Consider the following 107,697-nt stretch of genomic DNA (forward strand, 5'->3'; position numbering starts at 1 on the left):
ATCGTCTTACTCGGGAGAAATTGCACAACAAATGGTATGGCGCAATTTCTCCTGTTACCCTTTTGAAAATGCAAAATTGGGGGCTGAAAAACATTTTTGTGGGAAAAATGAAAATTTAATTTTTACGGCTCAATGTTATAAACTTCTTTGAAGCACCTGAGGGGTCTAGTTTCCAAAATGGTGTCACTTGTGGGGGGTTTCCACTGTTTAGGCATATCAGGGGCTCTTCAAACGCAACATGGCGTCCGCTAATTAGTCAAGCAAATTTTACATTCAAAAAGTCAATTGGCGCTCTTTCCCTTCCAATACCCACACATTGGGTATCGACATGCTCAGGAGAAATTGCAGAACAAATTTTGGGGTCCATTTTTCCTGTTATCCTTGCAAAAATAAAAAAAATTGGGGTCTAAATTAACTTTTGTGAAAAAAGTTAATGTTCATATTTTTCTTCCACTTTCCAAAAATTCCTGTGAAGCACCTGAAGGGTTAATAAACTTCTTGAATCTGGTTTTGAGCACCTTGAGGGGTGCAGTTTTTAGAATGGTGTCACTTTTGGGTATTTTCTGTCATAAAGGTCCCTCAAAGTCACTTCAAATGTGATGTGGTCCCTAAAAACATGGTTTAGTAAATTTTGTTGGAAAAATGAGAAATCGCTGGTCAACTTTAACCCATTTACGACATAGGGCGTATTAGTATGCCTTGTGCCATCACCCCCGGTTCAGTGAGGGCTCCGGCGCTGAGTCCGCACTGAACCGAGCACGTCAGCTGATTCTTACAGCTGACATGTGCCCGCAACAGCCGCGGGTGGAATCGTGATCCACCTGCGGCTGTTAACATGTTAAATGCCGCTGTCAATCTCCGACAGCGGTATTTAACTCGCGCTTCCGGGAAGCGCGTCATAAGCCCCGCCCATCGGTGACCCCGTCACAAGATCGCGGGTCGCCGATGGGTGGTCATGACAACTCTGGGTCTGCAGCAGACACCAGTGGTTGTCATGAGCTGGTCGCTATGAGCGCCACCTAGTGGTCGGCGCTCATAGCACAGGACCATTTCTGCTGCATGCAGGGAATCTGCTCGTCCCCTGTATACAGCAGAGCCGATCAAATGAGTGCTGCTTCTAGTCTCCTATGGAGACTATAGAAGCAATCAAAAAGTGAAAAAAAAATGTTTTAAAAAATATAAAAAAAAATAAGAAAATATAAAAGTTTAAATCACCCCCCTTTTTAAATAAAATAATAAAAAAAAAAACCCCACATACACATATTTGGTATTGCCGCGTTCAGAATAGCCCAATCTATCAATATAAAAAAAGAATTAATCCGATCGGTAAACGGCGTAATGAGAAAAAAATTCTAAACGCCAGAATAAATTTTTTTGGTCGCCGCAAAATTGCAATAAAATGCAATAACGGGCGAACAAAACATCAGTTCAACCCCAAAATAGCATCAATAAAAACTTCAGCTCGGTGCGCAAAACATAAGCCCTCACCCGGCCCCAGATCCCCAAAAATGGAGACGCTACGGGTCTCGGAAAATGGCACCATTTATTTATTTTATTTTTTTTACCAAACTTTGGAATTTTTTTTCACCACTTAAATAAAAAGGAACCTGTACATGTTTGGTGTCTACGAACTCGTAATGACCTGGAGAATAATGGTGACAGATCAGTTTTAGCATTCAGTGAACGTGGTAAAAAAAAATTTAAAAAAACATCTGTGGTATTGTACTTTTTTTGCAATTTCACGGCGCTTGGAATTTTTTTCCCGTTTTCCTGTACACGATATGGTAAAACTAGTAATGGCGTTGAAAAGTACAACTCGTCCCGCAAAAAATAAGCCCTCACATGGCCATATTGACCAAAAAATAAAAACGCTATGGCTCTGGGAACAAGGGGAGCAAAAAACGAAAACGCAAAAACGGAAAATACTCCGGTCCTTAAGGGGTTAAACCCTTATAACTTCCTAACCAAAACAAATTTTGGTTCCAAAATTGTGCTGATGTAAAGTAAACATGTAGGAAATGTTATTTATTAATTATTTTGTGTGACATATCTCTCTGATTTAAAGGCATGAAAATTCAAAGTTTGAAAATTGCAAAATTTTAAACATTTTCGCCAAATTTCCATTTTTTTCACAAATAAGCGCAAGTCATATCGAATAAATTTTACCACTATCATAAAGTACAATATGTGACGAAAAAATAATCTCAGAATCAGTGGGATCCGTTGAAGCGTTCCAGAATTATTACCTCAAAGTGACAGTGGTCAGAATTGTAAAAATTGGCCTTGTAATTAACGTGCAAACCACCCTCGGGGGTAAAGGGGTTAAAGAAAAACCTCTGATTTATCCATATTGGGAAGTTGTGTAGAACATACAGCAATTGTGGCATCCAGATCATTTTGACCAGGTTAGCACGGCCCACAACCGACAACGGTAACTTACACCAGGAGCCTAGTTTACCTCTAAATTTAATTAAGACTGGATCAAGATTCAACTTCTCAAAATCATTTATTTTTGCCGATATATTGATGCCTAAATATTTAAACTACGATACCACTTATAAACCCGAGTTAATGTAGTGGGAAGCATTCTCATCTGTATTATCCAATGGAAGTATGACTGATTTGCTCCAGTTTATCTTCAGACCAGAGTATTTTCCAAATGTTTCTGTCGTTTCCATTGCTATAGGAAGGGAAGTTTTAGCCAGAAATAATAAAGTGTCATCAGTGTATAACGCGACCTTCTCTTCACTATTCCCTCTACGAAACCCAACTATTCCTGGGTGCTTCCTGATAACTGATGCCAGGGGTTCAATGGCCAGTGCAAAGAGCAGAGGGGACAACGGGCACCCCTGCTGCGTACCTCTACTCAGTCCAAAAGTCAGGGAGAGGTGTCCATTTACTCATATTCTAGCCATCGGCCTACCATACAGCAATTTAACCCATGAAATAAAACTAGGTCCTATACCAAACTTTTCCAACACCGCCCATAAATATTCCCACTCAACAGAATAGAACGCCTTAGCAGCATCCAGAAAACACACAGCTCTATCCCCATCACCATCCACCGGCAATTGAAGATTAAGAAACAATCTCTAGATATTAACAGCTGTGGATCTACAACCCCTGGCAAACATTATGGAATCACCGGGCTCGGAGGATGTTCATTCAGTTGTTTAATGTTGTTGAAAAAAAGCAGATCACAGACATGGCACAAAACTAAAGTCATTTAGAAAAAATTATGGAATCATGAAAAACAAACACACAAAAGAACACTCCAATACATCACTAGTATTTTGTTGCACCACCTCTGGCTTTAATAACAGCTTGCAGTCTCTGAGGCATGGACTTAATGAGTGACAAACAGTACTCTTCATCAATCTGGCTCCAACTTTCTCTGATTGCTGTTGCCAGATCAGCTTTGCAGGTTGGAGCCTTGTCATGGACCATTTTCTTCAACTTCCACCAAAGATTTTCAATTGGATTGAGATCCGGACTATTTGCAGGCCATGACATTGACCTTATGTGTCTTCTTTCAAGGAATGTTTTCACAGTTTTTGATCTATGGCAGGATGCATTATCATCTTGAAAAATTATGTCATCATCCCCAAACATCCTTTCAATTGCTGGGATAAGAAAACTGTCCAAAATATCAATGTAAACTTAGGCATTTTTTTCAAGATGTAATGACAGCCATCTCCCCATGGCTTTTGTTTATCTTTTCTGTATGTAAATCCCATTTCCTTTAGGCGGTTTCTTACAGTTCGGTCACAGACATTGACTCCAGTTTCCTCCCATTCGTTCATTTGTTTTGTTGTGCATTTCCTGTTTTGGAGACATATTGCTTTAAGTTTCCGGTCTTGACGCTTTGATGTCTTCCTTGGTCTACCATTATGTTTGCCTTTAACAACCTTCCCATGTTGTTTGTATTTGGTCCAGATTTTAGACACAGCTGACTGTGAACAACCAACATCTTTTGCAACATTGCATGATGATTTACCTTCTTTTAAGAGTTTGATAATCCTCTCCTTTGTTTCAATTGACATCTCTCGTGTTGGAGCCATGATTCATGTCAGTCCACTTGGTGCAACAGCTCTCCAAGGTGTGATCACTCCTTTTTAGATGCAGACTAACGAGCAGATCTAATTTGATGCAGGTGTAAGTTTGGGAAATGAAAATTTACAGGGTGATTCCATAATTATTTTCCTCTGAATTGAGTGATTCCATAATTTTTTCCCTCTGATTGGTCTGAAAAAAATTACCCTTACTAAGTACCACATTTTTTATCTTGATTTCTTTTAGTGTTACTTAAAGCCATAAAGTTGCCACTTGAAATGACTTTAGTTTTGTGCCATGTCTGTGATCTGCTTTTTTTCAACAACATTAAACAACTGAATGAACATCCTCCGAGCCCGGTGATTCCATAATTTTTGCCAGGGATTGTAGCAGGCATGAAGCCTGACTGGTCAGTATGGATAACTGTAGAAATTAATGTATTCAATCTAGATGCCAAAACCTTTGGAATAATTTCAACATCAGTTGACAATAAAGATATGGGCCTGTATGAGTAAGGGATTAAAGGGTCTTTACCTGGCTTAGGTATGACTACTATCACCGCCTCTTGCATTGAATGAGGTAGGGTTTTCCCCCTCACCGCCTCCTCGAAGGTAGCCAGTAAGTGGGGAAGTAGAATATTCCCAAATTTGTTATATATTTCTGTGGGAAGCCCGTCTAGTCCTGGCGATTTGTTATTAGCCATAGAGGCTACTGCCATTTGTAACTCCTCCAGCTGTGGTGGTCTATTTAAGAATTCTTGATCTTTACCGCTGAATGTCGGTAGTTTGATTTCCCTCAAGTAGGATAATATTTGTTCTCTATTAAATTGCAGTTTGGATGTATATAAATCTCTATAAAATTCTAGCAGAGTGTTTGAGATCTGGTCAGTCTGGTTTACTACCACGCCTTCCCTGTCCTTCGAAGCATCAATAAAAGATCTCCCCATCTGGGCTCTTGCTATCACAGCCAGTAAGTGTGTCTGGGCAAACGTGCGTTTATTTTCAGCTTTTTCCTTGATATGTGTGGTGCATGCTTCTTGGGCCTCTCCCCACTCCATCAGGTCCTCTTTTACACCGGTTAGTACAAATTTCTCTTCTGTAGATTTAACTATGCCGTAAAAACTCCACAAACTGTTTTGTCTTAGTTTTGGATCTGTTAATGGCCTGTATTAAGACTCCTCGTAAGCAAGCTTTCATGGTATCCCATAATGTGTTTTGCGACACTTGTTTGTCATTTTCCTTAAAATAATGTTCTAAGGTAGATGTGATCAGTGTAATATTTATAATTTGAAGCCAGAAGGGATTCATGGCCCACATAGTCAGAGAATCCAGCGACCTGGGTAAAGAGTAGTCAGCAAGGGTGAATGATTTGATAGCGCTCTGGGCAAATAGTCCACTGTTTTTACCAAGGGGGAAATATGTTCTGTGCCCAATACCATATCAATACACGAAAATGTTTTATGTGTCTTAGAATAGCAAGAAAATTGTCTAGTGTTAGGATATTTGAGACGCCATATGTCCACTAATGAAAGTTCTGATAGTATTTCTCCAAACTTAGTTATGGGGGCAGTTTTTGTAGCAGTGTCTGATATCTATCCCAATATGGATGAACAACATTATTGAAATCTCCCATGCAAAGGACTGGAACTCCCGGTATCTTTTTCATGAGTGAAGCAATATTTTTCAAAGTAAGGTTGTTATATGGAGGAGGAACATAGACTGCCACAAGTAGAATTTCTTTTGTGAATATTTTACAGTGGATGCCCACAAATCTGCCGTCTTCATCTATCTTGGAATCAATTAATTCAAAAGGGATAGTCCTATGTACTAGGATGCTAACCCCCCTAGAATATGTGGAGAAGGTAGAGTGGAAGCTGTGGCCTATCCAGGAATATTTCATGCCCACAACACTGTTTTTCCCAAAGTGCGTTTCCTGCAGACACACCACTGCAGGCAGGTGATCCCGGATATGCTCCATGACCTCCTGATTGAAAAATACAGGTGACTTGTAAGGTATCTCGCCTTTTTCCTCCCTTTTATAACCCTTTTTACAGTATTTCCACTTAGTCGGCTTGATCGCTAGTATATGCAGAACCAGACAACAAGTTATAGAAACAAAAACCCCACAAACACATTTAAACAAGTAAACATTAATCCATCCATTCAATCTGGATGAAGAAAGGCACCAGTCCATCCTGTAGCCGTATACAAGGCAAGCGAACAATCAACCTAAAACAAAAAGGGTTAAACACTTCCTGGGGGCCTGCAATATTCGGATATAGCTCAGGATAGTTGTGTCCACTGGGCCGTGGGCTAGGTAGTAAAGGATATGACCCCAACAGTCAATCGGGAAACTCCAATGGTATATATCTTTAATTATCCAGGTTCAAAGTTACTGGTTTTGACAGATCCTCTGCTCATTCAGATCAATCCAGCGGAGTGCGTCTTTCGGCTGTTCAGAAAAGAAAGTCTCTCCCAGAGCCGCCACTATAAGTTTCGCAGGGTAAATCATGGAGTATGAGGTTGCAGACTACGCAGCCTTCGTTTTACATCAAGAAACTGCGCTCTACATTTTGAAACTTCAATGGAGTAATCCGGAAAAAGGAAATTCTTTGGCCGTTAATAGAAATGTGTTAGAACCTTGCTCTTAGTTTTTTTTTCCTTTGCTGGTCACATGACCTTGTTGGCCTATTTAATTCTGCTCCGCCCTTCTGGCTTTGCTGGACTTCATTGTATATCTACTTTCTAGCTAGCCTGTGCTCTGTGTCTTGCTCTGTTTGTTTGCTTGGTCTACTGACCTCTATGTTCTATATATTTTGTTTGTTCGTCTGTCTGCTACTATTTCTGTTAGGAGGTGTCCCATATTCCTCCCAGTCCTTAGTACTTGTAGGGATTCCTCCCCCACATCTATAGGTCTCCGTACAGACTAGCTTAGGACTTTAGCAGGTCTGATCGCAGGATCAGGTTCCCTGTTACATCGTAGGGATTGAGCTGAGTTCTATCGTAGGGACAGATCTCCTCTCTTTCCTTAGCTCTGGTAGCAGAACATAACAGTAAGTCCAGCCAGCAAATTCTCTAAGGAAAGATTTATCTGTTCCATCATGGTGTCGGTTCAGGATTTGGTTCATCGCCTGCAGGGACTCTCTCTGGAGGTGGCCAAGCTCCGTCAGCACGTGAGTAACTGTCCTGGAGCACATTTCTTGGAGCCTAAGGTATGTTTGCCGGATTTATTTTTTGGTGAACACCGAGAATTTTTTTCATTCAAAAATGCTTGCTTATTGTATTTTCATTTGAGACCTAAGTCCTCTGGGGATGAATCCCAGCGCGTAGGGTTCATAATGTCACTTTTGCGCAAAGAGCCTCAGGAGTGGGCCTTTTCTTTGCAACCTAGTGATACATGCTTCAGATCAGTGGATAGTTTTTTTTCTGCTTTGGGACTATTATATGATGATCCTGACCGTGTCGCATCAGCTGAGACTGAGTTGAGACGTTTAAAACAAGCATCAGGTAATGTGGAAAAATATTGTACTCATTTCCGTCGTTGGTCTACTCAAACAGGGTGGAACGATTCTGCTCTGAAAAGTCTATTTCTTGCTGGGCTCAGTGAAAGGGTTAAAGACCTGCTAATTGCTTATCCTACACCTGAAGATTTGCAACAGGCTATGCAATTAGCTATACGGGTGGATAGAAGACTGCGTGCAAGGGTTAATGAGAGCAAATCCTCTGCTATGTCAGTTTCTGGTTATGAGAATGTATGTACTAACAGTGGTGAACCGATGGAGATTGGATCGGTGGCACCTCGCTCTCAAGAAAAAGACCGTCGATTTTTTGAAGGCTTGTGTTTCTATTGCGGAAAATCTGGTCATTTGATTAAAGGCTGTGAGCTTCGTATGAAGAAAGAAAAAAAAATGGTCAGTCATGCCCGTATTGCCTGTTTAAATTCCAAGGGTGTATTTTTAGCTGCTTCCACGATTGCTCAGGAAAAATTAATGGAATTTCGGGTGTTTGTTGATTGTGGGTCTACTCTGAATGTTATTGATGGGGGATTCGTGGAAAGACTCAATTTAAAACCTGAACCTTTATCATCCCCCATTGCTGTGGTTTCTGTGGATGGTTCCCCTTTGAAGAATATTACTCTCAAGGTCTGTGAATTTCCTCTCACTATTAATGGTGTTCACCATGAGAAATTGGATTTAGTAGTGTTGAATAACTTGCCTTCTCCAGTAATATTGGGATTGCCCTGGTTAAAATTTCACACTCCTGTACTGGATTGGTCTACCAGTGAAATTAAATCCTGGAGCCATAAATGTTATGACAAGTGTTGTAATGGGCGTATTGCAGCTTTGGATAGGGGAGAATTGCCTGTTCCTATTCAGGATTTTTGGAGAGTTTTTTCTGAGAAGGAATCGCAGGTTTTGCCTCCCCATAGAGACTATGATTGTTCTATTGAATTTGTCCCTGGAGCGACTCTTCCTAAAAGTCGTTTATTTAACCTTACTATTCCTGAGAGGAAGGCTTTGGAGGAATACATACGGACAAGTTTGGCCGCCGGTCACATTAGGCCCTCTAAGTCTCCTGTGGCGGTTGGATTTTTTTTTGTAAAAAAAAAGGACGGCGGTTTACGTCCTTGTCTGGATTTTCGTGAGATTAACAAAATTACTGTACGCAATCCTTACCCACTGCCATTGATTCCTGATCTGTTTAACCAGTTAATGGGGGCCAAGTGGTTCTCTAAAATTGACCTTAAGGGGGCATACAATCTGTTGCGCATGAAGGAGGGTGACGAATGGAAGACTGCTTTTAACACTCCTGTGGGTCATTTTGAGAATCTGGTTATGCCTTTTGGTCTTACTAATGCTCCTGCATTTTTTCAGAATCTGATTAATGACATCCTTAGACCTTTGATCGGTAAAAATGTGGTTGTGTATTTGGATGACATTTTGATTTATTCGCCGGATCTGGAGTCTCATTGGCGGAGCGTGCGTGAGGTATTACAGTTATTAATGGACAATTCGCTTTTTGCTAAGCTGGAGAAATGTGAGTTCGCTGTACAGAGAATTAGTTTTTTGGGCTACATTATCTCCAGCAAAGGTTTTGAGATGGATCCGGTTAAGGTTCAGGCTGTGCAGGAATGGCCTAGGCCTATTGGTTTGAAATCGATACAGAGGTTTTTGGGTTTCGCCAATTACTATAGAAAATTCATAAAAAATTTTTCTAGTATTGTCAAACCTCTGACTGATCTCACCAGGAAAGGTGCTGATGCGGTTCAGTGGTCTTCTGAGGCCATTGAAGCTTTTGTGTATCTCAAGGAGAGGTTCACCTCTGCTCCCATCCTTATGCAGCCTGATGTTACTAGGCCGTTTTTGGTTGAGGTTGATGCTTCCTCTGTGGGGGTTGGTGCAGTATTGTCTCAGGATAACGGGGATGGATTACATCCCTGTGCCTTTTTTTCAAAAAAATTTTCGGAGACTGAACTGAATTACGATATTGGTAATCGGGAATTATTGGCTATTAAACTCGCATTTGAACACTGGCGCCACTTCTTGGAAGGTGCGGAATTTCCCGTTCAGGTTCTTACGGATCATAAAAATCTGATATATCTTGATGCTGCCAAGCGCCTGAATGCCCGTCAGGCTAGGTGGGCACTGTTTTTCTCGCGGTTTAATTTCTCCGTTACTTACATCCCTGGTACTAAGAATGTTAAGGCGGATGCCTTGTCTCGCAGTTTTTCTCCCATAGTCGGTGCTGAGAAAGAGGAGAACATTTTACAAGAAGGTGTTGTGATAGCTGCTTTAGACTCCGTTTTGGAAAATGAGATTCTTAAAGCACAGGAGAATGCCCCTTCTAACACTCCTCATGGGAGGTTGTTTGTGCCTGGGACCTTTAGGAGAGATTTGTTTGTTGAGTGTCACGAATCTCGGTTGGCAGGTCATCCCGGAATCTCTGAGACCAAGAGACTGGTGGGTCGCAGTTTTTGGTGGCCTGGATGGCAGAAGGAAGTCATTAAGTGGGTGCGTCAATGTACTATATGTGCTAGATCTAAGTCCTCACATACTCCTGCTGCGGGGTTGCTTTGTCCTTTGGAGGTTCCCAGTGCTCCTTGGACACATTTGGCTATGGACTTTATAACTGACCTTCCCCCCTCTGAGGGTTTTACTGTCATCTGGGTGGTCGTGGACCGTTTTAGCAAGATGTGTCACTTGGTTCCTTTCGTCAAACTGCCCTGCGCTAAAACTCTCGCTAAGGCCTTTGTCAAGGAAATTGTCAGACTTCATGGCGTTCCTACTGACATTGTTTCTGATAGGGGTCCTCAGTTCGTGGCTCGTTTTTGGCGTGCCTTTTGTGATAGGTTGGGAGTTCATTTGTCGTTCTCGTCCGGATATCATCCTGAATCTAATGGCCAGACAGAAAGGAAAAACCAGGATGTTGAGCAGTTCTTGCGTTGTTTTGTGGCAGACAATCAAGAGGGGTGGTCTGAGTTTCTGCCACTTGCTGAATTTGCTCTGAACAATCATACATCTTCTTCTGCTGGTTGTTCGCCTTTTTTTTGTTGTTCTGGGAGACATCCGTCGTTTGGGTCGTTCTCCAAGTTGGGATCTGCCGTGCCTGAGGAGGAGAATTTTTCCGGTGATTTGGAGAGAGTTTGGACGGATGTGCGTGGTAATCTTCAGGAGGCCAACAGAAAATCTAAAGACTACTTTGATAGGAAACGACAGGAGGTTTTGTTCGCTGTTGGTGACATGGTTTGGTTGTCCTCTAGGAATCTGCGGTTGAGGATTCCTTCAAAGAAATTGGGTCCCAAGTTTGTAGGGCCCTTTAAGTTGCTTCAGGTTGTCAACCAATCTGCTGTTAGGTTGGAGGTTCCTACCTCCTGGAGAATTAATCCGGTATTTCATGTCTCTCTGTTGAAAAAAGCTGTTGTATCGGATTGTGACGCCTCTGCCTCTGTTCCTCCGGTGGTGAAGGACGGGGAATATGAAATTTCTCGCATCCTTAACTCTAGACGGTATAGAGGTAGTTTGCAGTATCTTGTGGCTTGGAAAGGTTTCGGTCCCGAGGATAACTCTTGGGTGAGGTCGGATGATGTTTCCGCGTCCAGACTTATCAGAGCGTTTCACAGGAGATTTCCTGATAAGCCTGGTCCTAGGGGATCCGGAGGATCCTCTTAGAAGGGGGGGTACTGTTAGAACCTTGCTCTTAGTTTTTTTTTCCTTTGCTGGTCACATGACCTTGTTGGCCTATTTAATTCTGCTCCGCCCTTCTGGCTTTGCTGGACTTCATTGTATATCTACTTTCTAGCTAGCCTGTGCTCGGTGTCTTGCTCTGTTTGTTTGCTTGGTCTACTGACCTCTATGTTCTATATATTTTGTTTGTTCGTCTGTCTGCTACTATTTCTGTTAGGAGGTGTCCCATATTCCTCCCAGTCCTTAGTACTTGTAGGGATTCCTCCCCCACATCTACAGGTCTCCGTACAGACTAGCTTAGGACTTTAGCAGGTCTGATCGCAGGATCAGGTTCCCTGTTACATCGTAGGGATTGAGCTGAGTTCTATCGTAGGGACAGATCTCCTCTCTTTCCTTAGCTCTGGTAGCAGAACATAACAAATGTCCCCTTTATCATGGGCAGCCTTAAAGGGATATTCCCATCTCTAAGATCCTATCCCAATATGTAGTAGGTGTAATAATAATAATATTAGCAAATAGCTCCAATTAGAAATGTAGTATCTTTTTTCTGATTCGCCATGTCTCTTTCCTCATGTACAGGCATTGCAGGACCTTAGGTATCCATGGTTACAACCACTAGCAACTAGCTAACTAACTGTCACTATATCAGTGGTCGTAACCATGAATACCTAAGATCCCGCACATGAGGAAAGAGACATGCCAAATCAGAAAAACTATACTACATTTCTAATTGGAGTTATTTGCTAATATTATTACACCAACTACATATTGGGATAAGATCTTGGAGATGGGAATACCCCTTTAAGGATGGCATCTCTTTGTAGTGCAGCAGCTTTATTAATACTGGACGTGGAGGAGCACCTGGTGGCAATGGCCGGGTTGGCACCCTGTGTGCCCTTTCCACAGCAAAGAGGGCAGACAGGCAATCAGTCCCAAACAAAGAACGTAACCATGTCTCAAAGTACTCATTCAGATTATTGCTCTCAGTTTTTTCAGGGACACCAATCACTCTTATATTGTTTCGCCTGAGTCTGTTCTCCAAATAATCTGTTTTAGCTAATAGGGCCAAGATCTGCTGTCCATGTCTGCAACAGTCCTGTATTATCTGTAGCTGTTTATCCTCCAGATCACTGATTCTGCCCTCTGCTGCTGTAGTGCGGTCGTTAATCTTTTGTAGCCCGTGCCTCATAAATGAAAGTTCCTCTTTATCCTCTCCCATCTGACTGCTAAGTGAGGCTAAAGCAGATCCATACTGTGTTACAGCCATAAACACATCTTTTATCGTGGGATCATTAATGTGCTGAGCTGTATGATGGTGGGAAGCAGTGATTTCTGGCTGAGGCTGCAGGCCACAGGAATTTGCAGAGTCGTTATCAGCAGTGTTATTGAATTCCTCTGAGAGCACAGAGAAATGATTAGACACCTCAATGATTTGTGTCTGTGCCTCATTGCCACGACAGGCTCCTGTATCTGGATTTCTAGCGAAGCCAGCCATCCTCAGTGCTGTGCCTGCAGCCACTGAGTTCCCTGTTCTGGTACCTGCTGCAGAGGAGCCTGCGCCATTTTGGATGCCTCCATTCCCTCCTGCTGCTGCTCCCCTTTGTCTTGCTGCTCCTCCGGCCATGATCGCTCCTCCTATGCACACCGGTAAGTGCTAGGACGTGTATAGAAGGGGTAATACTGCTTTTTATGAAGTTAGGGGCCCAGTGGATCCTCCAGCAGTCTAGTTATCCCAGGAGCTCTTCTAGCACACTTCCACTCACATGTCCGGCCAGGCCGCGCGCCCCATGAAACAGAGTTTTATCTGTGTGACTTGTTATACTGCAAATATTATGCTATGTTGCATCAGATGCCATTTTAGATATTGCTTTAGAAGAATAGAGAATGCTGCCGTGTGCCTTATGTCTTCCCCTATGCTTGTAATTACTTTGGCTTTTTTCTCTTAATTTTGGAAAAACACATGTATTTCAGAAAAGTGTCTGAATCTAGAACCTATACATTGTACCGTGATGACAGCACTCATGGCTGGAAGTTTTCTGGTTAGGAAATGCAATACCGTTATTTATGCAAGAAAATGTGGTCTACAATGATTGTCCTGTTTTAATGAAACACTACAGTTAGAAAAATGCAGGAAAGTTTTTCTGATTATTAATTTTGAAGCCTACAGGATTTTCTGCACGTTTTAAAACGAACAGACTTGCAGAATATAGAACTGCTCCATTTCCTCATTGTATCATTCATTTTGAGTTTAGGGCGAGCTTATATCTAGTCTCCACTCCAACTGCTGCCAGTTATTACATAGCAATGCAATCTAGTGTGCCTATGATCCAGCTGGCCGTAGACTTGAGAAAACTAACCGCAAAGTGATCATTTAGCTGATAGCCCTCTCCTGCCTTCCCCACACGCTGGAACCCATGGCCTATCCGCACCTGTTCTCTATGGGGAAAGTGGAGTAAGTGACTTATCTGCCCCAAGTACAAAGGGATTGAAATTCCAACTGCCCAATCCTTTTCTACCTCGACATCATCTATCAGGAGAAAGTTGGGAGGCCTTAATACATATTGGACGTTCGTCCGGTCTGGCCAAAACCAGGGAGAAGTCGACTTTCTTCAAATATTGTATGGTGGCTTTAAAGGGAATCTGTCACCAGGTTTTTATGACCTCACCCGAGACCAGCATCATGTAGGAAAAGGGACCCTGATTCCAACCATGTATCTCAACTTGTGCACCCAGTAAACTATCAGAATTTTTAGATGTAGTGGAGCTCAGATAGCTAACTCCACCCACAGCACAGCTTTCTGTGTACATTGTCTATTGATAGTGCACTGCTTATAAGAAGGGGGCGTGGTCAGACCATTTGGCACAGGGATCTAGTCTGGGCAGTGACAATCTCCTGGCAATAAAACCTTCATTGTAAGTAAACAGTAGCACACAGCCTAATAATTAACACACCCTTGAAATCTGTGTCTCCGCTCCTACGTCATGCTATCCTCTGATTACATAGCAAGAACTTGCGGACAGATTCCCTTTAATGCTGCGCTAGCAGAGAACCAGGAAAATAGTATTTGCATTGTTGGGGACAGAAATATTTGAAGCTGTCACACACGGGTCAGGAGAGCCGCCAGCCAGTCCGTGAACTGTATTCCGATGTCGATCTAATTTATACAGCCGTCTGAATTCGCCCTTAGGGTACATATACATGGGCGGATTTTCTGCAGTAAAATTTTCATCTTAATAAAGTGCACCAAATTGTTCAGATTCAGTTTCAGAAAGGTTTTTGATTTACCTTGTGCATTAAAGGGTGAAAGCTGCGGTGAAAATCATCAGCGTAAAATTATATATTGTGCATGTCATATCCACAATGCTTGTCAATTTCTCTGGCTTTTCTCCCCTATCCATGTATGAAATTTTATAAAATCTCATTCATATTGCTGGTGCTTTACTATGCGCCAGAAAACTGCAAGATACCCGGCCCGAGTCAATGTACGTTCAGGAGAAAAATTTGGAGGGAACCTGTCAGATTCATGCTGCCCAAACCACGGGTATGAATCGGAGCCTTGGGGTATGTGCAGACTATCCGGAGCCGGCTGCGGAGAACTCTCCACCGGCTTCTGCTCACTATGCAAATGAGCGCCGGGCTCTTTTTTTTTTTTTTTTCACATGCGGACTTTCCCCATAGAGATTAGGTCTATGGGGAAAACATGCATTCGGACCCGCCGGAGAAAAGGACATGCTGCGGTCTGGAAAGATTCGCCGCATGTCGGTTTCCGCGAGTGATCCGCGGACGAATAGTGGACATGGGATTTGTAGAAATCCCATCCACTATGCTGTAACACTGTAGCATCTGGCACTGGCGCTGCGTCCAATCCGCAGTGAACACTGATCGTGTGCACATACTCTTGCTGTTCACTGTGCAAAAAACCGCAGCGTCTTACAGCGCAGCAGAGTGGATGGGATATATAGAAATCTCCTGCCCACTGTGGTTATTTTTTTAAGCAGCATAAACTGATCTGTGGTGCATGATTGAAATTCACAAGATGTAAATTTCTCTTGCGGGTACGCTGAGTTTTCTGTGCAGATTTTCCCCTTAGCCTTGCATTAGATGCGGAAAATCCACAGGTTCATAGACTGTAAGCTTGCGAGCAGGGCCCTCACTCCTTTCGATATGAGATATGCTTATTCTGTATTGTCTGTATATGTCCCCCCTAAAATTTGTGAAGTGCTACGGAATATGTTGGCGCTATAAAAATAAAAACTATTATTATTATTAAAAAAACCCGCATAAACCATATTTTTCAGACTATAAGACACACTCCACCCCTCCCCCAAATTTGGGAGGAAAAAAGGGGTGCATCTTCTAGTCCGAGTGTACCGGTTACAGTCCGAATGCTCGCTGTAATGAGGGGTGGCAGCGGTGATAGAGCGGGGTCACACAGCAGGGAGCGGCAGCAGGTCTGTTGGTGCTGCCATGAATTCACTACGGATGCGCTAGACCTAAGGAAGTGGGCATCTCCCCTCCAGATTACGTGCTGCAGTGACATTACAAAGAGGCAGGGCCGGGGAGACTGCGCGCTGTGCTGTTCTGTGCTGCTCCGGCCCTGCCTCTTTGTAATGTCACTGCAGCACGTAATCTGGAGGGAAGATGCCCACTTCCTTCCGTCTAGCGCGGCTCCAGAAAGAACCGGAGAGGCAAGCATTATACCATAGTTTAAGTAAAACAAAAGGACATAAAACCCTGTACCATTCCTGTGGTGAACTACAACTCCCAGCATGTCATAGGAGCTGCAGGACATGCTAGGAGTTAGTTCTCCTCAAAAGGCAACCATTTGACATAAATGGTACCTATGGGATCTTAAAGAGGACATACCATACGTGGCTGAAGTCATACAGCCGGTGCCTGGTACAGGTGCCTGTGGCTCGGGCAGCATGTATCGAGTACTGGCTGTATGACTTCAGTCACGTATGTTTTTCTGCGTTTCAAGGAAAAAAGTACAGTACGGTACTTTAGAAGCCACAGGGACCGAGCTGCACTGGAGACTATTTGGACAGGTGGGTTCCCAGCGGCTTCTCCTCATCTGCTCCCATTGAGTGAAAAATTTTCTTCCTGCATGCATGTACAGGAAGAGACTCGTCAGTCATTGGCAGCAGAAGAGGAGAAGTATGGTACGTTTTCCTCTGCCGCAGCATTTCAGAGGGAAACATAACGTATCTGCCTTAGATCGTACATCCAGTGCCTGATACATGCTGCCTGATCCACGGGCAGCATGCATCAGCGGTCACAGTCCACGGGCAGCATGCAACAGCTGTCACAGTCCACGGGCAGCATGCATCAGCTGTCACAGTCCACGGGCAGCATGCATCAGCTGTCACAGTCCACGGGCAGCATGCATCAGCTGTCACAGTCCACGGGCAGCATGCATCAGCTGTCACAGTCCACGGGCAGCATGCATCAGCTGTCACAGTCCACGGGCAGCATGCATCAGCTGTCACAGTCCACGGGCAGCATGCATCAGCTGTCACAGTCCACGGGCAGCATGCATCAGCTGTCACAGTCCACGAGCAGCATGCATCAGCTGTCTCAAGCCACGGGCAGCATGCATCAGCTGTCACAAGCCACGGGCAGCATGCATCAGCTGTCACAGTCCACTGGCAGCATGCATCAGCTGTCACATTCCATTTTAAAGTGTTTGTTAGGCACTGCTGATGGTACTTCCGCATTGGGAGGTGAGCAGTGTTGAGGACATCACGTCTACAGATACCTGACAGGACAGATGCAGGATTGGTAACTATCATGCAGGTTTCTTAATAGGCTTGCTGGCAGGATATCAACACCACTCACTTCCCAATCCGGAAGCAAACGGTGCCAGAAAAACCATTTAACTGATCAAAAAATACACCAATTTCACCAATCTGTGCACACCGTTTCTTTAGTTCATACCGCCGCTCCAAAAAACAAAAAAAACAAAAGTGATTTTAAAATAAGTACCGCAATTTGGTACCAATAAAAACTGCAGTTTGTTTCATTAAAAAAACTCTCATACAACTCTAAGCAGAAAAATTACAGTTACGATATTGGTCAATTATTACCATATTTATTTATTATGCATTGCTGATGGTATATAGCGTTACCATATTCCACAGCCCTTTACAGACATTATCAGCACTGTCCCCATTGGGGCACACAATCTACTGTACATTCCCTATCAGTATGTCTTTGGAGTGTGGGAGGAAACCGGAGAACCCGGAGGAAACTCACACAAAAACGGGGAGAACATACAAACTCCTTGCAGATGTTGTCCTTGGCTGGAATTGAACCCAGGACTGCTGTCACCATACAAGAGGGCACAACCCGTGGCCCTCCAACAGCAGATCTCCGCCATAACAGTTTCAGCAGCAGATCCCCCATAACTATGAAGGACAAAGTGCTGATAATTCTGTCAATACTGTGTTTTGTTGCAGAAAGATACAATAGCATACCGCAGTCTCCTGCTGAATCTACCGTAATTGTGGAAAGATGTCAACGCAGAAAACGATTTCATATAAAATTCCTTGATTCCCATGTTCTTTGGCGTAGTGAAGTACGCCAAAGAACATGGGAATAGAGCAGCGGAGAGACACTTTGGGCCACCTCCAACCGAAAAAATGATACGGGGATGGAGGAAACAGGAGGATCAGCTGCAAAAAATGGACAAAACGAAACACTGTTTTCGTGGTCATGCTGCAAAATGGCCACAGTTAGAAGTGGATACGAAAGAGTGGATCACACATCACAGGAACAATGGTTATTCTGGATCTACAAAAATGATCATATATGAAGCCAAACTTCTTGCTGCAGAGAAAAGCATTGAGGACTTCACTTGGTCACCATCATGGTGTGGCCTTGCTATGCGCACAAAAACTAGAATTGCACAAAAAATGCCTAAAGAATACGAATCGAAGCTTGTGTCTTTTCACAAATTTGTACTGGATGCAAGAAAGAAAAATGGATTTGAAATTAGCAAGAATGGGGACATGGATGAGGTCCCATTAACCTTTGATGTTCCATCAAACAAGACTGTTGATGTGAAAGGTGCCTAAACCATAACCGTGAAAACCTCAGGGCATGAGAAAACCCATTACATGGTTGTGTTGCCTGCTGTGCGGATGGGGAATTGGATGTTTCGCCCCCAGCAGTTCGCCCCCAGCAATTCGCCTCGCACATTTCGTCCCCAGCATTTGGCCCCCAGGATGTTTTGCCCCCGCACATATCGCCCCCAGTTCGCCCCGGGCCGGGGGCGAAACGTGCGGGGGCGAATCTTCCTGGGGGTGAAATGATAGGGGCGAAATGTGCGGGGGCGAAATGTACCTGGGGGCGAACTGCTGGGGGCAAATTGCTGGGGGCGAAACTTCCTATAACCGTGCGGATGGCACCAAACTGCCACCAATGCTGATTTTTAAGAGAAAAATACATGCAAAAGAGGCAATCCCAAGAGGAGTTATTGTTCATGTTCATCACAAAGGATGGGTGGATGAAAATGGCATGAAGATATGGATAGAAAAAGTGTGGTGTGGAGGGCTTCTGAAAACACCTGCTCTATTAGTGCTTGACCAGTTTAGGGCACATATCACTGAAGCTACAAAACAGAGATTTAAATAAGAGAAAACCCATCAAGCCGTAATTCCTGGGGGGGCTTACCAGCCAGTTGCAACCTTTGGACGCTTCCATCAACAAGCCATTTAAAGATTTCATGAGAGAAGAGTGTAACATATGGATGGCTGCTGGAAATCATGATGACATCAACTGGCCGAATGAAGAGACCTACTATCACCCAAGTTTGTGAGTGGGTGAAAACCTCAGTGAGGTCCTTCAAAAAATGTGTCATCAGCAATGCCTTAGATGGCTCTGAAGATGACATCCTCTATGAACTGAGTGAAGACAGTGATACTTATTCTGAGGTGCTTAAATGTGGACAGTAGTGACGCGGAGTTCTTGGGGTTCCCTGATGATTAGAGGAATTTCCGTACTTAAAGTTTAAAGTCAGTAATAATGGATGTTAATGCTGCTGTTGAGTTCTGTTTACATTGGAGAAATATTATACCACATTTTTTGCTTCAAATTTTTTCCCCCTATTTTCCACCTCTAAAACCTGGGTGCGTCTTATGGTTCAGCGCGTCTTATAATACGGTAATTTGCACATGACTATGAGTAAAGTTTTGACAAAGCAAAATTCCAAGAAAGTAGCAAAAATACAGCAGCTTTATTTAAAACATGACACACCAACAATAGACAAAAATGATTTGAAAAAACTAAATTAATCTAAATTACTTAATACTGTAGATGCAGAAATGCTACAGAAATTCTGCAACATCAAAAGCTCACTGTGGAACATACTCAGAAATGCAAAAATTCAGAGAAAACAGTTTGAAAATCCAATTGAGGACTATAGGGAGAGAACTGACTAGTCTGAGGACGTCCCTGGCCTTATTCTTGCCACGCTCGAGTTGATTGACAGGTCTGTAACTATGTACACACATGGAAGAAACCTGTCAGTCAGCTAGAGAGGAGCGGGGAGACGCCAGACAAGGACTGCACTAAACTAGTCCGGTCTCTCCGTATAGTCCGCAGTCGGCTCTTCAAACCAGGTATTCTTTGAAATGCTGCAGTTTTTCAGAGTAAAACGCACTTGGCTGCAATTGCACAGCCAGCCGCAGAATCCTGCTGCCCTTAGTACAGCAGCATCAATCTAATGACAGGTTCCCTTTAAAAATGTTGCCTAAATATTTAGGAGTAAAAGTCATTTAGACCTTATGAGCATGTGTATTTCAGTCCAATATGCTACAGTATGATGTACTGTAAATACATGCATCAATTTCCCTCGAAAAGCGCTGGAACGGGATTGTAAAATCTGATGCCGCATACAAATTATAATAAAGGGACAAGTAGAGCAGGACAAAGTTTTTATAGCAACCAATCATCTTTATTTTGCCCCCACATTGCAAAAATAACAGTTTGCATTTGATGACCTAATATGAGCAGCCGCAGCTTCCAGTGTACTTCAAAATGTCCCTGGTTCTTAAATGTGTAATATTTCATTATTTTTAAAGAGGACGCTTCACAATATTGTATTTTAAACTGTATATATTAGTAAAAATGGGCATTGGCACTGATTAAAACTGTTTTTTTTTTTCTCCACAGCATTGCATAAATATTGGCTTATATGCAAATTTCCCTTCAACCAAGGGAGCGTTAACAGACATTTTTGGGGGCATTTACTGGCCCAATCATAAGAAAGCAGCATCGTTCAGGGTCAAAAAAAAAAAAAAAAAAAAAGTAAACGCCCACAGAGAAGGTCAGAACAGACTTTCATATCAGTGTCACCAGATCACCCGAAAAAAGACTGTATGAGACCGACTTCTTATAATTGGACAACGTCCTATAGGAGAAAAAGTAAGCGCCCTCAGAGAAGAATCTCTAATAACGCCCTCTTGGTTGAAGAGGAAATTTGCATATAAATTTCAAAAGACCTTATTTCTTCAAATCAGCCCCTCTGCCCTTTTTACTCATATATACAGTAAAAAATACTTTGTAAGGTCCTTTTTAGGTCAGTACTGCAGTTGTAGGAACTGGAGCGGGATTGTGTAACAGCATTATATCTATCCATCATTACAACAGACAACAAGCCCTGAATAATAGGAGATTGTGAGATGGCTTCACAGTCAGCGTTATACTTTCATTAGCAGAAATAAAGAGAACTGAGCCAGCACGGAGACTTAATTCTCCATGGGTTCCTTGGCTGGAGGCCTGGCCCCGTACCAGCAGGAGAATGCTTGCAGAATCTAATGGTGCGACCTGGTACTGAGATACGGAAGATGGAACCTGCAAGGAGAAGAAGACAGACATCCTGACTTATTGCTAAATGCATGTCTTGTTTTAAGTTAGACTACAAGGTCTTACCCAGAGTAGAATAAGAATACAATCACTGTGAAAACGTCAGTAAATTTATATTTCACCATCACTGTTATATTACTTGGGCCTCTGCTCTGCAGCATTAGAATCCAATAGTAAGCCATGACCAGTAATACAATGTAGTAGAATGCTTTCTTAAAGAACATCTATGCCTCTGTTCACATCACTTTTTGGCAATACATTCTGCATGGACAATTGAAAAAGTGGAATGGGCAAGTTACATGGAAGCCACTGACTCTCATTGTAAGAAAAACTAAAACAAAATTGTGGTATATATTTCTAATGAGAAGCGTAATGGCCTAGCCTTATTAATACACTTTAGGGCGCGCTCACACTGCCGTATGTTCTCTCATGCAAGAGAATTGGGCCGATTATCCTAATGTCCCTCTGTTAGAATTTGAGCCAAGTGTCATCTTGGTGTGATCCAATTCTCTCGTAGATGAGGTGCAGAGAAGATGGAGAACTTAATTTCTCCTTTGTCTCTGTGCAAGTACATCAGACTGCACTCAGATGACATCCGAGTGCAGTCCGATGTTTTACAAGAACCCATAGACTTGTATGGGTGAGAGTGACCCAATTATCAGATGCACTCGCAGCATTCTGTGATTGTTTTCTCATGCCAAATCGGCATTAGAAAAAAAAAAATTGTAGATCTGCACTGCCCCATAGTATAACATTAGGCGGAGTGCTACCCGATAAAACATTGCATAGCACTCAGCTGTGTTATACGCTTGTGTGAGCGAGCCCTTACAAACAAATACAGACCAAATGGATGAAAAAAAGGACACTTAAATGGCCGCTCTCTTATTAACCTGTCTTAAAGGGAATCTGTCACCACTTTGGAGTTATCAGACCTCTACTATGGGCATACAGGGTATAGAAAAGTAAATCTATACTTACCTGTATGGCCCATAGCAGAGGTCTGATTGCAGAGAAATGTAGTTTTATATCCTTGGTTTTTCACAGGCTTGGCGTCCAAGTTATCCCCCCGCCCCTCTGCTTATTTTTCCACCAATTCCCCGCCTATGTCCACAATTACCATATTCCCCCCCCTCCCCGCACGTCACAGGTCACTGTGAAGTGGGCTTTTTTCCCTCCCGGGGCATGCGCAAAGCGCGGCTCACAGGGAGCGCACTTTGTTTCCACCCAGGCCCATTTGGCTGAGCACAGTCCACAGTGACTCCCCGGCGCCTGAGCAATAGAGCACTGCTGCACTGTGCTCAGCCAAATGGGCCTGGGTGGAAACAAAGTGCGCTCCCTGTGAGCCGCGCTTTGCGCATGCCCCGGGAGGGAAAAAAGCGCACTTCACAGTGACCTGTGACGTGCGGGGAGGGGGGGGAATATGGTAATTCTGGACATAGGCGGGGAATTGGTGGAAAAATAAGCAGAGGGGCAGGGGGATAACTTGGATGCCAAGCCTGTGAAAAACCAAGGAGATAAAACTACATTTCTCCTCATTCAGACCTCTACCATGGGCCATGCAGGTAAGTATAGATTTACTTTTCTATACCCTGTATGCCCATAGTAGAGGTCTGATAACTCCAAAGTGGTGACAGATTCCCTTTAAAATGTTAAATAGGACTGGTGCCTGTGAGCAGCAGAAAGTCCGCTGCTGTGACCGGGAAATGGCATGATACCTATACCATATACTATCTCCAGGACAAACAGCGGAGCTTCTACTGCACTCGCTCACAGCCACCAGTCCTATTAACATTTTAAGAAGGGTTAATAAGACAGTGGCCATTTTAACCCTATAGTGATTACCTCCCTAAACGATTGTGATTTGCTAATTAAAAGGCAGGAGGTAATTTATTTATAAAAAGATATTTCCTTTAGTTACTTATTTTCTCTATTCCCGGTGAACCCCTTTAACCTAATAACCCTGAATAGATAGCTCATTATTTAGGTTGGTCTAATTGGAGCTGGAAAAATATCCTTGGAAATATATAATCAGGATACCAGAGGAATGATTATTTCAGCACTGGGCGCTGTATATATTATTACTGTGTCACATATTTGTGCAAAATATTGTTTTTCAACAATAAAATGATAAAACTGATGCTGGATATTTTATTACTAGATCATTAATGTAACGTCATGTACATAGAAAAGATTCAGAGCTTTCGTTTTTGTCACCTGAGCCGTGGTGCTCAATTTACCTCAATTTTGATGACTGAGAAATCTGGTACGGGAGGGTTATAGAGGAGGGCGCAGGCGTCCCCCCTGACCGGTGACGGGGTGAACAGCTTGTCAGCAGCAGGGGCTGGTGTGTAGGTCAGCATTGCACACAGTGTGTCCACATCTATAAATTTCGGGGTGAGTCCAGCACGGACTGTGTTATCAGAACAAGCCATACATTCCACACAATCTGGGCAGAAAGACAAAAGAGGGAAGAGGTTTGCAATTATACATTAGGATATGTTGCCATATTTTCTATGTTACACCACTTCCTTGTAGAGTGGCGCTTGCACTTGTCCTACAGCCCTAAATAGGACAGTGTTCACCACTCCTAATTCTATATCTAGAGCAATGGAGTTATGGATCCTTTACTACCAATGCAACATGGTCGCCGTAGAGCATAAATCCACTGGTAAAAGTTCAAATGTGAATGCAGTTAACCCCAGTATCTCCTCTACTCCCTATTTTATATACATAGGCTCCAGATAGTGGAGGCAGGAACATTTTAGGGGCACGGTCCTAACATTGGAGAACCGTTCTTTTGCGTGTCTCTGACAAGTGGAGAACACTGTGGTCACTGGTGTTTTATTTCCCTGACAAAAGGACAATTGTCTGGTAGGGTTGGGTATAAATCTTTTTTTTAAAAGTTAATTTATTTCTGTTCTTCAATCCAAAAAGTGAAACTCCTATATTATATAGAGTCATTACAAACAGAGTGATCTATTTCAAGTGTTTATTTTTGTTAATGTTGTTGATTATGGATTACAGACAATGAAAACACAAAAGTCATTATCTCAGTAAATTAGAATTAACAAAATACACCTTCAAAGGCTTCCGATGCGTTTAAAAAGGTCCCTTAGTCTGTTTCAGCAGGCTCCACAATCATGGGGAAGACTGCTGACTTGACAGATGTCTTTTAAACACCTTATAAGTGTGAGAAATATATCTATCTACAGGAGTGCTCCCACAAACGTGAAGGGAGGGTGCTGTCATGGGCTCCGAAAAATCCCATTACCGGTAAGTAACTAAGACTTTATTCGGTCACCCATGACAGCATCATGAGAGAATTAAAGAGAGGAAATTTCTAGGGAGGGACCACAGCCTGGAGCACCAGTCTCCCAAAGGTGAGATCGGTAGAGACACCTATACCTAACCTATAGTGCTTGTAGAAAGTAGAGGGAGAGTACCAGGTAGCAGCCTTACATATCTCCTCTATGGAGACGTCCGTCTTTTCTGCCCGAGTAGAATGGGCTCTCAGACCTTCAGGCACTTCCTCGCCAGTTGAAGAATAGGCAAGAGCGATGGCATCTCTTATCCATCTTGCAATAGTGGATTTAGAGGCCCTATAACATTTTCTAATCCCGTGGTAACATAGGAAAAGGGATCTACTGTATCTTTCCTGCAACTTTCTGTGATTGCCAGATATTTGATAACGTATCTTCTAACATCTAAAAGTGTGTAATTTTGCTTCCTTCTGGTTGCTAGGGTTCGTACAGAAGTAGGGTAAGACTACTTCTTGGGTTCTATGAAAACGAGTTGACACTTTAGGAAGATAGGCCGGGTCGGGTCTGAAGATTATTTTATCCTCTAATATCTGAGTGAAGGGAGGGGCCGTGGATAGTGCCTGGATATCGCCCACTCTTCTGGCTGAAGTTAATGCGACAAAAGTGATGTTTTAAGGGAGAGAACTTTTAGGGATGCAGAGTCTAAAGGTTCAAAAGGTGGGTTGGTCAATGCATTCAGGAACAAGTTCAAGTCCCAGGGTGCAAGCTTAGACTTTACAACAGGCCTGGATCTAAAAGATGCCTTAATAAATTTTGAGATCCAGTAGTTTCCTGCCAGATCACAGGAAAACAAGGCACTTAAAGCGGAGACCTGAACCTTCAGTGTATTAGTAGCCAACCCTAGTTCCAGTCCTTTTGGAGGAACTCTAAAATCCTCCCTATATGCGACCCTTCCTCTACTCTGGCACCTAAGATAATTTTTTTTAGCCAGATTCTAGCATATATACAGTACAGACCAAAAGTTTGGACACACCTTCTCATTTAAAGATATTTCTGTATTTTCATGACTATGAAATTGTACATTCACATTGAAGGCATCAAAACTATGAATTAACACATGTGGAATTATATACTTAACAAAAAAGTGTGAAACAACTGAAAATATGTCTTATATTCTGGGTTCTTCAAAGTAGCCACCTTTTGCTTTGATGACTGCTTTGCACACTCTTGGCATTCTCTTGATGAGCTTCAAGAGGTAGTCACCGGAAATGGTCTTCCAACAATCTTGAAGGAGTTCCCAGAGATGCTTAGCACTTGTTGGCACTTTTGCCTTCACTCTGCGGTCCAGCTCACCCCAAACCATCTCGATTGGGTTCAGGTCTGGTGACTGTGGAGGCCAGGTCATCTGGTGTAGCACCCCATCACTCACCTTCTTGGTCAAATAGCCCTTACACAGCCTGGAGGTGTGTTTTGGGTCATTGTCCTGTTGAAAAATAAATGATGGTGCAACTAAAACGCAAAACGGATGGAATAGCATGCCGCTGCAAGATGCTGTGGTAGCCATGCTGGTTCAGTATGCCTTCAATTTTGAATAAATCCCCAACAGTGTCACCAGCAAGCACCCCCACACCATCACACCTCCTCCTCCCAAGTTTTCAGACTGACTGACCTTCATTTCTTAAAGTAATGATGGCCACTCATTTTTCTTTACTTAGAATTTGTTTTATGGCAAGAAAAAAGCAGCTAACAGTCTATTTAGTAGGACTATCAGCTGTGTATGCACCTGACTTCTGCACAACACAACTGATGGTCCCAACCCCATTTATAAGGCAAGAAATCCCACTTATTAAACCTGACAGGGCACACCTGTGAAGTGAAAACCATTTCTGGTGACTACCTCTTGAAGCTCATCAAGAGAATGCCAAGAGTGTGCAAAGCAGTCATCAAAGCAAAAGGTGGCTACTTTGAAGAACCTAGAATATAAGACATATTTTCAGTTGTTTCACACTTTTTTGTTAAGTATATAATTCCACATGTGTTAATTCATAGTTTTGATGCCTTCAGTGTGAATGTACAATTTTCATAGTCATGAAAATACAGAAAAATCTTTAAATGAGAAGGTGTGTTCAAACTTTTGGTCTGTACTGTAAGTGCGGTAACCAGCTTCCTACTGCACAAAAGGGTTTCTATTAAATTGGATGAAAACCCTTTCTTTTCTAATAATGCCCTTTCAAATTCCACACAGTCAGATGTAGTCCCAGAGCGGCGGGTGGACAATTGGCCCCTGAGAGAGGAGGTCTGGGATTTCTGACAGAATCCACAGGTCTGTCACCAACATTTCCCTCAGACAGGCAAACCAGGGCCTCTTGGGCCAGAAGGATGCTATGAGTAGTATCCGTGCTCTGTCTGCCCTGACTTTCCTTATGACTGTAGGAAGCAGGGATAACTGGGGAAAGGCATAAGCCAGACTGAACGTCCATAGAATGTTGAGAGAGTCCACAACCAGGGGATTTTCCCTGTGATTTAGGGAGCAGAATTCCTTTACTCTTCAATTTTGTTTGGTGGCAAATAGTTCCACCACTGGAAGGCCTCAAGAGAAGAGTTGTTGATTTAGGACCCATTCTCCCTCCTTTAAAGTACTGCGGCTCAGGAAATCTGCCTTGGTGTTTTCTCTTCCTTTTATGTGCAAGGCAGTAAGGGAGAGTAGATGTTTTTCTGCCTTTTGCAACAGCTTGTCTGCCACTTTCATTAGGGATTTTGATAGTGTACCCACTTGGTGGTTTCGTAAAGGACATATTGATACTCATGCTAGAGCAACTCCATTTTGTCTGTTTGCTTTAAAATCATGTTATCACTCCTTGCATAACATATTCTTTCTTTCTCTTCCCATGGAACTTATCTCACACTAACCTTTTCTCAAGAGAACATTTTGTCAGACACTCTGTTATCTAACTTGTTTAGGCCAGGTTTGACCTTGTAAAATTTCCATAGTGCTTCAAACTAACAATGATAATATGACCATATATGTGTTTCCGTAATAATTGTACTAACATCAGTTAGCCTATAGTATTGTAGTATGGCTGTAAAGTTGATTAGCTATTTGATATACTCAAAACAATATAAAATGCTAAGCAAAATAAACGGGATCAGAGATTCTTTGAATCCTCCCAATACAGAGCACGCATTGCCTCCGTTTGGTTTTCTGTGGATTGCGCAATCAACATAATAATTTGACACTCACTTGGTCAACCGTGAAGGGTTATTGCCCTCCCTTAACAGTTTATATAAGCCACGGCTACACGGTTGTCCGAGAACACCCTGAAGTCCTGGCCCTGCAAGGATACAAGAAATCTGTTTAACCTTTTATCAATCGCGAATAACTCTTTGGTATTAGAGGAGAAATTTTTTTCTTCTTCTGACCAAATCCCCTGGACAAGTTCTTCTCCTAGAGGCAGTCACCAACCAGATGGACTTGCATCAGTAACCAATACCCGGAAAGGGCTCACCTCCCTGGGAACCCTCCTGGACAGGTTTTTGTCATCTAGCCACCATCCCAGGGACTCGATCGAGCGGGGGGATAATGTTAGATTACTATCGAGTTGTCCCCTTAGAATTGACTGATTATATAACACACTCCACTGTAATGCTCTAGTGGAATTGAGCCCACAGTACTTCGGGAAAACCGGACTGGGAAAAAGGAGGAAAGCCTTCTCCCCACCTGGGCTAAACGTCATTGCCCTGACTTCCGGGCTCCCTGGGAGGAGGATCCAAATAGCAGTCCTATACCTCTTGGTTTGCGCTCTTCGTATTTGTCCTGGTCCTTCGCTGGCCTCCTGCGGATAAACTTCTTTTTTCAAAAAGACAGTTTGTACCTAGGCATGGGTACTGATGGAAATCCTTTTTTAGAATCTGCTGCCTTTTCGAGTATCTCGTCCATTGTGGGACCGAACAGATATTCTCCCTCACAAGGGATGGAACACAACCTAGACCTGGCCTGAATGTCCACTTTAACCACAAGGCTCGACATGCAGCACTTCAGAGAGCACCTGATCTTGCTGCCAGCCTTACCGAGTCCGCTGAGGCATCAGCAAGAGAGGCTGCAGCACCTTGAACAAGGGGTATTGAGGACAAGTTTTGACTTATTGCTACTCCCTCCTTTAACTGTGACTCTAACTGATCCAACCAGATCATTAAAGTCCTGGAAGTGCAGGTAGCTGTGACTGCTGGCTTTAAGGCCCCCGCAGCAGTCTCCCATGTGCCTTTTAGAAAGGCATCTGCTCTTCTGTCAAGCGGATCCTTCAACACTCTCATGTCGTCAAAGGGTAGAGAGGATTTCTTGGAGGCTTTGGTTATGGCCACATCTAGTTTAGGGGCTTTGGACCAAGAGGAACATGACGCTTCCTCAAAGGGATACTTCCTCTTAAATGAAGGTGGAAGAGAGCCTTTTCTTTCTGGCTTCTTCCACTCTCTTTGGATTAACCCTTGGATTTTACTACTTAGGGGAAAACATTTATTTTTATTCTAGTCTAGCCCCCCAAACATCCTATTTTCAACAGATTTCTCTGCCCCAAAGTCCACGATACCCATTGTGGTACAAACGGCTTTAACCAGGGAGTCTACTTCATTTAGAGGAAAGCAGTGACGGCCGGAGTAGTTATCAGAAGAAGATGTGGAGAGGGAAGAATCATCCGAATTTTCAGGGTCTATAGGAACTGAGGAATCTTCGGATACCGGAGAAGGATCCCTACCCCGCCTTGCTGTTTTTTTTGGAGATGGCCTCGCCTATCTCTTCCTTAATCAAGGATCTCAATCATGAGGAGAAATCGGGTTTCTCTTCAGACACAGTTTTATCAATATATGACCGACAGAATTTTTTAAGTTAAGAGTCTGGCAAGGGGATTTTACATAGGGCACACTCCTTGTGCTTGGATTTTGTACCACACTTCTTTCCCTGAAAATTTAACAAGGAAAAGGGACAATCACCAAGTGAGTTTTCACGAAGATCACTTACCCTTTGTTCAAACATACGGTACCGGGTTCGCTGAAGGATCTTTCTCAGCCGGAGAGTTTACTCTTGGGGTTGCAGAAATCTTCCTCCAGCTTGAATCTTTCTGGCTGGACCTCGTAGATGCCTCCCTGTGGAAGGGGTGCTCCCTCCATTAGAAAGAGGGTGGCGCTGGACCACTTGTTCCTGGGGCTCCCCAGTCAGCAGCTGATCTTGTTGCTGCTGCTCCTGCTGCGGCGAACGCTGCTCAGAATGGCTCATCATGGAATTGTGAAGAACTGGGAAGCACCCCAGCAGCGGAGCCAATCCTTTTTATATTTGCCACTGCCCGGTACCTTCGGGTCAGCAGACCCTCTGCGTGGCTGGAAAGGCTCCGCCATGGGGAACCCCTCCCCTGGATGAACACGCCCCCCCGGCGTGTATATGGCTGGAAACCTCCGTTACAGCGGCGAGTATGAGGGCTCGCCGCATCATCAGGCAGCGCCTGCCGCGTCACCAGGCCGTGCCCACCGCCGCGCCCCGTCACACGGCCACTTGTGCACACATCACGCGGCTGCGTCCTCCAGCCGCGTCACCCGCCGGCGCGGCCCCACTTCCTGCTGCCATACCGGGGAGATGTGGAATGCAGGTGTTCCCCGCCATCCGAGCCACGTTTGAACGGTCCATCCCCAGGCAGGGGAGGCCGGCTTATCTTCACCACCACTCACGGAGCAGGCCCCCTTGAGCCCACCGTGGCGCCCCAGGAGTCCCGCACTGGCCGAGGCAGAGAATGCAGTCCTGTCTGAACCGGCCAGTCGGGTCTGGGACAGGAAGGTCTTCTTCTTTCCAGGTTAGCCTGACAGGTTCTCCCATCAAGGACAGGAAACCAAACTGAGGCGAGAGAGAGATGCAGCCCTTTTAAGCCTGTAGGTTTCCTGTCCTTGGTGGGTGGATACCCTCTCTCCTGGTGCTGTCATGGGTGACCGAATAAAAGTGTGGTAGAAAAAGGTGCACAAGCAACCGGGATAACCGCAGCCTTGAAAGGATTGTTAAGAAAAGGCCATTCAAAAATTTATGGGAGATTCACAAGGAGTGGACTGCAGCTGGAGTCATTGCTTCAAGAACCACCACACACAGACGTATCCAGGATATGGGCTACAAGTGTCGCATTCCTTGTGTCAAGCCACTCATGACCAATAGACCACGCCAGAAGCGTCTTACCTGGGCCAAGGAGAAAAAGACATGGATTGTTGCACGGTGGTGTTTTCAGATGAAAATAAATTTTGCATTTCATTTGGAAATCAAGGTCCCAGAGTCTGGAGGAAGAGTGGAGAGGCCACAATCCAAGCTGCTTGAGGTCTAGTGTGAAGTTTCCACAATCAGTGATGGTTTGGGGAGCCATGTCATTTGCTGGTGTAGGTCCACTGTATTTTATCAAGACCAAAGTCAGCGCAGCCGTCTACCAGGAAATTTTAGAGCACTTCATGCTTCCCTCTGCCGACAAGCTTTTTAGAGATGGAAATGTCATTCCCCAGCAGGACTTGGCCCCTGTCAACACTGCCAAAAGTACCAATACCTGGTTTAAAAACAACAGTATCACTGTGCTTGATTGGCCAGCAAACTCGCCTGACTTTGTACCTTGTACTGACAATACCTTGATATTGTCAAGAGGAAGATGAGAGACACCAGACCCAACAATGCAGACGAGCTGAAGGCTGCTGTCAAAGCAACCTGGGCTTCCATAACACCTCAGCAGTGCCACAGGCTGATCGCCTCCACGCCACGCTGCATTGATGCAGAAATTGATGCAAAAGGAGCCCCGACCGAGTATTGAGTGCATTTACTGAACATACATTTCAGTAGGCCAACATTTCGGATTTTAAAAACATTTTTCAAGCTGGTGTTATAAAGTATTCTAATTTACTGAGATAATGACTTTTGTGTTTTCATTGGCTGTAAGGCATAATCATCAACATTAACAGAAATAAACACTTGAAATAGATCACTCTGTAATGACTCTATATAATATATGAGTTTCACTTTTTGTATTGAAGAACTGAAATAAATTTACTTTTTGATGATATTCTAATTTAGTGAGAAGCACTTGTAAATAAGACAAACTAATTCTACTGGACATACTCTGTGTATTATACTATATTCTAGTCATTGCAGTTTTCATTAAATTTAGCAGAAATATTGAAACAAAAATATATAAAAAAAAACATTTTTTGTGCTCCAAGATTGCTCAATATGGTTGTTTTCTATGTAGGAAGCAGGTAATACTGATTAGCAATATGTTATTTTACAATTACTCACCTCCCTCCAGATACGCATGGGGTTCATTGGCTCCGAGATACATGGCCTCTCCAGGCTGAAGAGTCACCACATTGAGAAAATAAATGGCAAAGCAGCCTATATCTCCAGGGAACTGCGAGTGCAGTGTGAGGAGCAGATCTCCAATACAGTATGACACATCTTCTGCTCTCTGAACTGAAATAACAATTATGTAAGAAGAAACAATCAGCTATGGTAGAAGATGATAGAATTCAAAGTGACGAGTAAAAGGAGATGGACATTTCTGGTTGACAGCGCTGCAGCTGGAAAAGTAGTTTTTCACGCTGTGGTAGTATTTAATAGTAGCTTTATTACGAGTTTCAAGTTCGCACAAAACTTTTTTTTAAAAAATAGACTACATACACAGTGTACATAGTCTATGTTTGAAAAAGAGTTCAGTATGAACTTGAAACACATAATAAAGCTACTAGGAAGTACGACCACAGTGTGGAACGACTACTTTTCCAGCAGCAGGGCGGTCAACCAGAAATTCCATCTCCTTACTTCTCAATATATTTGCAGATGAAGATTTCCTCCTATGCACAGGCGTGACTGCAGCAGCTGTATACTCTATGGGCATATAATGGGGTTGTGACATGCACAACCTGGTCAGGTGAGCTTCCCCATCACCCCCACTAACTTCCTCTGTATCACCCTATCTTCGCTTGTCTCTCTTTTTTTCTCTTCTAGAATACAAAGTGATACATACAGAATAGGCCTAAAGCATACAGGCATGATTATTTGATTTTTTTTTTTTTTTACATTAAAAAAGGTCCACAGGTATATGCCACACCGCAATAGCCTCACTGCCAATAAAGTGGCATTAGTTACAGCACGGTGAATAAAGTCTGCCACGTCTGCCTATATTAGTCTCTGGCTGTGTTTCCGTACCTTGCTGTGTTACACGTTGCACCAGCAAGTTCAGTTGTTCCGCAAATTCTTTTTTGCCGCTCTGCATCATGCAGGTGAAGCATCGCTGCATCGCTTTCCGCTGCTCCGCGTCCTTACTGGGATCCTCTGCACTGGACTCCAGCTGTTGTGCAGCATCCTGACCAATAAGTGCACGAAACTCTGGAATGCCTAAAAAGTAGCGGAGGAACATCTTTTAAAAACCAAGGAGCAAGGAGAAAAGGAGAAAATGCAAATTTCATGCTTTGCCTTTGTGTAAAGATTTTTGTACTTGGGTAGTTTTTAGAATTTCTCATGTCCTATCCCTTTTCTTACCTGGAATGGCTGTTGTACAGTTAAAGAGTTATTCTTATGTTCATAGATGGATATTGTCAGATTTTGCAATTAAAGGGGTTGTCTGGTCTAAAATGTAAAGTCTGCAGTCTCTCTGTGTGACTGCAGACTTGTGAATCCTCCCGGCGCATGCAATGTGCGCTATGGGGATTCGCCAGTGTCTTCCCTGGGAACAGAGGTGATGTATGCGAAATGCATACTACCAGGCAAAACCTGTCAAATGGGAGCGGCCTCGCTCAAGAGGCCATGCCCACTAGACTGGTTCTTGCCGGGAGTATGTATATCACATACATCAAAGCTGTTCCCGGGGAAGACACTGGAGAATCCCTGCAGCACACAGTGCCTGCGCTGGGAGGATTCACAAGTCTGCAGTCACACAGAATGACTGCAGACTTTACATTTTACACCGGACAACCCATTTAATACAATTTTCAACCAATCTTGAGATATTAACAATTTTCTTTTGTTTATTTAAATATTTTTAATAAAAACCATCAACCATCTGTGATTTCATCTATCAGTGCTAAACTAACCATTAGTTTCTGAGCAGCAGCTTGAAAAGTGCCGAGCGTAACTGAATAGAAAAATGTCAATATCTCTAATCTTTGCATATAGCAATCTGTTAAACTTCTAAAATAAAAACAAGACATGCACGTATGTGCACAGTGTAATGGTGATTATCGTCGGTGTACATTGCGTACCCTGCAAGAATCCTACAATCTCAGATATAGGTCTGAATCCACAAAGACCCCGGAAAGGGGTGAGAGCAATGGCCATCTCTGGCTTGTGGTTGTCATCGGGGTAATGCTGAGGAAATTGAGCATGCAGCTTCTTGGCCAGCGCCTAGGTATAAAGACAGTGAGAGGAAAAAGAGACAAGACTGAGGGGTTAGAACGACAAATGATAAAGCAGAAAGAAAAATTAAATATGGACAAAGAAAACAATAGGAGAGAAAATGTTTATGTTAGAAGAGGAAGGAAAACAAAAATTTGACAAAATCTATTATCCATTAAAAGGGGTCGCATGGTGAAGTTATCACCCATCCAGAGGATAGTTGATAACTTATATATTTGTGGTGTTCCGACTACTGGGACCCCCACCGATCAGTTGAATGGAGCAGCAGTGCACATGCCAGACTGCCGCTCCACTAATTTCCCACTGGGTTGTTAAGCGCAGATTTTGGCTTTTTCCAGCCACCCTATAGAGAATGAATGAAGCGTGGGTTGAACATGCGCACGGCGGCTCCATGGTAATGGAGATAATTGTGCCCCATTCTGCTGATCACTCCCTGCAGTAGGACCCCATCGATCTGTAAGTTGTAACTTCTATTCAATTGAGAACCTCTTTAAAGTTGTACATAGACATTAGACCGAATGTCTAATATTAGGGCTAAGTCAATAAGCTTGCTCCTTCGCTCCTCTTCCCCAGTGAAACACACTTGCACACTATGCCAGGAGTACTTGCTTATGACAGTGTGGAGATTTTTTTTAAATCTATATGAAAACTATGAAAAGTGTTTGTCCCATTATGATTGTTCAGGAGAACCCGACTCCTCGGACGACCAGCTTCCTGATGATTGACAGATCAGTACTGTGCACTTCTGATGGTGCTTGCATCATAAGGTTTTGCCTCTGCAGACGGGAGGACTGCCGAGGCATTGAAGCTGGCCGGATTCAGTGATCAGGTCAGCGTCAGAGCAGGGATTACAAACTCTAGCATAGATCTTGTAAGCACTGCGCTCCTTGCCTAGGACACCTGCAGAGGTGGCCGGCAGCCTAGGCAACGAACTGCAAATAAAAAAATTAAATATCCACTTTAGAGAACGGAGAATATTTTTAAAAACAAATACATTTCAAAAGTTGCTCGTGTTTACAAGATGAGACAACCCCAACAGATGGAAACCTGACATTTATTGCTACAGAAATGTTTTTCTGGAAACAAACATGTACAACAACATTGAGAAAAACAAACAAACCAATAAACAGCCTTTTAGACTGGACTATAAATGACAGCAGTATTTAAAATACTTAGCAGTCATGAGAAATAAAAATAAAAAAGGGGATGTACAGTTCTATTTTTTTTTTTATTAAATCTGTATTTGGGGCTAAAAATAATTTTTGCAATTTAATTTAATTAGAAACTTTGCAATGTCTGTCTATTACAGGCCTTCTGTTTTTGTGCACATCCAACTTTCATTACGTCTATGGTTATAAATTAGCAGAGAGGAGCTCAAAAAAGAGTGATAAAAGAATTAGAAATTGCCGGTCACATCATAGCGAGCGGACTGACGGAGTCTCAGATAACTCATTCTGCAGACAGCAATAGACAGTATAATACAGAAGCTATATGAGGCTAACGGTGCAAAATTCTTAATGAAAGCCATTTACAAAGGTTATTTTTAGCCCGAAATACATGGATTTAGTTAAGAGAAAAAATCCACAGCTGATTAAATTTAAAACAATATCAGGTTTTTTTTTACTTGCCAGAGTAAATACATAGTATATGCGTTTATACGTGATTGCGGTAAATTATATTTTGGCAAAACTATCCGTCCCTTGCACAAACCTATTAGTGAGCACGTACGCCCACTGCAGTCTGGAGACTCATCAGCCATGTGAGAGAAGTTCATGGGGGGACTGTGGTTCGTCCTGATGAAGTTTAGAACTTCGAAACGCGTTGACTAATAAACCACATTCCTGGATTTTGTTTCCTTTTCCATATTACCGGCAGCGCAGTTTTAACCCATTCATTCCATTTGTGATGTTACCTTAGCCTTCACAGCAGCAGCCTTAAACCTTCACCGTGGTTGTGGTCACACAACCACACCTGGTCAGTACCATTTCCTTTGGTCTCCCCATTTTTACCCGGATAAGACCCTATTGCTATTCCAGATTTTTACCTCTTACTGAATATTAGTGTCTCCTATTTTAATTGTACGTTGTTTATGTGTTTTGTATGTATTTCTTATCATTTTTGATTAGTAATGAATGTGGGTGGGATATCCAGTATGAAACAAGAGGAAGTACTAGTGATGATGTGTGAACCAGAAGAAGCGTGTAAAGATGCGAAACAGCTGTTGCTCATTTCACTGATGTCTCTGTCTGCAATGCTCAGGCTGAAATATAGTGCATTTTACTGAAATTGGTGGTGAGTGCCACTCCTCTTGCTTTCCTCTGAATTTTCTTGATCATTTACAAGTATCAAGCTGAGCACCGCAAGACATGGCTTTTATCTGGATATATTTTGTTTGATCCTATTTTTCCTTCCTCCAGAATTTTTTCCTTTCGTACGTGTGAAATTTAAAGGGGTTGTCCACTACTAGGACATCCCCTTCTTGATCTAAGTGTTTAGCCCCGATAAAATAAAAAAGCTTATACTCACCTCCCATGCTGGCATCGTTAGCACTCGCTCTCCCCGGGGCTCCCATGCGGTTGTTGTGACACGTGACACCGGCGCCCAATCAGCATTTGCGTCACTCGCCCACCTCCTGTCAAATTGAACATGAAGAGGAAGTGAGAGCAGCTGATCCCTGACTTCCTCTTCATGTTCAATTTGTACGAAGGCGGGGACAGTGACCTTAGAAAAAAAATCAGCAGCGTGTGAACAAGACCTTTAATCTATGTTGCTGAAACCACTGAAATGACTCTTGAAGAAAGCTGTGAGTGGCTATTAATATTTGCAGTTCTATATAACACTCTTTCAAAAGAATAGGCAGGGATATAAGGGGTGACGTTTCTCCTTGTGGAGAGTGACAAGCCAAGCCTGGCATGTCAGAGAGAGGAGACTTATAAGCCATACATGCTCCTCTGGGAAATTAAATATGCAAATTATCTATTCTTCTCGGAAGATACAATTTGCAAAAGAATAGGCAAAAATGTAAAACCGGTGGCCTTTGAGTTCACCACTGGATCACAGAGGGGGTCATGAAAGAAATCATACTATTATATCATATACCCTAATAGAAAAGATGGACAGGAGTTTCCCAATTGGCGTGAAGAATTATCAGAAGAAAAAAACATATCTTTGTGCTGAGATTTGAAAACTGAAGTTACAGGGCAGAGCTAGGAAAACATTTAATGACATTGTGTCCATCTTCGATTTCGGTCAGGAGCTGTGTAGTCATCAAAAACTTGTTTCAATCCAAACCACCAAATCCACTAATCCCCGCATTTAGGCCGGGGGCTACACTGAGCCCTGACAATGAGGTTTCTCGATACAGAGTATTCAGAGTAAATTAAATTTAACGGGATTGTGCACATTTTTTTTAATAATTTTCCAAGAGCCACAATGTTTGCGAAAAAATAATTAAATGCACAAACTCCGCTTCCAATCTGCTGCCGGTCTGATCTTTTCCAGAATGGAAAAAAGTAGCTTTTCAAAAATTGTGAAAAATGTAAATCAAGTGGTAATAAAAAATAACCCATTAGGCTTGACTTTTGTTTAACAGGAATGCATCATCAGAAAATGATCTGTTGTTTAAATCAGGTTTTTATGCAAAAAAAAATATTTTGATGGGATTTATTTTTTACATTTTCTAGATTACTAGCTATATAAAAAAAATGAAAGTCTGACATTTTTGCATTGGCCAGTAAGGACTATATTTTTAATAAAGCGTGGTATGCAAAATGTAAAAAACAAAAAAGGAAAAAAAATACCTTCCTTTTAGACGTCTGTGTTGCATCCATGTTTTTCACCAATACAACACGTACCCACTATAGTGTATGAGGCTGTTCACCATGTGTCTGTGCAAAACTCAGAAACATGTCCATTTTTTCCCGGCAGCACAGAAGTGCCAATACAAGTCTGTGGGTCTGTGTCAAACACGTACAGCTAATGGATGGCATCAGTGTACCATCCATATGCTTCCCGTGTTTAACATTGCAAAGGATAGGAGAAACTTTGTAATTTATTTATCTATCCACATATAAAAAACACTGATGACTCACAAAAGATATACTGATTGTATCGGTACCATTTTTTTTGCATACGTGAAAAATACTGAAATCTAAATGATGCCTTAAGGCACGGGTCTCCTTTTTCCACGGACTTTGCCTGGCACTATAGCTTAGCCCCATTTACTTTGAGGATTATTGTTCCTTTTGCAGGGGTGGTCTGTGATTTAGAAAAACAATGGCTAAGAGCAGTAAATGATTAATGGATACGTTAGCACGAAAGACCCAGTACATAGGAATAAAATATATTAAAGACTATAAGAAGTCTTTGTAGCCCCAGTCTTGTTACCTTGTCTGGATGAGCCTGGATGGACAGTGCCAGCCTCACTGACAGAACCTTAAACAGAAAAGGTAGTTGATCCTGGAAAGCTTCTCTGACCTTGGACCCCAGACATTCTGGATGGGATGCAATCCATTGTCCCAAGGTCTTCTGGTTAACACGGTTGTCTATGATCAAAGCGTCACCTTTGGGGTGAGTTCCCATCCACAACTAATGAAGAAAAATATTACGATCAGGGATTAAATAAAAGGTAATCACAAAACAGATTTACTAAAACTACTGCAAGGTACTGTAATGGGGGATGAAGAGCTAGGCATACTCTCAACTATCAGTAGGGGGGTCAGTAATTAATATTGTCCTGTTATGTGATAAGAAGAATTCTATTGTCATATTTCATAAATAAGCAGCTAAAGTTAAAAAAAAATGTATTATCAGAAAATGATCTAATGTCTCAATCAGGTTTTAGTGCTATTAAAAAAGAAAAATAGAAATCTCACAATTTTCACACTGGCCACTGGGACCAAATTAGATTCAGATTTCCTATTCTTTACCAAAGACTTTTCAGGAGTCTCATTATCATCACCTGCAGGATTACAATGACTCTATACACAGCTGACTACACAGGATCCACCATTCTCAAAGGTGATTTTACAGCTGACCTTTCTCCTCCTCCCTTTAAAATGACCTTTGCACAGGCTCCTTAGATGCTTCAATACAAAAGTTAGGGTCTGCTACTAAAATAATATAGTTGGAAAGATGCAAATGTCTTCCACCAGAATGTTAATATATGTCCTAAGGTTCCAAACTGAAGGGCAGATCTTAAAGGGGTAGTCCGGTCTACAGTAAAAAGTCTGTGCGACTGCAGACTTGTGAATCCTCCCAGCGCAAGCACTGTGTGCTGCGGGGAGACAACATTCTCTGCTCAGAGAATGGCGGTCAGGTATGCGATGTGCATCCTCCGTCTAGGGGGCGCAGCCTCACAAAATACAAGAGTATTCCTGACCGCCCTTCCCGGGGCAGAGAACGAGGAATCCTCGCAGCACACAATGCCTGCGCCGAGGGGATTCACAAGTGCGCACTCACCCAGGGTGACGGCAGACTATTCATTCTAGACCGGACAACCCCTTTAAGTAGCCACGTTCATGGACAAGACTTTTTATGAAAGACAAATGTGGATTTTCGGAAAGCACAGCAAGTATGAATCTAGAGTAGCCCCAATGACCAGTGTAAAGGTTACAACATTTCTAAATTGATTTTAAAATGGCATGTGATATAAAAACAAAACAAAAAAAACACATGTATTAAGAAATTGATACAAACAGTAATTTAATTTCTGACGACATATTCCCTTGACGAAGACTTTAATTAATGTACAATTAATGAATTACTGTCAATATTCTTAAATCATTTCTTTGTTACCTCTGCATATGGTTTATTTGGCTCGATTTTCCGCTCAGAGTCACCGCTAGCCCATAGTTGAGCTACTTCGCTGTCTCCCCCAAGTTTGCCCCATGCATAGTCTTGCACCGCACAGGACAGAAGAAACACTGCATATGATAAAAAAAGGACTTAGATAAAGCAAGCCAAATACTTTGTCGCTACTTTATATTATTTAGGAAGGTGAATCAGTAGTATCACTTACTGGGCTGCTTGCTGCAGTTTTGATAACATTTGTTTTATCTGCTTAAGATCTACCAGCTCTCTGAGCTCTATATAGACACTGATTGGCAGCTTTCTGCCTATGCACAGTGTACGCAGAAAGCTGCCAATCAATGGCGGGGTTATACAGAGCTCATGAATATGGAGGACTACCTGGCAGCGGGTTTACTAGTCCTTTAGATAAAATCACTGTTTTATGAGCAGGAGACTATATGAAAACTACAGCAAGCAGCCCAGTGAGTGGCACATCACTGGAATCATGGTATCTGTGTCTATAGTATGCTGCTCTCAGATTAGGAAAAAACCTGGTGACAATATTTTTAAAACCCCTAATATTTAAAGGGAGTCTGTTAGCAGTTTTGAAGCAGCAGAAACAAACCTACATTTTTATTCCCCTCATGCTGTTACCACAAGTGTCCAGGAGGTGGCCCCATCAGTGTGTGTAGCTCTTTGCACTGAAAGCCCCCTCCCCCCTCCAACCCCTCTCTGCTTTTGAGGGAAGGATATATTCTCTACATTAGATGGTACTAGTGTTGAGCGAGTATGTTCTATTAACCCTTTCGCCAAGTATGCTCAGGCCGAGCTCCGAGTATTTACAGCTGCTCGGTGATATGGTTGAATCCCTCCCGTGTGCATGATTTGCAACTGTTTGACAGTTTTATTACATGTGAGGAATGTCTATTTCTTACACATTTCTCACATGTAATAAAACTGTCAAACAATCGCAAATCATGCACACGGGAGCGATTTAACCATATCACCGAGCAGCTGTAACTACTCGGAGCTCGGCCCGAGCATACTCGGACAGAACATACTCGCTCAACCCTAGATGGTACAGCTGTCACTCAGAGCAGAGGGGTGCGGTTAGGGAACATCCATTAAGAAAGCCCAGGACATGGCCGATGAAGGGACCACCCACTAGACCCTTGTGGTGACAGCACAATGGGAATAAGGCTGCGTGCCCACTATGCGTTTTTCAAGCGTTTTTGCCGCGGAATTTCCGCAGTGAAAACGCTTAAAAAAAGCTTGGTAATAAGTGCCCCATGGTCCCCAATGATAATCTGCTGTGCACATGCTGCGGAAAATTCCGCTGCGGATTATCATTGTGGAAAAATACACAGCATGTCCATTAATTTTTCGGACACGCAGTGTAATTGCCGCCATTGACTTGCATTGAAACACTTAATATCCGCATCACTGCATGTGCACATGCGGATATTAAGCGATTCAATGTGCGGATGGTACCCGGGTCTGGAGAAGAGGAGACTCTCATCCAGACCCGGGTACCATAGTACCTGTTAAAAAAAGAATTTAAAATAAAAAATAAAGATTATACTTACCTTCCGATGTCCCCTGGTCTCCTCAACGATGCGTCCGGTCTGTTGTATGGGTCGCGGTGGTGTGAGGACCTGCCATGATGTCATTGAGTCATGTGACAGGTCACGCGACCGCTGTCAACTGCTCCTCTCATCCCCTATGTAACCCTGTAAGCAGTTCAAGTACAGCCAGCCTTTGTCATTTAATGGATATTTCACACAATTGAGGCTCAAATACGTCACCAGATATATGACAAATTTACACAGAATTCTTGCTGCCAATTATTTTCTCTGCATATCGCTTAGATCCGCTGTATGGCAATTCTGTTATAGAAATGCTGCAGATTTTCACCATAAATATCACCCTTCAATATATGTTGGATCCGGCCAGCCTCAGTCCCCCTGCACTCCTCCTATGCTGCAGGGGCAAAGCCGCTTTGTTTGCAGCTTGAGAGAGCGTAGTTCAGACTAAGGCCGGGGTCCCACTAGCGTATGGCATGCTATGAGAGAGCATCCGATCCAATATGTTAAAGACATTATGGCTCCTGCTCTGATGCGAGCGGTAGCCGAATGTCAGTGCTGCGTGCTCCGATCCTCTCACACAGAGGGGATCGCAGCACAGCTGCGGAGGGGATGGAGAAATCCATTTCTCCATCTCCTCTGTTGCTGGCATCGGCGGGAATCGCACTGCACCTGGGTGTTATCCGAGTGCAGTGCGATGTTTCACAAGCACCCATAGTGTGATCCGAATCCAGCATGCTGCGATTTTTTTCCAGCTGAATCGCAATCCGATCGGAGCTGGAAAAAAACGCCACTGAGCACACCATCATAGGATTAAATTGGTCCGAATGCAATCCGATTTTTTATTGGATTGCATTCGCCCGATTTAACCGCAAGTGAGAGTGAGTCTTAACAGTGCGACCAGTAAACGGGATATCTGGGGCTTTTTTTTTTTTTTTTTTTTAATAAAGTGCCTAAGCACTATCAAGCAGGCATGCCTGCTGCGCCCGACACAGATCGCTCCTGCTGGCGGTTCAACTACCTGTGCTGACGTCACGTCAACAAAGCGATGGCTTCTTTTCTGAGCTGCTCCGTAGACGGGGAGTGACTTCCGACATTATGCTGATAGGCAGCCGGCTTCCCCAGTTAGGCAGCAGCGGGGATCTGGCTGTCAATCAGCATGACATCGGCAGTTTCTGAGAGCAGAGTGGAAAAGAAGCCGCTGCTCTGTCAACGTGACGTCAGCACAGGTAGCTGAACCGCCAGCAGGAGAGGCCTGTGACCACTCTGTGGCGGCGAAGAACAGTGCCGGGCACAACCTGTAGCGACTGCCTGCCGGTCAGTGCTTAGGCACATATATATACAGTGGGTACGGAAAGTATTCAGACCCCTTTACATTTTTCACTCTTTGTTTCATTGCAGCCATTTGGTAAATTCTAAAAAGTTAATTTTTTTTCTCATTAAAGTACACTCTGCACCCCATCTTGACTGAAAAAAAAAACAGAAATGTAGACATTTTTGCAAATTTATTAAAAAAGAAAAACTGAAATATCACATGGTCATAAGTATTCAGACCCTTTGCTCAGACACTCATATTTAAGTCACATGCTGTCCATTTCCTTGTGATCCTCCTTGAAAATGGTTCTACTCTTTCATTTGAGTCCAGCTGTGTTTAATTAAACTGATAGGACTTAATTTAGAAAGGCACACACCTGTCTATATAAGATCTCACAGCTCACAGTGCATGTCAGACCAAATGAGAATCATCAGCTCAAAGGAACTGCCCAAGGAGCTCAGAGACAGAATTGTGGTAAGGCACAGATCTGGCCAAGGTTACAAAAAAATATCTGCATTACTCAAGGTTCCTAAGAGCATAGTGGTCTCCATAATCCTTAAATGGAAGAAGTTGGGGACCACCAGAAGTCTTCCCAGACCTGGCCATCCAGCCAAACTGAGCAATCATCGGAGAAGAGCCTTGGTGAGAGAGGTAAAGAAGAACCCCAAGATCACTGTGGTTGAGCTCCAGAGATGCAGTAGGGAGATGGGAGAAAGTTCCACAAAGTCAACTATCACTGCAGCCCTCCACCAGTCGGACCTTTATAGCAGAGGGGCCCGATGGAAGCCTCTCCTCAGTGAAAGACATATGAAAGCCCGCATAGTGTTTGCTCAAAAACACATGAAGGACTCCCAGACTATGATAAATAAGATTCTCTGGTCTGATGAGACGAAGATGGAACTTTTTGGTGATGATTCTAAGCGGTATGTGTGGAGAAAACCAGGCACTGCTCATCACCTCCTAAATACAATTCCAACAGTGAAACATGGTGGTGGCAGCATCATGCTATGGGGGTGTTTTTCAGCTGCAGGGACAGGACAACTGGTTGCAATTGAAGGAAACATGAATGCACCCGCGTACAGAGATATCCTGAATGAAAACCTCTTCCAGAGTGCTCTGGACCTCAGACTTGGCCGAAGGTTCACCTTCCAACAAGACAATGACCCTAAGCATACAGCTAAAATAACAAATAAGTGGCTTCAGAACAACTCTGTGACCATTCTTGACTGGCCCAGCCAGAGCCCTGACCTAAACCCAATTGAGCATCTCTGGAGAGACCTGAAAATGGCTGTCCACCAACGTTCACGATAAAACCTGATGGAACTGGAGAGAATCTGCAAGGAAGAAAGGCAGAGGATCCCTAAATCCAGGTGAGAAAAACTTGTTGCATCATTCCCAAGAAGACTCATGGCTGTACTAGCTCAAAAGGGTGCTTCTACTCAATACTGAGCAAAGGGTCTGAATACTTATGACCATGTGATATTTCAGTTTTCTTTTATAATAAATTTGCAAAAATTTCTACATTTCTGTTTTTTTCAGTCAAGCTGGGGTGCAGAGTGTACTTTAATAAGAAAAAAACTTGAACTTTTTAGGATTTAGCAAATGGCTGCAATGAAACAAAGAGTGAAAAATTTAAAGGGGTCTGAATACTTTCCGTGCCCACTGTATATATTTTTTTCTTTAACAAAGTCCCGGATGTCCCTTTTATCCAGCGCAGATCTGAACTGTCAATCTTCAGGCGCACGCTGTACGCTCACAAACAGGAATCAGGAGGCTGAAGAAAGAAAACCCTTTTAACAAACAGATAAAATTCAGGATAGCTGTGCGGGTTCTCATAAAGGCTGCATTCAGATGACCGTTGCCATTCACAGACTAGTCATGTCGTGCTAACTGGAGACTTGATGGAGTCCCGGTATAGAATCGCTCATGTGCACTAGCAATGCTGCTTAGCGCACCGCCCATGTGCAGCCGTTCTACATTTCTTCCTTTCAGTAAATGGAAATTTAACACACATCATGACCTAATCAAACTCGCTCAACTACTGGGCTTGTCACAATGGTTCAGCACCAGTAAGAGCCAGCAGTTTGGCATTAGGACAGGGGCACAAGGCTGCCGAGTTTAGAGGTGAATGACTCCATACTGACAGCAAGCAGAAATCCTTTAAACGGCCGAGAACTGGAACAATGAGAAGTTGCACAACTTTCCATTATACCATGACGGAGCTTTATGTACTTAAAACGCACTGGTGTTGGTTGGGCGCATTGCCACCTGTTTCACATGAGGCGTGGATTGGGGGAAGGACTTTCATCTGATTTAGAATTGTGCTTGCTCTGTTTTTTCTTTAACAAGAAGTAGTAGTGAATGATCTCCTTCAGGAGGCAGAATTGGATAAAATCTGTCATCAGTCCAAGACCGTTATATGCAGATCATGGTTAGATCCAGGTAATTGTAGCAAAATCTGCAATCTATTAACTGTGGTGGTCATATACAGTACAGACCAAAAGTTTGGACACACCTTCTCATTTATAGATTTCTGTATTTTCATGACTATGAAAACTGTACATTCACACTGAAGGCATCAAAACTATGAATTAACACATGTGGAATTATATACTTAACAAAAAAGTGTGAAACAACTGAAAATATGTCTTATATTCTAGGTTCTTCAAAGTAGCCACCTTTTGCTTTGATGACTGCTTTGCACACTCTTGCCATTCTTTTGATGAGCTTCAAGAGGTAGTCACCGGAAATGGTCTTCCAACAATCTTGAAGGAGTTCCCAGAGATGCTTAGCACTTGTTGGCCCTTTTGCCTTCACTCTGCCGTCCAGCTCACCCCAAACCATCTCGATTGGGTTCAGGTCTGGTGACTGTGGAGGCCAGGTCATCTGGCGTAGCACCCCATCACTCTCCATCTTGGTCAAATAGCCCTTACACAGCCTGGAGGTGTGTTTGGGGTCATTGTCCTGTTGAAAAATAAATGATGGTCCAACTAAACGCAAAAAGGATGGAATAGCATGCCGCTGCATGATGCTGTGGTATCCATGCTGGTTCAGTATGCCTTCAATTTTGAATAAATCCCCAACAGTGTCACCAGCAAAGCACCCCCACACTATCACACCTCCTCCTCCATGCTTCATGGTGGGAACCAGGCATGTAGAGTCCATCCGTTCACCTTTTCTGCGTCGCACAAAGACACGGTGGTTGGAACCAAAGATCTCAAATTTGGACTCATCAGACCAAAGCACAGATTTCCACTGGTCTAATGTCCATTCCTTGTGTTCTTTAGCCCAAACAAGTCTCTTCTGCTTGTTGCGTGTCCTTAGCAGTGGTTTCCTAGCAGCTATTTTACCATGAAGGCCTGCTGCACAAAGTCTCCTCTTAACAATTGTTGAAGAGATGTGTCTGCTGCTAGAACTCTGTGTGGCATTGACCTGGTCTCTAATCTGAGCTGCTGTTAACCTGCGATTTCTGAGGCCGGTGACTTGGATAAACGTATCCTCAGAAGCAGAGGTGACTCTTGGTCTTCCTTTACTGGGGTGGTCCTCATGTGAGCCAGTTTCTTTGTAGCGCTTGATGGTTTTTGCAACTGCACTTGGGGACACTTTCAAAGTTTGCCCAATTTTTCAGACTGACTGACCTTCATTTCTTAAAGTAATGATGGCCACTCGTTTTTCTTTACTTAGCTGCTTTTTTCTTGCCATAATACAGTCTATTCAGTAGGACTATCAGCTGTGTATCCACCTGACATCTGCACAACACAACTGATGGTCCCAACCCCATTTATAAGGCAAGAAATCCCACTTATTAAACCTGACAGGGCACACCTGTGAAGTGAAAACCATTTCCGGTGACTACCTCTCGAAGCTCATCAAGAGAATGCCAAGAGTGTGCAAAGCAGTCATCAAAGCAAAAGGTGGCTACTTTGAAGAACCTAGAATATAAGACATATTTTCAGTTGTTTCACACTTTTTTGTTAAGTATATAATTCCACATGTGTTAATTCATAGTTTTGATGTCTTCAGTGTGAATGTACAATTTTCATAGTCATGTAAATACAGAAAAATCTATAAATGAGAAAGTGTGTCCAAACTTTTGGTCTGTACTGTACATAAAACACCAGATGATGCTACCAAAATAAGCTGAACCACTGCAGTGAAGCTGGCTACATATGTTCCAGCCACTACTCTTCGAGGCCATGAGATATTTGTTTAGTGTTGTTTAGAGTTGCTGTGTAATGTGACGACTTTTACCTGCATGATTCATCATTAGAACTATAATATTACATCACTGCCCAGCTCCAACCTCTCTTCAACTCTTGACCCAGCTGCTTCGCTCCTCCCCCTTCCAGGGTCTTTGCAGTGATGTAGAATTGTAGTTCCAATGTTGGCTCATGCAGGGTAAAGAGACTTCCTATTTTTAAATAGAGTTCAGAAGGATTCAGCCGGTCAGTTTTTAATCATTGATGTCATAAACCTAATGGAAAAGAGAAGGAAGCATTAACTGGGTAGAAAGGTAAATGAGCAATTGTAAGTAGACAGTGCCATAGAATATGATGACTGCAATATATTAAGAGGATAAAAACATTGATGGTGATGGAAGTGCTTCTTTAAGAGGGCACCTCTTGGATCATCACTAGATGCCACTAGCAATCTCCGGCAAAATACATCAGCCACATGTACTGTTCTCACACCACCTTGGCAAATGCACTGCAGGTTTTGGAGGAATGCTTGACAACTACATATCTGGGCCCTCCCAGATAATAATCTTTTCCAGGCTCTGATAAGAGAAGTCAAACTTAAATTCCGCCTTTACTCAAAAAGCAAACAGAGGGCTGGCAGACATGATGATTTCTCCAAGGATGAAGTAAAGGTGTGTTCTTCTGACTCAGGATGGTGTTGGCTGCTGGTGCTATTGGCAGTATTATTCATCTTTCTATCTAGTATGGCAGAAAACTTCCAGTAAGCTTGAAGAGAACAGGATTTTTTTTTTTTTTTTTATTTAAACTGAGTACCTCCACCAAATACCAGTGCTCCACTGACTCTGGACCAGCGATTCGTTTTCTTCTGTGCTCTCTGTTCCATGGTTATGCCCCTTGGTAATAATGGTGCAAATATTTTCTTTAACCAACTGGGCTTTTCAGTGGGTAGATGCTTTTTCTCCTCTGATACAAGACAATCAAGACAGATCCATGCTAACAGATGTTCTGTGGTCCATGCCCAGATGGTTAAGGGGGAAAATTTTCCTCTTTATTACCGGGGGGAATAACGTTGGAACTAAGGAACACAGGAAAAAAAAAAAGTTTCAGTATCAGTGAGGCTGTGAGAATTGGAGGATGTGCTCGGATTAACATGTATAAAATCCAATGAAAGTTTACGCAGCCTGCTTCATTGCAGCGGGTCGGCTTGTTTTTGCAGCAGCAGCTGGTAATTTTATTTATATGACCACCACCGTAAACAGAATGCCAACAGATTTTGCCAAATTTACCTGGATCTACCCATGGACTGCAGAGAAATATCTTGGGCATGTGACTATGCTCAACTAGGGAGATCACTACTACTGCTTTTAAAATAAAATGCAGAGCCTGAGCGACCATTTTAGTCCGCTAATAACGGAGAAGAAGCAACTACTAATGCGCTGATCCTTATTGACTGGTCTGTGCAACAACGCAAAATACTCCATCTCTATAAGAAAATCTTTGGGAGGGATTGTATGATCATGGGCTCTGGAAACACCAGGTGGATGTTTGGGAGGGATAGAGAGAACACACAGCAGACGGCATAGCATGCATTAATTATTAGCAACTACACAAGTCTGACAAAAGCCATTTTTTAACTCTTTGAAAACTCAAAGCTTTTGTGCTATTGACAGTAGGTGCTAGCTGTATATTACAGCTGATCCTCCGCCGTATCTGCTGGAAAAGAGAACGCCAATATCCGCAGTACAACCACTTGTATGCCATTCTAATAAGTGTGACTGCATTTCTCATCCAATTTCTCTATGTGACATAATTGGTATGTTGCTAACTGGTTGTTAGAAAAGCTTGGGACACAACAATAGCCTCCAGGCATGCCATCTCAATATACCTATTACAATGCCAAAAGCAGAGTTGGGTTAAAAGGTTGTTTATATATACATACATCTGAAGTTATTCCCTCTCCAATGAACAGAAGGTAACTTTGAAACCCCAAGCATAGTCTCTGCAGCCCTGTCCTGAGTGGTGCGGAAATACACATGCGCAGCTTCCAATCCATTCATTCATTGTATATTGAACTGCCCTGTACAAGCGCTCCCCTTTCATACCAGATTAGCACATGCTGCTGACAAGATCAGGGCTGTGGAGTTGGAGTCGGTGTCCATTTTGGTGGAGTCGGTATAAAATGGACCGACTCCAACTCCTAAAATATATAATAAATTGGGTACAGTAGTACAATGCAGTTTGTGGGGAAAATTTTTTCATAAGAATTTGGGAAAGTTCTGAAATGTTCTATAAATGTCTGTCCTATTCCTGATCTAAGGGTCTAGACTTTTGGCTGAGATGAATCTGTGCTACAGTAAATTTATCACTTAAACATGAGCCATGTATGAAGGAGTCGGAGTCGTGGAAATTGAGGAGTCAGTGGTTTGGCTTACCGACTCCACAGCCCTGGACAATACACCCCACGTGCACCAGCACATTGACCAATACTAGCCTATGTGAAGTGTGTTCTGCACATGGCCTGAAAATACGTTCATCTGAACTTAGCCTTACACTGACAGGAAAAATATATTTTTGTACCATGTTAGTGAGTAGAAAAAAAGTTTGAAAGTCCTCAGTGGCTGGTAACTTTTAATGAAAGATGGTAATGTTAAATAAAATGTTTGAAGAAAAAAAATAAAACCACAGACAGCATGCATCAGATCCGAGGTGCACAATTGCAGACAGGTATATTATTCTCTGAAATGCTCCAGCATCTCATAGGAAAAATAGTAAAAAAAAAAAAAAAATCCAGCCGGTGACCTATCCAGAGACCAGACTAGTAAGGCTCTGCCCTGGCCAGCTTCTCCCGAGGCTGCTCCAGGTGAATGACAGGTCTCTGGCTAACTACACACAGGGGAGAGACACAAGGGATTGTCCAAACTAGAATTTTCTCTGAAACACCAGGAAGTTGCAGAGAAAAAAAAAAGAAGCCTGGCTGCAATTGTACAGTCAGGCTCCAATTCATGCTGCCTGTAGTTTGGGCAGCATGAATCGAGCGACGGGTCCCCTTTAACACATTCTCTGATTTAAATTGCATGAAAAGGGACACATTATTGCTTTATTCCATAAATCCATAGTACACAAGAAAATAAAAAAATGAATATATTATCAGAGAAATCTGCTTTCTCTTCCTGGACTAATAATCCATTTTCAAGATTCTCAAAGCACTGGTGAAATCGGTATTCAGCGAAGACCGACAGAATCTAATCAATAACTGCCATGTCCCATGTAAATGGAGGGTGACGAGGAGTTCTGCCTCCAGCTTCTCCCCCCCATCTCCTATCTCAGTAATGTAACAATCTGTCTCCACTAAATACTCATTTTACAGCTAAAATCTGAATTTTGATAATGACTGATCAGTTCTGGATCAGAAAGAAGCAGATCTCTCTGATAAGATGTATTATAAAGTTTCTTATTTTCACCTGTACTATTGAGTTATGACAAACATTACAAAGAGGGTTACTCTTTAACTGCTTTTTGTTTCTCTTGCCTTCCATGAAAAGTGATTAATTAAAATAAGATACTTTACACCCAGAAAGGGGACATTAAAAATAGAACATGGCAGAAAAAAAGGTGTCATACCAAAACATTGGCTGGAAAATGAGGAAAAAAGGACTTTTAAAGAGAATTGTTTATGGTCTCATATTAAGTCGCCTCCTATAAGGGCCATGTTTTATGTGTTCTACCAGGGAAATGCAGCATAAACTAGTGGGCTGCCAGCCAGAAATAGACCATCAGTCCAGCGCCCAGTCACCCCCCATTATTAGAAAGCTCACCTCACCGGCATACTACAGGTTAATAGCCCACCGTAGTGGGCCGGCTGTGTCCTGATAACGGGGGAGGCACCAGCTATTTCTGGACTCCCCGAATCCAGCAGAGAAGGAGTAAGACCGGAGCAGAATGTGCAGCGCCGTAGGACTACAACTCCCAGCAAGCCCCTCTCAGTCCAATCGCCCTGAATCCTCCCACCATCCGTCCACCCTGCTCCGCTCCTGTCCTCGCTCACCTCTGGGTTCAGCCATCATTCACTACGTCCACTCGCTCCGGCTCGCAGTGCGCAGCCACATCACGCCGCAGAGCATGCCGGGAATTGTAGTCCACATTTAGCCGGTGACGTTACAGCTAAGAATAATTGCCAAACTGCTACAGTGCTCGGGACCGGCGGCCGTTACTCTCCAGCATAAGACAAACACCATTATCAACTACTGTAATTAGCAGATGGCTTTATTTCATATTTAATACCACAGCTTCTTGTCTCCTCCCAGCAGCGGCGCTCTGCCCATATACTGCGGCCCTGATTGACAGCTCTAGACATCGCACTCCCTCCTACGTCATGCAGCCTCACCTGTTACCTGTGTACAGGTAAGACACGCCCCTCCCGGATATCATGAAGAGTGTTCCAAGTTAGCCCCGCCCCTTGTGTCGTGCGTCAATCCTCAGCGAATACAGCCGTACAAGTCCCGCCTCTTCTGGCAAAAACTCGCTAGATGATTGGCTCCCAAACAACTGTGCAATCCTCCTGCTCTCCTATTGGTTTCCCTACATACGTCACACGCGGAAGCCCCGCCCTGTGAAGTCTGCCCCGTCACATCCTGGAGGTACCTGTCCGAGGAGGAGTCCCGGCTGGAGGATCCAGCTCTACACTTTGACCCTCTAGAAAGGAGCCATGGCCGGCTACGACACCAACCCCTTTGCGGACCCCGTGGACGTTAACCCTTTCCAGGTAACAATTGCTTATCCCCTCTGACTGCAACAAGTGCCCCGTGCACTGCCTACAAGTGGGCTAATTTATGTGCAGCAGGAAGTGGTGCCTGGGTGTGGGCTCAGCAGGTGGAGCTGGGCGGAGACTTGTGCCCAGGGCTCTGGGGGGACAGGGTGTGATGTGGGGCAGGGAGGAGGGCTACCCGGGAGGGGGAAGTATTTATATGACCTGCCACCCCCCCCCCCCCTTTTCATTAGTCCTCCGCTGTCAGCCCCTTGTCCCGTCCCTACCCCCCCCCCTCAAGTCCTCCGCTGTCAGCCCCTGGTTCCCGCCCCCCCTCCCTGTACCCCGCCGCCAGCCCCTGGTTCCCGCCCCCCCTCCCTGTACCCCGCCGCCAGCCCCTGGTTCCCGCCCCCCCTCCCTGTACCCCGCCGCCAGCCCCTGGTTCCCGCCCCCCCTCCCTGTACCCCGCCGCCAGCCCCTGGTTCCCACCCCCCCTCCCTGTACCCCGCCGCCAGCCCCTGGTTCCCGCCCCCCCCTCCCTGTACCCCGCCGCCAGCCCCTGGTTCCCGCCCCCCCCTCCCTGTACCCCGCCGCCAGCCCCTGGTTCCCGCCCCCCCTCCCTGTACCCCGCCGCCAGCCCCTGGTTCCCGCCCCCCCTCCCTGTACCCCGCCGCCAGCCCCTGGTTCCCGCCCCCCCTCCCTGTACCCCGCCGCCAGCCCCTGGTTCCCGCCCCCCCTCCCTGTACCCCGCCGCCAGCCCCTGGTTCCCACCCCCCCTCCCTGTACCCCGCCGCCAGCCCCTGGTTCCCGCCCCCCCCTCCCTGTACCCCGCCGCCAGCCCCTGGTTCCCGCCCCCCCTTCCCTGTACTCCGCCGCCAGCCCCTGGTTCCCCCCCTTCCCTGTACTCCGCCGCCAGCCCCTGGTTCCCCCCCTCCCTGTACTCCGCCGCCAGCCCCTGGTCCCCCCCCCTCCCTGTACTCCGCCACCAGCCCCTGGTTCCTGTCCGTCCGTCCCCCCTCCCTGTACTCCGCTGCCAGCCCCTGGTTCCTGTCCGTCCGTCCCCCCTCCCTGTACTCCGCTGCCAGCCCCTGGTTCCTGTCCATCCGTCCCCCCTCTGTCCTCTGCTGCTTGCCCCTGGTGTCCGAAATTTACAACATCACTTCATTCTCAGAGCTTTATTTTTGTAGCGTTTTTACGGCCGCGAAAACACTTGTAAAACCGTCTGCCATGCAATGTGAATTCGGATGTGCCGTGCACATGATGCTCTAATTTGCGCGCTGAATTCGCATTGCGTTGCAAAACGCAGCATGACCATTTCTACCGCGATTACGCCGCAAATTCGCGGCCGTTGAGGAACATTGAAACGCAGCAAACACGCAGGTATATGTGGATTTGCTGCTTTTCAATTAAATTCAATGGCCACGAATTTGCAGCGCAATCGCGGTGCGTGTGGTACCCAGGATGAAGAGGAGACTACAACTCCTCTTCATCCCACCTACCACGCGGTGAAAAAAAGAAATAAAAAAAGTTAAAAATAAAAAAACCTGTATACTCACCTCTCCGGTCTCCTCCCGGCCTCGTCCTCTCTCCTCGGCGTCCCACGGTGTACTGGCAGGACCTGTGATGACGTCATTTAGTCAGCTGATGGTCATGCGACTGCTGACCTCAGCGGTCAGGTGATGGTCGCGTGACCATCAGCTGACTAAATTACGTCACCGCAGGTCCTGCCAGTACACCGCGGGACTCCAAGGAGAGAGGATCGCCACCGGGAGGAGACCAGAAAGGTGAGTATACAGGTTTTTTTTAATTTTATTTTATTTTTTTACTATAGATGTTTTAAATGCTGCATCTAAAGTTGGTCACACAATATAAATCCATGCCTGTTGCATGGATTTATATTGTGTGACCAACTTGTCAAGTACTTTTCCAAGTGATGCTCAAAATCGCTTGGAAAAGTGCTTGAAAAAAACGCATGCGGAAACACATGTAAAAACGCTGAAAAAAAATTCTTCTCTCTGGCAGAAAAAATGCTTGTAAATCTGCATGCGTTTTTTTTTCTGCCAGAGAGGCAAAAATGCTCTGCATCAAATCTGCTACATGGGCACATAGCCTGAGAAGTCAAACTGGCCATAATCCTTCCAGTCTGGGTAGATTGACCGCTCCGAGGACGGGCACAATCATTCCAGGGCTCTCTGAATGCTGAGTGCATTTGTCTCATCCGTGCTGTGTGCAGTGGGGCAAGTACACCCTGCTTCATTGCCACTGCTCGGCCTAATAAACAGTGGTATAGGAAGTACTGGAGCAGCACAGCATGCAGTGGTGGAGGTGTGACATGGGGAAATCCAGCACAGTGATCTTCCAGTTATGTCCCAGATACACGCAGGATGATCTGTTATCAGACAACCACTGATTTCAAGATTGACAAGGGTCTAAAAATGCACAAAAAGGTTGACCAGCCCAAAAGTAAACAGATCTGTCACCAGTGCTCTGTATCCGCAGCTTTGTTTCTAGCTTGGGCTCAATTAAGGAGAGAGTTTCCTGTGTCGTCATCAGCGCTGTATTAACAGTCTGGAGTAAGTATTGCCTACAGACACATCTCCTGCTAGATTACTGTACCGTTCAAAATGAGATTATCCCACAGAATACTGCAATGTTAGAAGATGCTGCAGAAAAAATATTATATGAAAGGGTACCTATATACAGGAATGGGGCATCATATACTGTATGCTTGCCTGGGGTCCAGTAGAGCCGCTTTGGATCGAATAGGGGAGTCACAGCTATGAACCCCCCCCCACCTGATATGGCAGTCTACCCTAATGGTGATTATGTCCAGATGAGACAACTGCATATGGGCTTCTTACAGTGTTGCAGGGGTCTCTCCTTTGGCGTCCATGGGCTGTTCTGGGTCTGACTCTTTGTCCCCATGTCATTAATACAAGCATTTTGTATGCCAGTCTTAATGAGGGGTATGCAGTAGTGATGAGCGCAAGTGCTCATTACTCGAGTTTGCCAGCGCTACTCAGGTATGCACTGTATATTGTGGGTCTTCGAGTGACATGTTCAGTCCCTGCTAGACAGCCACAAAACATGTGGGGATTGCCTGTTTGTCAGGTAATCACAGCATGTTTTGTGACTAACAACCGCAAAACATGCGGGCATCGGGCCTCAATCCCGTCACTTGAGCACCCACGATACTCGTGAGTACCCAAACACCCTAAGCAAACTTCAGTAATGAACACTTGAGGACATCACTAGTGTGCAGGATTAATGAAGTTTGATTAGGTGTATTCCTCTGATAAAATACACCAAAGTGTGTTACTCTAGTCACAGACTGGAATGAGCTTTCTGGCATAAGAAGCACACTACTTTTGATCAATTTGATGGGGTGTAACCACTCACTGTCTCTGCTTTTCCCAGCTTTGTACATTTTTGACACAATTGCCAAAAATTAACGCAAGTCACAGAATTTTTGTGCTACTCCATGTGCAAAAATGTTGTGACTTTTGGAGTGGAAAAGTATAATAAACACTGTCACCACTTCTTTATTTTCTTTTACGCACTCCTTGTTTTGGCTTACAAATACCGAGGTAAAAACTCACCATATTCAGATGTCACCACTGCCCAGATTTTATGAATCGATGGTCGTGCCGGGGCGCTCCATGTATAGCGGATATGCCATTGTGCTGGTAGAATGCCTGTATTGTTGGATGTTCATAAGAATACCTGTAGTTGGAGAACCTCTTCATATAAATGATCCTCTGGTTGCACAGCAGTTTTCCACATTGGACTATTCAAAAATTTAAATCTGTTTTTTGCCTCCACTGTAACGTTACGGTTGTAGCAAAATGAAGGGTTTTTATGTGAATGTTCCAATATTATGGAAATATCAGATTTTCTGTATTTATGTGCCTGCCTGCAGTCATTTGCTCCATGTGTACAGCTACTGTTGTAATGGGGAGATAAGAGTTTGAAAAGGAAGCTGTCATTTCTAATCTTAAAGCGAGTATCTGTTCTGGGGTTTCTTTGTCTTCCTTATGTCCCTAGTTCTGTAAAATACTTGATTTTATATCTTTAGTTTGTCAGTGCCTGGGGCTTGAAGGGAATCTGTCAGCACGAACCAGCACCCCAAGCTGTTTACATGGTTATGTTATGTTTCTGGAAGTTAATGTTATCTATATATACTTAAGTAATCTGTTGCACCCGGAATGAAAACAAACACTGTTTTAATCCATATGCAAAATTATGCCAGAGTGCTTTTTGGTGTACCAAAGCACTTTCTGAGCCATTGAACACCCAGCTCCTTCCCCCACTTAGCACCACCTTTCGGGGAGGCAGAGGCTGGGAAGTGCTTTGGAACGTCTAAAGCACTTAGATGTTCTTTGCATATAATTTTAATTTTTTTTATTTTTAAATTGGGGAGCACCGATTGTATTATTAAATATGTTGATGACCATGTAAAACAGTTTAGGGTCCTAGATCATGCTTACAGATTCCCTATACTCTCCTCCCACCCCGCTGCCATTCCAGTTATGTTGACACTACTGTTCTTGGTGGGTGATGTGACCGCTGCAGCCAGTCTGAGACCTCTGACTGGCTGCGTCTCATCAATATTCCATGAGAGCCATGTGTGGTCCGAAGAAATATTACAGGCTGCGGCCGGTCAGGAGCTGTTGATTTTCTGCAGTGCTCACATGAAATAACGTAACATTGCTAGATACGCACCACTGTGGGAGGTGAATATATTTTCATTGGTGCCCTGAATTGATTAGGCTGGGGTTGACCACTAGTAGACAACACCTTTTTAATGTGTAGAGGTATTTACTAAGTGTTCTCATATAGGGGTGTATTGCGCCATGCATACAAGCTCTTAAATATAGGTACAACAATGAGTGAAGGTACCACATGGAACTAAGCCAAGTTTTGTATGCTACCATATAGGCTAGATCAGGCGGTGTATGTATGTTTCCCCTTCCTCTATTAACAGTGGTACAAAGCCTAATATGGAATGGGAATATATATATTATGAGATGGATATCATCTGTCTCAATGTGGAAGTGCCCTACACACTTTGGGTCTCTTAGGTTGACCAAGAAGTGCTAACAGGGTTCCCTGAACTCAACCTCCAGATCGGATTTAGCCAGGCATGTATAAGTTAGGCTCTGTTCACACTGCGCCTGAGCTCTACATTAGTTCATATTCTCTCAGTGGAGGCCAGAAGAGTTTCCTTTTGGTCTTGTTGGGCTGGTGAGTATACCTGTATACCTTTTCTACTGTATCAGACGGCACAACAGGCTGTGCTTTCTTTTACAGATGGTCAATGTCTATAGGTGACATGCCACAGTATGACATATGCTGCCAATAAGAGTATGGCACTAGGTGCGCTGGGGCCTAACACCAGGATAAACATCAGAGAAGTAAAGCAAAATTGAAACAGTTTTTGATTTTGCCCTGATCATAAATATCAAGTTAGGGTCTGCTAGTCCTATAGGTGGTTTGCCCTGTGTGTCCTGAATAACCGCTACTAGGTTGTGTGTCTATACTATCAGCAGTAACTCCTTCAGCACTAGTGAGATCAGCAGCGCTGCCATGTTGGCCCTTGAAACCCATAGACGCGCACTACCGCTCTGGCTAAGTTACTGCTGATGCCACAGTGCAGGAGACGCCTGATGTGGTAGTGCTTATACAGGACACAGCGAGATCTACCTGAGTGCTGAGAGGCGGAGACCTGCACCAATTACCTTGCCGGGGAGGTAGCGCTCTCCTATGGTGCCTCCCCCCACACTGCCAGAATTAGTACTCCTGGTGCATAGTACAGAAGAGCCATACAAGTAGACTAAGGAGTAAACAATGCTGTGGAGGCCACTTAGATGCAAGTTTTACAGCACTGACGCCAAATTGTTTAATAAAATTACGTGCAAATGCTCAATGCAATTAAAGAAAAAAATTAGTTCAGTTACTCTTTAAAGGGGACGTCTACTGCTCAAAGAAAACCTGTTATCAGGATTTTATACCACAAACTAATAGCAAGTATGTAAAGGCTCTTTAATGCTGAGTACATTTTTTACCTTTCTTACAGAAATCCGTTTTGTTTTTTGTATTTGCTAGAGAAATTAATAGTTGAAATTGTATGCTAATCAGTTACCAGGCACTTCCAGCTCTTCTGCCGCTTTCCCAATCTTTGCCTGCTTCTGGTCTCCCGGAATAGGGAGGCAGGAAAGCTTCAAGTGCATTGCCCCACCCACTGCACTTGTATCTCATAACCTTCTTCAGAATATCTGTATCTTGACAAACCCTGTTAATTTTAGGGGGCTCTATACAATCTTTTGCATTTCTAGAACATAAATATAGAGACCAGCCAAAAGCAGCAAGTTGGGCTTAAGTGTTGACCTATTATAGCTGCTTTGGATCAATGCTAAAATACTACACAATAAAACCAAATTTAAAGGGTCTGTGTTGAAAGCAATATATTATAGATTGGGATTGGGCGTTAATGTGGCCATGTCCCAGCTCTGTCATGTGCTGTGTCATAGGCAAACTAATGCTTATTTAGTAAACTCGCTGGAATGCAGAATATAGCTGTGCCCAGTGCGGTGACAGCCTGCTGTTCATACATTGAGATAAAAGAAGGCCCTTGTGAAGAATGTGTGTAATCTAATTAGAGTTTGTCCTAGTCTATTCTAATTGCTTTCCACAGTCGACATCGTGTCACATGGATTCCCTGTGTATAGTCCAGGGACTGAAAGTGAAGAGATTCATAAATCTCCTGCTGCATCTGATGTATGTATTCAACTCAACTACCATGTCCAGTAATCATCTGTTTAAATTGGATCCAAAAAGCTGAATGGGAGGCTTCTTAGCGGATCTGTTTTCTATAAACTTCTTTGGCAAAAAAACAAACTAACCAGACTGCTCCTGGATACATTTTTATTTTTTTAACACAAAAAAATGTGGTCTGCACTGCTTTTCTGACCTGCTTAGGCTGAGTTCACATATCCAGTAATCTTTAAACTGATTCTGCTGTGATCGGTTATCTTAGCCAGAAGTAAAAAAAAAAAAAAAAAATTGTGCAGACAATTTTTTTTCTTTCTGGCGAAAAAAAAGGGATGTCATCTAGATCTGTTTTTTTGTTTTTTAACCAATGACTTCTAAGGAAAACACTTACTGGATCCGTTTCTAACAGGTGATTAGTAGACATCACCTGAGCCGTAGCTTGCGAGCAGGGCCCTCACTCCTCTTTGTAATTGCTGAATTATATGTTACACTATAATGACTTATATTGTCTGTAACTATCTCCAATTTGTAAAGTGTGCGGAATATGTTAGCGCTCTGGAAATAATTAATAATTTTATTATAAAGCCAGGTTTTACAACATGCCGGCTAAGATACACCTACCCAGCTCTGTCACGAAATCATGGCCTGATAAGGGTCAGGTGAACAGTTACATCAAGTGACACAATGGGATGTCTTGTAGAATTTTATTTAACTCTCCCGTTTCTTTTCTATCCTGACCCAGACCATCAGAAAAACCTTGACTGATCTCTGCACACAAACTTCCCATGCTTAGAGGTTGTCCACTACTTTTACATTAATGATCTATCCTTAGGATAGGACATCAATGTCTGGTCGGCCGGGGACAGACACCCGGCACCTCCGCCAATCAGCTGTTATTCTAAGCAGTAGAAGGCGGATGTGCAGTACCAAGCCCCGCTCACTACGAGTAGACCGCTAAGATTCCGGCCGGCTGCCGCCACCGATAACAGCTGATCAGTGGGGTGCCAGGTGTCCAGCCTCGGCCGATCACATATTGATTCCCTATCCTAAGGATAGGGCATCAAGTGGAAAAGTAGTGGACAACCTCTTTAATGCCCCCTGTCTGTGCCACCTCCCACCAGAATTACCACCTTGACTTTTTATTTTTATTTGGACAGCTTATGAAAAACTCACGGACAGACAATATTTTTTACTAACAAATTACTGTCCATCACAATGTGCTCTTTCTATATCCATATTAAAGAGGACCAGTTGCCAGGTCGAGTGTCCACTCCTTGCTCTTATTTTACTACCACTGCTCCCCTGAGTTTTACATTTTTCTATTTTTTAAATACACCATTTAGATCCAGAGGTATGAGCTTTCTTATTAGAGCAAATTTTTATGGCCTTTGCAAAAGAGGCATGGCTCACAGGGTAATTATGCAGAGCAGACTAGAGCCACGCCCCTCTGTCTCTTTTTTTTTTTTTTTTTTTTTTTTTTTTTTACACAATCAAAAATAAAAAGGCCCATATCCCAGGAACCGCAGGCTGGATTTTAAAAAGAAAACAAAATACTCAGTGGAGCAGCGCGAATAATATAAGAGCAAAAACTGGTCCCGTTTCACCTGGTGGCAGGTCATATAATTGTGGAGGAGTAAAAGGATCAGAGAACCCAAAGTTCACTTGTATAAGTTATGTTATTTTTATGGGTAGTCCAGAAGAGTCTTTAGTCGTGCTCTCTGTCCTGAAATGGCTGATAACAGGGAGCAGACTGGATTTAACTAAACAGCAAATGGTAGAACAAAAATGTCTAATAAGTTTTGAAGAATGCAGCTCTCAGACTTCCTATTACATAAATGGCTGCACTGGAAAAACTTGTTCTGAAACCTTAGAGCCAACTGAGGTCACACCCAGCTCTGCCCACAACACCCGTGACTCTGCCCACTCAGAGCTGCTCAGTTGCCTTCAATAGATTAGAAGGACTACAAGTGCAACCATGCCCATCACGCAAGCCTGTCATTAACTGCTACTTATTTAGTAAAGCTTTGATGTCTTCAGAATCGAATGCTTCTTTAACACTGGTTCTTTGATTCCCATTCACCTCCCTGCTTTCACTGATTTGCCTACTGGATGGAATTTTATATTACTACTGTTTTTTTTTTTATCATGCTTTTAGTACAGAAGAAAATGTTACAGCCGTGAACCAGTAGGTGTTCCCTTTAACACATAGTCAAGCATAGTATTTTTAATTCTCCCTTTTCCTGAGCATCGTATTCAGCTTATTGCTATGTAGAGGTAATTATAAGGTGCTTAGTCACTACTGGTAATATAATGTCATGTCCTGAGCTGGAGACGTGATAGAGATACACTGCATGTATGTGACTCCGTAACCACAAGATAATTAATCACTACCAAAAGAAAATAATCTATATTGTCATTTTCACCGCTATGAATTAGACTGATCACTTTGTGTCTTATTCAGTCTCGTTTATCATGTACACAGGAGAGTACCTCCTTATTATGCCATTTGGTGAGATATGTTTCAATTTTTCATCTCATGAATTTTGTATGAAGCCATGAGAGAGAAAAAAGCTTCTGTGTCGCCTTGTCAATTTGAAGATTTGTTGAAGAACTTTCTGTGACTGTTCAATATGTCCGAATCTGGCATCTAGAAATCCATGCAGAAACAGCTCCATGCATAAATATTCATCCAAGTTTTAGGTGGAACAATTCCCCCATATGTGAACATACTCTTGTAGCCTAGGCATTAGAATCTAGAGAAGTCCACATTCACACCTTATTGTCTTGATTTATCAAAGTGGTCACACCACTATTCTGTAGTAAAATGGTTTTGAAATTCTAAATTTTTGTGCAAAACAGAGCTGCACACAAAATTTTGACTTTTGGCGTCTTCACAACAGTTTTATCCAGTTGTTCTAAAAACAGCAGAGCCTTGGTAGGTTGGGGGAGCGATAGGGTATGACCCGGCTTATCAAATTCCTTGTGCCACAAATCGTACTCCAGTCCCCAACTGGAGTAAGATTTGTGGTGAGGTTCATGTCACTATTCAAACGCTCCTGATTTGATAAGAGCCTCCAGCATGTCCCCACATAAAGATTGGTGTGAACAATGGCTGTCTTGATGAATTAAGTGTTTATTGCAGATTTTCGGTGTATATCCTTTACAAAGAAAAAAGCTCATTAGGTTAATTTTCACATATGGAGTGCAAGATAGGTATATCTATAATACAAAGCAAATGTAGGGTAAATTATATATGTGTCAAAATAATAAAAATATAAACACTTGTTAATCTGGTTACTGCAAAAGTCCAAACTTTTAAAATATCACATTGCTCAAATTGCATATTGAAGACCATAACATAAATAAATATAATAATGTCAGAATCAGTATTTTTTTTGTTTATTTTTAAGTTATTTAGTGAGAACCATTTCTTTGTGTATCCACATTAGACATACCGACTGCGCAAAAAGCTTGCCTTTAGATGGCACCACACATGTCCTTAGACGCCTGTGTAGGCGTGGCGCTGTTTGTGAAAGCCGCCATTTATTTATTTAAATCCTGGACAACTCCGCACTGTCTATTCTAATTCTAAAAGGTTGTTATCCTCCATTTTGTAAGTAATCCCATATCCCCAACTACCAATCCAGAGAATAAAGCCCTTAAACGTCCTGTCGGAATAAAGTGGTGACAGCGTTGCCATTCATTGTCTACGTACGGGACTGCCAGAGACCATTTAATGTGACTTCTATGAACACATTTAGGCTGTTTACACGAGGCAGTAAAAGCTAAATTAAGTGGGATGTGCTATTGTTCCAGACTGGTGTGCGATTGACGTGTACATACAGATTTTTCAGCCGGACGGAAAATTAAATAAAATGTTTACAATAACTCCCTGCTTTCCCCATAATTGGGATTGCTTTCTGATTCCGAAATCCTGCAGGGCACCCTTGTTAGCCCAGCGTCTGCAGACAGACCATCTCTCTAATGAAACACTTGGTTGAGAATCCATGCCTCAGCAGAATTGCCGCCTGTTATTACTTTACAGTTCCACATGAGTTGCTAAATATTTACTTGTCACACTTCGGCAGGAGATTTTTCGCCAGTCTGCCATCGCTTACAGTTGTGCTTTTTTCAGACCTGGAGAATTTCCAGGAACCTGTGATTTACTGTACTTTTTATATCACCAAACTTTTGGAGTGGGAAAATATTTATTTCACAGCATCTAACATGTAGTCTCATATGGTTCGTACAAGAAGGGCTGAATATCTCCTTCACCTTCTTACAGTTTTCCTGTAGAACTCCCACTTAGGAAAAAAAACACTGCAAAACTACCTGAAATAGTTTGCAAAACAGCTTGTTAGGAAATAACAAAAATTCCCAAAGAATAAGTTTCCTGAAGTGTTTTCATTTGAAGACTTGTGGTTTTCGACCACCTTCCAAAAAAAAAAAAAAGTGCGCACATTCCCTAAATGATAAGGCTTATTACAATCCAATGTACGATTTCTCTTTTCCCAACATCTACCATCTGGGTGTATTGGCATACCACCATACAAATTGGGCTGCTGCCTTGGCTAATGTTTGTGTGTTTGTGTAAATTGTATGGGCCACCTTGTCACTTTTTTCCATGTGAGCATTAAGATGTAAAATGATCTTACTTGCCAATTCCTAATTTTTGTTGGACAGTCCCACAAAGTAGTCTGCTAAAGTGGACATTTAGGGGGATATTTGTGTGTTTTATAGTCTATGGGGCCATTCACGTGTTCCCTTTTTTTTTTTTTTTTTGCGACCCAAATGTTCTGCAAGCAAAACACCAAAACATGTAGACGTGTCTGTATTTGATCAGTCATGTTTTGAAATTACCCATACATGTCTATGCGTCCATGGAAATTTGTGTACAATCTGTGTTCGGTCTGTGATTAGAGGTTGTCCGGTACCTTAACTCAGTTACTGTTTTTACCATAAATGCTTATGAATAATGCCCCAAAATAACGTATGCCTTTTCTGCCAGTTTCATGTTTTGTACCTAACAGCATCACTTCTATTGCTCACAGCCATCATTTCCTCTTCAGCACTTCTGCTCCCTTCTGACATTTCCCATTATTCCTTCTGCTGGGTTGCAAGCCAGCAGTGAGCACGGACCTGCAACTCCACCTAAACCCTTCTCACTCCTCTCCCGGCATCACACACAGCATCAGCAGATGTCTCAACATTCATTACAGCACACTTTGCGTCAAGATTTGTGCGCTAAACTCCCGTCTTGATGAATCTGCCCCTTAGTGTCCTCTAAAACTATCCACTATTAGTTTCCCAGCTGGATACTACTCCAGGAAATCTGAAATCCAGACAAAGGAAATAAACCCTATAAAACAGAACTAGTGATATCCTAAACAGAAATAATACAGTGTGGTGGAGTTGTCTCATAGTGCTGATGGAGGGATCACAAAAGTGTTCTCAATACACATTCTGTGGGTTTAAACCTATCATCACACATTCAGCAAAGGGCATAACACACGTACATGGCAGGGGGCATGATCATAATGGTATTTTTTAAGCATATTCATTATTTATGCAATGGTCTTTAAAAATGCTACATGTATCATCAAAGTTAATGACCGAATAGTCAATCTGTTCTGTGGAGGGATATTCTTCAGTTTTTGTTGCTCTCTAATTTTGATCTGCCATACTTTTGTGCACATCTGAAAAAGACAAACCCTGCCAGAATGGGAGCAATACAATGTCAAAAGTGACTTACACCGATCTAATAATAGTAAATGACTTCTCTGCGTTTTGTCGCAATCCTGTTTATCGGGAATTACGATTTAAACCCTGACACAGAGCACGGTGTGTGATTCTAGCCACAATGAGTCCTTCTAACAGTCATATTGGTCTTTGTGATTGTGCAATCCTGGTTATATCCACCCAGGTATTCTATTTAAAGCCTTTAAATGTACACTGAAAGTTTATTTTCTGCTTGATCAAACGCAAAGGTCAGAAACTGCATTCTTCTTCCTAGGGAGTCCAGGAATAACAACCCGATGGGCGTTTAGTCTACTGAAGCACAGCTTGGCATACCTTTCCCAAAAGATATCAGTTTCCAATTATAATATGGTTGACCCCCAATTTAACTTTGCGTGTATTTTGAAAAATTAACAATATTTGTAATTTACATACTGTCAAACTCATCAGTAACTCATTTCATTTATGGCATTTGCTGGCACAGTTTGATGCCACCTGATGCTCAGCGTACTGAGTTGATGGTGCTGGTCACACACGCTCAGTCACTCTCCCCACAGCCAGTTCTCTGTGTAGGCATCATTGCCTTCACAACTGTCTTTTTGTCTAGTTTTGTACCTATGTTTTTGTTTGCATCCAATTCATTATTCTATTTGAGACTCCAGACCTTTTAGCCTGATTCACCAATTACGAGTTTTTAAAAACATTTTGGTGCAACTTCATTCCAGTTTCCCCTTGTGTACGCCAACATTCTGTCGCAAAAAACAGTTCACGACAGACCATTTTAACTCTACAGCAAATTCATGAATCACATGCACCATATTGATGAATTTAGCACCAAAAAACGGCAACTAATACCACAAGACAAAAAATGAAATTAACTAAGTGAAAAACACAACTGATCTCTCGGGCCCAAGTCTTTACCTTTTTATTTAATTATATTTTCATTGGTTTATGTGGGAGAGCATACTAAAGTAAAGAAGATACATAGAAGTTCTTTTTATATGCTAGGCACACTGTAAATTACTTTAAAATCACCATTAACATCTCTTGTGCACTCCTGTCTGTCACTAGACGGGACGCAGCCTCGCTCTATACAGGTATATGAAGCGAGGCCGCACTCACTGGCCAGGAGTATGTATAACTCATACACACCCTCCGGTCCCAGGTCTGAAACCAGCGAATCCCCGCAGCGCACAGTGCGTGGTCTGGGGGGATTCATAAGTCTGCAGTCACACAGAGTAACTGCAGACTTATTGGTTTTGACCGGACAACCCCTTTAAACTGTCTACATTGATTTACCTATCAAAGTAAGGCCAAATTCAAATGTTTGTGCTTTATTCATGTGTGCTAACCAGGGCTGTGGAGTCGGTAAGCCAAACCTCCGACGACTCAATTTCCATGACTCCGACTCCCTCATACATGGCTCATGTTTAAGTGATAAATTTACTGTAGCACAGATTCATCTCAGCTAAAAGTCTAGACCCTTAGATCAGGAATAGGACAGACATTTATAGGACATTTCAGAACTTTCTCAAATTCTTATGAAAAAATATTCCCCACAAACTGCATTGAATTACTGTACCCAATTTATTCTATATTTTAGGAGTCGGAGTTGGTCCATTTTATACCGACTTGGACTCAGACTCCACAGCCCTGGTTCTAACAAGGTCACGGGTGAAACATGTACTACTATGGGCATGGTCACATTTATTTTTTGTGCAGGCCTATTGTCCCCCACAAGCCACTGCAAAAAAAAAATGTACACTTTTTATCTAGTTTGCACAATGGTTCTGTAGAGAAAGTGTATAGAAGCTCTGCATATATATTTTTTCTGTTTTGCATCCAGATGCTGTCTGCTTTTCACTGTCTAATGGGCAGGGGAAGCTTGGAAATTATATGTAATTAATGTATAGAAATGCATGTAAATGAAGTTTAGCTGTTACAACACACTTTCCCTGGATGCTACATGTTCCCAGCCGTTTTATCTATCTTGTAAGTTTAGCACATGCAGTCATCATACTGTCACCCAAGTGAGTAAACATATGGCGTGATAAGGTCTTCGGTAGAGTCGGAACTCCGGCCATAACAACATTCTCGTGATACCTGATCTAACAGAGCTATAAAAACAGAAATCAACAAACAACTATTATCTGTTAAGATTTTTTATAGGCCTGCACTAACATTTAAATCTCAAAAATGTGTTTTTTTAGCATTAATAGATTTTGTATAGAAAACTTATTGTATATACTGATTTTTTTTGTGTAACATTTGTGCTGCAAATAAGGTTCAAAGCTGCTTTAATTTTAGTCGATTACTGTATTATACAAGACCTTTCAATAACATGGATAAAATAAAGTCTACGAAAATGCACCTCCATAGTCAAATATTACTGGTCAACATGGCCACCTTCCCAACAAGTAATTTTATCAAAGAACTGGCTAGTAATTAGAAAGGTCATGTAGATACCTTCAGTTTTTAGGCTTGAAGCCTGTGCTGAAATCTTGACAGAATCCCTCTAATTTTTTCCAGAATTATATGTAATCAGTTTCAAATTAGTGAAAATAATAAATTGCTGCAGATGTTTCCATGTTAAATATTGATGCTAATTGCACATCTATGTATGTTGTTTGCTATGTATGCCCCTTTTCACTTAAAGCGCCACAGAATAAATGGCGCTATAATAATCTAGTCCTTTAATATTAGTGGGGTTAATTCCCTGGCTGATATCTGTTGTGGATGTGTTTTTTTTTTTTTTCTTTTTCGGCAGCTGAAACTAATCCCTAACGGATTTGCCGATGACAAATTCTTGCAATGTGAACGTGGCTTAAGAATGGTTGCTGTGAAATAGAAATTTCTCGAAATAACAACCACTCATCCGCAAAGTGCCAAACCATAAAAGCTCTGGTGACAGGATTATGGTGATTTAGTGCATGAGAATTTCTCCGCCACAGCTCTTGTTATCTAGAACCAGCCTTCGTCTGGCAGTGCCCCCACACACGTGTCTGTTTATGGGTTAATTTCAATAGTGTGCAGCCGCATACATGGACCCCTGCCATTATGAGCCACCCTTCTCTATGAAGCACTGTGGTGGACTAGATTGGGTTTTGTGGATGGCAGTAAAGATCTGTTTGCCTAATTGCAAAGCATCTACTACAAAATAAGGTGAAGTGCTATCTTTCTTCATTAATTCTGGGTACATTACCTTACCCGAGGGGTAGTATTATGTGGCTGTTTTAGAGTTTGGGGAAAAAAATCTAATACAAACGAAGTCCTTATGTTTTACATCTGTTGCAATCATAAATAGACTTTTTAGTAAACAGTATAAAGTATTCTAAAACCAAAATATACACATTAAAGGCCCCATGCGGGGCTTTATTTCGTGTTGCTTTCAGGTACAGTATGTGCTATATCTCCTTTCCACATTATCTCACGTGAGTCATCCACTGGGCAAACCTGTTAGAACATGTAGGGAGTGGCTGCACTTGCTCTTCTTATTCAAGGTTTACAGACCCTTCCACCCCTCCCCCCACTTTCAGTCGATCTGTACAGTAGTTTCCATTAGGAAATGGTTTGCACTTTCTCTCATCAGTATTAACTTGTATAGGTGGACAAAAATCTCTTTTGAAGCAAGTGTGGAGTAATGGTGTTTTGTATAATTACAGCTGTGCCTGAATAATATACATGTGGTTTGACTATCATTTGTATACAGATATAGAGCTTGTTGCTCAATAAATGTAGCCAAATACCTTGTAAAAAGCCCTGCGCTCACCTGATTCTGGCGCTCTTTTCCATTTTGCACTGCGTCACTCCATTCCAGAGATATTCACGTATGTTCCATCAGGAGCGCAGTATGTGAAATCTCTTCTCGCAGCTCCAACTGGGTGTTTATTTTAGAGTCTACTCTGTAGGCTTTCACCCCTCCCAGACACTGCCAATTATAGTTCGGCAGCATCTGAGACTGCTAGATCAGGTGCCGAACTGTGATCAGCAGCATCTAGGAGGGAGGAGTGAAATCGCACAACCCCAGCGAAAACTGTGCAGAAACACCCAGTTGGACTACAGATATTTAATGTGCTGCGCTCCAAAAGAAACAAATGTGGATATCTGGACAATCCAATGACGCAGCACAAAGCGGAGAAGATGGCGGCGGAATCAGTGACTCGCCGGGATTTTTGCAAGGTACTTAACAATTTAATTTTTTTTCAGCAAGTGTCCGGTCCTCTTTAAATAAATTGTAATGTTACATCTTTCAGTGCTGACCCATATCGCGTGGAAACATTCAATGCAGCGCTCTGGGCACCGTGCCCCAAACCTGCAACAAAATCCTCATGTAATACTTGCAGATTCACAGAAAAAAAAATCTGCCATGAATGGCCTTATATAAGAATGCAAGGTACATGACTGAATCCTATTGGAGGGAATGGTCCTAAAAGGTCCCTGAAGCCATTGCGTAAATTTCTTGCAATCTGTAAGTGCACAGTCTTGTGACCCATTTTGGGGAGGTTTAATAATCCCCCCCAAGAGCCTGATTAAATTGCGTTTGTTTTCTGCTTCTATGTCTCTCATAGCTTGAACTTATATAATCTTTATGTATGTAAATATTTAGATTTTTTTCTTCTTTCATATCAAAGTATAAGGGAAGCCTAATAGAAGAGTCTATGTATGTAATGTTGTCATACGTAGAAGAGCATATAAGGGTGGAGAGTTGCTTGTGTTAGGATCTGATATTGTTGGTTATCAGTTTATACTCCCATTACCAGGAGCAGTGAATATATGCTGATTATATGCCACTGTAGAAGGCCAAAATAAATCTGGCCCTTTTTTGAGACTAGAGGCAGGGGCAGCCAATCTGGTTTACATTTTTCTGTATGTGTCAACCAATACAGGGCTTGAATCCTATAGGTTTGCCATTTAACCACATAGTAAAGGGAGCTGTAATGGATTTCCACCTTCCTAGCAATATTTCAGCCTAGTTATACCATCTCCATATATACACGTGACTTGTCGGTCATAGGCAGCAGGTTGAGGAGAAGCCACCCAGGACATGCTTTGGACTATCTGAAATGCATGGACCCTGGCTGGTTTTTAAAGTATGTTTTCTCTAAAACGTACACGTCTGCAATAATTTCAACCAGTGTCCTACAGCTCATGGTTCGGGCATCATGAGTCTCCGGTCTGGTTCCCTTTTATCCTTTGCTGACTCATATGAAGTATATGTTGTAAATAGACAAAACACATTTTATTTGTTTAATTTTTATTTTTATAGGATCCTGCAGTCACACAAATCACCAGTGGCGGCCATGGGAACTTGGAAGAATTCAACCCTTTCTCTGAGAATTCCCGTTTGGTGGGTAAATGTTCTAATCTCCACATGTATATGCCAGAAGGCATTGGATGGTCTTATGAGCTTTATTATTTTCATGTGCTTTCTTCACAGCAGTAATTGTGTAATTCTCTGTAGTCTTTGTATGTTGGGCTCATTTGTCACATGATATCACATTTTTATTGAATGTATATGAATGCACTCATCTGAATATGATGTACATTTGTGAATACTCCCATTTGGAATGTATGAAAAATTGGGTGAAAATCTCAACTCTGCTGAGTCCTTTGTTTCTTCTTACAACCAATTGGTTGGTATTTTTGACTATTCATCTTCCTTGTAAATGTATACATATATATTGCTTACTTACAGACAACAAATCAGAAAACTGTGCCGGTTCAGCCCGTGATGCCTTCTCAGCCTGCTGTTCTACAGCCATCCATAGAGCCGTCTCCGCAGGTATACCTGGGTTATCTATAGCAGCGCTCTGGTTATTACTCTATAGGCGGTGTGGTTCTTGCATCTACATAGACATGAGTATGATCATTACCCTACTGGTCATGTGTGGCTCGTTATCATATGCTTTGAATGGCCTTTTAATTAACCTTTTAGAAGGTAACTGAGAAATGAACTAAAAGTATATTGCCTTCTCAAGAAGCTCTCCCATCAACAAAGGTGGCACAATATCATTATTGTAGCGTGACGCACAGATAACGTTGCAGCAGCTCGGCTAATCACAAGCCACTCCGGGGATCCCGGAAGGTAAGCGCTTCACAGGGCTCGCAGCCAGAGACTTCTGACCTGATCGATTGATCCGAGTCCAGCAAATTGTTCTGCCCACGAAACGCTTATCAGCTCGATAAAAACTCTAATGTGAGTCAAAACGTTGTTTATGTTGAATATAATAAAGATGATGTTCCATTGAAAAACCATTTTTGCATTGGAGTGCTGCAGTTCCTTTCTAATCATTCCTCTTTATCAAGGCTGGTGGGACTCTGGCATTGTACTGGGAGCATTATTCCATTGCGTGGATCCACTGGATTAACCCCATAATTGCAGTGCTGTATTTTTTTCATCAGCTTATCAGAGGGAAAACCTAAATGACAATGGACTTGTGTAAATGGAGGAGACCGTCATTATATATGGATAACTAAACTAATTAGGAATTAGAAATCGCATAGGCAAATACAAAGAGTCCATACATAGATACATAAATATAGATGCGCACACACAAATGATAACTGTTTATAAATGCCACAGTTTCCCTATAGGAGGAGAAAATTGATTATCGATTCTGTTATTTATAGCTGGGTAGAGCCCTCGGCATGCAGGAGCATTATTGCAGGGCGTTGCGCCATATTACTTTGCCTCCTCTTGCTGCCTGGGGGCTGTACATTTGGCTTATAAGGGCCACGTGCACACCCCAGCTGGCCACTTGGCAGCCCTGACATAAACTGTTAGTCTTTTCACTATTAGATCCTCATAGTAACATACAGCCTGCATTAGGCATAGAAATGGCCACCTAATATCTGCCTATCAGACCTAATGTCCCTCCTTTCTCCCCTCTCCACAGGCAGTAGCAGCGGCAGCACAAGCTAGCCTTCTTCAGCAGCAAGAGGAGCTGGACAGGAAAGCAGCCGAGATTGAGAGGAAAGAGAAAGAAATGACGAATGTAAATATTAACTGTAAGTATGCTGAGGTTTAATACAATAGTCACTACTCTGTATCCTGCTTCTGCTCTTGGGAAATAATACTGCAATTCTTTGATAGAAATGCACTGTATTGTGAGAGTAAGTTCACATGTTGCTTCTTCGGTGCAGATTTTCTGCATGGATTTGTGTAGCGAAAATAGTCAGTATAAGAACATATTCCCACGTTGCATAAACGATGCAGTTTTTTATGCAGAAAAGTTGCTGAGTTTAATAGACTCATTCCCACTTTGAATTTAAAGATGCTATTGAACTGCACATTTTCGGTTTTTGTTTTTTTACAGGCTTTTATGGGGAGCCTAAAAAGCATTTGCTTTTTTAGGGCAGAATCGCAGCTTTTCTGCTCCAAGAACACCTAAAAAGAAATGATAACAGATTGCTATTGATTATTTAGGTGCAGAAAACTGAATAAAATCGCAGTGGAAGAAAAGTGATGGTTTTGCGCATGTTAACATCGCCTAAAACGCAATCAGCTAGGTAGATAAGATTTTAACAAATCCCATCTACATGTTGCTGAAAATTTCAGTGTGGAAATTGACACGAGGTTAGGATTTTAAAATCGGCAGTGTGTCAATTCTTTGTGCAAATTTAATAGGAGATTTCAATCTCTGCAATGGAAAAGATGAAATCTGCAGTAGAAGCTACAGAAAAATCTGCATTTAGCAGATCACTAAATAGTAAATGTAGGAATATAGCCTTAAAAGGGTTGTCCAGGTTTCACATGAAAGTCTACAGTGACTCTGTGATTGCAGACTTGTGAATCCTTACAGCACGCGCAGTGTTTGCTGTGAGGATTCTCTGCTGCCTGCTCGGGGAGCAGGCGGTTATGTGACCGCAAGTATTTAATATGCATACACCTGGCCACATTCCGACTAGACTTATACTAAGCAAGGCTGCGCAAATGAATTGAGCGAGGCTGCACATGTCTAGTTGAAATGTGGCTGGGAGTAGGTATATTGCATACTTGCAGTCACATGACCACACGCCCACGGCATCGGAGAGTTCTGATGGTGCAAACTGTGAGGATTCACAAGTCTGCAGTCACACAATGGCTGCAAGTTTGGCACAAAAGTCTGAACAACCGTTTTAAAGCTCCCATACACATTAGATTCCTGTCGGCCGAACGATCATTCAGCTGACTGCCATCTCGGGCGACTCTCCCATACACAGGAGCGCTAGTTTGGCCAAGCACTCCTGTGTTCTCGATGAGAGCCACTGACTGACGTGTCGCCCGGTGGCTTATCTCCAGCAGAGCAATGCGATCGCTAGTCTGAAATCGGACATGACAAATTGACATTTTCCCATCAGTTGGTCAGCGCTCCTAAATACATTAGCTTGTCAACTGGTTCTGCTGACATTATTATATTTTATTTGGAGAGCTTTAGGGTATGCACAGAAATTTGTGCACTGGTTCTGGATCTCTAGGAAGGGAAATAACGCTGTGTTTTTTTTAAGGTTTTTTTTTTTTTTTTCCTTGTGTTTTAGTTATGACTGAAATCTGCAGCAAAATCACTGAAAGAATTGACATACTGCAGATTTAAATCTGCATCAAATCTGCAAATCACAAATGAGTAACGTGTGCACGACACTTCATGATTCTTATTCACTTTGCTGGTGTAAGGAAACCCTTCTGGTTTTGTGACTAATCTGTGCAGAAAAAAAAAAAACGACAAATCTGCAACGTATTCACGTGCCCTCAGACCTTAAAATGATCAGATGCTGGATTAAAAGAATTTCACTGCGAGGGTACATTCAGGCTGTGTGCCCACTATGCGTTTTTTAAGCGTTTCCGCAGCGGCAATTCCGCCACAGAAACGCTTAAAAACCGCTTGGTAGAAGGTCTGCCATGTCCCCCAATGATAATCCGCATGTGCTGTGCACATGCTGCGGAAATTTCTGCTGCGGATTATCGTTGCGGAAAAATCTGCAGCTCTACCAATTATTTTGCGTAAGCACGGCGTTTTTGCCGCCATTGACTTGCATTGAATCTCTTAATATCCGCATGAATACATGTGCACATGCGGATATTAAGCGATTCAATGTGCGGATGGTACCCGGGTCTGGAGAAGAGGAGACTCTCATCCAGACCCGGGTACCATAGTACCTGTAAAAAAAGAAAAGATTTTAAAATAAAAAATAAACATTATACTTACCTTCTGATGGCCCCAAGTCTCCTGTACGATGCGTCCTGGTTCCCCGGCAGTTCGCGATGGTCTAAAAAGACCTTCCATGACGTCATTTAGTCATGTGACAGGTCACGGGACCGCTGATGTCGGTGGTCGCGTGACCTGTCACATGACTAAATGACGTCGTGGAAGCTCCTTTTAGACCACCGCGAGCCGCCCAACACTGCACTGGACAAGGAGACCGGGGGCCATCGGAAGGTGAGTATAATTTTTATTTTTTACCATTCTTTTTTACTATAACTTAGTCACACTATATAAATCCATGCCGGTTGCATGGATTTATATAGTGTGACCAAGTTGTCAAGCACTTTTCCAAGTGATGCTAAAATCGCTTGGAAAAGCGCTTGATAACCCGCATGCAAAATCACATGTGCAAAACGCGTGACCAACGCTTCTACCTGGCAGGAAAAAAACGCATGTAAAATCCACATAAGTTTTTTCTGCTGGGGACATGCAGAAACGCTCAGGAAAAATCCGGAGCATTTCTGCATCGTGGGCACATGTTCATGTGAGACTATTTTTAATTCCATGTGGAAAACAGACCCCCTACGCAGACACCATCCATATGGCTCCTGTTTTTAACTAATCCAATGCAATTAATAGCATAGGGAACTGTATTTGGTCTTGTACATATTGTTTTTAATTGTTGATGATAAAAACTGATGTCACAGTTCCACAGTATTGCATTGAGCTGTAATTCATGTCTTTATGCCCTAAGGTGTTAAGCAATATAATAAGTCTGCATGACATACTTTCTCTCCTACAGTAAGACAGAACAATTGGCCTCCACTTCCTCCAAAGTGTCCCATCAAGCCATGCTTCTACCAGGACTTCTCAGCAGATATTCCAGCTGATTATCAGCGCACATGTAAAATGCTGTATTACCTGTGGATGTGTAAGTATCTGTATGTCAGCCCTACACATGCTTAGATCTGACCTGGGTGGATGCCTCAGAAAAAGAAAATATGAGCCTCTTTCATGCATTATTTTCACACCCAAACTCTGCTTAACCCATTCACTGATACTGTCTGAAGCTAAATTCAGCGTTCTGCAGATACCATAGGAGAAGGCTGAAAGGGTTTGTCCACTTTTTATGTGTTTTGAATCATAATTATATGGAACTTACTGATATACTTGTATTCATCAAGTGTCCTAATCTTCCAAGCTGAAACTGGAATCGCTGGAACCCAGGACAGTCCTTGTTAAGTCAACTAGTAATTTGTTGATGCAGGAAAAACATATATCTTTGTACCGTGTTAGCCAGTAGATAGAGTCCTCAGTGGTTGATACCTTTTAATGTGTAACTGAAAATATGATAACAAATAGCAGCTTTCGAGACTACTCAGGTCTCTTCATCAGGCTCAGTATAACAGAAAATCTGAAGAGTCACATATTTATACACAGCAGGACATAGGAATAGTGCAGTAATAAGACAAGCAGAACTATCGGTATGGAAAGGGGAGAAAACAGTCATGGCCGTAAATATTTTAGCAGTTCATAGATAAGGAGTGACTTTATTGTTAATTTGTTGATGATTATCTTTCTGTTTGAAATACATTGCTTCTCCAAGTGGACAATCTTTTTAAGGATTTTGAGAAGAAAATGTCCCAATTATTAGGCCACGGACACGTGTTTTTGCCTCTGTAGTATTTTACACAGTGCAATATACAGTGCTAGTGAATGGGGGTTTGAAAATCTCACCCACGTTTTATCTTTCCCGGTGTCATTTTAGGGAAAGCTGGAATGTGAATAGGCAAAAAAATGTATTTTTATTTAATCTTAGTCAGATGGGGGTGGCAAGGGCCCACCAGTAACGCTGACTCTGCGGGGCCCACTGCTCAGCTACATGTAATATTACATTGCCCTTATTCACAATCTGCCTAATCTAACTATGTAGTTTATTAAATGAATGACAAGATGCTGGTTTGTACATAGTGACTCAAGTATTTTGTGCCAACCACTGCCCATATATAAGGGGTGGGGGGCCCACTCCTGTTCAGACCTACGAGGGGATTCACCTGTTCCCTTCTGGGTCAGTCCAAGCCTGAATAGAATAGGTCTGGGAATAATGGCAACCCACAGTTTCTACCCAAAATGTAAGATAAATTCATCAGGTGTGTACATGAGCGAAAGAGCACTGCAAATGCATCGGTCATGATTTATCAAGGCTTTAGAGAGATTATGCTCAGTATATCTGTTTATTTTATTAGGCATGCTCTTCTGAATGTATGTACTATGTGCCCAAAAGAACTGCACTGCAGACATGTAGTGTGACGTAGGTGTGATAAGAGTTAGTATATGCTGAAATGACCGCTCTGCTTCTTCCTCCAGTTCACGCGGTCACACTTCTACTTAATCTCCTGGCTTGCTTGGCATATTTCACTGCTGATGCTAAGGATGGTGGTGTGGATTTTGGCTTATCCATCCTGTGGTTTATCTTATTTACACCTTGTGCCTTTGTATGCTGGTACCGGCCCATCTACAAAGCATTCAGGTAATTACAGTTCCAGTTATTATTGCCAGATTGTCAGTGAACTACCGGCCGTACACTTATTGCCATCCATTGCTCGTCCTGGCCATTTATCATGGCCAGCAATAAGTTAGGAGCAATTATTCCAGACGCCAAGGCTGTAACCCAATTCTGGATGTCCATATTTTCTATGTCTATATGGACTATGTAAATCTGCACACCTCTTTTTTGCCAATTTACTATGCCTGACGAGTCTGTGGTCACCCAACCAGTTAAAGTCACAAATATATGGCCATCTTTACTCTCGAGAAAAGACAGCGGGGGTTGATTCCTGCTCCTTCCTGTCCTCATACACTCTGCACTCCATAACTATTTTGTACGTAATACCATGATAAGTGTTGCATTTTATATCATTTTAAACAAAGTTTACTGACCTGACTACAAAGGGGATAAGCTGTAGCCAAGAAATCCGTACAAATTGACTGTTTATGCTAAGCACAGACGCTCAGTCCACTTGTAGCATGGCCAACAGTTCGGTGCACCTTCCCACGTACTTGTTTTCCATCGATCTTCCTTCACAGCTCTGGCTTCCCTTGAACCAGAGAATGGCAGAGATGGAAAACAATAGGTGGAAAGGTGCACTGAGCATCTGTTCTTGGTTTAACAGTTATTTTATACCAACAGACTCTTAAGTGTTGGGTTCCAGAGTTAACCCCTTCACCCCTGGTCCAAATTTATTTTTGGTTTTCTTCCCCTTGTTACAAGAGCCATAACTTTTTTTTTTTTGTCTGCCAATATGGCCATGTGAGGGCTTGTTTTTTTGCAGGATGAGTTGTACTTTTCAACGACTGCATTGATTTTACCATATAGTGTATTGGAAAATGGGAAAAAGATTCCAAGTGCGGTGAAATTGCAAAAAAAAGTGTAATTCCACAATTGGGGCTTTTATTTATCATGTTTAATACAGGTGCTTCTCGCAAAATTAGAATATCATCAAAAAGTTAATTTAGTTCAGTTCTTCAATACAAAAAGTGAAACTCATATATTATATAGAGTCATTACAAACAGTGATCTATTGCAAGTGTTTATTTCTGATAATGTTGATTATGGCTTACAGCCAATGAAAACACAAAAGTCATTATCTCAGTAAATTAGAATAATTAACAAAAAACACCTGCAAAGGCTTCCAATGCGTTTAACAAGGTCCCTTAGTCTGTTTCAGTAGGCTCCACAATCATGGGGAAGACTGCTGACTTGACAGATGTCCAGAAGGCAGTCATTGACACACTCCACAAGGAGGGTAAGCCACAAAAGGTCATTGCTAAAGAATCTGGCTGTTCACAGAGTGCTGTATCCAAGCATATTAATGGAAAGTTTAGTGGAAGGAAAAAGTGTGGTATAAAAAGGTGCACAAGCAACCGGGATAACCGCAGCCTTGAAAGGATTGTTAAGAAAAGGCCACTCAAAAATTTGGGGGAGATTCACAAGAAGTGGACTGCAGCTGGAGTCATTGCTTCAAGAGCCACCACACACAGACTTATCCAGGACATGGGCTACAAGTGTCGCATTCCTTGTGTCAAGCCACTCATGACCAATAGACCACGCCAGAAGCGTCTTACCTGGGCCAAGGAGAAAAAGACCTGGACTGTTGCTCAATGGTCCAAGGTGGTGTTTGGTACTGGTGTTGTAAAAACAACAGTATCACTGTGCTTGATTGGCCAGCCAACTCGCTTGACCTTAACCCCATAGAGAATCTATGGGGTATTGTCAAGAGGAAGATGAGACACCAGACCCAACAATGCAGACGAGCTGAAGGCTGCTATCAAAGCAACCTGGGCTTCCATAACACCTCAGCAGTGCCACAGGCTGATCGCCTCTATGCCATGCCGCATTGATGCAGTAATTGATTCAAAAGGAGCCCCGACCAAGTATTGAGTGCATTTACTGAACATACATTTCAGTAGGCCAGCATTTTGGATTTTAAAAAACATTTTGCAAGCTGTTATAAAGTATTCTAATTTACTGAGATAATGACTTTTGTGTTTTCATTGGCTGTAAGCCATAATCATCAACATTAACAGAAATAAACACTTGGAATAGATCACTCTGTTTGTAAAGACTCTATATAATATAGGAGTTTCACTTTTTGTATTGAAGAACAAAAATTAACTTTTTGCTGATATTCTAATTTAGTGAGATGCACCTGCATATGGTAAAACTGACTTGGTAATATGATTCTCCAGGTTAGTTCAAGTACACAGATGCCAAACATGTATTTTTTTAGTGGTGAAAGTTTAGAAATTTGTGAGAATTTTTTTGCTTGTCTCACCATTTTTTTGATACCCGTAGTGTTTTTTCATTTTTTTTCTGGCATTTTTGGTTGTGTGATGGCTTGTTTCTGTGATGGCAATGGGCCGGCATTCACAGGAGGATCGTAATGAAAATCATGGGGATCATCAGCAGACCGCCAGCTGTCATGACAATCCATCTGTGCCCCGCGATCATGTGATATGGGCGGGATGAATTACATGCTTCCTGCCAGTGTGTGTTAAATCCCAATGTCCGTGATTGACAGCGGGATTTAACTGGTTAACAGCTGCGGACAGAGCACTGCTCCACCCGCGGCTACTAAAGGTCCATGATGGCTGATTAAATCAGCCGTCATATGTCAGGAAAGATCCGGGCTCAACATGTTAGCCCACATCACAGTCAGGGACAATGACATATGATGTCATTGTCTGTGATATGTTATGAAGGGGTTAAAGGTACTATGTCAGCACAGAATGACTGTTCAAACAAAGTCTAGGCGCTCAGTGCATCATGGCGTGGCCAATCATTTAAACTCAATCTACTCCCCTCATTCTTTGACAGCTCTATCTTGTTAGAGCCAGAGAATTGCAGAGATAGATGGGAAGGTGTATATAAATGATTGGCCGCCATGATGCACCGAACGCCTGTACCTGGATTGAACAGTCATTCTGTGCTGACAGTCCCTTTAAATGAACTCTTTTAAAGACTCTGCATATGGGAAAACTGTGTGAGCCCATATGATCCAGTATAGTACAGCTGTGGGCACTCCAAGTGATTGTTGGTGAGAGAACCTCCCTATATCAGCGTGCAAGAGAACACGCCAAAACTTTCTCACTTGTGCATCAGCTTTTTTACAAGTACAGTAATATTAAAAATGTCAAATCCATTCGCTGCATGATAGTTAAGAGCTAGGCAAACCCAACATAAGGTAAAAAAGCCTCTACAAAAATAATTGTAGCAATAACCATTCGCAACTCCAAATAATTAACTGAACAAAAAAAGCAAGCGGAATCTTTGAAGCTAAAAAATGTTTTTTATTGTGCATATCATATAAAAGAAGGCTGCAGAGCCAAAAATGTATGGGACGACATAAAGGATCATTGGTAACAATGCAAGCACATTTCATTTTCGATCTACAGTATGTGGCTGCAGACTTATGAATCCTCACAGCGCGCAGTGTGCGTGCGGTCAGGAAGCTGCCTGGCGTGTAACTGCAAGTATGCAACTTGCATACATGTGGGCACGTACCAACTAGACGTGTGCAGCCTTGCTCCATACAAGTGTATTGAGCCAGGCCAAACACGTCTAGTCTGAATGTGGCCGATGGTATGCAAATTACATGCTTGTGGTCACATGACTCCCGGGGCCAGAGAATTTTGACAGTGTGTGCTGTGAGGATTCATAAGTCTGCAGTCAGTGTCTGCAGACTTGAGCCCCAAGCCTGGACAACTGCTTTTAATGAAACTATCTTGTGGATAACCATCATATTTTATAACATATGTGCTTGCATGGATACCTATGATCTGGTTATGTTGTCCCATACACTTTTGGTTCTGGAGCCTTTTATTTATATGAAGTACTCAAAGTTTTAACATTTTTAGTATCAAAAACGCCTTTTACTTTTTTATTTTGTTCATGATATACTCTGAAAAACTCCTGACTAATGCCATATTTCTTTACAGGACGGACAGTTCCTTCAATTTCTTTGCGTTCTTCATCATCTTCTTCTGTCAAATCATCATTTATATCATACAAGCAGTTGGCATCCCTCACTGGGGAGACAGGTAAGACTGAAGTTCTTCTCTTTGCTTTCTTCTTCAGTGCCATTCTTCGTACTTATTTCACATTTCTGCTTCATTGCAGTGGCTGGATAATAGCATTAACCATGGTTGAAACCAACATTGCAGTTGCTGTGATAATGATGATCGTGGCAGCCTTCTTCACTGTGAGTGCTGTCTTATCTCTGGTCCTGCTGAAGAAGGTAAGTCTGCAATGCATTATTTTTTTGTCAATATTGCCGTGTGAGGGCTTGTTTTTTGCGGGACGAGTTGTACTTTTGAATGACATCATTGGTTTTACCATATCGTGTACTGGAAAACGGGAAAAACATTCCAAGTGCGGTGAAATTGCAAAAAAGTGCAATTCCACAATAGGGTTTTTTTTTTAACCATATTCACTAAATACTAAAACTGACCTGCTATTATGATTCTCCAGGTCATTACAAGTTATTTTTTATTTAACAGATGAAAAAAAAATTAAAAGTTCATAAAAAAAAAAAAAAAAAAAGTCTCCATTTTTCCGGATCTCGGGCCGGGTGAGGGCTTATTTTTTGCGCTTCAAGCTGTTTTTATTGACACCATTTTGGGGTAGATATTCTGTTTTGATCGCCCGTTATTGTATTTTATTGCAATGTTGCAGTGACCAAAAAAAGTAATTTTGCCATTTTTATTCTTTGTCTCATTACGTCGTTTACCGATCTGATTAATTATTTTTATATATTGATAGATCGGGCGATTCTGAACTCTGTGATACCAAATATGTGTGTGTTTTTTAAGTGTTTATTTTGAATTGGGCGAAAGGGGGTGATTTGAACCTTTTATCTATATATTTTTAAACGTTTTTTTTTTTTTTTTTTTTTTTTTTTTACTGGCTTCAATAGTCTCCATGGGAGACTTGTGCTTCAGCCCTGCTATGTGTTGCAGAAATGCTCATCTGCTATGACTACCACAGTGGTCTCCTGCAGACACCAGGTTGTCATGCCAACCTAGTGGTGCCCCGCGATCATGTGATGGGCGGGTCTTATGATGCACTTCCGTTGCGGCTATGTTAAAAGAGCGGATACAGACAGGACGGCATGGAATCACAGCTGAAAGTATTTGCTGCTTGTCTTTAAATTTTTAAATCTCCAAAAGAAGAAGTGGTGATCCCGTGCTGTCCTGTCTGTATACTCTTTTGCTTCCTCTCCTGCCCAGGAGCTGTGGTATGATCAGACCATGATCCTGTATGGTCAGACACAGCCATTACACAGAACAAAGCAGGGGCACATTTATAGAATTATCTCAGCACAGGAAAAAAAATGTAATTGTAGAACTTATTTTTATTCCAAGATCTATTAAAATGTACTTTGTAGGAAAATCCCATTAACTTTAAACTTCTCTATATCCCCAATCAGGGTGCTCTAAAGATGTGACACATACAAATTATCAGCCAAGTGTGCACTGTCCGTAGCTGACACCGCGAAGTGTCCTGACAATTCTGCTTTAAAACTTCCTTAGCCCGTACACTGTACTGTTTGACATGGCTATGGGTGTGCTACATGTACCTAGTCATTAAACAGAAAATTCAATAAGCAATTGTTATGTGTATCCTCTGGAGATATAAGACCTATAAATGGGACGCACAACTCTCAAGGTTTAGTGAAGTATCAAATTTTATTGGTTACATAATACAAAAAATGACAATCATAAAGGGAAAATTTTCAACAAGAATAAAATTACAAGATGTGAGTTAAATATATTGGCAGACTTAATACTCCAGAGAGCACAAAGTCTTTTAAAGTAGTGATGTGAATAATAAATATATAGAAATAATAATTACAATAATCATAATGCAAGGAGTATATGCACATGACCATCTTTATATTTATTAGTTGGTTTCCTTTTTGTAGCACTTGTCACTTTATACTATATGGTTATATCACTTGGTTTTTATATACCTATCATGTATTTTCTTTGTGCGCCTTTTTGAATATTATATGGTCACTTAACATTGAACCTATGGAGCGGTCTGCCCACTTACAGTACTATGCAACTTTCTTTTTATTTGCTGGCTATTAATATCTGTAGTAGACTTGTACATATTCCATGGATGCACATGTATGGCTTCTGTAATCTTTCAACCTGTTGGTTGTTAATCTTTTGACAGTCTGACACTTACCATAAGGTCCTGACCAACCGTGTTGCATTATGATTATTTGAATAATTATTTCTATATATTTGTTATTGGCTGCACTTACTACTTTAAAGACTATTTTATGTGCTCTATGATGTACATAGTTGACTATTATTTTTTTCCACCCCCACATCTTTTTGTATAATGTAACCAATAAAATTTGATATTTTATTAAATATTGCCAGTTGTGTGTCACATTTATAGGTCTTATGTGTACCTAATCCTGTCAAAATGCAGACGAGGAGTTCACAAGGCCATATTCTCTGCATCAAAATCCACATAATGCAATTTTTCCTATATGTATTGCAAAATCTGCAATATGAATTTGATATACTGCGGATTGAAAATCCACACCACAGGTCCATTTCAACTGCAGATTTTTTTTCCAAAATTTAAAGGCAAAGCCACAGTAAGAGTAATTGGAATGCCCCTAAAAATACAAGTATTATCACAGCAAAAAAGGGCAACAGCGTTTACCTGCCAAGGTCTCAGAATCAGGGCCGGCTCCAGGTTTTTGTGGGCCCTGGGCGAAAGTCTCAGTGGGCCCCTTTAACACATACCACGATTCATGATGCACAGATACGGCAGAGAAATAGAGATATATATCTATCTATCTATCTCTATATCTTAGAAACCGGCGAATCCTCGCAGCGCACAGTGCAGACCGGACAGTATAGTCTTCCATACAGGATGCTTGGCCCCATGCCTGCTGGCCCCCATATAATGCCCCATGCAGCCATGCCTCCTGGCCCCCATACATTAAAAAAAAAAAAAAAAAAATCAAATACTCCCCTCAGCTGCTGCCGCTGCTCTGCTCCAGAGTTCAGACTCCTCAGCCGCGTCACCGGCGTCTTCCCACTCTCAGCTGCACTGTGACTGCTCAGCAGAGGGCATAGTTGAAAGACGTCACCACGCCCTCTGACCTGAGACGTCACAGTGCAGCAGAGAGCGGGAAGACACCGGAGAGGAGGCACGGGGAGGGGTAAGTATTGTGTCGGCCGCCGACCGGGGCCCTGACCAAGCGGGGGGGGGGGGGGGGGCACTCGCGGGCGCTGGCACCGCTCTTCTACGCTCACAGGCCCCATAGCGCGCCGGGGTGCCCGACGGCGAGTGGGACCCCCTGCCTGCTCAGGGCCCCGGCACTTGCCCGGGTGCTGACGCCGGGCCTGCTCATAACTAATGCACTAACAGGATTCAGCAAACCCTTATAATAAAGATGGCGGCAGCACAGGTGCAAAATACTGATGGGACAATCACTCACAGCCTACCAGTTCATGGAGGGAGTGATTGCTTAGTATTAGGATTGCACAAAAAAAAAGCTTGTATAGGGTGCTGTAGTAGACACAGGTAGTTCATTGTCTGGCTTACAGCCTGCTAGTGGCACCCATACTATTAGTGCTGGGCAACCCGCCTAATCTAAGTGCACCCCATGAGGACAGACACCCCAATTTACAAGAACAACATTTATGGGCCTGCCTGCACCCTAAATATAAATAACTTTCAGTATCTGTAAGCCAAAACCAGGAGTGGTACAATCAGAGGAAAAGTATAATAGAAACACGTCACCACTTCTGTATTTATCACCCACTCCTGGTTATGGCTTACAAATACTGAGGTAAAATACTGAACGTGAATGTGGCCTTACAGAACATTGCATCCAAAATGGCAGTAAACAAAGTCAGCGTTTAAAAATCCCTGCTGTCAATCATTGGGTATGTAAGTCTTTCTAGAGGTTCCCAGAACTGAAAGTATAGTGGTGATTATGGAGGTGGAGGTACAGTAAAGTCAGTTTTAAGTGCCCCAAACACATTAGATGACAGTTGGACAATTTCGGGAGGACCAGCCGACCAGCTGATGTGTTACTGGGCCTCCTGACTCTCCGACAGATGATGACGTGGGGGGAGGGTGGAGAGAAGGATCAGGCAATTGGAATTTCAGCGTCCCAGCCTTCTTGTTTTCAGGGATGGTAAGCTTTTTCTTTCCCAATTGAAAACACTTGAACACTCAGTCATGCACCCATATGTATGGGGAAGTTGGGAGAGATGGTCGTCTGCCCAACGAAGGTTTGGCTGACAGATTAATCTTGGCATACGCTTGATATAGCTAATATAAATTGGCTGGAAACTGAAATCTACAGACTTTTTTTTTTTTTTTTTTTTTTTTAATAAGACCAAATCATCGTTACAGTTTAAGTGCCTTTATGTCTCAAGAATGTTTATCACTCTGCTTTCAATCTACATATGTATTCCCCAGGTTCACTCAATGTATCGCAGAACGGGTGCAAATTTCCAGAAGGCGCAGGAAGAGTTTTCACAAGGCATCTTAACCAACCGCACAGTTCAAAACGCAGCTGCTGGCGCTGCAACCTCCGCTGCCAGGGGGGCATTCCAGGGAAACTGAGGATCGGGATTCCATTACTTCTGCCTTTTTACACTTCTGACTATTATCCTTGTCCCCTTTACTTCTTCCCCAGAGAAGAAAATCATTGTCTCTATAAAGTTCTAGCTCTGGTGGTCGTACTCAGCACTCCACATTATGCCACTTCCACCAAGAGACTGTGAAATTCTACATGTATATGTACATAAATATATATTCAGACATGAAAACTGATTTACTAAATGCTTGACCTTTTTATTTGAAGCTGATTTTTTTTTTCTCAATACGGAAGGGGGAATGAATGGGTCTGTAAAACACAATTTATAGTAATGAACAACCCGAGATGTAAAATATGTTGATCCCTCTTTCTCCTCTTGTACATGGTCCCTGTCAGTGTACGTCTGTTTGCTGCAAAAGCCATCTTATGTACCAGTGGTTTTTCACTAGACTATAAAATGGCAAATCGGATTCCCTACAATCATTTGGCTGTCTCAGAATTGATGCTTTTTAAATATTTAAAGACACAAATTGTTGCCTTGCATGATGTGTTATGCCTTCATGCTAGCTATTTGTTTACAATGTTTTCTTAAATATGGACACCTTTCAGGGCAATACTTGTGTGTTTTTTGTTTTTGTTTTAAACCTTAAATATATGCATTGTTAGCTGAAAATAATTTTTTCGATAGGGCTATAATAGATATTTAGGACCATTTGTCTTTAAGGCTATGTGCCCATGTAGCGTTTTTGCGGCGTATTTACGGCCGCGAAAACGCTTGTAAAACAGTCTGCCATGCAAAGCAATGTGAATTCGGATGTGCTGTGCACATGATGCGCTAATTTGTGCGCCGAATTCGCATTGGTTTGCTAAGCGCAGCATGACCATTTCTACCGCGCTTACGCTGCAGAGTAATCGCGGTGCGTGTGGTACCTGGGATGAAGAGGAGACTACAACTCGTCTTCATCCCGGCTACCACGCGGTGAAAAAAAGAAATTAAACGTTAAAAATGAAAAAAAAAAAAACCTGTATATTCACCTCTCCGGCGGCCTCCGGTCTGCTCCCGGCCGCGTCTTCTCCGCAGTGTACTGTCAGGACCTGCAGTGACGTCATTTAGTCAGCTGATGGTCACGCGACCATCACCTGACCGCCGACATCAGCGGTCGCGTGACCATCAGGTGACTAAATGAAGTCACCGCAGGTCCTGACCGTACAGACAGCAGACCGGGGGCCACCGGAGAGGTGAATATACAGGTTTTTTTTTATTTTTAACGTTTTAATTCTTTTTTTTTTTTTTTTACTAAAGCATCTAAGTTGTTCACACATTATAAATCCATGGCGGTTGCATGGATTTATATTGTGTGATCAACTTGTCAAGCACTTTTCCAAGTGATGCTCAAAATCGCTTGGAAAAGTGCTTGAAAAAAAGCATGCAAAGACGCATGTAAAAACTCTTCTCTCTGGCAGAAAAAATGCATGTAAATCTGCATGCATTTTTTTCTGCCAGAGAGAGGCAAAAACGCTCTGCATCAAATCTGCTACGTGGGCACATAGCCTTATAGCATCCATGCATCACAACTCATTCTGCAGCCAGCGATGTACTAGCAGTGACTCTGAGTTTGTTCTGACACCAGAGTTTCTAACTTCTATCTAGCTCTGGCATTGTTCAGAAGAAGAGAGATAAGAGTCACAGACCTTGCCAGGATGAGCTCACTTACCTTGTTCTGCAGACTATGTACTGTGATACATACAGGCTATACAGGCCAAATAGTGCAACATTTTTAATGAGATAAAAGTGATTATTTTTTTAGCCAAAAATGCATGCATTTAAGCAAAAAAAAATGCCCAGATGGTCTCCATATCCTAACAATGAGAATAAGATGGCTATGGAGATGCCCAGGTCTAAGCAGTGGTTAGCCTTTTATAGGTACAAGTTGCAAACTAAAAATAAATTACTGCTCTGTAGGCAACAAACTGACTGTACCAGCTTTGTATAATGTAACTGTTGTCACCCTACAGTGCCTAAAATTTAAAATCTAAATAAATCTATTTTCTACAATGAGTCTGGATACTTCATTTTTTTCATTCTTCAGTTTGATGTTTATTAGTTATTGTATTAAAGGGTTTGCCCACTACTAGGCCAGGCTCTTCTTGAACTAAATGTTTGGTCCTGATAATATAAAAAAGCCTATACTCTCCTCCTGTGCTGGTGCCGTTCCTGCGGTGTCAGCACTCGCGGTCCCGGGGCTCTCCTGCGGTGGTTATGACGCCAGCTCCCAATCCGTGCTGGCATCATGGTCACTGTCTCCGCCTTCAAGCAAATCGAACATGAAGATGAAGTCTGGATTACAGTTGATCTGACTTCACCTTAATTTTCAGTTCGACAGTAGGCGGGGACAGTGATGCCAGCGCTGATTGGGTGCTGGCATCATGTGTCCCAACAACAGCACGGGAGTCCTGGGACCGCAAGTGCCAACACCACAGGAACAGCGCTGGCACAGAGTATAAGCTTTTTTATTTAATCTGGGTCAAGAGTGGGGTATGAGATGGAGTTGTCCAAGTAGTGGACAACTTCTTGAAATTTGTATTGTGCTTTCACAAGTCGCATATTCTCTTAGGGCCCCATACAGATTAAAGTTGGCAAGACTGGCCAACCATATAATGTAAATGGGTGTCTACAGACTCCCAACAATGTACGGAGAGATAAATATTTGGTACTTTGAATTCAAGATCCCAATCCTTTAGTTTTTGATAAACTGCTGCTAGAGGCATTTGGAAGTGGCTCAAGGTCCCCTTACACAGACCGACCAGCGGCACAATATGACCGCCGATCGGTAAACTTTTATCGACAGGCAGACCGAATCAAACAATGCGCACTGAGAGATCTATGCTAGATGGTTCTCAGCAGTTCGAGTCCTGTTTAAACAGGGCAATGCATCACCAAGAATGATTATCTTATACACTGCACAAAAAATCACTTCACCCAATGAATGCCAGTCTCCTTTAGATGGCAAGATAATCGTGCAACAAGCGTTTTTAACAAAGCTTTTTTCCGATTATCTTGCAGTGTAAATGCCCCTTTACTTTCCTCTTCCCAAACAGAACATAAACACTCAGCCAAGCTTATCGTTCTTGTGTATGGGGAGCTGGAAGAGATGTCTGTTGGCTGAACACTATTTAAGGTGTATGGGCATCTTTCCACCTGAGCTAGAGGGTGTTTGTGTACTGTACATGGTTAGTTACAGCTACAGTCCAAAGCAATACTCATTGTGCCGTCTTGTAGACGGCAGCTGCCAACACCTGCTTGACAGTTAAAAAATCTATTAATTGTTCATCATGGGTGTGTGTGCGCTTCATGGCCAAAAATAGGTGGACATCTGACTAGAATAACTCTGAGCATGTTGGAAATCTCATTACAAAATTGTGAGTGTTAATCTGGAGTTGGGTCCTCTTCTAAGCAGAGTGGGGGCAGTTATACTGTTAGGATTTCCAGATGATTTGTAAGAAGGTCTGTGGGAATATGTTCCTTTTTCATATAAAATATTTGTGATGTCAGGCACTGATGTTTGATGTGAAGTTCTGGCTCACAGTTGGGGTTCAAGTCAGGGCTCTGTGCAGACAAAACTCGTTAAACCATGTCTTTGTAGACCTGTCTGAGCACTTGCAGTTGTGGTTTAGGGTACTTTCACATTGTGTTCTGTGTCCCCGTCGGAGCATACGTCCGAAATCCCCCACAAAACTGTGTCCGAACGTATGCGCCGGGAGGGCCATAGACTGTAATGGTGACGGCAGAGCAAACGCGCCGTCTGATGTGAACGATTTTCGGGAGTGTACGCCTACTGGAGGTGGACACCCAGATGCAGTCTACTACGTCTGAGTGTCCGCATTCACTGAGCTGTTCAGTAGGACCTACTCTACTGCAGATGTTTGTCTATATGGATTGCAAAGCTGTGTACTGGAATTTATGCACCTGTTTGCAATTGATGTACTTTGCCCAAACACTTGGTATCACAAGTGTGGTTTTCTTCTCGCGTGTTTAAAAGGAAGGGTTTTTAGTCCTTTATATTGCTGGATCCACTTTTTGCTTTGGTTCAAAAAACTATTCCATTATATAAAAAAAAAAAAAAACTTAGTGCATCTAACTTTAAGGGCTCATACCCATTATGTATGGGGAAAAAAAAAAGTTCCGATATCTGGATCAAAAAATCGGACGAGTGTCATGCGATTATAATGAGGACAATGCCATTTTTCACTCCTAGCATCCGACTTGCATGTGATTTTTATGTGAAGGTGATCCGATTGCATTGCGATTTTAACATGGGTTTTTACATAGAGGAATTCTGTCATTAAGGCTGCGTGCCCATGATGCGTATTTAATCCATTTCTGCTGTGCCATTTCCACCGCGAAAACGCATTAAAAACACTTGTTAAGTTGTCTGTCATGTTTCCCAATGATAATCCGCATGTGCTATGCACATGCTGCAGAAATTTCCACTGTGGAGTATCATTGCGGAAAAATCCGCAGCACAACCCTTAATTTCGCGGAATTGCGGGAAAATCGCCACCATTGACTTGCATTTGACTGCATGACATCCGCATGACTACACGTACACATGCTGATATTATGCTACTCAAAGCGCGGATGGTACCCGGGTCTGGAGAAGAGGAGACTCTTCTCCAGAACTGGGTACCATAGTACCTGTAGTTAAAAAAAGAATAAAAAAAAAAAACATATACTTACCTTCTGATGGCCCCCTGTCTCCTGCCGGCGGCGTTGCTGGCTCTTCGGCTGCTCGCGGTGGTGTAAAAGGACCTTCCATGACGTCATGTGACAGGTCACCCAACCGTCGACGTCGGCGGTCGTGTGACATGACTAAATGACGTCATGGAAGGTCCTTTTTAGAGCATCGCGAGCCGCCCAACACACCAGACGCACCGTAGTGGAGACTAGGGGCCATCGGAAGGTGAGGTTTTTTGTTTTTTTCAACATTATTTTTTTTACTATTGATGCTGCAATTGCAGCATCATAACTTGGTCACACAACACAAATCCTAGCCGGTTGCATGGATTTATATAGTGTGACCAAGTTGTCAAGCACGCCCCTATTACTAACCCCGTAGTCAAGTTGTGAAATAAAACACAAACACCCAGAATAAATTAATTTCTTTGAAATAAACACACAAACTCATTGAATAACTGGTCAGAGTGCAATCCGATTTTTTTTTTTTATTTTTATCAGATTGCACTTGTCCATTTTTCTCGCAGATGAGTATGAGCCCTAAGACACATCTGATCTGGAGAGGAAGCAAGAGTATACAGACAGGACAGCATGGGGTCGCCGCTGCTGTTGCTTTGTGTGCTTTCTTTTGTGGAGTACTCCGGGGAGGTAAACATTTTTTGTACAGTCATGGCCAAAAGTTTTGAGAATGACACCAAAATTATATTTTCACATGATCTGCTGGCCTCTGGTTTTTATTAGTGTTTGTCTGATGTTTATATCACATACAGAAATATAATTGCAATCATATTATGAGTACCAATAGGTTATATTGACAGTTAGAATGAGTTAATGCAGCAAGTCAATATTTGCAGTGTTGCCCCTTCTTCTTGAAGACCTCTGTAATTCTCCCTGGCATGCTCTCAATCAACTTTTGGACCAAATCCTGACTGATAGCAGTCCATTCTTGCATAATCAATGCTTGCATTTTGCCAGAATTTGTTGGTTTTTGTTTGTCCACCCGTCTCTTGATTGACCACAAGTTCTCAATGGGATTAAGATCTGGGGAGTTTCCAGGCCATGGACCCAAAATCTCTGTTTTGTTCCATGAGCCATTTAGTTATCACCTTTGCTTTATGGCAAGGTGCTCCATCATGCTGGAAAAGGCATTGTTGGGCGCCAAACTGCTCTTGGACGGTTGGGAGAAGTTGCTCTTGGAGGACATTCTGGTACCATTCTTTATTCATGGCTGTGTTTTTAGGCAAGACTGTGAGTGAGCCGATTCCCTTGGCTGAGAAGCAACCCCACACATGAATGGTTTCAGGATGCTTTACAGTTGGCATGAGACAAGACTGGTGGTAGCGCTCACCTCTTCTTCTCCGAATAAGCTGTTTTCCAGATGTCCCAAACAATCGAAAAGGGGATTCATCAGAGAAAATGACTTTGCCCCAGTCCTCAGCAGTCCACTCCCTGTACCTTTTGCAGAATATCAGTCGGTCCCTGATGTTTTTTCTGGAGAGAAGTGGCTTCTTTGCTGCCCTCCTAGAAACCAGCCCTTGCTCAAAGAGTCTCCGCCTCACAGTGCGTGCAGAAGCACTCACACCAGCCTGCTGCCATTCCTGAGCAAGCTCGGCACTGCTGGTAGTCCGATCCCGCAGCTGAAACAGTTTTAAGATACGGTCCTGGCGCTTGCTGGTCTTTCTTGGGCGCCCTGGAGCCTTTTGGACAACAATGGAAGCTCTCTCCTTGAAGTTCTTGATGATGCGATAGATTGTTGACTGAGGTGCAATCTTTGTAGCTGCGATACTCTTCCCTGTTAGGCCATTTTTGTGCAGTGCAATGATGGCTGCACGTGCTTCTTTAGAGATAACCATGGTTAACTGAAGAGAAACAATGATACCAAGAACCAGCCTCCTTTTAAAGTGTCCAGCGATGTCATTCTTACTTAATCATGACTGATTGATCGCCAGCCTTGTCCTCATCAACACCCACACCTGTGTTAATGAATCAATCACTAAAACGATGTTAGCTGCTCCTTTTAAGGCAGGACTGCAATGATGTTGAAATGTGTTTTGGGGGTTAAAGTTCATTTTCTGGGCAAATATTGACTTTGCAAGTACAGTAATTGTTGTTAAGCTGATCACTCTTTGACATTCAGGAGTATATGCAAATTGCCATTACAAAAAATGAAGCAGTAAACTTTGGAAAAATTACTATTTGTCTCATTCTCAATACTTTTGGCCATGACTGTACTGTCTCTTCGCTCATACACTATAAAGATGAGATGTCCAGTGCAGCTTTATGATCTTTATAACCCTTGCAATTCCATGTGACAGAATCTGCTCCCCATCCTGTCTGGGTCATTACATCATACACTAGTGTTCCGCTCCACCCTGTAAGGAACAGCTCCAGGCTGTTCAGAGCTCCAGCCCCCTGATATCTGTGTCTATTTAGTCCAAGAACGGGGTGTGCTCCCTTCTAGTAGCCGTCATGTGAATAAGAAGATGCAAATACACGCTGCGATCCTCTGCTGTACATGACATGATTGTGCATATACAGTTATATGAAAAAGTTTGGGCACCCCTATTAATCTTAAGCTTAATGTTTTATAAAAATTGGTGTTTTTGCAACAGCTATTTCAGTTTGATATATGTAATAACTGTTGGACACAGTAATGTTTCTGCCTTGAAATGTTTATTGTACTAACAGAAAATGTGCAATCTGCATTCAAACAAAATTTGACAGGTGCATAAGTATGGGCACCTCACCAGAAAAGTGACATTAATATTTAGTAGATCCTCCTTTTGTAAAAATAACAGCCTCTAGTCGCTTCCTGTAGCTTTTAATGAGTTCCTGGATCCAGGATGAAGGTATTTTTGACCATTCCTCTTTACAAAACAATTCCAGTTCAGTTAAGTTTGATGGTCGCCGAGCATGGACAGCCCTCTTCAAATGATCCCACAGATGTTCAATGATATTCAGGTCTGGGGACTGGGATGGCCATTCCAGAACATTGTAATTGTTCCTCTGCATGAATGTCTGAGTAGATTTGGAGCGGTGTTTTGGATCATTGTCTTGCTGAAAGATCCACCCCCTGCGTAACTTCAACTTTATCACTGATTCTTGAACATTATTGTCAAGAATCTGCTGATACTGAGTGGAATCCATGCGTCCCTCAACTTTAACAAGATTCCCAGTGCCGGCATTGGCCACACAGCCCCAAAGCATGATGGAACCTCCACCAAATTTTACTGTGGGTAGCAAGTGTTTTTCTTGGAATGCTGTGTTTTTTTGCCGCCATGTATAACGCCTTTTTGTATGACCAAACAACTCAATCTTTGTTTCATCAGTCCACAGGACCTTCTTCCAAAAAGAAATTGGCTTCTCCAAATGTGCTTTTGCATACCTCAGCCGACTCTGTTTGTGGCGTGCTTGCAGAAACGGCTTCTTTCACATCACTCTCCCATACAGCTTCTCCTTGTGCAAAGTGCGTTGTATAGTTGACCGATGCACAGTGACACCATCTGCAGCAAGTTGATGCTGCAGCTCTCTGGAGGTGGTCTGAGGATTGTCCTTAACTGATCTCACCATTCTTCTTCTCTGCCTTTCTGATGTTTTTCTTGGCTTGCCACTTCTGGCCTTAACAAGAACTGTCCCTGTGTTCTTCCATTTCCTTACTATGTTCCTCACAGTGGAAACTGACAGGTTAAATCTCTGAGACAGCTTTTTGTATCCTTCCCCTGAACAACTATGTTGAATAATCTTTGTTTTCAGATCATTTGACAGTTGTTTTGAGGAGCCCATGATGCCACTCTTCATAGGAGATTGAAACAGGAGAACAACTTGCAAGTGGCCACTTTAAGTAGCTTTTCTCATGATTGCATACACCTGGCTATGAAGTTCAAAGCTCAATGAGGTTGCAAAGCCAAAAAAAGTGCTTTAGTAAGTCAGTAAAAAGTAGGTAGGAGTATTTAAAACAAGAAAATGATAAGGGTGCCCATACTTATGCACCTGTCAAATTTTGTTTGAATGCAGATTGCACATTCTCTGTTCGTACAATAAACCTCATTTCAAGGCAGAAACATTACTGTGTCCAACAGTTATTACATATATCAAACTGAAATAGCTGTTGCAAAAACACCAATTTTTATAAAACATTAAGCTTAAGATTAATAGGGGTGCCCAAACTTTTTCATATAACTGTATATCCTGCCCTGTGTCATACAGGGAGCAGAGGCAGAGCACTGCATTTGTATAACTATATATCCCCCATCTGTCTGTTTTTGGACTAAATGGAGACAGACCTCATGGGGCTGGAGCTATGAACAGCCAGGAGCAGGCCACACCCCCTCTTCTCAGGCTGTTCCTTACAGGGGGAGCAGCACTTGGTGTATGATGTAATGACTCGGATGGGAGGGGAGCAGATAGTGTCACATGGAATTACAGGGGTTATAAAGGTCATAATACAGCACCACTGGACATCTCATCTTTATAGTGTATGAGGGCAGGAACAGTACAAAAATGTATCTCCCCAGAGTACCCTTTTAACATATCTGTTTGTGGAACTTCTTTTTATTGGAAGAATATTGATTAAAATGTACTTTGTTTGTGGGACAACTCCTTTAAGTCTACAGTCATAAAATGCTCCATATTTATTATAGTGGTTCACGTTGTTTGATATTGCGTAGATGGTGTCTAAAAAACACAAAAGTGGAAGTCATGAAATACTGTTTTTTCTTTTTCGTTTGTGCAGATTTTGCCAGAAAAAAATGTCAGTCTGCTGTACATCATAGTAACGTAGGGTTGAATAAAGACCTAGGTCCATCCAGTTCAACCTTTCTCCCCCAATTGTAACTTACTAAATTACTGGGACTAGGCCTCACAAATGTATCACCATTTTTATTGTTACTGCACTATTACAATTACAAATGAATCAGTTTATATTTTTTTTTATTAGTTTTATGTTTTGTATTACTCTTGTGATTCTATTAATGGTATTACTAAAATCCCTATGCCTAAATCTGGTCCAGAAGAAGGCAAAATCCCCAGGACACCAATTTGCATCACAGGGAAAAATTCCTTCTTGACCCTGAGAAAAGGCGATCAGTCCTAGAACCCTGGATCAAACCTAATTATGATACTAGTTATGTAATTACTATTATATTAAATGTACTACTATAGGTGTAATATTTTGTCTAATTTAACTGTAAACCACAATGTTATGTGTTTAGAGGAAATCATCCAGCCATTTTTTGAAAGCTGTTAGTGTCTGCCATTGCTACTTCTTGTGGTTGGCATTCCACAGTCTGACTGCTCTAACTGTAAAGAACCCTTTCCTGTTTCGGTGCTGGAATAACCTTTCTTCCACCTGTAATGAATGCCCCCTGGTCCTTAGTGTGGTCTTTGGAAGGAATAAGTCATGTGCTAGTCCTTCATCCTTGATTTATTTTTTTTACCAGTCAGCTGTTTTGTTTTTTTGTATTGCCCCAATCCTCCATAGGCCTGTCTGCTTCTCTTTCCAGCCAAATGGACATTAGTGGCCACAGCGGTATGAATGCATCACCGCAGTAGTCACCTGTCTGTACAGTCATGGCCAAAAGTATTGAGAATGACACCAAAATTATATTTTCACATGATCTGCTGGCCTCTGGTTTTTATTAGTGTTTGTCTGATGTTTATATCACATACAGAAATATAATTGCAATCATATTATGAGTACCAATAGGTTATATTGACAGTTAGAATGAGTTAATGCAGCAAGTCAATATTTGCAGTGTTGCCCCTTCTTCTTCAAGACCTCTGTAATTCTCCCTGGCATATTCTCAATCAACTTTTGGACCAAATCCTGACTGATAGCAGTCCATTCTTGCATAATCAATGCTTGCATTTTGCCAGAATTTGTTGGTTTTTGTTTGTCCACCCGTCTCTTGATGATTGACCACAAGTTCTCAATGGGATTAAGATCTGGGGAGTTTCCAGGCCATGGACCCAAAATCTCTATGTTTTGTTCCATGAGCCATTTTGTTATCACCTTTGCTTTATGGCAAGGTGCTCCATCATGCTGGAAAAGGCATTTTTGGGCGCCAAACTGCTCTTGCACGATTGGGAGAAGTTGCTCTTGGAGGACATTCTGGTACCATTCTTTATTCATGGCTGTGTTTTTAGGCAAGACTGTGAGTGAGCCGATTCCCTTGGCTGAGAAGCAACCCCACACATGAATGGTTTCAGGATGCTTTACAGTTGGCATGAGACAAGACTGGTGGTAGCGCTCACCTCTTCTTCTCCGAATAAGCTGTTTTCCAGATGTCCCAAACAATCAAAAAGGGGATTCATCAGAGAAAATGACTTTGCCCCAGTCCTCAGCAGTCCACCCCCGGTACCTTTTGCAGAATATCAGTCGGTCCCTGATGTTTTTTCTGGAGAGAAGTGGCTTCTTTGCTGCCCTCCTTGAAACCAGCCCTTGCTCAAAGAGTCTCCGCCTCACAGTGCGTGCAGAAGCACTCACACCAGCCTGCTGCCAATCCTGAGCAAGCTCGGCACTGCTGGTAGTCCGATCCCGCAGCTGAAACAGTTTTAAGATACGGTCCTGGCGCTTGCTGGTCTTTCTTGGGCGCCCTGGAGCCTTTTGGACAACAATGGAAGCTCTCTCCTTGAAGTTCTTGATGATGCGATAGATTGTTGACTGAGGTGAAATCTTTGTAGCTGCGATACTCTTCCCTGTTAGGCCATTTTTGTGCAGTGCAATGATGGCTGCACGTGTTTCTTTAGAGATAACCATGGTTAACTGAAGAGAAACAATGATACCAAGAACCAGCCTCCTTTTAAAGTGTCCAGTGATGTCATTCTTACTTAATCATGACTGATTGATCGCCAGCCATGTCCTCATCAACACCCACACCTGTGTTAATGGATCAATCACTAAAACGATGTTAGCTGCTCCTTTTAAGGCAGGACTGCAATGATGTTGAAATGTGTTTTGGGGGTTAAAGTTCATTTTCTGGGCAAATATTGACTTTGCAAGTACGGTAATTGCTGCTAAGCTGATCACTCTTTGACATTCAGGAGTATATGCAAATTGCCATTACAAAAAATGAAGCAATAAACTTTGGAAAAATTACTATTTGTCTCATTCTCAATACTTTTGGCCATGACTGTATGGTGAGAACACGCTCTATGGAGCCTCTAAACAGGACCTGTCACTTGCTTAAACAATTGCATTAAATAATTGGTAAAAATCTCTAAGTTCCCCTGATTCTGCTGCATTTTATCAAATGCAAAGATATTCGTATTTATTTCTTTTGCAGCAGAATGTGAAATGTCTATTTCCAGTTCAACTGGGTGTATCTTCAGTGTCTTCTCTGGGGTTGTGCGCTTTTACCCCTCAATCCAAGGTGCTGCCAATCACAGCTTGGCAATATCTGAGACTGATAGACTTAGATCAGCTGCCGAGCTGCGATTGGCAGCATCTGGGAGGGAAACGTGAAAGGGCATGCCCCCAGAGAAGACTGAAGATACAGCCAGTTGATCTGCAAGCAGAGATTTCACATATGCTCCAAAAGAAACAAATGTGAATTTCTATACAGCAAAATACAGGGGGGGGGAAACTGCAGAATCAGCAGTGCTCAGATATTTGCAAAGTTTTTTTTTTTTTTTTATTTGAGGAAGTGACAGGTCCTGTTTAATACACCTGCATGTACAAACATGACATACGATTGTATCTGTGAACAGCCAGGTATAGAGAAGGAGAAGCTAAGCAGAATATATGGTAAAAGATTCAGTATAAGGCTATGAGCACATGGTGCGTTTTCGCTGCGTTTTTCCTGCACGGAAATGTGCCTAAAATGCTAGGGAATTCATGTGCCAGCCAATGCAATGACAATCCTGAAGTGGCATGCACATGATCAGGAATTTTCCGGTCAGGATTTGTATTGCGTTTAAATCTGCAGCATGTCAATTCTTTGTGCGTTTAATGCAGTGTTTTTCACCCATTAACTTCCATTGAGTCAGTCAAATCCGCAGCAAAAACGCAGGTATAAAAATATTTGCGGTTTGCTGAGTATCTGACTGACTCAATTCAAGTCAATGAGTCAAAAACGCGGCAAAAACGCACAAAGAATTGCCCGTGGGAGACGACTACTCCCATCAGCCTACGGCCGCTCCCGCTGACAATAGCGGAAGCAGGCACATCTTAGGGGAGAAGTAGTCTCCTCAGCCAGCGTCTGTGTGCAGTGTAAAAAAAAAAGTTAAAATAAGTCAATATTAAAATAAAAACACCTTATATTCACCTATCTGCCGTAATCCCGATGTCCCATGGCGATCCGCTCACCCGGCAGCACTCTATACACTGACGGGAGCTCACTTAAGGGCACTGGTGATGAGTGAGAATTTTTGTCATGCAACACTGAATGCAGTAAGTGAGGTCACCGAACCTCTCAGCTGATGAACTCCAGTGACCTCAGTCCCAGCAGCTCAGCTCTATACATTGACAGGAGTGATTACACTCTTGTCAGTGGATACAGTGCTGTCCTCTACAACAGTCATATCAGTGCTTGCTGATGTGGCTGCTGTAGAAGTGACCCAGATCGTCGTGGGACACTGTATTATGTCATCACGGCGGACAGGTGAGGGATATGGTTGTTTTTTATTTTTAGTTTCTTACAGGAGATGAGGATATTGGGGATTAGGTGAGTATACAGTGTTTTTTATTTTTAAATAAATGTTTAAAACTGTGTGTAACTTTATTTTTTACTAAAAGACTTTATTCTGCCCGTGTCTTTATTTCAAAAACTTTACTATGGGGATGTCTTATAGACACCCTGCATTACTAACCTGGGCTTCATGTCAGCTGCCAATACAAGTCTGACATGAACCCCAACCCTATTACCCCACTAGCCACTGCACCAGGGCAAGTGGGAAGAGCGGAAGCTAAGAGATAGATTTAGCGAATCTTATGAATGCGCCAGTTATAGGGCTGCTGAGAGCTGATATTATTAGCCTTGGATGGGGACCGCATCTATGGCTCTTTCTCTGGTTATTAATATCAGCCCGCAGCTGTTTGCCTAGCCTTTGCTGGTTAGATTTTATAGGTGGACCCTAAGTCAATTTTTTTCTGGGGTCCCCCTGTAATCTAGCCAGTAAAGGCTAAGCAAACAGCTGTGGACTGTAATTTAATATCCAGGGAACATTTCTGGCTAATGGCCTTTTCCCCGGCTTGTAATATCAGCCCCAGTGGGGCTTTCTCACTGCTGGTTATGAATATGACGCGGGAGCCCATGCCATTTTTTTTTTTTTATTTTAGGCTATGTGCCCACGTTCCGAATGTAGCAGCGCTTTGGATGCAGCATATTTCTGCTGTGTCCAAAATGCTGCGTTCTATTGAACGCAGATAAATCTGCATGTGTTCCTTAAAGGTATGTGCCCACAGTCAGAAGTCGCCTGCGGCCCCGTCCTCATTTTATGCACTATATATATATTTTATTTTTTGGACAATATGGCCGTGTGAGGGCTTATTTTTTGCGGGACAAGTTGGACTTTTCAACGCCATTACTAGTTTTACCATATCGTGTACGGGAAAACGGGAAAAAAATTCCAAGTGCGGTAAAATTGCAAAAAAAGTGCAATACCACAGTTGTTTTTTATTTATTTTTTTTACCACGTTCACTGAATGCTAAAACTGACCTGCTATTCTTATTCTCCAGGTCATTATGAGTTCGTAGACACCAAACATGTATAGGTTATTTTATATTTAAGTGGTGAAAAAAAATTCCAAAATTTGGTAAAAAAAAACTAAAAAAAAATAGCGCCATTTTCCGAGACCTGTAGCGTCTCCATTTTTCGTGATCCGGGGCTGGGTGAGGGCTTATTTTTTGCGCGCTGGGCTGACGTTTTTATTGATAACATTTTGGGGTAGATCCGATGTTTTGATTGCCCGTTATTGCATTTTATTGCAATTTTGCGGCGACCAAAAAACGTAATTCTGGCGTTTAGAATTTTTTTCTCGTTACACCGTTTACCGATCGGATTAATTCTTTTTTTATATTGATAGATGTGGCGATTCTGAACGCGGCGATACCAAATATGTGTATGTGGGGTTTTTTTTTTATATTTTATTTTGAATGGGGCGAAAGGGGGGTGATTTAAACTTTTATTTTTTTATTTTTTTTATATTTTTAAAAACATTTTTTTTCACTTACTGCATGCTTCAATAGTCTCCATAGGAGACTAGAAGCAGCAGTTGTCTGATCGTCTCTGCTACATACAGGGGATCAGCAGATCCCCTGCATATAGCAGAAATGGTCCTGTGCTATGAGCGCCGACCACTAGGTGGCGCTCATAGCGACGAGATCATGACAACCACAGGCGTCTGCTGCAGACCCTGGGTTGTCATGCCCACCCATCGGTGACCCGCGATCACGTGACGGGGTCGCCGATGGGCGGGGCTTATGACGCGCAACCCGGAAGCGCGCGTTAAATGCCGCTGTCAGAGATTGACAGCGGCATTTAACATGTTAACAGCCACGGGTGGATCGCGATTCCACCCGCGGCTGTTGCGGGCACATGTCAGCTGTAAGAATCAGCTGACGTGCTCGGTTCAGTGAGGGCTCAGAGCAGCAGCCCTCACTGAACCGGGGGTACGCAAATGTGCGTACTAATACGGCAAGGGTTGGAAAGGGGTTAAAGATTTTTCTGTATTTTCATGACTATGAAAATTGTACATTCACACTGAAGGCATCAAAACTATGAATTAACACATGTGGAATTATATACTTAACAAAAAAGTGTGAAACAACTGAAAATATGTCTTATATTCTAGGTTCTTCAAAGTAGCCACCTTTTCCTTTGATGACTTCTTTGCACACTCTTGGCATTCTCTTGTAATTTTTCAAATCACTGACACTTTTTGGTTTTTGACTATAAACTTTGTCCTTGAGTACTCCCCAAAAGAAAAAATCCATGGGGTCAAGTCTGGTGAACGTGTCGGCCAATCCATTTATTAGGAAATGTTTCAAGATACTCGCGGACTACTCTTGAATAATGTGGAGGGGCCCCATCTTGTTGGAAATAAAGGTCATTTGAATTAGGCTGTTGCTGTAACTGGGGAACAACTTGATTCATTAGAATTTCGAGATACTTATCTCCTGTGACTGTTCCATCAAAAATATTGGTCCTAAAACACCAAAACTTGAAATACCACCCCAAACATTGACACCAGGCTCATTTAGTTGTTGCTCTAATGTTAAATGCATGTTCTCATTATACCAGTAAATACAATTACGTCTGTTAATATGGCCAGAGAATTTGAAAGAAGCTTCATCACTCCACATAATGTTATCTAAAATTACTGGATTTTGTTTGATAAATCTCCCCCTTCATAACCTTATTACACTTTCTGTCCAGCTACTTTTGGACCACCCTGTATATACACACATACACTGCTCAAAAAAATAAAGGGAACACTCTAACACACCCTAGATCTGAATGAATGAAATATTCTCATTGAATACTTTGTTCTGTACAAAGTAGAATGTGCTGACAACAAAAATCACACAAAAATCATCAATGGAAATCAAATTTATTAACCAATGGAGGCCTGGATTTGGAGTCACCCCCAAAATTAAAGTGGAAAAACACACTACAGGCTGATCCAACTTTGATGTAATGTCCTTAAAAACAAGTCAAAATGAGGCTCAGTACTGTGTGTGGCCTCCACGTGCCTGTATGACCTCTCTACAATGCCTGGGCATGCTCCTGATGAGGTTGCGGATGGTCTCCTGTGGGATCTCCTCCCAGACCTGGACTAAAGCATCCACCAACTCCTCGACAGGCTATGGTGCAACGTCACGTTGGTGGATGGAGTGAGACATGATGTCCCAGATGTGCTCAATTTGATTCAGGTCTGGGGAACGGGCGGGCCAGGCCATAGCTTCAATGCCTTTATCTTGTAGGAACTGCTGACACACTCCAGCCACATGAGGTCTGGCATTGTCCTGCATTAGGAGGAACCCAGGGCCAACCGCACCAGCCTAGGGTCTCACAAGGGGTCTGAGGATCTCATCTCGGTACCTAATGGCAGCCAGGCTACCTCTGGCGAGCACATGGAGGGCTGTGCGGCCCTCCAAAGAAATGCCACCCCACACCATTACAGACCCACTGCCAAACCGGTCATGCTGAAGGATGTTGCAGGCAGCAGATCGCTCTCCATGGCGTCTCCAGACTCTGTCACGTCTGTCACATGTGCTCAGTGTGAACCTACTTTCATCTGTGAAGAGCACAGGGCGCCAGTGGCGACTTTGCCAATCCTGGTGTTCTGTGGCAAATGCAAAGCGTCCTGCACGGTGTTGGGCTGTGAGCGCAACCCCCATCTGTGGACGTCGGGCCCTCATACCACCCTCATGGAGTCGGTTTCTAACCATTTGTGCAGACACATGCACATTTGTGGCCTGCTGGAGGTCATTTTGCAGGGCTCTGGCAGTGCTCCTCCTGTTCCTCATTGCACAAAGGCGGAGGTAGCGGTCCTTCTGCTGGGTTGTTGCCCTCCTACGTCCCTCTCCATGTTTCCTGATGTACTGGCTTATCTCCTGGTAGCACCTCTGGACACTGGGCTGACAGACACCGCAAACCTTCTTGCCACAGCTCGCATTGATGTGCCATCCTGGATGAGCTGCACTACCTGAGCAACTTCTGTGGGTTGTAGAGTCCGTCTCATGCTACCACGAGTGTGAAAGCACAACCAACATTCAAAAATGACCAAAACATCAGCCAGAAAGCATTGGTACTGAGATGTGGTCTGTGGTCCTCATCTGCAGAACCACTCCTTTATTGAGGGTGTCTTGATAATTGCCAGTAATTTCCATCTATTGTCTATTCCATTTGCACAACAGCATGTGAAATTGATTGTCAATCAGTGTTGCTTCCTAAGTGGACAGTTTGATTTCACAGAAGTTTGATGTACTTGGAGTTATATTCTGTTGTTTAAGTGTTCCCTTTATTTTGTGAGCATGGAGACGCATAGTGGACATGGGATTTCTAGAAATAACATCCACTATGCTGTAACATCTGGACGCTGCGGGTTTGACTCTGCATAAACACGCAGCTTCAAACCCACAGCGGCTCAGAAGTCAAGAAATGTAGGAAAGGGTAATTGGTGGTGAAATAATGAGACAGAATAGAAAACTGTACTGCCAGTAGGTAATGATTGTCAATACAGGTTTCAATGTGTTAAAATACCATGATGTAGAATTCAAAAGAATGTCCTAAGTTAGGTAATGACATGAAGTGCTACCTGCATTACAGCATACATCTGACTTATGTTTAGACCATAGTACAGGCCTATCTTATAGCAGCTTGTCAGTGCAAGGAACATATGAAAGAGTTGGATATTGTATGTAGCTGCAGTCACATCAGACTTTTATTGATAAAGGAGTATTGTATGTATATGATCAGTATGTTGAGGCAAAAATGTGGAATCAACAATTTGCTATTTTAGTCATAGCCATGCTGAGCGGGTCTCTTATTGCAAACTTGACTGCCTCATAGGCATATATAAGACTTTTGCATTGTGGTCCGAATTCGGACTATGACACCCTGATGTGTAAATGTATCATTGGGTAAATACACAAATTTTTTTTTTGGTCTGTGTGGAAAAGGACCAATGGTATAATCAATGATTTAGTTCACATGAATATTTTTCCACAAGGAGCAACAGACTGAGTGGAAAAAAAAACATTGCAGCCGCTAGTCTCATCTGTTTTCAGATCAAGTCTCGCCCATAGATATCAATGGGTAGATAGACACTATTGTTTTTAACAGATCCATTGCCCCATAATTAATTTATACAAATACAGTTTCATGTTTATTTTTTTTTTTATTCTTCATTACTTCCTTAAGGAGAGTGCAGTTGGTGCGAATAGATTTGCACATCCCAAGCCATCGGCCACAAGTGACCTTTAGCTGCTGCACAGGTGAGTACTGCCTCATGCCTGCTGGCGTCTGTAGTTCTTCTTTGATTAGCCGACCAGGCGTGACGTCATGCACATGTAACATCGCAACAGGCCAGCTAATCAAAAGAACAGCCGCAGACAGCAGGTGAGAGGCGGTATTTCCTCCCCCGTGCAGCGGCCACAGACCACTGTCGTGGCCGATAAAATGAGACCTGTCAGTCATAGGGAGAAGCCATTGTGGATTGGCTTCTCGGACCAACCATCTGAGATGCATAGTCCTGGCCAGCTTTTCAAAGTATGTTTTCTCTGACATTAGCACATTGTTTCAGAGTAAAATATACACGGCTGCAAAGCCGCAGTGTCTGATTCGTGCTGTTCATGGTTCAAGCAGAATTAATCTGCTGTCAGATCCCACTAAGTGCCTTATATTTGCAACTAGCTGTACCCAACCACTAACTCTGTTGGAGATGAAGGAGAGCAGGCGGTCAATATAATTGCAAACAATGCACAAATGTGATTTGTTGCTTTTACGCTCAACAGCTGGTATATAAAAACATGCGTGTATTCGAATGCAACAATGTGTCAAAATTTCAAAGCAATCGGAGAAGAACTTTTGGAGATTTAAAATTTTGAACAAACGAACATTTACATTTTTATTTATATAGAAGATAAACATTTGCATTTATACCCAAGACACTGTAGACTCGCTCTTAATACAGAGTTTATCTCCCGAGTTTCTGACCGTACTGCATAATATACATATGCACACACTGAATATTGTAAGGCTTTCCATTCATGTTCTACAATATATCATACCCTTATGTCTACCATGAACAACACACTGCGTGTACTTTGCTCAGTAAGAAGTCACAAGCACACGCTGTCATAAGGACGCACTGGACACACCTATAATTGCTGCATTACTTTAATGATGTGTCACCACAAACATTAAAAAGGTGGGGACTTGGCACCAATGACAGACCAGTGCAGCATTATTTTAGAGCCTAAAGGCTAATGTGCTATACTGGGCATCAGAGCCTTAAACTCTGCTAAAGTCATAGGTAATTATGTTTCCCATTGCCACCCATGTTTTAAAAAAATAAATAAACAAAAATTGCTGGCTAGTATATGTGATAGCCCTGTTAAGTGCAGTCTGCTGTGGTTTCCTATGTAGCTTAAATAAAGATGCACTTAAAAACAATTGCTCTAACAGTTATAATTCTAGATCTCCATTGAATGAGGATTTGATACTGAAATATCATTTTTTATTCTGGTTTCTCTCAATCTCTAATGATAAGTTTGGAGCGAAATACAGCACAGCAGGATAGACTAGATGGATTTTAGCCTAAGACTACAGCCCCACTATCAGTATTTGGTCAGTATTTTTCTCAGGAGTGGTAGCCAAAACCAGGAGTGGGTGATAAATGCAGAATTAGTGACTTGTTTCTATTATACCTTTTCTCTGATTGTTCCTCACCTGGTTCTGGCTCCCACTCCTGAGAAAAAATACTGACCAAATACTGATCAAATACTGATAGTGGCCTTAGGCTGCTTTCACATGCCTGTTTATCATGGTTCATGTGCAGACAAAACCAGAAATCAACGTCCTCATATATGGCTGTTGAGTTTGGGTCAGGATACCCACGACTGCTTCAGTCAATCGCCAGCCTTTTCTCCCTATGCATTGGCTGTGGCAGAGAAGGAGGCTGGCTCAACTATAGAAATGAGTCAGCCTGCCCCTCTTCAGACAGCACTAGTTATGTGCCGCCACATTTAACTGCCTAGTATCAAGCTAATGCTGGATATGGAGCTCTACGGACCTGGAACTAGAGCTAAAACCAGATATAAGTATATGAAAAAGTGGACAACACCTTTAAAGGAGAATTCCAGTTGCACACTACCCTATCTACTGGAGACATGCAACGGTTTTCTTATATATTCTGCATTGAAAGGTTATTCCCATTGAATAAGGAGTAATTTTCTGATTGCTGGTGGCCTGACTGCTGGAACGTCCCATGATCCTAAGAATGGGGCGCTGCAGTGCCGTCCTGAATGGAGCTGGAGTGCGCATGTACAGCCTCCACGCAATACATTGTCTATGGTAGTAGTCAAGTGCTACAATCAGCAACTCCATAGACAATGAATGTAATGGAGGCCATGCTTGTGGGTACTAAAGACCGGATCTCAGGATTGCTGGAGGTCCCAGGGTTAGATCAGCAATTAGCACAATATTCCCTATCCCATGGATAGAGATAATGTGTTCTTTGGGGGAAATAACACTTTAATTTGGTCCCTGAGAATTTTCAGGAACAGTTTTACATTTTGTGAGGCAAGTAACTATAGTGAGTGCAGTGTTAGCAGTCGCACCCAGCCCCTGGAACCTAGGGGGCCAAAGGAACCCATTGGCTCATATTAGGCCAATACTATTAAAAAAGTGCGAATAATTGGTGGCCTACAAGCTTTAAGTTACTGCATCCAGTGCATTCATTTGTCATACATATCTAAACACTATGCTGTTTATCATGTTAACTCTTTCCTGACATACCATTATATCATATGGTGGCTCCCTGTCATTTAAGCAGGCTCAGAAGCACAGTGAGGACCCTACACCGAGCTGCCCGCACAGAGGACAGTACCCCGAGCAGCCCGCACAGAGAGGACACTGCACAGAACAGCCCGCACAGAGAGGACAGTACCCCGAGCAGCCCGCACAGAGAGGACCCTACACCGAGCAGCCCGCACAGAGAGGACCCTACACCGAGCAGCCCGCACAGAGAGGACCCTACACCGAGCAGCCCGCACAGAGAGGACCCTACACCGAGCAGCCCGCACAGAGAGGACCCTACACCGAGCAGCCCGCACAGAGAGGACCCTACACCGAGCAGCCCGCACAGAGAGGACCCTAAACAGAACAGCCCGCACAGTGAGGTCCCACCCCAAGCAACCCGCACAGTGAGGACCGTACCCCGAGCAGCCCACATAGAGAGGACCCTACACAGAACAGCCCGCACAATGAGGTCCCACCAGGAGCAGCCTGCACAGAGAGGACCCTGCACCAAGCAGCCCACACAGAGAGGACCCTACACCGAGCAGTCCGCACAGAGAGGACCCTGCACCAAGCAGCCCACACAGAGAGGACCCTGCACCAAGCAGCCCACACAGAGAGGACCCTACACCGAGCAGCCCGCACAGAGAGGACCCTACACCGAGCAGCCCGCACAGAGAGGACCCTACACCGAGCAGCCCGCACAGAGAGGACCCTACACCGAGCAGCCCGCACAGAGAGGACCCTACACCGAGCAGCCCGCACAGAGAGGACCCTACACCGAGCAGCCCGCACAGAGAGGACCCTACACCGAGCAGCCCGCACAGAGAGGACCCTGCACCAAGCAGCCCACACAGAGAGGACCCTGCACCAAGCAGCCCACACAGAGAGGACCCTACACCGAGCAGTCTGCACAGAGAGGACCCTGCACCAAGCAGCCCACACAGAGAGGACCCTACACCGAGCAGCCCGCACAGAGAGGACCCTACACCGAGCAGCCCGCACAGAGAGGACCCTACACCGAGCAGCCCGCACAGAGAGGACCCTACACCGAGCAGCCCGCACAGAGAGGACCCTACACCGAGCAGCCAGCACAGAGAGGACCCTACACCGAGCAGCCCGCACAGAGAGGACCCTACACCGAGCAGCCCGCACAGAGAGGACCCTACACCGAGCAGCCCGCACAGAGAGGACCCTACACCGAGCAGCCCGCACAGAGAGGACCCTACACCGAGCAGCCCGCACAGAGAGGACCCTACACCGAGCAGCCCGCACAGAGAGGACCCTACACCGAGCAGCCCGCACAGAGAGGACCCTACACTGAACAGCCTGCACAGAGAGGACCCTACACCGAGCAGCCCGCACAAGAGGACCCTACACCGAGCAGCCCGCACAGAGAGGACCCTAAACAGAACAGCCCGCACAGTGAGGTCCCACCCCAAGCAACCCGCACAGTGAGGTCCCACCCCAAGCAACCCGCACAGTGAGGACCATACCCTGAGCAGCCCGCACAGTGAGGACCGTACCCCGAGCAGCCCACATAGAGAGGACCCTACACAGAACAGCCCGCACAATGAGGTCCCACCAGGAGCAGCCTGCACAGAGAGGACCCTGCACCAAGCAACCCACACAGAGAGGACCCTACACCGAGCAGTCTGCACAGAGAGGACCCTGCACCAAGCAGCCCACACAGAGAGGACCCTACACCGAGCAGCCCGCACAGAGAGGACCCTACACCGAGCAGCCCGCACAGACAGGACCCTACACCGAGCAGCCCGCACAGAGAGGACCCTACACCGAGCAGCCCGCACAGAGAGGACCCTACACCGAGCAGCCCGCACAGAGAGGACCCTACACCGAGCAGCCCGCACAGAGAGGACCCTACACCGAGCAGCCCGAACAGAGAGGACCCTACACCGAGCAGCCCGCACAGAGAGGACCCTACACTGAGCAGCCCGCACAGAGAGGACCCTACACCGAGCAGCCCGCACAGAGAGGACCCTACACCGAGCAGCCCGCGCAGAGAGGACCCTACACCGAACAGCCCGCGCAGAGAGGACCCTACACCGAACAGCCCGCGCAGAGAGGACCCTACACTGAACAGCCCGCACAGAGAGGACCCTACACCGAGCAGCCTGCACAGTGAGGACCCTACATCGAGCAGCCTGCACAGAGGACAGTACCCCGAGCAGCCCGCACATAGAGGACCGTACCCCGAGCAGCTCGCACAGAGAGGACCCTACACCGAGCAGCCCGCA

General features: G+C 43.1%; 2 protein-coding genes across 4 annotated transcripts; one reads left to right on the forward strand and one right to left on the reverse strand.

Moving 5' to 3' along the window:
* Window positions 1-19,795: 19,795 nt before the first annotated feature.
* MPI (mannose phosphate isomerase) lies at window positions 19,796-51,071 on the reverse strand. Of its 3 annotated transcripts, none has more exons than XM_073652815.1 (8): window positions 51,051-51,071; window positions 39,576-39,703; window positions 38,166-38,366; window positions 33,626-33,767; window positions 32,574-32,762; window positions 31,665-31,838; window positions 23,342-23,550; window positions 19,796-21,092 (listed from the first exon to the last, which is right to left on the reverse strand). In XM_073652815.1, exons 3-8 carry the CDS (start codon window positions 38,358-38,360, stop codon window positions 20,880-20,882), a joined length of 1,122 nt encoding a protein of 373 aa, XP_073508916.1. In that variant the 5' UTR covers window positions 38,361-38,366; window positions 39,576-39,703; window positions 51,051-51,071; the 3' UTR covers window positions 19,796-20,879. The 3 variants fall into 3 exon arrangements, with proteins under 3 accessions (XP_073508916.1, XP_073508914.1, XP_073508915.1); XM_073652813.1 differs by lacking the exon at window positions 51,051-51,071 and adding an exon at window positions 50,712-50,846; XM_073652814.1 differs by lacking the exon at window positions 51,051-51,071 and adding an exon at window positions 50,482-50,631.
* A 184-nt stretch (window positions 51,072-51,255) lies between these two features.
* Window positions 51,256-85,674, forward strand: SCAMP2 (secretory carrier membrane protein 2). Its single transcript, XM_073652816.1, has 9 exons — window positions 51,256-51,428; window positions 69,184-69,264; window positions 69,613-69,699; window positions 70,814-70,925; window positions 73,902-74,030; window positions 75,467-75,629; window positions 79,598-79,699; window positions 79,779-79,896; window positions 84,120-85,674. Exons 1-9 carry the CDS (start codon window positions 51,372-51,374, stop codon window positions 84,264-84,266), a joined length of 996 nt encoding a protein of 331 aa, XP_073508917.1. The 5' UTR covers window positions 51,256-51,371; the 3' UTR covers window positions 84,267-85,674.
* The last annotated feature ends 22,023 nt before the right edge of the window (window positions 85,675-107,697 follow it).

This window comes from Phyllobates terribilis, unplaced genomic scaffold (assembly GCF_046119375.1).
Source record: "Phyllobates terribilis strain yellow unplaced genomic scaffold, ASM4611937v1 Scaffold_11__3_contigs__length_659146591, whole genome shotgun sequence".
Lineage (NCBI taxonomy): Eukaryota > Metazoa > Chordata > Amphibia > Anura > Dendrobatidae > Phyllobates > Phyllobates terribilis.

Coding starts and splice junctions, on each gene's coding strand:
- MPI (XM_073652813.1), bottom strand. Junction 32,763..33,625: donor GATTGTAGGATTCTTGCAGG/GTACGCAATGTA, acceptor GCTACTTTTTAG/GCATTCCAGAGTTTCGTGCA. Junction 31,839..32,573: donor GCAACGTGTAACACAGCAAG/GTACGGAAACAC, acceptor TTGTTATTTCAG/TTCAGAGAGCAGAAGATGTG.
- SCAMP2 (XM_073652816.1), top strand. CDS start 51,372: ATGGCCGGCTACGACACCAACCCCTTTGCGGACCCCGTGGACGTTAAC. Junction 51,429..69,183: donor TGGACGTTAACCCTTTCCAG/GTAACAATTGCT, acceptor TTATTTTTATAG/GATCCTGCAGTCACACAAAT. Junction 79,700..79,778: donor ATCCCTCACTGGGGAGACAG/GTAAGACTGAAG, acceptor GCTTCATTGCAG/TGGCTGGATAATAGCATTAA.